The sequence below is a fragment of the Fundulus heteroclitus genome, chromosome 2 (assembly GCF_011125445.2).
Source record: "Fundulus heteroclitus isolate FHET01 chromosome 2, MU-UCD_Fhet_4.1, whole genome shotgun sequence".
NCBI lineage: Eukaryota > Metazoa > Chordata > Actinopteri > Cyprinodontiformes > Fundulidae > Fundulus > Fundulus heteroclitus.
In genome coordinates this window covers 33,526,231-33,662,572 of record NC_046362.1, presented here as the reverse complement: position 1 = coordinate 33,662,572, position 136,342 = coordinate 33,526,231, and the positions used below count along the sequence as shown (strand labels likewise).

The 136,342-nt window shown below is 40.4% G+C and overlaps 4 protein-coding genes across 7 annotated transcripts in view; 3 read left to right on the top strand and 1 right to left on the bottom strand.

Annotated features, from left to right (window-relative positions):
• The first annotated feature begins 14,977 nt into the window (after positions 1 to 14,977).
• cry2 (cryptochrome circadian regulator 2) lies at positions 14,978 to 41,430 on the top strand. Its single transcript, XM_012867502.3, has 13 exons — positions 14,978 to 15,266; positions 18,352 to 18,460; positions 22,660 to 22,802; positions 26,462 to 26,646; positions 26,892 to 26,980; positions 28,122 to 28,253; positions 28,705 to 28,830; positions 31,308 to 31,493; positions 31,574 to 31,725; positions 34,820 to 35,022; positions 36,091 to 36,171; positions 36,253 to 36,634; positions 38,516 to 41,430. Exons 1-12 carry the CDS (start codon positions 15,109 to 15,111, stop codon positions 36,618 to 36,620), a joined length of 1,932 nt encoding a protein of 643 aa, XP_012722956.2. The 5' UTR covers positions 14,978 to 15,108; the 3' UTR covers positions 36,621 to 36,634; positions 38,516 to 41,430.
• A 5,990-nt stretch (positions 41,431 to 47,420) lies between these two features.
• Positions 47,421 to 80,361, top strand: LOC105929632 (C-Jun-amino-terminal kinase-interacting protein 1). The gene is made up of 12 exons (XM_021318945.2): positions 47,421 to 47,826; positions 57,583 to 57,658; positions 58,951 to 59,508; positions 65,090 to 65,638; positions 68,139 to 68,420; positions 74,149 to 74,224; positions 75,506 to 75,672; positions 76,528 to 76,631; positions 77,092 to 77,202; positions 78,136 to 78,206; positions 78,352 to 78,450; positions 80,254 to 80,361. The coding sequence occupies exons 1-12, from the start codon at positions 47,755 to 47,757 to the stop codon at positions 80,324 to 80,326; spliced, it is 2,238 nt and encodes a 745-aa protein (XP_021174620.2). The 5' UTR covers positions 47,421 to 47,754; the 3' UTR covers positions 80,327 to 80,361.
• Positions 80,362 to 88,204: 7,843 nt separating this feature from the next.
• On the bottom strand, positions 88,205 to 97,758 carry c2h11orf49 (chromosome 2 C11orf49 homolog). The gene is made up of 9 exons (XM_012867442.3): positions 97,716 to 97,758; positions 97,526 to 97,628; positions 96,250 to 96,380; positions 95,348 to 95,432; positions 94,559 to 94,644; positions 91,999 to 92,206; positions 91,793 to 91,902; positions 89,932 to 89,995; positions 88,205 to 89,401 (listed from the first exon to the last, which is right to left on the bottom strand). The coding sequence occupies exons 1-9, from the start codon at positions 97,756 to 97,758 to the stop codon at positions 89,233 to 89,235; spliced, it is 999 nt and encodes a 332-aa protein (XP_012722896.2). The 3' UTR covers positions 88,205 to 89,232.
• Positions 97,759 to 102,285: 4,527 nt separating this feature from the next.
• Positions 102,286 to 136,342, top strand: part of ckap5 (cytoskeleton associated protein 5) — a 52,546-nt gene continuing 18,489 nt past the window's right edge. Inside the window, exons 1-34 of one of the 4 annotated variants that reach the window (XM_036125770.1) lie at positions 102,286 to 102,393; positions 105,736 to 105,833; positions 108,661 to 108,854; positions 109,061 to 109,267; positions 110,392 to 110,563; positions 110,646 to 110,775; positions 110,860 to 110,960; positions 112,000 to 112,113; positions 112,702 to 112,806; positions 112,954 to 113,043; positions 115,551 to 115,715; positions 115,802 to 115,930; positions 116,013 to 116,165; positions 116,254 to 116,349; positions 117,607 to 117,717; positions 117,825 to 117,917; positions 118,998 to 119,183; positions 119,257 to 119,351; positions 120,075 to 120,258; positions 120,375 to 120,520; positions 122,741 to 122,915; positions 123,283 to 123,396; positions 123,531 to 123,659; positions 123,732 to 123,926; positions 124,023 to 124,146; positions 124,254 to 124,342; positions 125,330 to 125,434; positions 126,746 to 126,868; positions 128,402 to 128,551; positions 128,628 to 128,831; positions 131,108 to 131,243; positions 131,727 to 131,920; positions 132,008 to 132,180; positions 135,930 to 135,953. In XM_036125770.1, the coding sequence (XP_035981663.1) occupies positions 105,777 to 105,833; positions 108,661 to 108,854; positions 109,061 to 109,267; positions 110,392 to 110,563; positions 110,646 to 110,775; positions 110,860 to 110,960; positions 112,000 to 112,113; positions 112,702 to 112,806; positions 112,954 to 113,043; positions 115,551 to 115,715; positions 115,802 to 115,930; positions 116,013 to 116,165; positions 116,254 to 116,349; positions 117,607 to 117,717; positions 117,825 to 117,917; positions 118,998 to 119,183; positions 119,257 to 119,351; positions 120,075 to 120,258; positions 120,375 to 120,520; positions 122,741 to 122,915; positions 123,283 to 123,396; positions 123,531 to 123,659; positions 123,732 to 123,926; positions 124,023 to 124,146; positions 124,254 to 124,342; positions 125,330 to 125,434; positions 126,746 to 126,868; positions 128,402 to 128,551; positions 128,628 to 128,831; positions 131,108 to 131,243; positions 131,727 to 131,920; positions 132,008 to 132,180; positions 135,930 to 135,953 (4,463 nt within the window). In that variant the 5' untranslated portion in view covers positions 102,286 to 102,393; positions 105,736 to 105,776. The remainder of the gene's footprint in view (positions 102,394 to 105,735; positions 105,834 to 108,660; positions 108,855 to 109,060; positions 109,268 to 110,391; positions 110,564 to 110,645; positions 110,776 to 110,859; positions 110,961 to 111,999; positions 112,114 to 112,701; positions 112,807 to 112,953; positions 113,044 to 115,550; positions 115,716 to 115,801; positions 115,931 to 116,012; positions 116,166 to 116,253; positions 116,350 to 117,606; positions 117,718 to 117,824; positions 117,918 to 118,997; positions 119,184 to 119,256; positions 119,352 to 120,074; positions 120,259 to 120,374; positions 120,521 to 122,740; positions 122,916 to 123,282; positions 123,397 to 123,530; positions 123,660 to 123,731; positions 123,927 to 124,022; positions 124,147 to 124,253; positions 124,343 to 125,329; positions 125,435 to 126,745; positions 126,869 to 128,401; positions 128,552 to 128,627; positions 128,832 to 131,107; positions 131,244 to 131,726; positions 131,921 to 132,007; positions 132,181 to 135,929; positions 135,954 to 136,342) is intronic. The other 3 variants (XM_036125782.1, XM_036125775.1, XM_036125786.1) reach the window with 3 other exon arrangements.

The window sequence follows — 136,342 nt, the reverse complement described above, 5'->3', positions numbered from 1 at the left end:
TGCTACCAAAAAAAACAAAAAAAAAAAAAAAAAAAAAAAAAAAAAAAAAAAAACAGCAAATTCAGCCACGACTACTCCTGTGTTAATTTTACTGGAAGGAGTCACGTAGGCAGCAACTTGAAAGTGCTTTGCAAGGCTGACTATCAGTCGAGAAATACAACAACACACTGTAATTTTGTAAGCTCCTCTTCCAGTTCTACTGCTGGGCATCATGGCTGCTAACAGAGAACCTACTTTGTGCTTAACCTCATCATTTAAATCAGTTAGGGGGATAAAAAACAATCTTAATGCAGATATTCCATGTATCCCAATTCATGGTAACACAATGAATGGTTGAATAAATATACAAATTAGGCATATAACTAGGCTCGTAACGTGCACAAAACTAGATGAAATCCAGTTTCAGAATTACTTTGATTTCACTCACATCATATGTTTTAGTATATATTTTCAGGTGACTACAAATGTATACGATCTCTGCTTTAACTTAAAATTAGGTTTAACGCCCAGTCAATTGTTACACACTGACAGGATTTATGTTAAATGTAGTTAGGGGTGTTTTTTTTAACCTTGGTCCTGCTTTTTAAATGTTTCCCTGATTCTGGACGCCAGTCGTTTGTGTTCCAGTTTCCCTCGTTATGGAAAGTAGGAAAGAAAAAAAACATGGACGCTGGCACTGTTGATAAAACAATAACATTGACAGTAAAGCTGCTCTAGAAGGTATTTCATGCAAATAAACAGAGCTGAAACATCCAGTCTGACAAACACTGAAAGGCAGCACCTGCACGACTCACTAAATGTTACATAAATAACATAGAGCTGCTAAAAACAGTCAAAGTAGGAGGTTTTACTCAATGAGTGCCGAAGGCTGGTACCATCCTGTTGCTTTTAGGGGGTCGTTCCAGTTACATTTTCCAACCCTGAGTGCGGGAATTCCGACTACCGAGGACACATGGAACGCACCATAACAGACTTTAGCTGAACTGCGATAATCTGAACCGGGTCTTAAAGCAGGGAAGCATCTAAAATAAACAGGGCAGTGTGCGTCGGGTTGAAAAACACAGGCGTGGAACAACAACCATCCTTAACAAACATCACTCCTACCGATCACAGGCGCTTTAAACTAAAATCAACACGTTGACGTCTCTGATTTCTTCCCCCCCCCCCCCTCCCTCCCTCCAGGGAGCTTTGCTTGCAGCCTAACGCATTTCCATCTACAGGTGCTCCCGGTGAGCCTGATGCTAAGTGATGCAGAGGAGAGGTTGCAGACCCACGCAGTCGCCGCGAATCTCAGCTGCAGCCAACGGCGATAAACCGTGGATCGGGTCGGCGTCGCTCGTTAGCTTCGCCGCAGGAAACCCCACAACGGGAGGAAAGCGCCGAAGCCGAGCCAACACCCTGACCGGTCGCTGTATGTAGCCCTGGGCGGCCCGGTCCGGTCGGTCGGTCGGTGCTCTCACCATCACAGACAGCGGAGGCCTCCGTCCTGCCGTAAACCAGGATCAGTTAGCCGTTAGCCGTTAGCTCAATCCGTACCTCGGCGAAGCACCAGACCACAAACAGAGCCCCCCGGGTGTGTTTCTAACAGCCTTCCACTCATTGTTGACACCGGCGGTTCTCGTTTAAGAGCTTGACACCGGACTGCGGAGCATAAACGGTATCCCGTTGACCGGATAGCAGCTCCTCGGTGTTAGCACGGAGCTAACCGCTGAAGCTAACGTCTGCTGTTGTTTTCACCCGAAAGAGGCTGCTGCGAAAAAACCCGGCGCTGTGCTCGCTAAAACCCCCCTCTTACTTCTGAAGACGGCTCCTTCGGCTCACGGCGGGTCACTGAGCGGGTGAACGGCGAGGAGACAGAGTCCAAGGTCCCTGTTTGTCGTCTTTCCTCCGTCGACTCGGCGAACACATCGGAGCTCCGACCCAGACAGACTCCAGGCGCTTAGTAGCAGCCGGGGCGCGCTCACTCAAGTTTGCTGTCGGGAGCGCGCGCTGCACGAACTGCGCTGAGACCGGACCAGGGGCGTTGTCAGGAGCTGGGGACACTGGGGGGCCCGGCATGCTGGCAGGGCAACATTAAAGATGCAAAAACAAAAAAATAAATAAATACATAAATATGCCCAAAAAAAGGTGTATTCAGATCTGATTGACTAAATGTAATGAAAAGGCTGGGAATGAAAAACTCCACAATTGCGCTGAGACAGAACCAGGGGCATTGTCAGGAGCTGGGGACACTGGGGGACCCAGCATGCTGGTAGGGCTACATTAAAGATGCAAAAAAATAAATAAATATGCAAAAAAAAAAAAAAAGTGAGGAAAAAAAGGTGAATTTAGATTTGATTGACTAAATGTAATGAAAAAGCTGGGAATGAAAAACTCCACAATTGTGCTTAGACCGAACCAGGGGCATTGTCCGGAGCTGAGTACACTGGGGGGCCCAGCATGTTGGCAGGGCAACATTAAAGATGCAAAAATAAATAAATAAATATGCAAAGAAAATGCACAAAAAGGCGAGGAAAAAAAGGTGAATTTAGATCTGATTGACTAAATGTAATAAATAGGGTGAGAATAACAAACTCCACAATTGCGCTGATACTGAACCAGGGGTGTTGTCAGGAGCTGGGGACACTGGGGGGCCCCGGCATGCTGGCAGGGCAACATTAAAAATTTAATAAATAAATATGAAAAAAAAGGTGAATTTAGATCTGATTGACTAAATTTAATGAAAGGCTGAGAATGAAAAAACTCCACAATTGCACTGAGACCGGACCAGGGGCGTTGTCAGGAGCTGGGGCTGTGAAAAACTCCACAATTGCAATTATAGCAAACAGAAAAAAGAACACTAGCAACCTCTTGTTTGTTCAAAGTTAAACATTGTAAATAGAGATCGTTAACCACAAATTAAATAATCTTGTTTTTTAAATATTCCCCATAAATTTAAGTTTTATTCAAATATCGGGTGCAAACCATTGTTTCTGCACCAAATAAGGAAGCGGATTTGTCATTCAAATTTTTAATTTGAAATGTGGAATTCCTCTACCCAATTGATTTGCATCCTGCTTGTATGACAATGATTGCACCCGCCCTCCTCGGGCTCCCAGACACTTCGGAGAGGAGATAGACAAAGTAATTCTGTACATGCACAAAATTTCACGATCGGATTAAATGATGGGATTATACCGTTTTTATGGACACACAATCAAGTAACCCGATCATAATGTGCGTGTATATGCACCTGGCTTTATTCAGAACATAACCACTCTGACATGTGCAGTACTTCCGTCTTTGTTAAACAACAATAAATGGTAAATAAACCAGTATTATACGAGTTTGTGTTCAAAGCGCCTACGCTGGACTCGCATGATGTTCTAATTACAGTTGAAACGCTACTGAGTAAGCAACAATTTTGAGCTCCTTTATTTTTTTAAAGAAAGGTTTTATCTGGAGCCCTGACATTTTTGCTTTCCGATGTTTTGAATACGTAACGTTTAAGTCTGGCGCACATGCGCACTCTTGCCACATTCGAAATAACTTGAGCCTGACAAGCGTTCATATGCACGTTGATCGGATTATCAATCGGCATAAACCACCCCGCTCATTCGGAATACATTCTCAGTCCGATTGAGCTTAATCCGATCATCATATTCCAATTAGCTTGTTTATGTGACGCATTTTTATTCCGATTGGCCCTTTATTCCGATTACTTTTGTCCATGTAAACATAGCTACAGACTCACTGACGCGATTTGGAACCAAACAGACAGGTTCACAAGCGTAAGATGTGGTATTACTGGGTCACCTTGGTCAGGGTGAGCTTATTTTGGCCAGTGAAACTTGTGACAATTGTGGATTCTGAAAAAAAAAAAAAAAAACAGTTGTGATAGCAGCAGCTACGCATGCGTCCTCCGGCGCTGCCATGTTTACTTTTGGTTCGGATGTGAGCTTGGCAGCTCTTGCTTTCGTTCCAGCTGTATTTCCTGCCTTAAACCATTATACTGCAACGTGATTGGCCCAAAAACGTCTTTCTTACAGCCGAACATTTGTCTCGTGTGTTCGTGAATGCACAAATACTACGAGAATTCATGTTGCAGGCAACGTTACATTCCATTGACCCGAGTCTCATCTAGAGCCAAAGAAAATACATTATGACACCTAAAAGCAGGCCATGTGTTTTTTATATTTCAAGATATGGCTATTTATTACTATTTTAACACAAATAAAACCAAGAAAATTAAACTTTAATAACGCTTTAAAAATCTCAGTAAACCCAAGGAAAGTTTCATTTTCTGGTGTGTGACAAAGAACATGACACCCAAATGTATTCCAATTAAAAATGGGTGAAATTACACATAGATAAGAAATACCTTTATTGTCCCACTGTGTGTGACAGTGGTAAAACCACTGAGCTCTATTATACACTGGAGTGCTAATCGCCGGCTGTTTGATCGAGTCGCTTTGAAGCCACCAGCCGCCATATTGGTACTCCATATTTTCCTCCAGTAACTAGGGAATATGTGCGCTACAGCATCGAATAACGAGGATTTTCTCATGTTCAGGGGGGGCTTAAGACTTTTAAAATGTCAAATGGCATATACTTTTATGTTATGTTCTAAAACTATCAAGTACTGAGAAAGTCATGTGCTGAAATATTTTGCATTTTATTCATTTAAATATATATTTTTAACATTTATAAATATATAAATAACAATATACAAAAACATATATTTACATATGTGTATACATATATATACATATATACATATACACATACTTATATATACATATATATATATTTAATATGAATAACATGTAAAATATTTCAGCACATAATTTCCTAGTAGTTGATAGTGTTAGTACATCCACTGACTGTAGAATTACCTGTGAAAATTTTCACACAGCCAGAAAACTGCTTGTTGTTGCAACCAAATCCTATGGGATTCTGTGAGAGTAGGGAGTAGCAAGATGGCGGCCAGTGACTTCAGTTTTTCGGCAAAATCAGCACTCCAGTGTATTATATAGCTCAGTGGGTAAAACAACAACAACAACACATAGACAGTGTTACACACCAAATCAGTGATGAAAAACAAGCTAATCTAAGGTTAAGTCTAAAGTAACAGATACTTAACTTATCAAAAAGGCAAAAATAAAAGGAAAATAGAAAAGGTATTGTGGAGTTACTGAATGTGACACATTTAGACAAAAATGTGAAAGAAAAAACAACCAAAGGTCCCTCATAGGACATTCTACAGGTTCTTGCTACTGTTAGAAAGAAAAGTGCACGTCTATATAACCAGAAAGATACGGCACAACTTTCATGATGACGTGTGCAAGTAGGTGTGTTCTCTAAGATACACAAAAAGACCAGACTTGAATGTGGGGAAACACCAGGACCTCTGGGCCAACGCTCTTTGGACAAATGAGTCCAAAAGTGAACCGTTTGGGTACATCAAAAGAGGACATATTTAGCATAAACTGAAAACAGCGGTCCAGGGAAAGAACCTTAAACCAATGTGAATCCTGGAGGTGGAATTCACCTTAAATCTGAGGATTCCTGAGTAAAACGTGAGATGACCTGTAACAAGAACCAAGCTGAAGCAGAACTTTACCCTACAACATGACAGTAACACAAAACACCAGTAAATTCACCAGGGACCGGCTGAGACTTATGGCTGCAGATGTTAAGTTTGGTTGTTTCGACGCAAGTGAATACATTTATTAACAAATTAGGCAACAGATTGATTCATGCCTGAGCAATGATCGCACGAATTAACAGAAGTAAAAAGCTTGAAGTATGTCACTCAGTGTGTGAGTTTCACTCTGTTTTAAATTATTAAAGCAGACTGTATTTTTTAATGTTTGTCTAATTTATTGAGATACATTTGCTAAAGCTAACATGGTTCCTCCTAAATCAATGGAGAGTTTCCAGTCAGATCTAGCTGGGAATAGAATGCAAAACTCAGCGAAGGAACTAAATCTCCATTGTAGCCTGGGAACACCTTCGCCTCCTCACGTTCCCCAGCTGATAGGAGGTGGACGGATGTTTCAATTAGTGTTGGAAATCCACCTGTAACTAAAACTTTTAACCCATCACAGTGAGCCTTTAATAATTGTAATTGGTTTTATTAACTAAGTTATGTTTTATTTACATATATCTGCACTGACAGCCCACCGTCTGCTGTTTGTTCAGCTTCATACATTCAACTCCTTTGTCCCCATTATATGTGCATTTTTAATTGTGAGTTTTATTGCTGTTGTTTTGCTTAGAGCAGGTGTGTCCAAACTTTTTGTCGTGTGGGCCAAAATTGTCAAGGCAAAAGTAACCGAGGGCCAAATAACATACATTTGAAAAAACTTAATTACCCCAAAAATTGTGTTGGAATTTTTTTTAACCTACTCCACAACATTTGATTATCTGATATTTTTATTAGACAAATAAGTCAGATTGTCTGTAGGAAAGGCATGCATAAATCATTGTAGGTCCAAAACTTAAAACGCTTTTTAAACCTTTGCCTTATTAAAAATTGGTCATCCAGGTTAAAATTCCTTTGGTAATAACCCCCCCCCCCCCCTTTTTTATATATATATAGATTTATCCCTCCCAATTTAATTTTTTTTTTCTTCTCTCTTTGCCGGCACAGGGATAGTTGGGGTTGGATTGGGTTTATAAAAAAATATAAAAATGTTGAATTGCTGTGTGGTTCTCGTTATATTGTAAACGGTCAAAGGAATTGGAACAACTGCTTAACACTACAATCTGAATGACATTGTACATCTGTTTTAACAACAATAAAAATATAATAAAAATTTTTTCCATCTAAATAAAAAAATATATATATTAACAATCATTTTTTGTCTATTCTCTTTAAAAAAGAGATTTGGGTCACTCTTTCTATATTCAGCTAATTTCGTTAAACGAGTTAAAGGCACATTTTTGTGCACCAAAGCTTTATTTTTAATTTTCGTTGCTGAATAAATGGGGCCCTATTTGCTTTGAAATGATGTAGAATGCAAACGTTGTGGTAATTAAAGAGATGAGTGCTTTCTACTCTACTTAATATTTTCAAATGCAATAAGATTTTTATTTGTCAGTGATCATTTTGGTCTCATAAAAAATAAAAACGACCCCTTCTGGTGGACCAAATTACTCTTGAATTACAGTTGTGGACCACACAAAATCAGTCCAGGGGCCGCAAATGGCCCCCGCGCCCCACTTTGGACACCCTTGGCTTAGGGTAACCAAACAGATGCATTCCTGCTAATAAACTGACATCCCATTTTTTCAGTTCATACAGACGTCATGTGTTTAAGGCTGGTTGAGGTATTCAGCACAGTAACAGACAGAGATTAAGATTAACAGGTCATGCTGCATCTTCTATAGCAATCAGGACATAAAGGAGCCCCTCCGCCCCCCTGGAGAAAGCGAGCAGCTCGTGGTGGGGGTTGGACAGATTAGAGAAGGATTGGTTACATAACTGCGTTGAACCAGCGGGCTGCCAGGGTGTAAGTAGGAGACACGCAGGAAGAAAGACCGCGTTCAACTTAAAGGAAAACAACACAAACTTTTTAAACGTTATTTTAGTATCAAGCAGAGAGACTCGTCTGACTGGGAAACATTTGTTTCCTCTCTTTTTTGACCTGTGTTGGTAATCCTGTGTTGTGTAAACGATAGATTAATTTTCCAGAGGCGTGCACTTTCACTTGATGACTTAAGACCTGACTCGGTTAAATTAGAAAAGACTCGTTATCCGACTTCGAATTGAATAATAATAAACTGTGACCTGACTTGGCCTTGAGTGTCTTTAATTGACATGACTTGCTTGTCTCATTAAAGTCAAAAAATGCGTCCGGGGGTTTGGGTTAGGGTCCCATCTGTCAAGTCACCAGTCCATTGCAGCTCATTATAACCTGTAAATGACTTGAACTTTAAAACATGGGACTTTGACTTGTTATTTTTAACTTGAGACTTGACTATATAGACTTTCAACTTACTTGTGACTCAGGAAGTAATGATTTGGTCCCACCTCTGTCAGTTTCCCATAAGATGGCAGAAGGGTCACCCATTGTGGTCTTCTGCATCTGCTTCAAGGCTTCAAGTGTTCTCTGACATCAACAAGCCGTTTCCATCCAGCACTGCAAAAACAGAACTTAAAATAAGTAAAATGTTCTTAAAATGAGTGTGTTTGTCCTTGATTTGAGCAGGTAAATAAGATGATTTGCCAATGGAATAAGATTTTTTGCACTTAAAATAGGAACAATTCATCTCCATCATCTTATTTCAAGTGCAGGATGTCTAATTATCTTATTTTAGGGGTCAAAATACTCATTCCATTGGCAAATAATCTTATTTACCTGCTCAAATCAAGGACAAATACACTAACTTTAAGAACATTTTACTTATTTTTAGATCCGTTTTTGCAGTGAGTAAACTGCTGCTCAACAAATGTATTCCCTTTTTCGTTGTTAGACTTGAGCGTTTGTCATGGTTTGTTCAAAACAAACACGATATTTGAGCACGGCTGTATTTAAAGGAGACATCAGGACAGTCTGGGTCTCTGGTCAGTGTTGAGTTTTGCTATGGGACACGGGAGGCAGGCAAAGATGCGAACAGAACCCCTGCATGCAAACTTGCCAATATGTTCATGTCAACACAAAGTGGTGCATAACTGAGGAGTGGAAGAAAGAAAAAGCATACATGGATTGAAATCATTTCACAAAAGCCTGAAAAGTGTGCCTTGCCATTGTATCGAGTCGCCTTCACTCTGATACCCCTAAATAAAATCCATTGCTGCCTTCAATATTCACTAAACGAGACAACCATGTATATGATCAGATCATGGTATAAGGGCTGTTGTTTCGCAACCTCCTTTTTTTCTTTTTTTACATATTTAAAAATAAGCACACGCATACTTACTGCTGTTTAAGCAGCAGCTTTAACAGTTATAACTTATATGGAGCAGGAAGCTGTGAGGTAACACAATGCCATAAAGGAAAGATCCACAGTGACCCTGGAGAGGACACTGCTACTGCTCCAGAATCTGTAAAGGGGTGTAAAACCATTTCTGAACGGTTTTAAGTCCAGCTGACTATAGTGAGAAAGGTTATTCACAAATGGAAAACCCTTCAATCAGCTGCTGGTCTTCCCACGAGTGAACGAACATCCCTGCAAATCATCTCTAAGGTTAAAGTGTGCAATACTCAGAGAAATTACCAAAAAAATTAATAAATAGGTCCGTCTCAGACTTTACATGCCTCAATTAGCAGGTTAAAGCTTTTGCAGCTCTGAGGAAGAGAACAAGTTTTCATTTGTCAGATTAAAAGTATCTTTTCGAAAATAACAGCTAAAATGGCATTAAGCGTAATTTTCTTTAGGCCCAGGTTTATGTATTTAAAAAGGGTTTCTTAGAGGTCTAGGTCTTCAGCTGCCTCTGTGAAAAACACCAAAGAAGATGCAAAGAAAAGCAGATTTTTGCTCCAACACTGTGAATCCTAAACAGCCCTTAGTCCAGAGGTCTGCAACCTGTGGCTCTTTACACTTTCAGTTTTGGCTCTTAAAAGCTTAGACCAAAAATGCGGGGGGAAAAAGATTGGTCAATGTCTCCAAATGTAAAGGTAATTTAAAATTGCTAGCTTTAGGAATTTTAAATTATTAAAAATTTTGTTCTGTAATATATGGATAACATTTCCAGAAAGAAAGAACTTAATGGTGTATAGAATATTTTACTACAGCTAAATGAAGTATCCTTTTGTCAATAGGTTGCAAACGACTTGCTATTTCATCATTTTTGATGCCATTTGCTATAAAAATCAAATGTCCAATTGAAGAAAATGTATTAAAACTAAACATAAAAATACTGTTGGTTAAATAATAAAAACTGTTGATCTTTAATTTCTTAATGTAAACAAAACAAGCTCTTGTTTCAAAGAGACAAAATTTGTTTAGCTGGACCGAGGGCAGAAATGGGTCTGCGGGTTGTAAATGTTGCTGACCTCTGCCTTAGCCTAAAGATGAGATGTGCAGAAATCAAAGTTGTCAAAGACCCAGAAACCATTTTTAATTGTACATGCTCGTCCAACACTGCCCCCTACTGACCAATATGCAGAACACACTGGATGAGAGGCGTGGCCAGTCCATCACAGGACAACACAGAGACAGACAGGACAAGCAGCTTCCATCCATATATCATACACACGTTGTTGGAGCTTTTCATTCATTATTGCTTTGAAGTTTGTAAAACTTTCTCTTGGGTTGAAAATTTGGTCATTTTTTGTTTTATTTCTGTTTTTTGCTCTTGTAAGACAGTTGGGTAGAACTGCCTGGGCCTTATTAATCCCATTTCCTGTGTTAAAAACATACACAGTAGGAATGACACTGATCTCAAAGTGAAGATTCGAATTCTTACACGTCTTTCATATTATGCAGATGGGTAAATTTAAATTATACATTATAAGCAACGTATATATTTTATGTTTATATATTTTTTTATTTTATTGTTGGCTGTATTGTCCACTATGACGTGTGCTGCTGCCTTTCTATGATAAGAAGATGAATTTTCCTTATTTATATTTAGCAAATCAAGTTTTGAGTTCGGTGAATAATGTGAAATATCTATATCACCTTCTGAGGTGTGAGCTTTGTGATGATGAGGATATTAAGCAACAGTGGAGTAAATTATATATGCAAGCTACTATGTTGCCACATAAATTTAGCATGTGTACAGATGAGGTTAAAGTGTCCCTTTTTCAAACTTATTGCACCTCCTTTAATGCGTGGCATCTGTGGTGTAACTACACTAAAGCTATAATGAAAAAAAACTGCAAGTAACCCATCAGGATGCTTCTAGAATCCTCCTCGGACTTCCAAGATGGACATGTGCAAATCAAATGTCTGTCACGTAACATTCCTACTATTCACGCCTTGCTGAGAAACTATATGTATAAATTTAGGTGCTACTTGGATCTCAAACAACGTAATAGTGAAAGCTCTGTCAACACATGGTAATGTTAGACATACCTCAAGCTTTTTTAAATCTTGGAATAACTAGCTTTTTTGTGATGGATGAATTTTCGTTTTTACTTGATTATTTGTTTTTATTTATTTATTGAATGGACTCTATTTTGTGTCCTGAAATAAATAAAGAATAATTATCGCCACCCACTGTATCTTACTTATATATCCCTAAATCCTTGTGTTGAATCCAGTTTGTTGTAGAAAAGATAAGATGTGTTAAGCATCGTTGCCATGTTCATTTGTTTGATACCCACAGTGGTAGTCTGCAGGATTGAACCAAGTAGTTGCAACCTTCTCAGAGTGCAAGCACACTGCTCTGACCACTAGGCCACCACCACCCTATATGCACAAAGATAAAGTTTCAAACATTATATCCACCCTGCATTTTGATGTTGCATCTTTAAGACTAGACTGAACTGCATTTGAGTCTGAACAAATTAGCGTTCTCGTGGGTTTGACTTCCTCTGTCCCTTATAGTGCAAACAGGGCAACTTATCCTGCTGTGTGAACCAGACTTTAGAGAAGAACTCCACTGTGGTAGTGGTTCTGGTTCCTCTCCAGCAGCTGTTTCCACTTAGCAATCAGGTCCAGTCAGCACCAGCTGTTTTAGGGACCATATAAAAGCAGCTGCTGCAGGTTGGTGTCATTGTCAGAGGGATCTGAACTGGTTGTCTAGAGGTCCTTTAGTCTCTGCTGCAGCGGTACCAGAATGAGGTGAGTACAATTTAGTGTGTTTGTGACTGGTGACTGGTGGCTGGACACTGCACAGTGAAGCTTTGCAGGATGGTTCAGTTGGATCCTACCTGAAGCACGTTCTGAATGTCCATGTGTCCGCAGGATGTTGTGGGTTTCTCTCCTGCTGATCGGCAGCATCACCTGCGTGCCCCAACAACCAGGTAACATTAAACTCTCAAATGAGCAGTTTCTGTATCAACTAATATCTGACTTGATTGGTTTTCCTCCTCAGGTGCTGGGCAGTCCAGGTGGTGGTACACGGGTTCTTCATCTGAACAGGAACCGTCCAAGCCAGTCTACCAGAACCCTGGTGGACAGGTTAGCGGTTCTGGAGGCTACAGCAGCTATCCAGGAGTTTACTACAGCAGCGGTACTGGAGGTGCTGACGGCGGTTCTACTCATGGGGTCCAACAGAGCGGCCAGCAGGGAGCTCCAGACGCCAGCAGCCCTCAGCAGTTTGCAGAGGAGAGCTGGAGCTCTTCATCTGATACCAGTGGCGAGGACGAGCCGGTCTTCACTCCTGTGGATGAAGAGGATCAAGTGTACGCCTACAAGTCCAAGTCTCAGTACAACCGTAAGCAGCTGAGGTTCACTCAGTTCCGCTACACCCCGACAGAACCACTTGTCCAGCAGCCACCAGTGTATCCCTACCCTGGGAAGAACCCTCAACATCCAGGCCAGAAGGGACACTGAGGATCTGGGGTGAGAACTGCTTCACTACACAGAGTTGGTTTTTGCAGTTGCTGGTTGTTGATGAACCTCTTGTCTGTCTTAAAGGTCTCCAAGTTCCCCAAGGAGCTGCTGCATCAAAAGGCTTTTATAAATAAAGGTTTTGGAAAACATGTCTTCTGTGACCCATGCTTTGTTCAGGTGTCAAACCTTGATGCCTCAGTGGTTCATTAAATTTCCTAAACATGCAATTGTGTGCTTCAGAGACCTGTCCAAGACTTGATGACTGTTACAGAAAGTTGATTGCTGTCCCGGCTTAGTTTATGCTGCTGCTTCAGACTCCATCCAGAAGATGGCACCAATGTGAAAGTGGACTTGAAGCCTTTTGACTACAAATGTCTCTAAATTAGGAGCCTTGGACACTCAAGACTTGAATCTTGAGCATTTGAGAAAAATTTAAAACTCTGCCTGTATGAACCTCTTAAAGCCTATTGGGCAAATGGCTTAATTTCTTGGTCATTGAAACTTGTTCTGGTCTCTCTGACGGAATTGCCAGCATTTCAATTGGGGCTATTAAACCAGAAGGGCTGCCTTCTGAGCACTGACTGTAATGGGAGTAACATTTTGACTCAACACTTTGGTATGCAGGAGTTAATGGCCAGCCTCTGCAAGGTGCCAGAGTTGTAGGGTTTGCTAGTATGGGGTGTTTCCTCATGTGCATAAACAAAAGTAACTGGACTCTTACAGACATGACCACTAATGTGGAAGGTCTCAGCTCTGATCCATGGATGGAAACGTCACACTAATTGGAGGAAAGTTGCTCCTATTTCCTGTTGTCTCGTCCTACCAAAGAATATCATTCTAGATGTAACATTGCAAACTTGAGTCTTCCTGCTCTTTAAATGGAGAACAAGCTTAGTCCAGCTCATTAACGTGCTGAGACCTGTGGGGTTTTTTCTTTTTCTCTCTCTCTGGGCAGCTGTAAAATAAAATTTTTGGAAATGGCCCAAAATTGGCAGCAACAGTTCTAAGATTATCTAAAAGCCCTCACCCCTGTTTTAGATGTAACTTTGAAAAGTGGTGTGGCTTTGTCCTGGTAAATATCTTGAGCTGAAGGTGAACTTTACAAAGGATACTAACAAATGCATTGGGAGGGGGGGGGGGGGTGTAGACTAAGTTGAGATTCTTAATTTTAAACTTGTCTGAGAAAGGGAAACTAATCAGCTTTTGAGTTTCCATTAAGACTTTTTACTCAATTTGTTTATAAAGCAAGGTCACAAACCATATTGAAACAGCTACTTGATTGGTGTCATATGAAGGGCTAAGACTGAGTTCCCCTTAACTTTATTAAAACACACTTCATGTTTTGTTAGTCATCAAGCCTATATCAATAGGTGCTTTTTCTAAAGCTTTATTACAATTTATGCTAGGACTATTTCATGTTAAATGGGCACTGAACCAGGAAGGTAGAGGGGGGGAGAGAAACAGATGGGCTAAAATTCCAAAAGGGAGAGTATAACATCAGCCTGCTTCTACACATGAAAAGAGCGATTTTAAAAACAGTATTACATGTACAAACAACCAACACCTTTATGCCATCACTGAAGAATATACATTTTTTACAAAATGTATAAAGTGACAGCTGAAGATAATAGGGGTTTTCTGTACAGAAGAGAATCTAGATCCATGTAGGTGTTTGTGAAAGTGCGCTTGTCTGTAAGGTTTATCCATGAGAAAAATGCTCAATAGTGGTTGTGAGGAGCCAAAGACCTGCTGCCAGAGCACTGAGGCAGACACTGTGGGTACCAGAACCCCAGGTGCCCCAAGGGACCCCCAGAGCAAAGGTGTCCAAGAGGGGCCAACACAGGGATAGCTGCCTCCCCCACTTGAGGAAAGAGGAGAGATGGGCTCCAGGAACCCCCCAACAGCCCCTGTGTGATTAAATTAATTTTATTTGTTTTTAGAACAGGCTCGTGGGCACCACGTCGGGGGGCTACATGGTGTCTATGGGCACCATGTTGGTGACCCCTGCTATAAAGTATTCAGGTGTCACATATCTTAGAAGGTTTAAAAGGGGCAAATTTACAAGACACTGTAAATAAGATGCAGCTTTCCCATAACGGTCAAAAATCTTAACTTTTACGTTTTGTTTTAAATTTCAACTTATCCTCGATTAAAGTTTTTCTACCACGTTTTAATCTTTTGGGGTTTTTTTTATATAATTTTCTTGACCCATGTGTCTTTACTTTCCGGACTTTCAGGTACCTTTTTATAAATGGTGGCGTACAGATGAACTATTCACCCCCGGTTATAATATTAAAACATCTGAAATGAGCGTATTTTTCTCTCACCCGCACTTCCTCTCACCTCTACCAGCTGAAGCCTGAATCCGAGCAGAAACGTGACACAGCTCGTCACATCGCCGCTATCCTCTGCCGTCTGCCAAGCCAGCCAATCACAGCAGACTAGTTTTGTAATTCACCGTGACGTTTCTGGGCCTGTCCAATCAGACGGCAAACAGCGGTGTGCTCCTTCCCGTGGCCACGCCCACCTTCCGACAAACCCCGCCCACCGTCGCTGGTAAAGTTTCCCGAATTGCCGTTGAAGCCGTTGGTTCTCCCCGATTTTTCGGACTTTATTGCGGACTTTCTGGTGGCCGGGCGGCTGGATTGTACTCCGATGGTGGGCTAAGAGGGAAGCATGGTGGTGAATTCCGTGCACTGGTTCCGCAAAGGTCTGCGGCTGCACGATAATCCGGCGCTTCAGGAGGCTCTGAGCGGAGCGGACACGGTGCGCTGTGTTTACGTCCTGGACCCCTGGTTCGCCGGAGCCGCTAACGTCGGGATCAACAGATGGAGGTGTGCCGTCTTTGCTTCTTTTTAAAGCCCTATAGTTACTTTACACACCACCGGGACATTATTAATTACGCCTGGAAGGTGGAACATAACAAACCGGGTGGAGGTTTGTTATGTTTCGTGTCCGGTCCTCAGACTCCGGGCCTGGGCCTCCGCTCTGTTAGCTAAAGCTATTCGATAAAGAACTCCATCAACAAATATCACACTTTTAGTTTATCCTCATGCGTTACTTTAATATCTCGGTTTACAGAAAACACGTTTAACACTTAGACATCCTCCGGTTACATTAATTAATTCGGCTCCATTCTGAGGCCATGAGAAGTTGTTGAATTTCGATGTCAACGCAAATAAACAAACCTCTAAGGTTTCCTTGCTTGAGGCAGCCGCATATTTTACTTATTCAGTTCAAACAGGGGCATTTGGAAATAGATTAATTTCATGCAGTTGGTCATTCTTAACAGGATTTGTTTTTTCATTATTTATTTTATTATTATTATTATTATTATTATTATTAGTATTATTATTATTATGGTGCAAAACTAATGCAAAAGTGTACTTTCTCAGAAGGCTTAGAATATTGCAGGAGGCCAATAATAATATTTTTTTAATGCATTGTTTAATTTTATGTCACACCTGAGGATGTCGAAGTCAAAATAACACTAAAGATGCTGGCTGTTCGGGATGTTGTGTGAAACTAAATTAATAGAAAGTTGAGTGGAAGGAAAACACACACAAGCAACAGGGATAACCTACCTGCCTTCAAGGTTGTGAATCAAAGCCCATTCAGAGGTTGGAGGAAGATTATGAAGGCCTGTTCTGCCACAAGTGTTTTCAGGAAATAGGCCACAAACAATGTTAGAAAACCTTAGGATGGGGACATCAGCTGTGAAATATATATTTTCCTCTTTCCTCTCCTTCTCGCCTGTGGTTCTGTCACTCTGTGAGCATCCTTTGCTGTGAGACTCTGTCCAACATAATATTATATTAGCTTGTAAAATACAAGTTCACAACACAATTATTGCACTCCAGACAGTCCTTTGCAAAATGAATAATGCTAAGTGCTTATTAATCCTGACTTCTTCGTCAGCAAACTCATCATCGCCGACTCTTGACTGAAATTCGCTGCTTTTCTTTGGACTCTCATCTTTGGACGTTTTGTTGGGATGGAATAAAAAAAATATTAAAAAAAACGAGCCAGAATCATCTCCAGCCTTCAAAACAAAGCGCTCTTGTTGGTTCCCAGGACTCGAGCCATGACTAGGGGAGACAGAGCATTTTTAGCCGCCAGAACTCTTAATGAATTTAAATCTCTTTTTAAAAACTCCTCTTTTCACGCTGGCTTTTAACTCCAGAGAGCATGATGAGTCTTTTGCCTTTTTACTCTTTAGTTTGCCTTTATTGTGTTATTGCATGCTGCTTTAATCATTATAGCCCCGTCTTGTGTTTTTATTCACACTTTGAGTGCTTGATGGGATGTTAAAGCGCTAATGCGTAAAGATTTTATTGATTTATTGTCCTGGTCCTCCACAGCCCTTACCTGCTTCTCTTCAGCTCACTGGAGCCGTGTCTTGGTATAGTTTCTGGTTTGGCTGCTGCGCTGCAAAGAGCAACCAACCAGTGAGAAAAGGATGTTGTTCCAGGAAATCTTCTGCTTCAGTCAGATGCAGCTTTGCAGATCAGATCCAAGTCATTCTGCTGTTTTTCTTTTTTTTTTCTACGGATAAGAGGCTTTTTAGTCAATCCTTCCAAACAAGCCATACATGCTCATTATTTTTCTAATTATCACGTCATTAACTTTAACATGATAGTTAAATTGTGAAAGGTCCGCTGTCTGACTTAGACCCTAAAGACTATTTGCAAGCTTTAAGCTTTTCAGGAAGCGTTGTTGGTCAGTGCAATCAACTGATTTCATAAAGGCAAAACATTTTGGAAACATTATGTCTTGTGTCTGCGTGTTATATGCAATTTGTTTGCATTCTATACCGGCGCCTGTCTCACCAAAAATGTCATTATAGTAACACATAATAACAATAAAGATTCTTGATTTAACCTGCCAACTGAGGCCAGCTGAGTCCTAAATTGAGCTTTTGAGGGTTTTTTTTTTTATTTTATTTCTACTGTTGTTGCACACTCTGACCTTGGGGTGAATCTTTTCAGACGTCCACTCCTGCGAAGATTTGCTGCTGCCTGAAATGCTTTCTTCTTGTGAATAGGGCCGGACAATAATTCAATGTCAATATAGATCGATCGATAGACGTGTGGTGCAATAGCGAGGGAAAAGAGTAAATAAAAGGTGCAATAGAATAGGGCTGGACGATAATTCAATAACAATATATATCGATCGATAAACACATATCGATTATAGAAAAAAAGGTCAATGAAAGGTTTAATAGAATAACAGTTTTCCTTCCTTTTACATTCTCTCCTATCATGTAGGTTAAAATTACAGTCATTACATCCTCCCAACCAATCACAACACAGACCCAGGAACCAAGCCCCACCCCCTTCAAAGAGTTTAGAGAGCGCGTGTTCATTTTTCTTTTTTTAAAAACTTGCAGTTTTAGTAAAAAGTTGGGTGAATGAAGGGTTGAGTTTGAATTTAGAGTGTGTTCTGTATCTAAAAATAGGTTGCTAAGCAACAGCATAAAATGGCCAGGGCTGCACTTAAAATATATGTTTTGAATTTGTTGATATTTATCGATATCAATCAATATAATTTCTATTATCTATATGCTTTATTATATATATATATATATATATATATATAATATATATATATATATATATATATATATATATATATATATATATATATATATATATATTCATCCAGCCCTACAATAGAACAGTTTTCCTTCCTTTTTGCATGCTAGCCTATCATGTATGTTAATATAATTCCAGTCATTACCTCCTCGATTCAGGAATCTTTTATTGTCACGGCGTGCTCACCGTGACCTCACACCCCTGGAGTTTAAAAGCTGCTCTGAGCAGCGATGCAGACAGTAAAAGTCACACTGAGCCCATTAGAAGCAGCTTCATGATGTATGAATCTGCAGCGTCACGGCGGTGATATTTCTTCTCTATGCAGGTTTCTGCTGGAGTCCCTGGAGGACCTGGATAACAGCCTGAAGAAGCTCAACTCCAGGCTGTTTGTCGTCAGAGGCCAGCCGACCGAAGTCTTCCCGAGGCTCTTTAAGGTCTGTCCCTGCACGTGTCACGATGTTCTTTCTGAATAAAGCGTTCATTTGTTAAAAGAGGCCTCCTGTAAAGGTTTACTGCAGCTTCAGAAAGGTCTGACCCATCACTATTGTGACCTTGGTTATGGTGCACCGTGTCGTCGCTTTTTTAATCTTTCTTCCACAAATGTGTATATATAGATTTTTGTTTTGTAATTTTCTTTTTATTTCTTTTGCTGGTGCTTTAGCATTTCAAATGCAAGCAGCCCGTTCCAACAAACGAAAAAAACGTGAAAACACCATTGAGAAAAGAAACAGAAGAAATATAAATAGGTAAATAAATAAATCAAAAATTAAACAGAAAGTAATGGAGAGGCTTACTTGGTACAAACACACAAACATAGGATAAAATGTCCAGGGCTGCATTTAAAATATATGTTTTGAATTTGTTGATAATTATCAATATCGATCAATATGATTTCTGTTTTATCGATTATGCTTTTTTTCCTTTATCGTCCAGCCCTAGAGGTGGCGGCTGGTAGCACTGTTGCTAGGGCTGGACGATAATTCAATAACGATATATATCGATCAATAGAAAAAAAGTGTCAATAAAAACTTCAGTAGAATTACAGTTTTCTTTCCATTTACATTCTAGCCATGTAGGTTAATATTACATCATTACATCCTCCCAACCAATCACAACGCAGGCCCAGGAACCAAGCTCCGCCTCCTTCAAAGAGTTCAGAGAGCATATGTTCTTTTTGCTTTTTTTAAAATCTTGCAGTTTTGGTAAAAAGTTGGTTGAATAAAGGGTTGAGTTTGAATTCAGTGTTTGTGTGATCTGTATCTAAAAATAGGTTGCTAAGCAACAGCATAAAATGTCCAGGGGTGCACTTAAAATATGTTTTGAAGTTGTTTTTGAAAATTATCGATATTGATCAATATGATTTCTATTTTATCAATATGATTTTTTTCTATATCGTCCAGCCCTGACTGTTGCTTTGCAGCAAGAAGGTCCCGGGTTTGAATCCTGGCCCTGGGTCTTTCAGCGTGGGGCTTGCATGTTCTCTCTGTGCATGTGTGGGTTCTCTCCAGGCCCTCCGTCTTCCTCCCACGGTCCTGAAACATGACTGTTAGGTTAAATTATCTGCAGATGGCCTTTGGGTCTGAGTTGGTTGTCTGTCCTGCGTGTTTTGGTGTTGCCCTGTGATGGACTGGCATCCTGTCCAGGGTCGACCCCGCCTCTCTCCTTGCCTGCGAGGACAAACAGTTATAGACGATGGATGTTTCTCTGGATAAAAAAAAAAGAGTTTTATTTATTTTTCTTCACATTACAAATTGTTTTCTGCCGCATAAACAAACCACAGTAAATCAGCTGAGCTACATTTCCTGGTTTCACACCTGGAACGTGCAGAAGACCTTCAGGTCCAGACCAGCGCAGCTTTGCTCCTCTGCAGCATGTTTCTGTGCGCTGCGCGTCCCGACCACAGCGCCACGCCACGCTACACCGCGCCACGCCGCCTGTTGTTTATCTGGGCCGCAGCAGAGCGGAAGCCGGAACGTTGGCAGGTCGCCCCCATCCTCCAGACTGAAGCTCTGGTTGGGGGTTCTGTTCCCCGGTCTGTCTGCAGCTTCACACGAACGTCAGCGGAGTCTCTGCAGCTCTCTGAGTCAACGCGAGAGAGGCTTTCTGATTCATCGCATCTCACCCACTCCTCCTCCTCCTCCTCCTCATCATCAGCATCTTTGTCATCTTCATCCACTTCTTCGGCATATTCTTCAGTTTGGTCTATGTTACCTTCCTCTATGTCAGGCCTGTCCAAAGTGTGTTTGTGCCCCCCCCCCCCCATATCTGCATTTCAAGAAAGATTTTGTCCACCAGCACAGGTGGCTGATGAAGATGGAAGATTTTAGTTTTTAATTAGGGCAAAATTATGACAGGAAAGTTAAAATCCTACAATTTAAAATGTTAAGTACAACACAAAGTGTTCATCTTTTAATTAACACACTTCTGACATTCTCTTTAATTTCATAGCAACATCTTTCCCTTGGTGCATTAAAATCTGCTTTGAATTAAATTATTAAAACTGGCTAAGAACAACTGACCCAAATACTGTTCTTATATTGCTAGAGCAAAAAGAGGAAAGTTTATTATTGTTAAAGAGTCAAATTAAATGATTTAAAATAGTTTGCAAACTGGATGACCATCTTTTAAAACAGCAACTGAGCAACTTTCTTTAAATTATGGATCTACAATGATTTACACATTAATTTCTTACAAAAAAATCTGACAAATTTGTTCAAAATCATATTTTGTAGAGCAGGTAAGAAAAGTTACAAAGATTTTGGTTTATGTTCATTTTTTGACCCTCGAGTCCCTTTGACTTGACAATTTTGGCCCATGTACCGAAAGGTTTGGACACCCCTGCTCCACATCCTCTTCATCCTCCTTATTGTTTATCTTCCGCTTTGTCGTCTTCATCCTCTTCCCCTTTGTTTACATCTGCATCATCTTCCTCCTCCTCATCATCATGTCCCCTGCTTCATCATCTTGATTTTCCTTATCTTCCTCACCATGTTTTTTATCCTCCTCTTCCTCATCTCTTCCGTTACGCTGATCTTATCTTCATCTAATCGTCTTTACTCTCATTCTTTTATCTCATCATTTTCATTCTCACCTTCATCCTCCTCATTATCATCTTTGTCTTCCTCACCATCTTCATATTTTCCTTCATATACATCATCGTCTTCCTCTGCGTTGTCTTCTTGTTGCTCCTCTTTTAAATTTAAATTATCTTCGTTCAGACCGGGTCGCTGGGGTAACAGGTCCGGGGGGGGGGCGGCAGCGGCGCTACTTTAAGCTCCTCCCCCATCTCTACAGCTGAGCCTGGCCACCCTATGTTGGAAGCTCATTTTGGCCGCTCGTGTCCGGGATCTTGTTCTTTCAGTCATGATCCATTTTTCTGGACCGTAGTTGAGCTTTTGGACGTAGGCTGAGGGGTAAAGTGAGAGCTTTGCTTTTTGGCTCAGCTCTTTCTGCGGCGCCGCGTTGCTGCAGAAGAAGCCCAAATCCGCCTGTCCATCCCTCGTTCCGTCCGACCATCCATTGAGAACAAGACACCAAGATCCTTAAAGGTATACTATGCAACCGGGGTTGATTTTCCAGCGAGGCTCCCCCCAGAGGGCGAAAGTAAAAGTGCACTTTCATAAAGATGCTCAGCTGTTCTGGTTTCTCCGTCAAGCCAGGCGCGGTTGTTTTGAGCTTAGCAGACAGGCGAACGCAACGAAAAGTGGAAAAAACGGCAGTACAAACAATGACTAACACAGTGAAAGTATGAACATCAAGCTTCCCGCAGCACTATCTTGGCGAGGGCGCCGCCTCGCCAAACTCACGCTACCGCCTTGCCAACATTAAAAAAAATAAATAAATAAAAATAATAATAATAATAATAAAACTCGATATGCTTGCATGTTTATTTGACGTTAACACGCGGTTCTTTGTTGTTGCTTTCGCGCGTGCATATAGTGAATGGCAGGGCAAAAACACATGGAGTTCTCGCCGTAAAGCAAGACCGACTCTCGCGGTCTTGCACCAGACTTCTAAGCCTGTGGGTGCGGGCCGAGGGCTCCAAGTGCGGTATTTCCCCCACACACCCCCAGGGCGGCCGAGAAAACCTTTGTTCGACCTGAAATGACTCATTTAATCATCCAAAACGGTATGGAACACATTAATTAACTGAAAAATGTTGCATAGTATGCCTTTAAACTCCTCAGCTTGAGGCAGAGACTCACCCCCGACCAACAGGGGGCAGTCCACCTGTTTCCAGTCCAGGACCGCGGCTCCAGTCCACGCTGGAGGTGACGGCCTGAAGAAGCCAACAGAAAGCAAAGAGATCCTGAGCTTCCCAAACCAAACACCCTCCAGATCCTCTATGGACACCAACAACTTCTTCATCATTATCTTTATTTGCTTTATTGTCCTCGTCTTCCTCATCATCTCCCTGATTTGATTGGCTGTTTGAAGTCTGACTCTGCACATTGACTCACGGGCACACTCGTGTTTATGCCTTTGTTGTTGTTTTTTTTAATCATATTTACAGAAAATCTTATCGATTTAGCTGTTTGAGTATTGAGTTTTTATGCAGCTGTTCCTCAGACCCAACTCGAGGTTCAATTAACCAAGACGTCATGTCAGAACCTTTTGTTTTGGGCCGCTGCAGGAATGGAACGTGACCCGGCTGACGTTCGAGTACGACCCCGAGCCTTATGGGAAGGAGAGGGACGGCGCCATCATCAAGATGGCCCAGGAGTTTGGAGTGGAGACGGTCGTCAGAAACTCACACACCCTCTACAACCTGGACAGGTCTGTTGTCCCTCTCTGGTCAGATTTATGTTGAGATTTAGTTTCTACAAGTTAAAGATTTCAAATTTAAAGGCTTGATTGTTGTTTTTGGAAAAACTTTTTTTTTTTTTTTTTTTCGTGTCCTGTCTGGCAATGTGGCAATAAGAATTGTTGTCTTAATGCTAGAAAGAGCCCAACAGATTTTATTGTCACAAGTGGAACATTATCGCTTTCGCCATAGTGCTCTGCTTGATTTATATATGTAAGTAGTTTTATTATGTTGGGAATAATTCATGTTTATGTGGACACTATATATTGATAAAGTAGAAGAGGAGAGAGAAATGAGAAGAAGGAAAAAAAAGAAAGGGAGAAAAGGTGAAAGAAAGAGGAGACAGTAGAGAGAGATTGACAAAACTTCATCAGTCTCCTTCAGACTAATGGAAAATATTTCTGTTTTGCAGAAAATCTATACCTTTTTAAATTAGTGATCATGTTTTTGTCTTTTTTGGTTCAAAGATGCCTGGAGAATATATAGTAACCATTATAAAAAAAAAAACAGATTTCATTTGGAGACTCTATGGTTCGACTTTCTTGGTAAATGTAAACATTTTTTCCCCACAAACTGAGGTTTCTATTTTTCCTCAGAGTGTTTTAATGCAGCTTGTAGTCGGGTCTTATTTCTACATGCAGTTGTTGCTAAAACCAACTTTTACCTTGAAATATCTGGATACAGTTTTAATTTTCTCTGCTGTTGGAGACGTCTTTAGGTGGAGGTGGTTGGCTTAACGTTTGAAGAGGGGACAGGTGGATTACTGACGGGGAGATTTGCTTCTAATCAACTTTATATCCCGGTTTTAATGTCTGATCAAGTAAAGTTGGTTCTAGATTTTAAAAAACAAAATATAGGCGGTTAATATAGGTGATAATTTACCACACAGAAACAAGCCTGTCTTTTTCATTGTCTGGAAAGCATATAGAAAATTTAACCAGATGATCGCTGAAGATGCACGTTTTCTACATTTATATCCAGGATATTTGGGATGCACAATATGTTTGCGTCAACATGGATATCAGCCAATGTTGGTCCGTTTTTTTTAACACATTAGTGTCTTCCCATAAGTGAAACTGGGGTGACGTTTATTTCCATCTTTTTGCTGTTTGTGAATGCGTTTGTGGAGGGCAGGGCTGTTTGCTGTGGTTTTTGTTTGGTCATGTGACCGCGGTAGTGACGCTGCGCAGGATGTTTAATCCAAGCACAGATGCAATGTCAGCATTGTGGTTGTTTTTTTTTTCACAGCGCTGAAAAGGTAGGAAAACATAGCATATGTAATATCTATAAATATCGGCCAAAACCACAATATTAATATTGGATATTGGCCCTAGTTTACATATCGGTGCATACCTACAGATTATTATAAAAACTGCAGGAAGATCTAGAAAAAACATCTGAGAAATAGGACATTTTTAAATGGAAAAAAACATAAGAGTTCTTTTTAAAGTTTGCACGTTACATCTTGCAATGTCTACTGCAATTTGACGACAATAACGCCTGTATTTACGCTTTATTATAAAATGTATAATATAAAGCTGTGTTCAGCCAATGATCCAGCCCTCCACCGCGGTCCTTGTTGCTTATGTGGACTTTTGGGTGAAAACAGTAATTGCCCACCGCTGATTTATCGTGTTAAAATTGGTAACTTGCAAAGTTGTTGGACCAGATGACGTACAGCTGCCTTCTGCGGTGTAATTTAACGCCGTAACGTCTGAGTCATGACTTTACTCTCAGTTGTGTCACACCCGGGGTAATCGCCAAGGTTTGTCCGGTTTGGTGGAGCCCCCAGTGGTCTCCCGGCGTCGCTGCAGGTCACACACTGCACCCATGTGCAGAGATGAGCTGGTTTCACTGGGTGACTCCACGTTCACGCCTCCCTGCGCTCCTGCATGACCAGTGCAGTGTTGCATAACCAGCGGATTACTGCTGGCCTGTGTGTCAGTGTACCGGCTGGGTGGAGCGAGGCTTTGTGCACCGCAGGGTTAAGGCGCTCACTTACAGGGCACACGGCGTGGCAGCCAATGGGAGGGCACACGGCGTGGCAGCCAATGGGAGGGCACACGGCGTGGCAGCCAATGGGAGGCCACCCCTGCTGCAGATCCTGAGCACGTTGTGTAAGACGGAAACTGAAAGGTCCAAAATGCACCCAGCAGTTTGATTGGTTTTAAACTTTTAATTCACACAGATTTATGCTTAAACAGCCAGGGGTGTAGTCCCAGAACCAGACTGATGTGGCTTAACGGATCGCATGCATTCATTCATTCATTCATTCATTCATTCCTTTCACTAACTTGATCAAACTGAATTGAGTGTCTTTATTATCACTGAAGCCCGAAACAATCTGGTGCACAATCACACTTAATTCACCTGAGCTGCAACAGACAAAATACAAATAGTTTAAAAAGCAATAAAAAAGGTCAGAGATGCTTTTTTTGGGTTTACTTGAAGGTCTAACCGTTTTAAAGTTGTGATTTTGTCCATATCTGTTTTTTTTATGTTTTCAATGGGGGGACTTCTTCCACATAAAATACAAAAAATGTGCTGCATGTTCTTTAGATAGAGATAATACAGAAGAATAATAGTGGAACTGTTTAGTTTAATCTCTATTTAAGCATTTAATGAATTTTTTTTTAGATTTCCTTTTTTAGTTTTTGATCCGATGATCAATCATCACTTCCAGTCTTTGTAAAATTTAAAGGGTTTGGTCTTTCTTTAAAAAAAAAATCACTTACATGACAATTAAAAAGAAGCATAACACTTTTTACAACAATGAAAACTGTTGTCTGTAGTGTAAAAATAATAGAATGTGACTCTGGTAACTTCGTGCATATTAAAGGTTAGCGCACCGCTGCCTCTGGGAAAGAAACCGTCTACCTCTAAAGTCTTTGGGCCAATCTACATTTTTGATCAATGAACTTATCAGATACCTCCTACCATTGTTCTGCATTCCCCATGACTTTGGAGGATATACCATAACATTTCTGTACTTAAAAATCTTTTTATTATGTTTTAATTTTCTGAGAAACTCAATTAGGGGATTTTCACTACCTATAAAGCTTATTCATCAAAAGTAATTAAAATAAATGCCTGAAATATATAACTTTGTGTGTAATGAATCTGTGTAATCTATGATTTTTGTCTTTTTGGATTGAATTCTTATTTTCTAACTTTCTAATTCCAATTTCTGGAAACTCCTCGTTTTGATCATTCAGGCCTTTTGGGCCTGCTGTCCTGCATCATGTTCCTGGTGTTTCCCATCTTGAACGGTTTCTAATGATTGATTAAATGTCCTCTTAATGTCATAAAGTTCAGTAGAAGCTTGTTAGTCAGTCTTCAGGGTAACTCAGCTGTGTTGCAGCAGGTAAATCTCAGAATTTTGCAGGAACTTGGACTCTGAAGGCTGAAATGTTGACACGCTGCCTTGGATGAAGCACAAAGGTTCAAACATTTTAATTAATTAATTTTTATCCATTTTATTCCCCTATTGTCAGCGCCTTGTTTGCATTAAGCATAACTGTACCAGCTGCATCACATCTCAGGTTCAGGGTCTGTGTTTTTATTATTGTGAAGTGGACGTGTTGAGCTGCTGCAGAGCTTTAACGCTCCTGCTCTGTTTTCACGGCTGCAGGATAATCGAGATGAACAACAACAACCCTCCTCTGACATTTAAGCGATTTCAGAGCATCGTGAGCAGGCTGGAGTTACCAAGGAGACCTCTGGCTCCCATCGGCCAACAACAGACGAACGGATGTCTCGGTAAAATCTCCGACAACCACGACCAGCTGTACAGCATACCTTCGCTGGAGGAGCTAGGTAAGCATAAAGTGAGACGTTTTGTTTCTGTAAAATATGTTGTGATCTGAAAGAAAGAAAGTGGTCCGACCGTAATCCCTGTGGGACACCAGGGGAGAATTTCTGTAAAGATGGTGATTAATCAATATTTAATTTAAAACCCCCAAGCAGAGCTGTTGCTGTGTTTGCGAGCCTTGTGAAGATATTAGTTTTACATCATTAGATTATTATTTTAACATGATTTGATTTTAAATGTGTGTGTGCAGGTTTCAGGACGGAGGGATTACCTGCAGCCGTGTGGAGGGGAGGAGAGTCGGAGGCTTTGGACAGACTGAGCAGATACCTGGACAAAAACGTAAACGTTAGACTAACGTTAAAGCTCCATCAGTGGCAGGAAGCATGTTTTGGTTCTTAAATAATGAGTGTTTATGAAGGAGTTTCCGCTTTCTGCAGCTCAAATTTCATTTGTGTGGAAAAGTGGGACAATAATTATAATTTTGTGGATCAGGAGAAAGATCTGTAGATGTGTTTGGTAAATGAACACACCTTTAATCGCTGGTGTCCAAATTTTTTCTCATGTGGCCAAAATCGTCATGTAAAAAGTACGAGCAAGACAAAATAATGCAGTTTTGAGACAAAAAATTAAGTTTTGGATCAAAAAATGCTTTTGATCCAAAACTTGTTTTTTTTTTTACATGTTTGGCTTATTAAAGCAAAGACAATTTTGTGTATTCTCAACAAAAAAGAGCTGGATTTGGGTCACTCCTGCTTTGAAAAATGCTCGCTGTATTTAGCTAAATTTAATAAATGAATTAAAAGCCAGCTTGGATGCACCAAAGTTTGCTCTTAAATAAAAGTGACTTGATAGAGTTCATCCTTTTTAGTGTGAAGAGAAGGCAAAAAGTGAGGCTATTAATAGACTTGTGTTCTTTGTGTTACTCCCACATTTGCCACTATAAGAAAACTTTTTTTGTTCGTAATAGTTTTGCCCTAATTAAAAATAATAATTCCCGATCTGCATCACACTCCTGTGCAAGCGAGCCGAATTGGAATTATAGTTGATCACAAAATCAGGGCCAAACTGGCCCCACTTTAGGCCCTCCTACCTTTTTAAGGGTTAAAGTCCCAACATGAGGCGTGTTAAGGCGAGATGATTAACTGAGACCCTTCAATTTTAGAGAGTGACTGTTATAAATTCTAATTTCAATAAATCAAATTCATGTTGGACTTTTTTTTATCTGTTTTACTAGTCATTAGACACAGAAACTTTTTCCTCAGTTGTAGAATGACTTATAGAGATTTATTCCAATATATAACATTAATGAAAGCACTTTTTTTTTTTTTACGGTTTTATGTATTTTAAACAACCTTTAAAGCCCCTCGGGGCCTGATTGGGTGATACATGTTGCTCCGCTCCCCCTGATACCCCTGAGGATGCTGCTGACTGCAGATTTACACGTCAGACTTCACCTGTGTGTCCGTCTCATTCCCCTCAGGTGTGGGTGGCCAACACTCGGGCGAAAACGTGTTCTCTGTATGCCAGCCCTACAGGCCTCAGCCCCTATCTGCGCTTCGGCTGCCTGTCCTGCAGGGTTTTATACTACAACCTCAGAGAGATCTACATGAAGGTACTGAGCACGCCTCCAGTAAACATAAACAACTCCTGTTCAAGTGTGAGAAAACACCGCGGATAAAACTGCAAAACTGCGATAAAAGTCTGTTTATAGTATTTTTCGGACCATAAGGCATATTAAATATTCTTCCCAAGTGTGTAATATCACTCCTCCTCTTCACGTACACAGCTGCTCTCTCCTGCTACCTCTTTCAAACCATCAATGTTTTTTTATAGCAGTGTTTGTTTTTTGTGGGGCTTTGACTGCATTGACTAGCAGTCATGCAGTCAAAGCCATACATTTGCCTAAAAAAGACTACAAAGAAGTTATGGATACAAATTTTTCGTTATCACAACACTATATAAGATTTTAAGTCCACGCCCCTTGGTCCAGCACTTTTAGTGGCCTAGCTGTTTCTGCTTTGTGGATTCAGGAGTAAACTGGGTTTTCTCCTTGTCTTCATCAGCTCTGCAAGCGGAGCAGTCCTCCTCTATCCCTGTACAGCCAGCTCTTATGGAGGGAGTTCTTTTACACCGCCGCCACCAATAACCCAAACTTCGACCGCATGGAGGGAAACCCCATCTGTGTGCAGGTGAGCCTCGCACGGAGCAGACAGGAGGACGGGCCTCATTGTTCAAGCCGTTTGGTGAGACCAGCGATGTCTGGTTTAGAGACAGGAGGCAGAGCTGGAGGTAGCAGAGGTGAAGATGTTGAGGTTCTCGTTGGGCGTGACGAGTAGAGATCGACCGATACCGATTATTTTGTGTCAGTCTTGTCTCGATATGTACTGCCCATTTATTTTAGTTTTTTTGGACAGGGGGCAATTCTTGAAGCTGATATTGATTTCTCTTACTCGATTTTAGGTGATAAAAAAGGACACAATGATAACAAATGTTGCACAGGTCTCAATTTAAACAATAAAAGTTATATTTATTAACAAAAAAAACCAAACATATTAACGATGGACTGCAAAGAATGTAGCACATTTAAATATATAACAACAAAAACAAACTTAACACATGTTTGTGCATTTATGTAGCAGCGTGAACCCCCCCTCGCCCCGCAAATATCGGCACAAAATATGCCTCTAGTTCTGCCAACTCAACTTTAGAAATTTTTTTAACAAAGGACAGTTTGAACAAAAGGTATCATAACAGAGTTTTATCACTCAATGATGTTCCATATATCTGAAGGATCTCACGATAGACTTCAGGCTTGGAAAGAAGACTTATTGATAGTTATCTAAGGAAGATTGGCAGACAGCATGTAAATTGGCCCACACCAGCTCTATCAACACAGCTCTTAAAATTATTCAATTCAAATGGTTAATGCAGGTTTACATAACACCAGTGGACCTTAATAGGTATAACAGGGAGAAACCTGATGCATGTCCAAAATGCACAGAGGACAGAGGAACTCTGGTTCACTGTATGTGGCATTGTAGTAAAATTAAACTGTTTTGGAAAGAGGTAAAAGATGTAATTGAGAAAATTATTTCCAAACAAATAGTTCTTGACCCAAAGCTGTTTGTGTTTGGACTGTACCCTGAAAAACATTTATAAACTTAAGTTTGCTTAATGCGAAAATATGTATATCAATGTTCTGGAAAAAGACTCATGGATTGACCATAAACCAATGGCTGCAGCAGATGTTATCCGCTCTTCCTCTGGGAAAAAAAATGATGTACACTGCAAAAACAGAACTAAAAGTAAGTGAAATTTTCTTGAAATCATTGTAATTTTCCTTGATTAGAGCAGGTAAATAAGACTATTTGCCAATGGAATAAGATTTTTGCACTTAAAATATGAACAATTCATCTTCATCGTCTTATTTCAAGTGCAGGATGTCTAATTATGTTATTTTAGAGATGAATTGTTCCTGTTTTAAGTGCAGAAATCTCATTCTATTGGCAAATAGTCTTATCTACCTGCTCAAATCAAGGAAAAATACACTAATTTCAAGAAATTTTTACTTATTTTTAGTTCCCTTTTTGCAGTGTATATATTAAAGGGCAAATGGGATCTGTTTGAGTTCATCTGGAATTCCTTCATTAGGGGTGTCAACAATTTGAACAAGACGGTACAAGTGACTGAAGAACCTTGTTAACTGCAGTTCAAAAAGACAATTTTATTGGAGGACATATACTGTTAAACTTAAATCTCAATATAAAGGGGATATGGTGAATATGTGATCAGTTGCATTGGAACCAGGATTGTGAAAGGCATTTTGTTGTCCTTTTTTGTCTGTATTTTATTTTGACTTTGTTTTATTCGAACTGCTAAAATTCTAATAAAGATATTTTGGAAGAAAAAAAAACACGCCTCGAGTAACGAGGACAGACAGATTGGGAACGAGCAGATCAGAGGAACAGCTCAGTTAGATGTTTTGGAGAAAAAACCTGAGAGGCCAGACAGAGGTGGTTTGGACATGTCCAGAGGAGGGACGGTGAGAACATCAGTAGAAGGACGCTGAGGCTGAAACTGCCAGGCAGGAGGCCTGGAGGAGGACCAGAGAGGAGACTTAGAATCAAGAATCCTTATTGTCACCATGTTTTATCATAGTGGCACATGGTTTTTGTTTGGAGAAGGACATGAAGGTAGTTGGTGTGAGAGGAGAAGATCCAGAAGACAGGGTTAGATGGAGAAAAGCTGAAGAAGAAGAAGAAGAAGAAAGGCCTGTAAACCAGGCCAATAACGACCCTAACGACTCCCTGTTGCAGAGGAGTGGACCAGTTTCAGTTCAATCTGTAGGCAAATAATGACTTTAACGACTCCCCATTACTAAGGGGTGGACCTGTTTCGGTTCATTTTGCATGTTATCTAAACCATCACAGGGCCTTTGTTGGGCAGCAGTATAAAGCTTGATGCTCCACATTACTCCAGACTTTTTGAATTGAGGAAGCTTCCTGGATAGGAAGCGAAACGTCTTCAAACTTCAGAATAAAGTCCAGTTGTTGTTTTTACACATTTTTTAACTTTTTTGTAAAGAAGGCATGTTGAGCAGCATGAATAAAGACTCTAGCTCCACAGCAGGGTTGCATGTTATTCCTTGTGTCATGTTTGTCTACAGATCCCTTGGGACCAGAACCCAGAGGCGCTGGCCAAGTGGGCCGAGGGCCGGACCGGTTTCCCCTGGATCGACGCCATCATGACTCAGCTGAGGCAGGAGGGCTGGATCCACCACCGGGCCCGGCACGCCGTGGCCTGCTTCCTGACCAGAGGCGACCTGTGGATCAGCTGGGAGAGCGGGATGAAGGTGGGTGGGACGGTCCGCCCTTCAGTCTGCCTCGGGTGGAGGGACTGCCGACTGACGGCGGTGTGCTCGTGTTCCTGCAGGTGTTCGAGGAGCTGCTGCTGGATGCAGACTGGAGCGTGAACGCCGGCAGCTGGATGTGGCTGTCCTGCAGCTCCTTCTTCCAGCAGTTCTTTCACTGCTACTGTCCCGTGGGGTTCGGCAGGAGGACCGACCCGTCCGGAGACTACATCAGGTCAGCTTTAAAAACTGATCAAACGCGTGAAATAAGAGCAGCGGAAAGTAGGGGTGGGCGATATATCAAATATACTCGATGTATCTCGAGTTTTCCTTGCCGCGATATTGAAAATGGCTTTATCGCGACCATCGCGTGCAAATTTTCACGGCAAGATTGAGCCGCTGTATTTAATTCACTGTGAGTTTAGTTTGTCCTACATTCTGTGAACGCATCATTCGTTCCGCCTCCAAGCCAGAAAGCGCTCTGGCGCAAACACGCACACACAACAACGAAGCCGTTGCGATTACTTACGTTGACGAGACGGCGAGAACCATGGCGACAGCGGGCGTTTCAGGCGGTGGTTTGGATTTCACAAGAAGGATGTCGAACAAAACGTCGAACAAAACACAGAAGGAAACTTCAATTAAACCAGCCGTAAAACAGTTAAAACTGACGTCTTCTTTTGCTAAATCCCATATGACAGAAAAAACGTTTGTTTAAAATTTCCCAGCACCTAAAGAGCAACGGAAATATTTTTGAGATGCTCTGAATATGTAGCTGTAGCCAATACAAGCTTTTGTTTTTGAGATTGTCACATTTTTATTATACAGATTTATATGTCTTAAGCACAAAGGAGCACCTTTTATTTCAGGTTTATTTTTCCTTGGCGTTCCTTTTGGCCGCTGGGATGTTCTGTTTTTTTAAGGTTCAGTGTTGATCACGAAAGAGCTCTAATATGACAATATTGTAATTTTTGAAAAGCTTCTATGTGCAGCTGTGGTTAAAAAATGGCTAAAATCTAACATTTTAAATAAGTTTTTATTTTGCAATAACTTTTTCAAACCAAAAAAATTGACCCGTTAATATGAGATATGCCAATGCAACTTTAGGCACTATTTGGCTAAAAACATTTGTTATTCAGGATTATTTGAACATATCCTGATACATATCGTGTATCGCGATATAGCCCAAAGATATCGTGATTTTAGATTTTCTTCATATCGCCCACCCCTAGCGGAAAGCATAAACAAAACCTACCAGTTCTGGAAGCAAGTGAAGGAATTGCTGGATAATTTCAGCATCAGCGCATTGGCTCCTAATCTTCATCTGATTTTGTTTGGTGTATTTTTTTTTTTTTTTTTTGTGGCTGAATTCAAAACAAAGAATGGCGTCTGGGTTTATGCGCTTACAGAACAGAAAATCAAAAGGAAATTGGCTAATTTGGATCACAGATCAGCGTGGCAGTAATAACTCTGATTTTTATTTGTTTACCACCAACTGGTCGTCTGTTGCTTCATCCCAGTGTTTGCAGTGGCAGCAAGGCTGGGCGGTCACTCTGTAAACTGTATTGTGTCCCTGATGAATGGTGAATGCCCCTGATGGCCACAGCCTGCGGGATTGTCTGGAGCGGTGTCCGTTGTCCTTTTTGGACATTAATGTAGAAAGAAATGTGCATATTGTTTTGTCTTGAAATTAACCTTATGAAATAATTTATGAATTTTAATACAATGCCTGAATCCAAACCACATAAAACCAATTTTGACCAAAACAACATTTGTCAGAGGCACACAGAGCGAACGAGGTGACTAAGGGAATGAAGCTGTGAGTAAATCGAATTCAGCGAATTATTTTAGTGCAACAGTTTCAGAGAAAAAAAGACTTAAAGACATATTTTATCCCCATTTTTACCTCAGGGCGGGACATTTGCAATGTGGAAACGGAGAGGCTCTCCTCTCTGCGCTCTTTGCTCTGACTGCAGGCAGGTTTCAGTGGGAAGGGACTCACAGCAGCACTCACCGCTCCCTCAAGACAGTAACTGCAGAATGATTGGTGCTTTCACAGGAAATCCTCAATCAAACAGAAGAAAGTTGTTAGAGTTTTCGCTAGTCGCCTTCACTAAATTGGCAGCAGTGACCAGATGCTTCGTCAGATTAGGAGTATTTCCTGACATTACGCTTCATTATCACAAATATTGCAGCAAGTGTAATCTGCAGCGCATTTTGAACAATGGAGCCATAATGTCGAGCACTTTCTATCAGCCATGCTTGCTTCGTTCTGCTGCATTTAAGTCCAGCATGGAAAGTCCCCCACTCTTCCACTCCTCAGTGTCACAATGATGCATTTAGGTACCGAAACATGGTAACGTTTGATTTTACATGAATCGGTCCTCTATTGTACCAACGGGAGTCGGTCGGTACCTATAAAAGTACTAAATTCGGTGTGATGGCTGCTACTACTAGTCATTGCAAATGAATTGCCCTTTGGGGACCTAATAAAGTAAAGTCTAAACGGGGCTTAAGGGGGTAACAGCGTCGGCACCGCTTAAAAGAAAATATGGTCTGAATTATCTTGCCGGCCGTGAGCGTGCAGCTCAGGTTGTGTCGTTGGGTTTGTTTATAAAGGATGTACCTCCTGTGCAGCAGTTTGTCCTCCTTCGTGGTGGTGGTATTTTTTTTTTCTCTCTGTTTGACTGAAGTAAGTGTGCAGATATCAAACCACAGTTCTGCAACACAGTGTGAGCAGTGCACAAGTATGTTCTACCCGGTCGCTTTAAAGCACAAACGGCAGAAATTTCTGCTGCTGCTAAAGTGTGCCACCGCAACGGGAGAGGAGAAAAGTGACTTACACAAGCAAAAAGTTAATGCATGGCAGTCGCCTACGCTAAGCTGCAGACCCGACTGAATATTGCACCGAGCCTTTGTTCCATGACGGAGATGGTGGAAGTTGTGCCTGGACAATACTAGAAAATTATGTTATTAGGTATTATAATGGCTGTCAGTTGCGGTAAATCTATATTTTCCTCACTCTCCCCTAACCCATCTGTCAATGTCAATCTGTTAAATTTCTTTAATCTAAAGAAAAAGGTCAAAAATCACTTTTAAAACACCACAAAAAAAAAAAAAATGCATGCAGACATTTATCTTATCAGTTTTAAGTTGCATCCTAAACAAATCCCAGTAACCCTAAAGTTGGAGTTTTAATTCAACATCAGAAAAACTTGTTGATCTTTAATAAATCTTCCCAAGTTTCTAAAACCTCCAGAGAAATGTCAGACCCCATTTCAGATTGGATGACCTCCGTTCCCATGATCCTCCTCTGATTCGTTCTGCAGGCGTTACGTTCCCATCCTGAAGGACTATCCCAACCGGTACATCTACGAGCCGTGGAACGCGCCCGAGTCTCTGCAGAAGGCGGTGAACTGCGTGGTGGGAGTGGATTACCCCAAACCGATGATCAACCACGCAGAGGGCAGCCGGCTCAACATCGAGCGCATGAAGCAAGTTTACCAGCAGCTGTCCCATTACAGAGGACTCAGTAAGTGCAGTTCTGGTCTATGATTTATAGCGCCCCCTAAAGGGAGTAGCTGGGAGAACATGTTTCATCCGTTTAAAGCTGTGGTGTCCAAGTTCTTTTGGCACATGGGCAGAATTCACCAAGTTAAAGGTACTCCAGCCCAAAGACGTGGTTTAAATAAAAAACAACAAGGTTTACTGCTTCACTTGTGGCAGATACAAGAACTTTGCTGAACTTTTTAACGTTACTCTCAAACATCAGTGTCGTAGCGTTATCTCTGCCTCCTCTACGGAGGAGATGGTGGCCCGGATCCCCAAAATGCTTCTTCCACCACCCAATAATACACTGCAAAAACGGAACTAAAAATAAGTACGATTTTGTTAAAATTAGTGTATCTGTCCTTGATTTGAGCAGGTAAATAAGATGATCTGCCAATAGAATAAGATTTTTGCACTTAAAATAGGAACAATTCATCACCATCAACTTATTTCAAGTGCAGTGTGTCTAATTATCTTGATTTAGGGGCCAAAATAATCATTCCATTGGCAAATAATCATATTTACATGCTCAGATCAAGGACAAAAACACTATGTTTAAGAACATTTAGCTTATTCTTAGATCCATTTTTGCAGTGTATCCTCTGTCCTGCTGCCTAGACTCGATGTCCTTAAAAAAGTTAGACTTCACTGCAAAAAGGGAACTAAAAGTAGGTCAACTTTTCATGAAATGGGTGTATTTGTCTTAGATTTGAGCAGAGATGTAAGATTATCTGCTAATTGCATAATTATTTTGATCCTTAAAATAAGATAATTATATATATATACTGCTCTTGAAATAAGATGATGGAGATGAGTAGTTCCTATTTTATGTGTAAAAATTTTATTCCATTGGCAGATAATCTTATGTAGCTGCACAAATCAAGGACAAACTCTCATTTCAAGAAAATGTTACTTTTGTTTATCTTTTTGCAGTGTTGTTATCGATGTTTGTGTCAGTTTGTTGGTTTTCCTCTTAAGAGATGTTCTGATCTGAGGTTAATCTACAGGAGGTTTAAATAACAGCCTGTTTATGATCGTCTGCATGTTTCAGGTTTGCTCGCATCGGTACCGACGATCCAGGAGGAGGCAGAGCCTCCGATGACGGACGAGTCTCAGACCAGCAGCGGGCCTGGTACGAGGAGATCTTCCTCCCTCAGATGAGGAAAATGTTTGCAGAGGGTCTGAACTCAGATCATTTCCTCCTCTTCCTCAGATTCTCCTCCCAGAGACCTCACTGAAGTTGAAGCATCTGGCTGCTCGACTGCTCCAGACTCCTCCACCTCAGTCACACATCCAGACCAGGAGGACGCCTCCCATCATCATCCTTTTCACTATCACTGCACCTCCTCTGGCCAGCCGTCCTCTCCTAACTCCAGTCCGGCCCACAGTCCGGCCCAGCAGGCCAAACCCAGTCCTGCCTCCTCTTCCTGCCTTTTCGTTGCCCACAAGGGGCGACAAAGCCAAAGACAGAGAGGATGTCAGTGCTGCCTGGCGGAGGAGGAGGAGGAGAGGATGCAGGAGGAAGTGGAGGTGGATGAGGAGAGGATGGAGGAGGAGCAGACAGCGGCACTGCAGCAGTGACATCAGGTGGACAGGTAGTTATTTCATCCATGGTGCAGTTACGTCACAAATCAGAGAAATAACACAGAAACACGGCGACTCTTAAATCCAGTTCGACTTTTATCGAGTGTCAGAAGCTGTTTTGGAGAAAATTTCATTTCTTTCATTACTTTCTGCATCTCAGGCAGCGACATACTTCAATAAGAGTTGGAATCATTTCAGACTGGTGATTAAATCCTTAGTTATCCATGAGCGGGCGCGTCTCTAAAGAAGGAAAAAATGTTCAGAGGTTCTCCAACTTCCGGCAAACGCGTAAAAACCGACGAAACGGATTAAAAGCTCCTCAAAGAAAGATTGCCGGGTATTTCTGTATGTCGTGAATTTCAGGCAGCACACCTAAGCTGGACGGCTCTGATCTCTGATCCCTCAGACTTAATTTCATCAAAACCCAAACTGCAGCTAGAACCACGAACAAGGAGTAACTTTGGAGCTTTGTCCAGCTTTAAAATAAAGATACTTTCACCAACTTTACTGTGCAGAAAAGAAGCCTAATGTTAGATTTGTACTGAGGGTGCCATGTTCTTCTTCTCTGGGCCTGGAGGCAACTGGGATGAACCATCAAACAGTGGATCAGTTAAAGGGAGCAATAATGAGAACAATAATGATTAATCTTATTTGTTAGAAAGCTTTTAAGACTCTCAAGGTCACATTACCTGGTGAACAACACATACATGCAACATCATTATAAAAATCATGATAAAAAGGCAATAAACTCACTGGATAGAAGAATATGCATAAAATGCGGTGAAAGTAGTGTTGGTAGCTAGGATGTAGTGTTTGTGTTTAGGGACATTTGCTGGTGAAATATCTTAGACTTGTGGTGGAAAGCTGGTCATGACGACAGGATGGAAGTGCAATTTTGAGTTTGATATGGAAATGGTTGGGAAGGTAATGACGGTGTGACAAAAAAAAAGTGATCTGCTACACTGAAGCATTACCCAAAGTGGTACCCTCACTCTTAACTTGTAACAAAGGAAGAATAAAATAATAATTGATAGTTAAATTAGAGATAGTAATAGGAAAATGTCTGTAAACAGTCAGTTGAGAAGGGGGTGGGCTTTGCTAATAAATAGAGCTGATTGTCATCTGCAGAACAGTTAAATCTGTCGCCAAGGTTTCTGAAAATATTGCCAAGAGGAAGAAGATGAATGATAAAATGAAGAGACCCCAGGACAGACTGATGGTTATTTAACTGAGCATAACCAGGTAGAGGTGATGTGAACCAGGAGAGAAATGTATCAGTAAAGTCAAGAGATGCTTCTAGGTTTAGACGGATATTATGTAAGATGATGTCAAAATGAGGTGAAAAAAGAATGCTCCCATTAAAAGGTCAGAAATGCACAAAGTCCAACATAAATTTTACAGCAACATCTGCTGCCCTCAAGACCACATAATTTTCCAGGAAATGCGTAAGATGAGATAATTTAAAGAACCACATTCCAGACATTTTGCAAAGATCCTGTCTGAGGGAGAGATTACAGCGGCTGACCTGTCTCCAGTAAATGGACGATGACCCTGTACTGTAGGACACTTTGAGACCTATAAAAATGGGTCATTGTGCCACATGGACCTCTGCTTGAGTTCATATTCTCAATGCCAGAGAGGCTTTAACATTTAAGAAATGTAATGGGAACATTAAAAGTGGTCTAATTTCACTAAAACAACCGTTTCTGGAATATGTCACTGCCTGGAACACTGGAATAGATGGATGCTAGCAGATTAAATTGTGTGGATAAGACCACACATTAATTATCTGAATTTAAATCAAACCCCCCCCCCCCCAAACACATTCCTGGCTTATTCTGTGCATATTGTAGATAAAATGAGCTTTAAACATTTCTCTGTTGTGTCCTCAGGTGCAGTTTCAAAGACCAGTCTGTATTTTTCACCCAGCCAGTTGGAAACCAAGGAAGAGTCCCTTGGATCTGTGGGGGGTGGGGGGGAACCCACACCTGAAAACATGAACGCAATGCAACAAGTGGATGGAAGAAAAACATTAAACCCCAGTTTGGCCAAATTAAGACAGGAACTGAAGCACTTTGCGGCCACCTGTTCGTGCAATGAAATGACTGTCATGTGGCCTAGAAACCTTTGAAGAAGCTGAAGCCATTTAATGTATGTAAGATGAGATGATATGTGTATTACCATGTACAGCCCCACCTCCTGTTTTATAAAGATTTTATAAGAGCAGAGGCTTTCTCTGAAGCACAGGCTTTGTTTATAGACGGCGGCGTTTAACGTCGGGTTCAGGCTTCATTATATCTCCTCTCCCTGGATCTCGGAGGTGAAACCATGGAGACTGGATGTTTTTGAATAGCAAACACATCCATGCCATCTTTGATGTCCTATTGACTCCTAACCAACATCGGTCCGCTTTGTGGCAGATAGTAAGTGCACTAAAGCGCTCCACACCGAAGCAATGCAAAGGTGCTTCAGATATAATGAAATGTAGGAGCTGAAAGACGAGCCTGCTTGCTTTTAATCTGCAGAGTGGCGCCTGTTGGATCCTAACATAGCGTTTTATTTGCCTCTGAAGTCGGAGCCAAGGTGTGGGGATGAACGTCACACCTGAGTTGAGTTCGTTCTACCTGGAAACCTGAAAGCCGACGGGATTTGCTGATTGTTTTTGAGCCGATGAAGTGTTTCTCTAACCGTTTAATGAGCTTGAACGCTAAAGAACCGTGTTCACCAACGCATGCTGTGCAGCACGATTTGTGCCTCTGTTTTGATGACGTACAGACTGTCAACAATGCCAATAAGTGAATCCTGCATCATTATGTGCACGGCAGCCATGTTGGATATTGATCTAGGGGACAGTTCTGACCTTAGTGGAGGTCCTTGTCGTATTTTAAATGTTAACTTAATTCTAGGGTTGAAACAAAATAAAGGATAAACCCCAAAACACACGCGGCAAAGTTCCACGTATCGGAACTGGAACCCGGGACGGCGGCGTGAGGACTCAGGCCTCCTTACATGGGTCGTCTGCACTACCCCTGTGCCACCACCGTACCCTGTCATGTATGTTATTTTCTATTTTCCCCCCTTATCAGAAGCCAGTAATGAAAAATCAGTAATTACTTTATTTTTGTTTTGAAACAGCACATTTTAAAACGACATACAAGTTATTTTTTGTGTGGCCCAAAAACAGTTTTTTAGTTTTCTATATGTCCGTTACAAGCGTCTGTTGACCAAATACGTTGTAGGTTTGTACAATGACAGTAAAGATTTATCTTACTGCCAAAAATGACATTCTTTTAATGTTTGAAATAATTTTAAAATCAAGCACCAGACTTGCAGACTGCTTCTCCAAACATTTGTCAAAGAACGGGTCGCTCTCAGGACTTTACAGAACTCCACCTGTGCAAAGCGTCCAGTTGTGCGATTTCCGTGCTCCTATATCCTCAGTAAACTGTCAGCGGTGCTAAAAGGACGCCGAGTGCTCCGGCAAACCAAAAGATTGTGGTGAACTCCATGCTCCCAACTTTGTGGGAGCAGTTTGGAGACGAATCCTTCCTCTTCATTCATGTCTGCACCAGAGAACAAAGCAAAGAGGCATGAATGACCTGGACTGGCCGTCACAGAGTCCTGATCTCGACCCGATGAAACACCTTTGGGATGAATTAGAGTGGAGACTGAGAGCCTGACCTTCTCACCCAACATCAGTGTCTGACCTCATAAATGGGCTTCTGGAAGAATGGTCAAAACGGCCCTTAAACACTCCTGGAACCTTTTTGGACTGCCTTCCCAGAAGGAATTAAGTCATTTAAGTTCATATGTGAGTCAAAGCAGATGAGTGAATACTTTTGGCGATTATAGTGTGTTTTGTGGCAAATTAAACGTGAGATGGGCTGGAGAAAGAGCGCCTCCTACAGTCACGTTTGTGATTGTCGCAGAAATAAAGGACACGTCTAAGAGTTTGAGGACCAAATTTTTGTTTCTTTTTGGGGATCATTTATCTTTGAATCATGATTGAGTTTAAAAAAAAAAAAAAAAAAAAGACTAATGTATTTTAACTTATTGTTAAAAACCATCCTTTCAAAAGTTGCTGTTTTCTGATGAGAAAATTAAGTTACCAAAGCTACAACATCAAAGTCACACCAAGTTTGTGATTTTTTTCATTTTTTTATCTTCCTAAATTGCCATTTTATTTAGCACAAAATGAAGGCCATATTACCTGGACATAAATCCTTTTTGCACTATTTAGTTAAGGAGAGATGCTGTAAGATCAGCCTTATGGGATGTTGGGGCGGTGTTGAGTTCAAGCTGGATGAAAATATTTGAAATGTATTTTGTGTGAAATTACCAGCAGATAAACCCTGATACCTTAGAGCCTTGTTAATATCCACGTTATATTAAACAATGGAGTTTCTAACTGAGTCATCAGCAAAGAATCGCGCTGCAGCCTGAACCTGATGTTACACTGCAAGTGTGCAGATTTCTTTCTGCATGAAGCTGTTGTGGCATTTTTTAAATCGATCCAATTTATTTATACAGCTCCAATTCACAACACACATCATCTCAAGGCACTTTACCATGTCACTTCATCCTGCTCTGCTTGGGTTCTTGCTAACTCTTTGTTTATATGTACATGTTTACAGTGAATATTTTAGGAATAGCTGATATTTTTGCCATAGATCCTGTGGTTGTTCAGGGGGGGGGGGCGCATGAACCAGAGAATGCTTTATCTGTATAGCCGGACTGTAGAGTAATAAAGTGTTCTTGTTCCTTATTCTTTATCTGTTTGTATATAAAATAAAAGCATTCAACTATCTGTGTCAGTTCAAGTTTTAATGAATGGGGCTTACCCAGCAGTGGTGTACCCACACGGACCACTAGGGGGCAGCAGAGTTAGCCAGCGGTCAGTCAGGAACTTTTATCCTTTTTCTTTGTTGCATTCACACATTAAAACATGAGATTGTCCTTTTATTATGTTTAATAATTTTATCATGAATATTTTTTTACTATTATACGTTTTAAAGTAACTACATATGGCATCTTTCACAGGTTAAAAACCACAAAGTGGCAAAAGAAAAACACAAGGGTTAAAACCGCACACATAACATCATGCAACCTAAAGCTGGTTAAACCCCAGTCTGAATAAATGAGTTTATTCTTCTTCTTCAAAGAATCAACAGACCCAGGACAGCACAAAGGCGAAGGTCCAAAGCTCTAAAGGATTTATCCCCTCTGGTCTTAATATTTGTTAGTTAAACTACCGGTAGAGTAAACAGTAGATATTCGCATTGAAAGGTCTAAAATACTGTATATACATTAACTGCTGTGAAGTATTGGTATCAATGGAGTTATGTTGAAAACACTTTTCACCTTCAGAAAAATGTTTCTCTTGTTTGAGTGTTTATTTTATATTTTTTTCATTTAGTCTTTAAAATACTAGAATTTGTACTTCATTTTGTCTGCATAACTTTTAAACATTAATCGAGATGTTAGGATTAGTTACTCAGTACTTGAGGAGTATTGAATACTTTGTTTACTCTAGAGTAATTTCTTGATTGGCTATTTTTTTTACTTTTACTTGAGTAAAAATATGTTGAATTAGTGCTGCTCTTACTTGAGTAAAATTTTTGTCCACTTGACCCTCGTCTGGTTGTTTCAACAATCAAGACAGAAAAAGAAGACATGAATAAATCACATCTAATTGAGCTTCTAGGGATCAAACTGTAAAAATAGTTCTTACCCGAGTGAAAAAAAACCCATTGTTGATTAATCCATGAGAATGCCACTCTGAAGACATAGCAGAATCCTAAATGTAGAACAGATTCCTGGATCAATGTGAGCTTCTGTGCTTTCTGTGTCTCTGCTCTGTCTTCTCTAACCCCCAGTGGGTCGAGGCAGATGAGCGTTCACACTGAGCCTGGTTCTGGTTCTGCTGGAGGTTCTCCTCCCTGTTAAAGGGGAGTTTTCCTCTCCACTGTCGCTTCATGCATGCTCAGTATGAGGGATTGCTGCAAAGCCATCAACAATGCAGACGACTGTCCACTGTGGCTCTACGCTCTTTCAGGAGGAGTGAATGCTGCTTGGAGAGACTTGATGCAACCTGCTGGGTTTCCTTAGAGAGGAAATCTATTGTCCAATCTGTATAATTTGGCTGAATTTGACTTTGTAAAGTGCCTTGAGATGACATGTTTCATGAATTGGCACTATATAAATAAAATTGAATTAAATTGAATTAAACAATATCAAGGTTTCTGCAGTTTGGTTGGAAAAAAGAGGCCAATACACCAAGATTAAAATTCAGTTAATCAGTTCTCATGGGCAACAATCAGAATTGTCATAGAGCCACAGTTTGGTACTACTAAAAAAAGTTTCTCAAAGGGGACAAAAATATTGTGTTGGTTTAAAAGAACAATATCCCTGAATGTCATCAGCACAAAAATGACCAGGAATCTGTCCAAATTTTTGGCCTAGGGGCAAAATATACAAAAGAAGAGTATAGGTCCCAAAATTAAGACCTGTGATGCCCCACACGACAGACTCTTGGAGTCTAACACAATATGGCTGGCAAAAAAACACAAAAAATAAGAGTATAACCAGTTTAGAGCCACAGCTGATGAACAGAGTACATCCTGTTAATCCAAATACTGTGGTCCACCCTGTGAAAGGGAAATGTAGGATCCAGGAGAACCATCAGATTAGATCCTCCAGAGTCCGTTGACAGCAAAATGTTACCAGAAACCTTGAGAAAAGCTGTTTCTCTGGAGTGGAGCTGATTAAAAAGCCAGACTGAAACTTGTCAAAGATCTCAAGTTTTTCCATAAAATAAATAATCTGTCCCGCCCCTACCTTTTAAGAACATTTGACATAAATGAGATCTTAGAGATGTAATTTTTAAGCCACATATGATCCAAATGGCAATTTTTTTAAAACATGCTTAACAGCAGAATGGTTGAAAGAGCTTGGAACCACATCTAATAGTGTAAGTTTTGATTATAACCCACTGAATGACTACTTCCAGGTATTCAGACTGTTTCCTGAATTTGACTGACTACTGGCATTGTGGCATTTTATCTTTTTCACCAGCTGGTGATCCATCTGGGCCCTGGTTATCATTGTGATTTGATGCCTGACTGGCTGGTTCCTAAATATAGTGTTTGCTGGCTGGCTTGAGACAGACTGACCAGCTGTTTGGCAGTGGTCTCACCGTTTCCTTGCTGGTTACTGCCATTGTGTTCTGGTTAACTGGTTTTCTGGCTGACCTACTGACTGGTTCTTCAGTTATCAGACATTTTCCTGACTGATTACTTCCTGGGGTTTTTTGGTTTCCTGACTGGTTACAGACTATATTCTGTTTAAACAGATTGCTGGCTGACTAACCGCCTGGCTCCACGTTATCAGACTGTTTTCTGTCTGACTGGCTGGTTTTGTCCCATCAGACAGCTGAATTTCATGGGCCACTGGTTTTGTGTTTAAACTGGTGTAAAACTGTGAATTTCACTGCTTACTGACTTTGAGTTTTGTTTAACTGGTTTTAGTGTATTAATTAATACTGTGATGGAATAAAGCCGTTGGTTGTACCTGTGATACTTTATCTGTTAGTTTTGCTGTTCTTTTTATATCTCTCTTTGTAGGTGTAGAAGCAGACTCCAAGAATGTTATATTGCTCTCTCCTTTTACCCTCTATTTATTCACCATTTCTCCCTTTTAGCATTTCGTCTCATCTTTTTCTCTTCTTTTTTCTCTTTTACCTTCCAGTTTCTGTGTCCATGGAACATGAAATAGTCGTAGTATAAAATCTAATAAGGGTTCTTGCATGTATAAATTAAAGAACTATGGCAAAAGCGGTAAGGCTCCACTTGAGAAAGTAAAATCTGTTGGGCTGTCTTTGGCTGTGACTTATTGTTCTTATTGCTAAACTGCCAGACAGGACCCGTTAAAAAAAATAGTTTTAGTGGCTGTTTCCCAGTCGGTCAGCCTGTCTGCTGACAGTTTTGAGATAGACTGACCGACTTGTTGACAGAGAGCAAGCAGTTTCCTGACTGGTTACTAACAGCGTGCTCTGTTTCACTGGTTTTATGGCAGACTGACAGATTTGTTCCATGCTAGATACTAACTCCCAGTTAACAAGCAGTTTCCTCACTAGTTACTGGCTTTGTGTCTAGTTAGACTGGTTTCCAGTTAACAAGCAGTTTCCTCACTAGTTACAGGCTTTGTGTCTAGTTAGACTGGTTTTCTGTCAGTCTGACAGGCTGGTTCTCAGTTAACAAGCAGTTTCCTCACTAGTTACAGGCTTTGTGTCTAGTTAGACTGGTTTTCTGTCAGTCTGACAGGCTGGTTACCAGTTAACAAGCAGTTTCCTCACTAGTTACTGGCTTTGTGTCTAGTTAGACTGGTTTCCAGTTAACAAGCAGTTTCCTCACTAGTTACAGGCTTTGTGTCTAGTTAGACTGGTTTTCTGTCAGTCTGACAGGCTGGTTCTCAGTTAACAAGCAGTTTCCTCACTAGTTACAGGCTTTGTGTCTAGTTAGACTGGTTTTCTGTCAGTCTGACAGGCTGGTTCTCAGTTAAGCAGTTTCCTCACTAGTTACACGCTTTGTGTCTAATTAGACTGGTTTTCTGTCAGTCTGACAGGCTGGTTCTCAGTTAACAAGCAGTTTCCTCACTAGTTACACGCTTTGTGTCTAATTAGACTGGTTTTCTGTCAGTCTGACAGGCTGGTTCCCAGTTAGCAAGCAGTTTCCTCATTAGTTACTGGCTTTGTGTCTAGTTAGACTGGTTTTCTGTCAGTCTGACAGGCTGGTTCCCAGTTAGCAAGCAGTTTCCTCATTAGTTACTGGCTTTGTGTCTAGTTAGACTGGTTTTCTGTCAGTCTGACAGGCTAGTTACCAATTAACAAGCAGTTTCCTAACTGGTTACTGGCTTTGTGTCTAGTTAGACTGGTTTTCTGTCAGTCTGACAGGCTGGTTACCAGTTAACAAGCAGTTTCCTCACTGGTTACTGGCTTTGTGTCTAGTTAGACTGGTTTTCTGTCAGTCTGACAGGCTAGTTACCAGTTAACAAGCAGTTTCCTCACTGGTTACTGGCTTTGTGTCTAATTAGACTGGTTTTCTGTCAGTCTGACAGGCTGGTTCTCAGTAAACAAGCAGTTTCCTCACTAGTTACTGGCTTTGTGTCTAGTTAGACTGGTTTTCTGTCAGTCTGACAGGCTGGTTACCAGTTAACAAACTGTTTCCTCCACTGGTTACTGGCTTTGTGTCTAGTTAGACTGGTTTTCTGTCAGTCTGACAGGCTGGTTCTCAGTAAACAAGCAGTTTCCTCACTAGTTACTGGCTTTGTGTCTAGTTAGACTGGTTTTCTGTCAGTCTGACAGGCTGGTTACCAGTTAACAAGCAGTTTCCTCACTAGTTACTGGCTTTGTGTCTAGTTAGACTGGTTTTCTGTCAGTCTGACAGGCTGGTTACCAGTTAACAAGCAGTTCCCTCACTAGTTACTGGCTTTGTGTCTAGTTAGACTGGTTTTCTGTCAGTCTGACAGGCTGGTTACCAGTTAACAAACTGTTTCCTCACTAGTTACAGGCTTTGTGTCTAGTTAGACTGGTTTTCTGTCAGTCTGACAGGCTGGTTCTCAGTTAACAAGCAGTTTCCTCACTAGTTACTGGCTTTGTGTCTAGTTAGACTGGTTTTCTGTCAGTATGACAGGCTGGTTACCAGTTAACAAGCAGTTTCCTCACTAGTTACAGGCTTTGTGTCTAGTTAGACTGGTTTTCTGTCAGTCTAACAGGCTGGTTATCAGATAACCAGCAGTTTCCTCACTAGTTACTGGCTTTGTGTCTAGTTAGACTGGTTTTCTGTCAGTCTGACAGGCTGGTTCCCAGTTAACAAGCAGTTTCCTCACTAGTTACAGGCTTTGTGTCTAGTTAGACTGGTTTTCTGTCAGTCTGACAGGCTGGTTACCAGTTAACAAGCAGTTTCCTCACTAGTTACTGGCTTTGTGTCTAGTTAGACTGGTTTTCTGTCAGTCTGACAGGCTGGTTACCAGTTAACAAGCAGTTCCCTCACTAGTTACTGGCTTTGTGTCTAGTTAGACTGGTTTTCTGTCAGTCTGACAGGCTGGTTACCAGTTAACAAACTGTTTCCTCACTAGTTACAGGCTTTGTGTCTAGTTAGACTGGTTTTCTGTCAGTCTGACAGGCTGGTTCTCAGTTAACAAGCAGTTTCCTCACTAGTTACTGGCTTTGTGTCTAGTTAGACTGGTTTTCTGTCAGTATGACAGGCTGGTTACCAGTTAACAAGCAGTTTCCTCACTAGTTACAGGCTTTGTGTCTAGTTAGACTGGTTTTCTGTCAGTCTAACAGGCTGGTTATCAGATAACCAGCAGTTTCCTCACTAGTTACTGGCTTTGTGTCTAGTTAGACTGGTTTTCTGTCAGTCTGACAGGCTGGTTCCCAGTTAACAAGCAGTTTCCTCACTAGTTACAGGCTTTGTGTCTAGTTAGACTGGTTTTCTGTCAGTCTAACAGGCTGGTTATCAGATAACCAGCAGTTTCTTCACTAGTTACTGGCTTTGTGTCTAGTTAGACTGGTTTTCTGTCAGACTGACAGGCTGGTTCCCACTCATCAGTTTGCTGATTGCTTTGCTGACTGGCCGTTGCCTTTGTCTGCCTGTGCCGCTGTCTAATCTTATTTGTCTGAGTCACTCACTCTATGTTTATTAGCCTGAAGGCAGATCAGCTGATGATGTCATGCATCGCCCCGATTGGCTACCCCTGACTTCCTCCCCCTCCTCTTCCTCCCTGTGTATCTCTCCCTCATCTCCTCCTCCTTTGCTCCCTCTCAGTCCTGATTACCTCCATCACCACTCAACGCCACCCGCTTCCTCTCCCTCTTCCTCTCTGTGATGGTGATGAAGATGATGTGACGCCGGAGAGGACCAATCGTCGGGGAAGAGGGGTGTGGTCAGAGAAAGGGCTCGGAGCTGATCGATGCTCGGAGGACTGAGGAGGAAGAAGAGATGACAGGGAGGTAGAGGAGGGTGGGGGAGGCCTTGTCCGAGCCGAGGAGCGCCGACGGTGGATTAATAAAGGAGGAGGAGGAGGCAGGAGGAAGCTGTCGCTAATCGAAGGAGGATCCACCTGTGCTGTCATGGACAAATACCGACCAAAGAGACCAACCAGCCTGAATCTGTTCCCACAGCTCCCACAAGCCGGCACCCAGGTAGGTGTGGATGGTGGGGGGGGGAGATCAGATCAGGGGTGGATCCACCCAGAGTCGGAGTCGGGCCAATAAGTGGGTTTCTCTGTGTGTGTGTCCTGAGATCATCTGTGTGTAATCATGCGTGTCATGTGGGTCACATCCCAGGATCTTGCTCCATCTCCCAGCCTTCTGTTGAATATTCCTGATTTGTGGCAGGAGCAATCAGTGTTGATCTGGGCTGCAGCAGCACAGGGTGAAGTGATTCATCCAAGGACGCCTGGATGGCCTGTTTTCATCCCGGCCGTGCTCCTCCAGCAGGAGCCGCTCTGCCATCTTGGGAAAATGCTCTGTTACAATTACGATAAACGTGTCAAATCTGGAGCAACGTGTCTGGACTGCTGACTCTAGACCGGAGTGGGACTCGTAGATTTAGTTAATTCTAAGAGCATCGATATAAAATCCATCATCTTATGGGGAGTCACAAGGGCAGTGGGCAGGTCTCGTTCAAATCCAGTCATATACTGTCTAAAACAGGGATACAGTGGCTCTGAAAAGAGAGGACACACCCACTAAAATAAGGTTTATGAGACCTGAGAAAATTGAAATGGGGATAAATTGCATTCAAACGTTTAGCATCTTTATAGAATTTCACCTTTCAAGTCTTCTTGAGGGCACACCTGCCGTCACTCATCTTGAATCTGACGAACCTGAAATAAAGTTAATTTCTTCTTGAAGGATTTTCTTGACAGTTGCTCTTTTGCATCCAAAAGCTGAAACAAAAAGACCACAAAGGATCAAAATAATGTAAATGTACAAAGGTATCAGTCAGAAGAAGTATGCTAAAAAGAGCTGCTGTCATCTGGTCTGATGTCCAAATGACTGGACTAAGGAGTAGGATTATAAGACAAAACTCTTCTTCCAAAGAAAAACATTCAGGCCTAAATCTCCCAAAAGCTTGTGGGAGGACATATTACGGCCTAAAATAACCAAACTGGAACTTCTTAGCCACAATTCAAATAGAATATTTGGCACAGATACAACACTGCACTTGCAACCCCAGCAGGGATAAGCGTGTCGGAAAATGGATGAATGGATGGACAACACTGCACACCATGCTTGCTGCTGAACGGGGTGGTGGCAGCATTATGATGTGGGGTTCTGTTCATAAGGAACTGAGGTTTTTGTCAAAGTGGATGACGTACCGGTCAGTTTGAACCCAAAACCTTCAGGTGGTGGTCAAACTGGAGCTCCTCTGAACACCTCTGCCCCACAGAGCAGTTTTTAGGACCAGACCAAGACTATAACCAACAGTTTTTTTCAATCTCATTATTGGGCATGACTTGCCACTACTCTGACAATTTTCACAATGTGTTGGAGTCTAAGATGTGTGAATGGATAATTGTTTAATCTGCTGTGATGTATGTTGGCATTTCTAGAAAGTGTAAAATGGTATAAAACGTTCCTTCCCTCTGCTATCTGTTGTATCGTTGCATCCGGCGTTGCTACTTTCAGTCTGCATAAATTGTGTTTATTCCAGTCTAACTGAGAATGGTTGTTGACAACGTGCATCTTCCTTCATAACATTTGCTTGAAGCAGTGCGCGACATTGTTTTTCTGCACTGAACTATTACTTGACCATCTTGGGCTCCCAATGGGGTGAAATAACCATAAACAGAATTACTGTAAAAACTGGTCCAACACCGCTGCTGTGGGAGCCTCTGCAAGCTCTCAGCAGGGCCAGCTCAAACAATCTTCATCAGTGCAGACAGAGGGACTGCACGGTGTATAATGAGACTGTTCACACATTTCTTTGCAGTAGGGATGGGCAACACTTTTTGTTGTATTTATTTAGATAACAATAAAAGTGACAATAAATGGTTTGTAAAATATGTTCAGTCTTTTTGGAAACAACTCTGTCACTTCACATAATCCGAGACAAATGTTGCTCTAATAATAAAACGTACCCAATATTATACAGGCTAATTCAGTACAAAGGGTGCATGAATTAGTGTAACTCATTTTTAACTTTTAATGTGTGTTGTTTTTATCATGACTTATTTTTGTTACCTTGCTTTTTCTATAGAATGTCTTTGAGTGCTCTGAAATGTGCTTTTAAAGAAAATGTAAAATTATTATTATAATTATTATTATATCATATTTCCAAATACATTAATATTTCTTGAAGCACCTATGAAACAAACTCTAAAATATAATACAGTTTGTCATTATCATGATAGATTTCTTGCCCAGTGATACAATAATTGGCCCTCCCTATTTTCCAGTAACATTCATGGTAGTAGTGCAAATGGGAGGCGTTTGCGGCGTTCCCAAATCATGTTTTTGCTCTCTATGATTGCTAGAGTATCAAACACAGTTTATATTTAGATGTTCTCTATAAACAGACGCAAATACGTTTTCATACGTATGTTATAAAAACAGAGTGGCGCATCAAGAATGTCCGGGGTTCAAGTCTGACTCTGGGTCTTTCTGCATGGAGTTTGCATGTTCTCCCTGTGCATGCGTGGGTTCTCTCCGGGTACTCCGGCTTCCTCCCACAGTCCAAAAACATGACTGTTAGGTTAATTGGCCTCTCTAAATTCTCCTTAGGTGTGAGTGAAAGGTTGTTTGTGTCTGTGTTGCCCTGCAACAGACTGGAGACCTGTCCGGGGTGAACCCAACCTCTCACCCATTTAATGCTGGAGATAGGCACCAGCACCCCTCACAAGGGACAAGCGTGATGGAAAGTGGATGGATGGATACTCAATGTCTGACATTAGACACAAAGTTTTCCATCAATTACGAATACCAAATGTATTTGTTTTTGCTAAAGGCCAGAATGAAGCCATCCAAAAAAACAACAACATTGATTTAGTTGTTCCTTAAGCCACCTTATAATTTATTTGTTGTGCATTTAAATAGTACGGATTCCTGCTTTTGCCATGCTCTCCATGTTCTTCTTATAATGACCTTCTGTCACATCAGCCTTATTCAGCCCACTTGTGTCAAGTATACCATGTGCCGGTGGAAATCCAGCATCCTTTACCTGCTTTGAACTGTCTATTCGTTAATGATCATGTTAATGCCGTCGGATCGTTCCCTCCTTGCTTCATGACGGATCTCTAACACTTATCTGATATCTGGATACCGACCCTCGCTCTGACCTCTGACTATCCATTGTTGTCTGAACCCTCTGCCAAGTATGGCTCCATCTGCCTCCCTGTGAATGACCATTTCTTGTTTATTGAACATGTTTCTGGGCTGGCATTGTGCTGTGTCTGTGATTCCTCTGTTCCGTAACGGCCTTCAGACCGAAGAGGAGCGCTATGAGGCCTTTCCCTCGCCACAAGATCAGGCTATTTACCTGAGCTCCCAGCAGCTGCTTCCCCGCCCGCTTCCCTGCGCCGCAGGTTGGTGAAGCTGATCGTTTCCAGCTCGCGTCTCCAAGACACCAACCTGTTCCAGCTCCACACGGAGCTACAGGTTGTGATCGGTTGGGGCTGAATTTCCCTCAGTGTAAACCTTTACAGAAAGATTAATTTGTGCCAAAGCTTCACCTCCCTGATCTGTCTTTCCGATCATATGTTCTTTCCTCATAATGCCATCCATTTCGTAAAGTGCACCCGTCCCTCCTGCAGCAAGAAACCCAACCGCGTGAAGCTGTCACCCCCATGCTTCTTAGTTGGGATTGTACTCTGAGGGTTAAATTGACCCTTATAACCCAGAAGTATGATAATAGTCATTATGGCTAAACAACTCATTTTTAGTTTCATCAGACCACAGGAGAGGTCCAAAAAACGCAAAGTTTTTTTTCTCCCCGAGTGTATTTGCAAACTTTAATCTAGCTTTCATTGTTGGTTTTGGAGTCATGGCTTCTTCCTCTGAGTGGCGTTTCAGCCCATGTTGGTACAGGAGTCATTTCCTGATGGATCAGCTTCTGTCAGCATTTTCACAAGGTCTTTTTTTTTTTCTTCTGAGGTTGAAATTGAAAACTACTTCATCTCAGGGTCCCAGCACCAGTCTTCTCCACGAAACCAATGACAGCTGGAGATTCCCGTGTTCTTTATATATTTCTATATAATAGTTTGAACACATGAACGTGGCACATTTAAGCATCTGGAAAGTGTACCCAAGAATGACCCAAAGTAGTGGAGGTCCACAGTTCTCCTCCTGGTGTTTTGTTTGATTTCTTTTCATTTTCTCATGATGTCATACCAGGCAGTGGTGTGTTTTTTCCTTAATTACTGCCACAGGTGTGACCCATGCAACCCAAATGTCAGAAATGGATGAAGCCCTAACATCTTATGGCTTCCACAAGCCCAGATGTTTAAAGATGTGCTTTAGTTTGTAAAAAGCTGAATTAGATGAAAAAGCTATAAAAATCCAGCATTCAGTAAATAGAAATAACTGTGTAGTTTTATAGTGACTAAAGCTGATAAGACAGTGTGTGTAACATAATGGGTTCAGACTTTAGGAAAACAAAGGAAGGAAAACAAGATGGCCTCCAGCCCCTCATTGCTCAGAATGGGATAAAATTGGTACTTTTCATTCCTCAAAACCCTCAAGTTTACAGAAAAGGACACCAGAGGCTCAAAAGGATCACAGAAAAACAAGAAAGCGATACTTTGAGAAATGAGGCAGCCTTTTAATGCACTCTGGCCTGGATTCAGGGCTGCTTAGCTGCTGATGCTGCAGTATTTCAGTCTGATCCCCCCAGGCAGAGCATCGTCATCATCCTCAACAGCAGCAGTGCGCTCTGGAGTTTCCCTTTAGATCAGCCCCTTCCTGTTTACTGGCTCGGTTCAGATTGGTCTGGTCATTTCACCGGCATCCACAACGGCCATCCTCTGAATGCCGCGCTGCAGACCGCGGGTATCAGGCTGCTGATGCAGGGAGGCGTCCTGCTCACAGATGGATGCGGAAGATTTCAGATATTTCCTGACCTACAGGCTGACTTTATGAGAGCTGCGAGAAACTGTCTGGCAATCACGAATTAAAGACTTTCAACTCCACTGGTTTAAGAAGTTTTCCTCTTCCTGCCAGCGAAGAGGGAAGATGTTCTCCTCTCCTCATGAAGATGGACAAAAAAAGTCAGAAATACTGTAATAGCTTCATATTTTAAATCTGCTGTCACCAGTTTAGATTAATTATTTCAGGTCTGTGGTATTTTGACCCAGATTTGCACCTCTCCAGTTTTTTCAGGTAGTTTTTTTTTCAACCAGCAGTTTTCTAATTATTTTAAAACACCATGACCAACACAGTTTTTTACTGTCCACAAAAAAAAATGGCTTCACCAGCATTGATATATGGGAAATGGACTGAATTTAGAAAGGGCCACATTCACGCAGGGGTAATAACAAGCATGTCTACACCGATGCACAGATCCTCAGGAAACCTTGTGAGAAGCGCCTTGCCCAAAAGCATATCAAGATGTTACAATGGGATGAATCTGGGCTCTAACTCACAACTCTCTGATTGGCAGCACAGTCATAGATACAGTAAAACTGACATTTTCATTTTTTTTCTCATCATTTGAACTTTTTCTCTTGTGATTTTCTTGTCATTACAAATTTTTCTCGTCATTTCAAAACTGTTTCCCGACAAATTTAATAAACACAGCCAGATTTTAATGAATGGGTGCAACAAAACAACTTGCTGGATGTCCGCGTTCCTGCAGACTATGAAATTAGAATGTAAGTAAAACAAATAACAGGTATTTTATCTTGGAGCTAACATTTTACATTTTCAGAAAATTCCAATTTTGTCAGTGAAGATTTCTCCCCAAAAAAACTAAAAACGGTCTGCATTTCCATCAAATTCCTATGCTGGCATTTTTGTACTATCCTTTAATGGAGCTTGGGGTCTGCAAAACATCCTTCCACTCTGTGGACAACCCTGCCTTAGATCAATGTTTAAACAGGTGATTGACTCAGAAAAAGAAGACTGACAAAAACAAAGACAGTTCTTTTAAATAAAGACAGTTCTACCAACTAAGAGTTACCCCGGGTGCATTTAGGGCAAATAAAAAGGTTAAATGAAACAGGAGATGACTGCAAAGACAAAAAAATCCCCATAGAGACACAAGAGAAGGCCAAATTCATCTGTGGAAACTCAGGGAACAGAAATGAGACATAATGACAACAAAAAAATTATTCCTCATCTGTCCTGCTGGCTGAGGCGAATGAAGAAGAGGAAGATTGGGGGGGGGGGACCTTATTTTAAACAAATAATCCCCTAATAAATGCATTTAAGACCTTCACTCTGCAGGCTCTGACTGCTGCCAACAGATCAGAGAAGGATGTGCTGAGTCAGCGTAATGGGATGCTTCATTGATCTGTTGGGTCTGTTTCAGTTCAGCTCACTGTGAGCCTCAAAAATCTGAACTCCTTCTGTTTGTAAGCCCAGCATTTCATACCTTTTATCAGGTGGAAAAGGCCCCCGACCCAGTCCAGTTACTGTTATTGGTCCAGTCAAATTTGCTGCCCTCTAGTTTTTCTGGAGATTGCCAAGGATGCAGGAATCAGATTAGATCCATTAGGTCTGGTTTGTGCAAACATTCCCATGAGGAAAAAGACACAAGATGACCTGAGCACAGAAAACCTAAAGTGTGTAGGGGAGGAGGCAACCTCCTTAAAGGTATAAAACTAAGAGATGCAATACAATCAGAGCCAGAAATGAGGCAAGGACAAAGAGACGGCAATTAAAACCAACTGAATACTATACAAAAATAGACTTAAGTCACATTAATTATTAATAAAGTAACTTGAGAAATTAGAGCTACAAAGAACCAGAGAATAATGACCCCAAAGAAAGCGCTTCCATCATGTTTGGTGTGTTTGTGGCTGGACCGAAGTGAAGACAAGAGCCTGGGAGCTGCAAGGGGAAGTGAAAGATGATGTAATAAAGAACAAAATGAGAACATTTATTTAAGATTTTCACACTGGTGGACCAGCTAGTGGCGCGTTAAATGAATTACTAACAACCTCGCTTTTAAGCGCACAATAACTACTACAGAAGCCGAGGAGTATCATAAATGTGACAATGTCAAAATGTCCTCCATGCATTAGCTAATGCTAATAGCTAATAACTACGGTCATCGTGTGAAATGTTTTATGACAATGTTGCCAAGTCCACTTGTTGTTGTTTTTTAAAGTCGCTTGTAAATTACATGATTCAAGTTTTTTTTGGGGCTCATTTCTGAACATGCAGTCGCGTGCACTAAAGAGACCTGATCATACTGCTGCACTACAGACATCATGAACCGGCTGATATCCCTTCACCCCCCCCTTCATACTCCCTGAGAGGGAGACAAGATGTAAAGAACTAAGCGTCTCTGCTGGGAGGACAGAGTAGTAGCAGCTCTACACTGCCCTGTTTTTAACATAAAGCCAAAATAAACTTCACTGTTATATTGAATGAACTTACCTGCGGTCCAGCAGAAAGCTGCATTCTTTACATCCATTTTAAATCCTTACTCCTTCATGAATTATCTCATCCTGGTAATAGTAGCTGCACCAATATAGACTCTTGTTTTCTCCCGTACTTCTTTTTCTTTTCTTGGTTACTTTCTCTTCCCTCTCACTGGGCTAAGAGTATGGATGGTGCTCCATTTAAACAGAAAACAGCAAATAGAGTGATCTACAGTCGTCTTTGCTTGTTTTCTACTCCTCCTCCACCGACAGCACGTCTTCATATAGAACACAGATAGGAAAATGCGAAGAGCTGACAAGTTTGGCCCCTTTCAGCTACCAAAATAGCGCGGCAACGTGGTGTCTCCTTGTGGCATGCATATGTATTTAAAAACAACTAATTCTAAGTTATGAGAGTGCTTTCAGTTTTGTTGTGATGTTATTAGACTTTGCCACAATATGTATTTAGAAAAGCAAATCTTGATTTTTTTTCCCTAATTAAAAGTCTAATTAGTTGCACACTGTCTCTTTAAGACTTGGCACTTGAGGACAAGAACCAGAAAAATGCAAGGAGCAAACCAGAACAGGGTAGCGTAATTCTTTACTATCAGGAAGTCCACAAAATGCAGTTCAAAGTCTTCAGCTGATCCAAAATGCTGCAGCAAGAGTTCTGATGAAAATCAACAAGAGAAATCATATTTCTCCAATTTTAGCTTCCCTTCATTGGCTTCTTGTTAAATCAAGAATAGATTTTAAAATTCTTCTTCTAACGTATAAAGCCCTTAATAATCAAGCTCCATCATATATCAGAGCTCTGATTACCCCGTATGTTCCTAACAGAGCACTTCGCTCTCAGACTGCAGGTCTGCTGGTGGTTCCTAGAGTCTCTAAAAGTAGAATGGGAGGCAGATCCTTTAGCTATCAGGCTCCTCTCCTGTGGAACCAACTCCCAGTTTTGGTCTGTGAGGCAGACACCCTGTCTACTTTTAAGACTAATCTTAAAACTTTCCTTTGTGACAAAGCTTCTAGTTAGAGTGTCTCATGTTATCCTGAGCCACCTCTATAGTTATGCTGCTATAGGCTTAGGCTACAGTTGGACATCAGGGTCTATTTTTCTCAATCTGTCGAGTTCTCCTACTGTTCTCCAATTTGTTGTTATTTAAAATTTTTAATCTTTCTTCTTCTTTGTCATTTTTTTCTTCATAGAAGGTACACCTGGTCTGGTGTTCTGTTAGCTGTGACATCATCAGGGGAGGCAGATCATCCTCTATTACCATCTAACATAGAAAGTACTCCTGGGATCAATGTGAGCTTCTGTGCTTTCTGTGTCTCTGCTCTGTCTTCTCTAAGCCCCAGTGGGTGGAGGCAGATGAGCGTTCACACTGAGCCTGGTTCTGGTTCTGCTGGAGGTTCTCCTCCCTGTTAAAGGGGAGTTTTCCTCTCCACTGTCGCTTCATGCATGCTCAGTATGAGGGATTGCTGCAAAGCCATCAACAATGCAGACGACTGTCCACTGTGGCTCTACGCTCTTTCAGGAGGAGTGAATGCTGCTTGGAGAGACTTGATGCAACCTGCTGGGTTTCCTTAGAGAGGAAACTTTCTGACCAACATGGAGGATTTGATGGAGTCTGACTTTGGAAAGTGCCTTGAGATGAAATGAGTTGTGAATTGGTGCTATATAAATAAAATTGAAATTGAATTGCATAATGGAGGACCTGACAATAAGTGAGAATGAGCTGGTAGAATAAATAGAGGGAGACAAGAGGGAAAGACAGGGGAAGCAATCAGCACAGATGAAATATATGAGGGTGATTAGGCTGAGGGAGAGAGAAAGCAATGATGTGACCGGGAAAAGAGGAAAATAGAACCTAACAAGAATACAAAATACAACGAATGAAGATACTCTGACAAGATAAACTCAGTAACTGAACTAAAGGCAGGCAGGAAAATAAGGATTTAACTGGAACAAAAGCATCTAACTAAATCTTAAAGATCAGCATACTAAATGAGGAGAGGAAAGAACCAAATCAGACTAATGACCTGGGGACAATGAACATCATCTTTTTGGTTTAAATCGGGATGGTTAGTCAGTTAGCTCAGAGCAGTACTTTACCCAAAGACAAAGACCTTGTAAATTCAGACTAGTTTGATTTGGTCAGACATCTTTGAAGCTGAGAACCCAGTGATGTATTTATCCTTTGCATTCCTTTTCAATGACATGGACAGAAGACACAAACTGGGATTGTGTGTAATTTTGAGCTCTGTTGGTTCTGATTAGGTCTAAACATTTTTGATTTACTAGACGTAATCCCATCAGGATGGATTAATGGATGGTTCCTCTTTTAATATGTCTTGTTTTTTTTATTTTCAGGACTCCATCAACAACAACTCTTTGGGGAAAAAGGACAGCTGGAAGGACTCCCACTCTTCCTCTCCACACATCACAGGTGCAACAAACACGTCACGTTTGCAAAAAAAAAAAAAAACACGACAAGTACAGCAAACATGTCAAAAGTGCAACAAACATGTCAAATAAAAAAATTTAAAAAACACATCACATGTGCAACAAGACATGAAAAGTATGAACATGTCACAAGCAGAGGTGGGTAGTAACTAATTACATTTACTCAGTTACATTTACTAGGAGTAGTTTTACTGCACTGTATTTTTTACTTTTACTTGTGTAATATTATTACTCAAGTATTGCTACTGTTACTTGAGTGAAATTTCTGGTTACTCTACCTGCTGTGAGTAACTTCATGAATAAAGAACATACTTGATTTAACCTAAAATGCACCAGAGACAAAAAAAAACTAGAGTTTATGTTAAAGTGAGAGTTCTTATTTGTACACAAGCTTTGTGATTTTGTTATTTTGTTATTTTCTATCTGCTGAGCTCATTGAGGCATTTGGAGGTCAGATGAACGTTCAGTAAACAGTAGATATTGTCACTGGAAGTACTTTGTACTGTTCTGACATACTATATACATTAACTGCTGTAAGTATTGCTTTCAAGTTTAATGCTGAGAAAAAGTATTTAGAAAAGTCTGAATTAATTTAGCCATTCTTTGTATATTTTAAAATTTTTGTCTTTGAAAAACCAGAATTTGCACATAACCTTATATTTTTGCCTGTCCGATTACATAATTTTTAGATATTAAACCATCTGCTGTTACGATTAGTTACTCAGTACTTGAGTGGCCTTCTTACTAAATACTTTTTTACTCTTGAGTAATTTCTGGGCTGACTACTTTTTACTTTTACTTGAGTAAAAATATGTTGAAATAGTGCTGATCCTACTTGAGTACAACTTTTGGCTACTCTACCCACCTCTGGTCACAACCACAACAAACGTGTCACAAACACATCATATGGCGATCACAGGTACAACAAAAACAACACAGGTGTAACAAACACATCAAAGGTGCAACATGCATGCCACAGGTATGCATGTTCCAGGTGTGCTGACATGTTATATCATTACACACTCTCTTATTTAAAACACCTTTGCACGACTACAGGGACAGTCAACTTTTTTTTTTTTTTGCAGTCTCTGAGGCCGGAAGTAGTTAAACCTCAGAGATTAGAATTTGGTAACAACGTATAAAGACAAAGAAACGTTCCTGCAACACTGATCCGGACTAATCTTCTTACTGCGTGTATAATCTGTCTGTTTGCTGTTCTACAGATTGAGTAACACGTAATCTAATGTGTTTCCCTTGTTCTGCGTACGCGTTAAGGAGATCCAGCGCCCCACGATGTTCAGCCAAAATCAGAGGACAAAGTCCGGCCCACGGCTCAGCGCCGTCCGGCACCAAAGCCGCCGGCAGCTGGCGGGTCCAATGGCAGAACCAACGTTCAGGCCGCCGCCTCGGTTGCAGAAGCACGCGTCCGACCACGGGAAAGGCAGACGTCTGCGGCCACGCAGCCCTGCAGCACTCCCAGGGGTCAGCGGAGAGGGGGGGGAGGTGGGAGAGGGGGTGGGAGAGGAGCAATGAGGGAGAAAAACCTGGCAGAGCTCAGGGGGAACGGGACAGACAGGAGAGGGGGACGGCTGTGTGAGGACAGGGCAAAGGACAAAGACAGGAACGGACACCAGAAGCAGAGAGAAGTAAACGGGCCGAGGGGCCGAGCAGCTGAGGGGAGAGGAAGAGGAGGCGTGAAGGCGAGCAGCCGAGGAGGAGGAACGGGCTTGAAACCTAACAACAAGCTGGGCAACCAGGAGGTCTACCTGCCTGCCATGGTGGTCCCACGAACACCTGTAGCAGCGAGAAGCCAGGAGAAGAGCCAGAACCAAGGTGAGGGAACACATTCAGGGTCGGTTCACACCTCACAGAGTCTCTGTTTTTAGAGGAAGAACAGAGAAACCTTCTCTTCTTCTTGCTGGTGAAGGTTCTCAGTCATCCAGGTCACGGTCGTTCCAAAAACGTTTAAAAATGTAAAAGTTGAGAAAACTGTCTGGACAGGAAGCGAAACGTCTTCAAACTTCGGAAAAAAAGTCCAGCTGTTTTTGTTTTTTAAACTTTTTTGGACTTCTCTTCTTCTGCTTCATAAAAGAATCCCAGCTAACCATAAGCATCTCTTTTGTGTTGTCAGTAAAGGTAAAGGTGTTGGAATGACTTACAAGATTTCAGTGAGCAGGAAGCATTTCCAACCAATCAAAGTTGCATTTTTATTATTAAACCTCAATAAGTTATCCATCATTTCTGCTTCACAGAGGAAATTCCATTTAAAAATGTACATTAAAGACGTGGAAAAAAGATAACTACATTTAAAATCTAGTGTTACATACAGTCCAAAGGAAGAGGCAAGAAAGTTGTTATTTACAACAAGAAAATAGCTTCAAGTTATAAAGTGAAATAACAAAATGAACCATGTCATTTTCAAATGAAATGCTGTAAGCAATAATGTTTTCGGGCCTGATTTAAAGGAGCCGATGGTTTCTGGAGCAACTGAACTCCCTAAAAGTCACTGATTACTACATTACTACATACTACAAGTGTTTCTCTTAGGGAGCAATGAACTAAAAAAACTGTGGAATAAAGCAGTGGATGTAAGACCCTCTTTTAGAAACATACTTTGTCTGATAATTTATGCATTTCAGAGAAGGCCAGGAGCAGCTTTCACAATTATTTTTGTTTCTGCATTCTTGGATAAACTTTTCTGCCTCACCACATCAGAGGGGAAAGAAAACACTGAGAGTTCTTTGGATTCGAAGAAGTGCTCTTTCTTGTCACTTTTGTAATTTTCAGACATAGCAACACATCATTCAGCAACATCAAATGTGTCAAGATGATGAAAAGCTGGTGTGCATAAAGCCAGATTTGGTTGGTTGAACCACTTGAAATCACCTCACTGTTTAATATTTAGGAGATGTTTAACATCAGGGTTTGGTTTTATAAAGTTCCAAAGTATCAAATATTACTAAATATTGAAAGTTTGTGTATTTCCTAGTACTACGTTAAAGTAGTGGAGATCGTATTTGACAAACTGTGACTATTTTGTGTCATTTGGCATATTCAGATGAACGTTCTGATCTGAGCAGATAAAGCTCACCTGGGGTCCCTCAAGGCTCCATCCTTGGTCCACCTATTTTCAGTATCTATGTGATCCTTTGGCTCGATTATGAAGTAACACGTCTCTTACAATATCTTTTTTGATGACATGCAGGTTTATATTCTAAGTTAATACTTAACTATAGTCCACAATAGGCATTTTTAGTCAGGATTTCCAAAATATCCATGAGTGGATCCTTCATCTTAATGCAGAAAAGGCAAAAGTTATTTTTAGATCCCAGTAGGGCTGGGCGATGTGGCTTAGAAATAAAATCTCCAATTTTATTATACCAAATCCAATTCGTTGCTTTTTTCTCTCCTTTTCGTTTCACAAAAAAAAGTTAAGAAATTATTTTAAAAACTCTTTTTTATGCCAAGCATGTCATCTGGGAGTTGACCTGAATTCAAAGTGTAACTAAATATAAGCTGTGAAATATGTTTGTAAAACAAGATGGCGGCCCTGCCATTTTTATCAATGAAAATACCACAAAAGGTTTGCTGCTAGTGGTTTTACACAATGAGATAAGAACAGGCTTCAGTTCACTTGTGTAACTTAAAACTAACTTTAAAAAGTAAATCAAATTATAAATCAAAGTGCTTCCTATCATGGTAAAAAAAAGAAAAACATTTCCTCTTTACAATATTTTGATAATGTATCTCAACATGTGTTCAGCATTGCTGCTGTTCTTTTCATTGAGGCCCAATGAGTGCATTTGCAAAATAAAATTCAGATTTTTCAAAAATGTGATCTCAAAAGATTATAAATTCAAATTAATCAATTAAATCGAATTATCGCCCAGCCGTAGGTCCCAGAAGTGCAAGGTTAAAATCCACAGTCAACCAGATTTGAGAAGAACCCAAAGTATGCCACAACAACATAAAAATCTGGCTGTTATTGTGGACTCAGACCTTACTTTGGACAACCACATAATGTCTATTATGAAATCAGCCGACTATCACCTAAAAATCATCCCAAGAATAAACTGTTTTATATTAAAACTGGACACACAGGTGTGTCCTTTTATTATAAGAAGGTTAGATTGTGATGGGGTCTTTAAAGATCTTTTGTTGAAGTCAATCAGGCAGCTGCAGCTCATCCAAAATACTGGATCACTCCACACCGGTCATTCAGTCATTTCAACGGCTCCCTGTTTGTAAAATAACACAATAAAAAATGTTAGAGATCATCTGCAAGACACTGGACGGCTGATAGGAACCACCCCTCAGGTGATCTAGACCGATTCACCCAATGCAGGAACTAAACAAGAGGAGGCAGGGCTTAATTTGTACTGAACACTGAAAACTGGAGATCTGCAGAAAATAGCTCTTTTAAATCTGGACTGTATTCTGTCTTAGTTTTTGCCTGATCCTTAAATTTGTACCACGTTCTTTTGCACTACAAAAACGGATCTAAAAACAAGTCAAATGTTCTAAAGTTAGTCTATTCGTCCTTGATTTGAGCCAGTAAATAAGATTATTTGCCAATGGAATGAGTAACTTTGCCCCTAAAATAAGATTATTAGAAATCCTGCACTTAAAATAAGATGATAGAGATGAATTGTTCCTATTTTGAGTGGAAGAATCGTATTCTATTGGAAAATCATCTTATTTACCTGCTCAAATCAAGGAAAATACATTCATTTAAAGAAAATTTTACTTATTTTTAGTTCTGTTTTTACAATGTGATACATTTCTTTTTTTTTTATTCCTTTGTTTTCCTGCAAAGCAGTTTGGATAACTTTGTGGTTGAACGGCGCTGAAACAAATAAACTTCACTTTTAATCGCACACTCAAATAAATAATGTCTTCACTCCCAGCTTAATTCGTGGGTAAACTCCACAGATGTTTGCAGCTTAGTTTATTTCCAAGGTTGTTTTCTAAATTAGGGCTGAACGATTTTGGCAAATAATCTAATTGTGATTTTTTTTCTTAATATTACGATTTAATGCGATTTTTTTTTTCCAGTTTAATTTATCATGTCTTTTTAAACATATACAAACAACAAATCATTTTGTTTCCTCACTGTGCAGATTAGTTGCTAAAAGACCCACAGCATCTAAACTCAGAGCAGAAATGATTGCGTTCTGCCTACAATATATTTCAACCAAAATTGCAATTTTGACTTTTCTCTGCGTTAACCACAAGCAACAAAAATGGCGTCTAAATAAAGACGTTTGTAAACAAGGACTATTTAAAACAAGAACTTTTAATGTTTCTATTAATCAGAATATTATTCAAGAGAACAGCTTTTAATTTAATTGGACATCAATCCTTGTAGAAGATAAAGTGCAACCAACAAGCAAGTCTATGTATTAAACTGATTGACCTGTACTTAATGCTATGCATGATAAAATAAACTCTAAAACAAGTAATAAAATTAGATTATCTCACTGCTGCAACTGTCTTCCCTTCCATGTGGAGGCAAACCCACTTTAAACATTTTACCAACACCTAATGGACGTGTCTAATAGGGTGTTTTCACTGACGTCACTGGCCAACTTCCGGTCCGCCATATTGGGTGGCACACTTCCTTATCTCTAGTTGTCTTACACGTATTATCGTATCGCGAATGGATAAGTACGCCAGCACGCTAGAGCGACCAGATAAGGACGTATATCTGAGGAAATGTTCCGTGATCGACCATATGGACCCGTATGCCCTCCACGGTGCCTTGTTTAGCCGTAATCCAGATGATTGGCCAAATGTAGAGCACGGCGACATAGTGCATTACCTGGTGTTCGGTGAAAACCCTCTGCACACTCTTGAGGAAATGAGAGCTTACAAGGGTCTAGAGGCTCACAACCAGTTCACATCTGGTTATGTACATCAAGGAAATCGCCATCATACGTGGACGGGTGAGTTTTAATAAGATGGTAAAAATGTAAACAATCCGACGCAAATGTGTTGCACCGCCCGCCGGCGGCGGGCGGTGCGCGAAGGCGCTTGGCTGCAAGGCCGATCGACGCCGCTCGCGGCTTTAATTATTTAAGCAGAACAATGACCAGTGCAAAATTAAGTTGTATTTACCGTATTGGCGCCGGTAGGAGCTGCAGATCATAAAGCCAGCAAACAGTGGGAACACAGCAACTCGTTCAAAGGTAAGCTGCGCTCAGACGGGCGGGCACATGCTAGTTTAGTAGCTGCTAACCGCCAGTGCTAACAACCACTCGCGCATGTAATGTACTTTTAACTTGCTGCTATGTGTTTCAAACGTTTAGAACACACTCTCATTGACATCGGGATACTGTGGAAAGTTATGTTCGGTCTTACAGCCGCGATCCAAGCGAGCCGACGATCTCTTTATCTCTGTAACTCGTTCAAAGGTAAGCTGTGCTCAGCCGGGTTAGCACATGCTAACCGTTAGCGCTAACAACCACTCGCGCATGTAATGTACTTTTAACTAGCTGCTATGTGTTTCAAACGTTTAGAACACACTCTCATTGACATCGGGATACTGTGGAAAGTTATGTTCGGTCGACTTACAGCCGCGATCCAAGCGAGCCGACGACTCTTTGTTATCGCTAACAGTTGTTCTCCGTGGTTGCGCCTCCAGGCAGGAAAGCGGTGGAAAATTAATCTGTTTCTATGTTTTTCCCATGGCGATCATGTGTTGCGCTGTTACAGCCCACAATACAGCAACGGTTTACCATGGTTGAAATCAAGTTAAGGTGAAATTAATCAAATTAAAACACGGCTGAGAGAGGGAGTACAGTATGCGGTAGTAATAGGCAGTAGAGGCGGCGGAGGCAGTCAACACGACAGCCGTGGAAAGTAATAAGTCATAACGCCCAAGCCCTATTATTAATATATTCTTCTTATATGTTTTAAATACTTAACAGTTAATTACCTGTGACAAAGTGAGCACCGCAGACTCTGGCGTATTCCAGCTTAACACCGTCCAAATCGGACCTGGATATCCGTGTCAGCCATAGGTGACAGCGTTGTTCAGACAGCTGTTTTTTTTTTTTTTCACACTGATTCACTATTACGGCTGGTAGGCGATAGAAAGCGTTGATCTCCACCTCCACGGGCCGTGCAACCAACCATTAAACACGTTTTCCCCATTGTTCACTTCCAATACTGCCTAAGGCGTCATACAATGCAGGTCAACGGTGCGAAACGACTGCCACCCAATATGGCGGACGCGCTGAGTAGTCACGTGAGCGTGACGTCAGCTGAAAACCCCCTATTCCCTAATTGTTACATAGCCAAAAATTGCAGACTCTGCTATTTGGAAATTGCGTTTTTTTAAATCGCGATTATATTGAAAATGCGATTAATTGTTCAGCCCTATTCTAAATCCAACTTTTATTCCTTTCCTCAGGCCAAAACCATGACAGAACCCAGGAGAACCCCCCCGCTGCGCTGTCCCGGTCCAGCAGCGAGGGCGGGTCCAACAGGATGTCGCTGAGCTCAGATACAGAGGGGCCCCCTCCGGGACCTCTGCATCCCTCTCTAACCCGCAGAACCAACCCAGACATCCGTGAAGAAGACGGCGAAGGAGATCCGACTCCCAGTGCGCCGGTCCAGAACCGCCCCAGCTGCACCCCGAAGGCCACGGACAAACCGGAGGAGGGCTCTCCCACCGTGGAGGCAGGCACAGGGAGGGACAAAGCTGACAACAGGGTGGACAATGAGCCGACCAAACCAAAGAGGGAGGCTGCAGCCGGGCTGGATTATGACCAGGTTAAATACACCCTGGTGGTGGACGAGCACGCCCAGCTGGAGTTGGTCAAGCTGAAGGACTGCCTGCACGGACACACTGAGCACAACGAGGACAGCGACGCAGAGACAGTCTACCAGTCAGCCAATGAGGAGGAAGACCCCGAGTATGAGGAGGAGAGGAGGAAGAGTGAGGAAGCAAGAAAGCTAGGTAAACGCAGAGGAGCTGCACTGCAAAAATAGAACTAAAAATGAGTAACATTTTCCTGAAATGAGTGTATTTGCGCTTGATTTGAGCACTTAAATAAGATTATTTGCCAATGGAATAAGATTTTTGCGCCCAAAATGGGAATAACACATCTCCATCATCTTATTTGAAGTGCAGTATATCTAATTATCTTATTTTAGGGGTAAAAAGACTCATTCCATTGGCAGATAATCTTATTTAAGTGCTCAAATCAAGCGCAAATACACTCATTTCAGGAAAATGTTACTTATTTTAAGTTCTGTTTTTGCAATGTGTTGTCATTTGCTTTCAGTGCCGGATAAAACTCCCAAAACTGCGAACAAATGACAAGCATCTTTGGCTAAGAAACAAGAACTTCTGTACCCAAAATTTAACAGGCTTTTTAATTTCCTTTTTAATTGCTTTAAGAAAAGAATCACTGGGTTGGGACTGACTACTTCAGGAAAATAAGCGTCTTATTTCCGAACAGAAACGACACTGATGAGAGATCCCAGCTTCGAGTTTTAGAGTCTAAACAGTGCTGATGTAATAAAACACATAAACACGTTGTCTCAGTGATGATCCGAGGCCCAAGCAGCATCTACAAACCCGAACACTTGCTTCAAAAATAAACATCTGCTTTAATAGATAAAACACTGCAGGGACGGCCATCAGGCTTCAGTCTCCTGTGGAGTTAGACTGAAGTCTCTCCCACATGGAGGAGAGGAATAAAGAGATTCTGAAACAACCTGAAGGTTATTTTGTTTAACAGAAGAACCTTCAGGTTGTTTCAGAGCAGCAGATTTTCCTCTCCCTCATATCTCCATGCAGATTTTATTAACCTTCAGAGGATCACTGCAGGTTTGCTCTTTTAGTAACATGATACAACTTCACTCTGAAGCACAGGCCATATAAATGTGCTTTCCAGGAACAGATTATTTCCATTAGTACAAAAATAAACATAACAAAATCGTCGTACAGAATGTAAGAGTCCCCACCTTAACATGTATTTTATTTATAAGGAGACACATCTTGACCATGTGGCTGTATTACACCAAATTGTTATATCAAAGGAGCAATAAGTGAGAAATGTACTGCAAAATTAATCAAAATCATTCTCATTTGTCAGCTGGGATGGAAGTAATCAGTCTTCCCCATCAACAATGTCTTAGTCACATTTTTCTCCTTTCAGACCGAGAGGTACGGTCCAGAACTACTTCAGTTCAGAGTGTAGCCTGTGTTTACTTCCTGGTTCCTGAGCCAATCAGATGAGAGTTCCCAGGGTTCCCAAAAGCAGAGCGCAGCATTTGGTGTTTTATCTTGGCAAAAGAGCAGCAGGCTGCAGACATGGAAGCCAGTAAGAGAAGCGGACCAGAAATACAACAAAAAACAACATCATAGATCTATCATGCGGAAATAAAAATGCAGTGGAGTTTCACTGCAGCAACAGAACCATTTAGAAATGGCGTATTAGATTGTTGTCAGTGGGAACCAACCACTTGTACCAATTTGTATTATTTATTACTTATTGCTCCTTTGAGTAAGAAAAAGAAAATCAACCTTAAACGCTTTCAATCATAGAAATAAGATTTAATGCTTCACTTTTTTGTTCTTTACGTGTTAAACATCTGTGTAAAAGTCATTAAGAAGAAAGCTATTTTGTAAAATTCCTCAGTGAAGTAGCTTCTGTTACATTTGTAAACTATAGTAAGCAACATTGCGGATTTGACCAAATGCAGACATATCAATAGTTCAGTTTTCATACTCTTTGCGGAGTTAAAATTAAAGTACTTTCTCACACGAATGCTTTCAAGAATCCGGCAACTACATACTGGGAGAGACTCAGGTAGCTATGTATAGTGATCTCCCCAGGTGCAGCGACTTTGCTTAATTAGTGTTGCTGCCGGTTTAACTGCTCAGACCAGAGCAGAGCTGAGCAGGCGGGTAGTGACGTCACAATCACTGCAGACGGGATCTGCCAAACAGAATCATCACACAAAGGCGTTTGAGACATTGCTTGGGCTACATTAAAACATTGTTAACCAAAAATGAGCACCTTGACGTCAGTCCTGTAAGTGAAAGAATGGCAAACTAAAGTAGACAAAACTGGATTAACATGCTTCCTCTTCAGGTCATAACCCAGTAGAACTTCAAATGGACTGAGATCATCAATGACTGATAAAAGGAGGCCTTTAAATAATGCATTACAGTGACAAAAGTATCGATTCGTCTGTCCAACATAATCTTAATCCTGATTTTAACATGAAAAGTTATTTTTTCATTGATGTTTAAAGTCCGGTATAGAAAGAAATGTATCATCTGCATGGAAGTAGACAACGAGTTCCTTGAATTATTTCTTTAAATCGGATCAAAACAGAAACAAGTACAGGGCCAAATGCAAAACCCTGTGGAATACCAGGTTAAAAAACCCAAAAAAACAATCAATGCTGTGCTCTCAATTTACTTCCTTGTTTTCTGTTTCAAGAGAAGAGAAAAGAGGAGGAGAAACAAAGAAAAGAGGAAGAGAAGAGAAGAAAAGAAGAGGAGGAGGCAAAGAAAAGGAAGGAGGAGGATTTAAAGAGGAGGAGGGAAGAGGAGGTGAAGAGAAGGAGGGAAGTAGTTGCAGTTGCGAGGGTCTGCAAGCAATCCAAGGTATCGTCTGCCACATCCGGGGAAGAAGACGAGTCTAACGGAGGAAGAGGTCCCAGAAGCAGGAAGTTCCTCAACCTGTTCTCCACCAACAACAGCAGCCCATACAGCTCCACAGGTGGGTTTACCCATAATTATGTCTCTGTGTAATCACAATGAAATGTTGGTGAGACACCGGCTCAGAAAGTCACACAGATTCACACGTAACACTCAGACACAACACAGTATAATGTTCAAACACTTCATGAGAAGCTGTAAGTAGTCCTTGGCATCTGGTAAGATATAAAGGAGCAATCATTATTTTAGATAAAGAGAATCTTGTTTTGGTCTACAGACGGGGCTCAACAGCCTAGCTCCTGGTGAAAAATCGCTTATTGCTCCTTTAAATGTCCGAGTCAGGAAAGGCAGATAGCAGCCACAATACAGAACAAAGTAAATTACTGTGCAATCGTATGAATGTCAGACAAAACACTCCCCGAAAAGTTTAAAAAGGTGCAATTTGCATGGATGTCCAAATAAACACTCCCAACCAGCAGGATGTTAATGAACGTCTAACAGACCATGAACTGGGCCGGTGGTTCATTTGATTCTCAGCAGGAGGTGATAGCTCTCACATCTTTGTGAAAGAAGCTGTTTTTTTGGTTGGTTAGCTTTTGATTAAATGATCCTTGATCGTTTTCCTGATGGACGTGAGACAAACAGAGCATTGCCAGGGTGGGTGGGATCTGTGGCAACACTTCTGGACCTATTTTGGACTCTTGTAGCATAAAGAGGAGACCGACCACAGCGAGGAGGTTTTGTTGTGTTTGTGTGTTACATGTAATCCATGTGCATCCTGAGCCTGTTTCTGTCTCACCAAAAATGTCGTTATGGTAGCACACAATGACAATAAAGATTCTTGAATCTTGACTTTTGTGAAAAATAGATGAAAATGAGCACGTTATTGTTCTTATATCCATTACACTGTTACTGATGGGAATGTTACATGTAAAAAATAATAGTACCAAGCAGTACAGCTGTAAACGTTGGCTAAAAAGTACCAAGTCCAAATCCTGAGCTTCACATTATTTTGTGCCTTCACGTGTGTCAAAACTCCGTCTGTAATGCTGAAAACCATGAAAAAAAAAATTATATGACACAAACACACAAATCTTATATTTTTCTGTTAATCTGAACCTGTGGAGTTTTAGTAGCTAATGTTCTATCTATCTATCTATCTATCTATCTATCTATCTATCTATCTATCTATCTATCTATCTATCTATCTATCTATCTATCTATCTATCTATCTGTCTATATATATATATATATATATATATATATATATATATATATATATATATATATATATATATATATATGTGTATATACTGTATATACTGTATATATATATATATGTATATATATATATGTGTGTGTATATATACTGTATATATATATATATATATATATATATATAAATATATATATATATATATATATATAGATATATATATATCTATATATATATTATATATATTATATATCTATATATATATACACACACACATACATTTTTTGGCACTAGTGGCCTTTAAACTGACAGAATATGGGTTTAAGAGAGAGGGAGTAAACATGAAGCAAAGGTCCACAAACCAGGACTCTAACCCAGGACCGCCTCGTTGAGGACTGTCAAAATGGATCACAGGCTCTACCCCTGCACCCAGTTCTGTATATTTCTGATAAGCTAAATATCCCCCATCGTTATGTTTTAGTTATCCCACTTTAAACTTCTCTATAGTTCATATTTTCTGGATATTTTATATGTATATGGAGAGCAGATGTTAAATACCTGCCACCTGAAATTATATATGCTTTTAAATGTTGCATACTGCATGCAGTCCTTTACTCTCGTAATACAGTGATGATATATTGCACAGCTGTGGTTTTGATGCACAATTAAAAAACACAATCCTGCAGAAACATCATTACCAATGCAGCTGGCATCAGCAGCTGTTAGTGTTACATGTTTTCTATGAGTTTCCAGGCATTTTAAGTCCATTTCACGGCAAAGCAAGTTTAGAAAAGACAGAGAGAAAAAATAACAAAGCATTAGCAACAAAAGAAAAGAAAAAGATGTTAAATTACATAAAAGAAACAAATGTCTTACAGTTCATTGGTCAGATCGGTTGATCAAAAGATGCTGTTGACAGAAACGTTTTCAGTCCTGGTTTAAAGGAGCCGACAGTTTCTGCACATCTCAGGTTTTCCTGGAGGTCGTTCCAGAGCTGAGGAGCATAGAAACTTAACGCCGTCTCACTCAGCGGTTTCACAGAGTAGCCGCTGTGAAAAACATCGGAGGTTAATCTCTGTGGTGTTATGATCTCAGTCAGAAGTCTGGGTCTCCTCTGCTTCGCCGTTAGACTCAATTAATGCGTTTCTGTCTGTAAAATAAAGGTAAAAGTCATTATAGTCATACCGCTATAAAGAGTTTGAAGTAGGTTTAAATAAAATAGATAGTGAGGACACTGTGACAGAATGGTTGTTTCTAGTTTTATGTTCTGTTATATTTAAAAAGAACTATTTTATTTTAGTGTTGGGGAGTCTTGTTTTCTTCTCTGATGGGTTCTTGGAGCGCAGCAGAAACTAAGGACTGTGACTCAATCGCTTTTAGATTTATTACTGTTATGGAAGCATAATGAAGTTTAACTGCTTACTAAGTTTTCCAGCTGTACAAATCATACATATAACACCAACTAACAGGTTCTAAAGGCTCAAGCAAGAAAATTAAACTACTTGGGACAAAGATTTCCCTGTGGCAAAGTTTGAAATTGCCGTTTAAGAACCGTTTAACACAAAATATATAATTTCTAACCAGGCCAATCCCATAAGTACCCTGGAATAACTGGGCTGTTTTATGTGCTCCTGTAGGTACACCGGTATTTTTCTAAACGTACCCGCTATCACCTCCACCTCTTCTTAAGTCAATAAAGAGTTTGCTTTACTGATGGCATGACGTTGACTTTAATGTAGGCTGTACAATCTTGATGAGGTATTATTAGAGCAGCACACAATGCCACTGTTGAACTCGCTGGCTGACCCGTGCTTAGAAGTAGAAATGAGGACCTTAACAATAATCTTCAGCCTCGTTTGACTTTATCTAACTTAAATTAACTTAATTCAATTCAATTCAATTCAATTTTATTTATATAGCGCCAAATCATGAAACATGTCATCTCAAGGCACTTTACAAAGTCAAGTTCAATCATATTATACAGATTGGTCAAAAATGTCCTATATAAGGAAACCAGTTGATTGCATCAAAGTCCCAACAAGCAGCATTCACTCCTGGAGAACCGTAGAGCCACAGGGAGAGTCGTCTGCATTGTACATGGCTTTGCAGCAATCCCTCATACTGAGCAAGCATGAAGCGACAGTGGGAAGAAAAACTCCCCATTAACGGGAAGGAAAACCTCCAGCAGAACCGGGCTCAGTATGAACAGTCATCTGCCTCGACCGACTGGGGGTTACAGAAGACAGAACAGAGACACAACAAGAGAAACAAAAAAGCACAGAAGCACACATTGATCCAGTAATCTGTTCTACGTTAGATGGTAGTAGCGGGTGAGCCGTCTTCTCTGGATGATGTCACAGTTAACAGAACGCCAGACCAGGTGTACCTACTATGAAGAGAAAAGAGAGAGAACAGAAAGTTAAAGCAGAAATGACAACACATAATGCATAATTGAAGAACAGTAGAACTCAATAGAGTGAGAAAATTAGATCCTGATATACTCCAGTAACCTAAGCCTATAGCAGTAAAACTATAAAGGTAGCTGAGAGTAACATGAGCCACTAGTTATAATTTTTGTCAAAAATTAATAAATAAAATTTATCTAACTTAAATTGGCGTGCATCTCTCTCAGGTGCGCCGGTGGAACCAACATGCCCTACTAAAGTTCCCACCTGGGAATTTTCAAGATAAATGTTCAGGTCACGCATAATGCAAAAGTAAATGCATTAACTAAAATTATAGCAGTAAAAAAAAACATGTTCTAGGTAACAAGTCATAAACTGTACAGTCCTTAACACCTTTATAAACACCCTTTAAATAAATCCAACATTAATAATTTCCTGGTAACAAGCGACGACTCAGTGCGGCCTGGTCCCCATGAAGTACCCTGAAAGGAAGGACCGGGATATTTAGTTTTCTGCTGTGCTCCACTGAAATTAACCCTAAAAAGTGGATCAGAACGCTGCAGCTGATCCAGAACGCTGCTGCCCGCGTCCTCACTAAGACTAAGAACGTAGAGAACATAGACCCGGTTCTGAAGTCCTCACTAAGACTAAGAACATAGAGAACATGGACCCGGTTCTGAAGTCCTCACTAAGACTAAGAACATAGAGAACATAGACCCGGTTCTGAAGTCCTCACTAAGACTAAGAACATAGAGAACATGGACCCGGTTCTGAAGTCCTCACTAAGACTAAGAACGTAGAGAACATGGACCCGGTTCTGAAGTCCTTCCACTAAGACTAAGAACGTAGAGAACATGGACCCGGTTCTGAAGTCCTCACTAAGACTAAGAACGTAGAGAACATGGACCCGGTTCTGAAGTCCTCACTAAGACTAAGAACGTAGAGAACATGGACCCGGTTCTGAAGTCCTCACTAAGACTAAGAACGTAGAGAACATGGACCCGGTTCTGAAGTCCTTCCACTGGCTCCCTGGATCTCAGAGAATAGACTTTAAAATCCTTCTGTTAGTCTATAAATCCCTGGATTAGCACCTAAATCCATCACAGACTTGTTATCAGGGCATCAACCCTCCAGACCACTCAGGTCTTCTGGCTCCAGCCTGCTCTGCAGAACCAGAACCAGAACCAGAACTAAACATGGAGAAGCAGCATTTAGTTCCTATGCTCCACTGATCTGGAACAAACTTCCAGAAAACTGTGAAAGTGCTGAAAGCCTGAGTTCCTTTAAGTCAAGATTAAAAACACATTTGTTTAGGATTTCCTTCGACTGTTCTAGTTAAACTGTTTTACTGAAACATAATTTGTTCAACTTTGTAGTCCAACTGTTTTTAATGTTTGCTTTTAGTTCCAAATCTCCCATGTTTTATTTTGTTTCTACATTTTATTCCAACTTGCTTTATTCTGTTTTATTTTCCTATATTTTAATCGTGTAAAGCACTTTGCATTGACTCTGTACTGAAATGTGCTATACAAATAAATTTGCCTTGCCTTTGTCCTATTTGAAATGATCCTATCTATGCTCCAAAATTACCCCAACAAGATCCAAGGAACAAATAACGCAGAGCTGAGTGCTTGTTAATATCATGTAAGTACCACAGTAGTACTTCAAAAGTACCCAAAAGAACCCTGTAAGATCCAGGTAACAGGTTACACCTCAGTGAGACCCTGTCTTATTAAGTTTATCATAAGATTAAGTTTATCTCTAAGATTAAATCTTGAAATCTGCTTTTTTGTAAATTTATTTGTATAGCACATTTCAGTACAAAGACAGGGCTTTACATGATTAAAATATTGGAAAATAAAACAGAATAAATGCAAGTTGGAATAAAATCTAGAAACAAAGTAAAACATGGGAAAATAGAAACTAAAAGCAAATATTAAAAACAGTTGAACTACAAAGTTAAACTGAATCGGGGGGGGGGGGGGGTCTCACAATCAGCTGAACTTGAAAGAAATTAAAACTTAAAATGTGACAGCTTGGTGCATTCACATTATATAAACTGCAGCCAGGTAGGGCGCTCTTTTGTTTAGGAATAAATCTCATTTAATTTAAGATAAATTTGAAGCGGTTGTGGTGATGATGGGTAATGTTGGTTGCTCGTTTCTTAGGTGCTGGCCCGTTTGGCGTGTTCTCCTGTGTTCTGGACGGCGTGGAGAGGCAGCAGAGCCACCGTGCTGCATACAGGTCAGCGCGCACAACAACAAATACGAAGCATCCTCACCACAGACATTATATACGTAGACGCCTCATTGGGTGCAGAAAGTAGTGAACGTCTATGTTCCCTGTGTATATGTTTTAAGTAAATAGAAAGATATAGATGGATCTTATATATACTTGTAATGAAATATAGATTATTTGATAGAGATTGGCAGAACAGAGAGCTATTAATCGATGTTCTTAGATGTAGATGTGCATATATAGATTTTGAAGAATTATAAATAAATAGGAGTGTGTCCATATATCACTATATGTCCAGATTATAGATGTGTGTGTGCATATATATATATATATATATATATATATATATATATATATATATATATATATATATATATATATATATATATATATATATATATATATATATATATATATAGATAGATAGATAGATAGATAGATAGATAGATAGTTGTATAGATATCTATATATATATATATAGATAGATAGATAGATATAGATATATATATAGATGTATAGATATCTATATCTATATCTATATATATATATATATATATATATATATATATATATATATATATAGATATATATCTATATATAGATAGATAGATAGATATAGATATATATCTATATATTGATAGATAGATAGATAGATAGATAGATAGATAGATAGATAGATAGATAGATAGATAGATAGAGAGAGATCAATTGGTTAAATCTAAACATTGTGTTCCTCATTATTTCATAAAACTATGAACCTTTTAAGACCTGGTATAGACACAGATTAGCAACAGACTTTTTGGGGGAGTATTACAAACATAAAATTACTAATATGAGAAAAAAGTCATAGGAGAATAATGTAAAAAAAAAAAAAGAGAGAGAAAAGTGGTAATATTATGAGAAAAACGTCATATTATGAGAATTAAGGGGGAACATTTCCAGAATCGTCACAGTTTGCAGAACTATTTTAGTCCTGGAGTAATAGGGCCAGGTTAGATTATTTTAATTATTTTTATTATTTTACAAGAATAAAGTCAGGAGAATTAAGCCAAAGGGATACGAAAATAAACTCGTAGTATTACAAAAATAAAAATGCTACGAATATAAAGTATATTCTGAGATTAAAGTCCCTCTGATACTGTTTAAGTGACTGAGTCTAACGGCAGATTTGCCACATTCAACATGGTGGACGCTCTGACGCACCCGCAGCATAGGCAGACCACGTATATAATCTCTATGGTCGTCACACCAGGGTAACATCTGTCCTGACTCTGTTTCCGCCCGCAGGTTTGTCCCCCGCCATGCGGACGAGCTGCAGCTGGAGACGGACGACCCGGTGCTGATGCTGAAGCAGAGCGAGGATCTGTGGTGTCAGGGCTACAACATGAGGACCGGGGCCACCGGCATCTTCCCGGCCTTCTACGCCGTCAGGCTGCCCAAAGACGGCAGCCACGGTACGGAGACGGGTTTCAGAGCAAAGCTGCACACACAGAAAACAGCAGCAAGTAATGCTGCAGTATAAAAATCATACTTTGTAGATTTAAGGCAAATCAAAAAAAAATATCTGGAGCTGGAATATTGTCTTCATAAAGAGAACCGAAGAAAAACTCTTTTTCACATTTTAATGCATTCATTTTAAAGAGGCATTGTATTTATTACAGTGTGCCATTATTTCCAGACTGAATTCTGTCTTTATGGTCACAAAACCTCCAATCATTGTTTTTTTTAAACTTGCACATAATTTCAATGCATGAAATCACATCAGGCCAGTTGGTTTTTACAGATACGTCTACGAAGAGGAGATGCATTAATCTTTAGAGCTGATTTCAGGTCAGGAGAGATACGGATGTCATTTTTAAGCTCTGGTCTCATTTGCTCCCCTTGGTTTGATGTCCTAAAAACCTTCAAATAATGTTTTACTGCAGTGTCAAAATCTCACACTGAGAAAATTCAATAAAAGTCAATAAAAGTCCACCCTCAGGTCGAGACAAACTGAATCCCACATTAAGAGAGAAATGTTAAGATTTTTGCTCTTAAACTAATCTCCATCATGTTGTGCAGTATATGTAATTATGTGCAGTATATGTAATTATCTTATTTTAGGGGTAAAAATGCTCTTTCCATTGGCAGATAATCATATTTACTTACTCAAAACAAGGATAAATGCAGTAATTTTAGGAACATTTTACTTACTTTTAGTGCCTCTTTTGTAATGAATGTGAATTTCAGTCTTGTAATTTTTATTCTTTTGTTATCCTTTGAAAATGATCTGTTAGTCTAGTCATCTTATACATTTCTTTGTCTTTCAGTCCGGAACGACGGCTGGACGGAGCCGTTTGTTGTGCGGTTTCTGGGTTCGGTTCAGGTCCCTGTCCACATGGGCAATGATGTCTTATGTGCAGCGATGCAGAAGGTACAAAAAAAATAAAAATAAAATAAAAAAATCAGTGTTCAGCTGCCATTTCCATCTATAAGGCAAAACCTAACAGTGAGCTGCTATTTATTTAATTGAAAAAAGGGACAGTACGTATAAATTAACATATATATCACATGTTAATATGCCAGATTGTAGCCATTAATAGTCCCTGGACAGGTTGATGTTAACATTAAATTAAGATAAAAGAAACATAAGACACATACATTACAAACAGGCCAGACAGAAACGGCAAACTACACACAGGATAGACTCAGGACCAAGCAATTACGCTTTGATATACTCAAAAGAGAAGTTTTCTCTTTTTTCTGATGATTTTCTTAAACATTACACATGCCCTAAAGTGCAAGATGAACATTCCTCGTGTTCCTTCCTGCGTTTGTATGTTTAGCAGCTGCAGATACGTTTGTTCTGACTGACTGTTTGTGTGTTCTCACAGGTGGCGTGTAACAGGCGGTCAGCCGGTCAGCCGCCGTCGGCCTGTGTGCTGGAGGTCAGCGTGAAGGGCGTGAAGATGATCGTTCAGGACCAGTGCCACTCTGCTCATCGGGTACGTCCGCTGATTCAGTGCGTCTGGGAGAACACTGCGGAAAAAAAGAGAAATAAAAATAAATCAAACCTTGATCTGAGCAGGTAAATGAGATTATCTGCCAATGGAATGAGTGTTTTGACCCCTAAAATATTACAATTAGATAAACTGCATATGAGATAAGACGGTGGAGATGAGTTGTTCCTTTTTGAAGGGCATAAATATTATTCTTATCATTTAAATTTACCTGCTCAAATCAAGAAGAAATGCACTCATTTCAAGAAAGTTTCACTTACTTTTAGTTCCCTTTATGCAGTGAACGCCCGGAGCTGGAATAAGGTGTACAGAGACCCACAGTGGCATTTAACGGTCTCTGAAATTCTTCTGTTGAGAGGATAAACACAATATTTTATTTACATTTAACATTCCAGTTTCAAGGAAGCAGAATATTGCTGTAGAAAAGGGTGAAAACGGAGAATTTTAATTTGGAAGATTCCTGGGATTGAATCTCTTTGGCTGTCAGGGAGACCGGTGTGTCCATTTTTTTTCTCCAGTTGAAGAACAGCTAATTTTGTTACTGCCAGAATCAGCATCTGAAGAACATTTTTAAAATTCTTTTTCACTTTTTTTGAAATTTTTATTGTAGAAATCATCAGATTATTGCAGCATAAGAGGATAAAAAACAAACTTCTCAGTTTAGAACCTTAAAGAAGAGCAATGAAAAAGATTTATGAAGAATATCTAATTTTATGACTGCTGTATTCAGTCTGTGGAGATTATAAAGAAATATTAATCTTCTTCAAAAGTATTTTTTTTTAATTTACAAGAACAAGTTATTGCAGCACAAGACGATAAAAACAGGGTTGCAGGCATAGAGACCTGAGGAACGCCATTAAAGATGAATTAAACATTTCCCAGGAACTAAATGTGTCTGTGTCTCCGTGTGTCTGCCAGGGAGACCAGTGTTTCCATTTCTTCCATCTGAAGAACATCTCGTTCTGTGGCTGCCATCCTAAGCACAGCAGGTGAGTTCAGGCCAGCCTGCCTGAATCAACCAGCACACCTCTTGTTGTCAACTCTCTGTCTACAGCTTCTGGGTCTGTGGCGTTCTCATTCCTGCCACAGGCTTGAAACAGCATTAAATCCTCATTTTTTTTGGTTTTGCTGCAGGTACTTTGGATTCATCACAAAACATCCCGACCAGCAGCGCTTCGCCTGCCACGTGTTGATGTCAGACGCCACCTTACATCCTCTGGCAGAGTCTGTTCGGTGAGAAACTCTCAACATTTTATTCTCTTATGTTTAAGTTCCCGGCTACTGAGACATGTTTGGGTTTCTTTCCGTCAGGTGAAACCCAAACTCTAATGATCCTGAGGGGAAAAAAGTGAAAATATTACTAAGGAAGCAACTTTTTTTAAGTTAGTTTTGCTATTTTGTTGTTAATTTTTATTTAATCAAATTAAATCACTTATGGTGATGTCATAACAAATGTGCCGTGGCCCCTTAAAAAGCACATGTTTAAAGTTTATTAATCGTTTCCAAACTTTTTCAACTTTTTCATTCTTCAATTGACCAACAACATTATTTGAGGAGAAAATGTTTTCAACTAAAAAGTTTTACAGGCATGACAGCAAAAAGTGAGCATATTCTTAAACTAATACTTTAAAAGCGGAAAGAGAATCAAAATGTGCTTCAACGCTTATCTTGATTTTGCCTGTTATTAGTTATGACACAGTTATGACACAGTTAATCTGATGGCACTGGAATAAAGTTCAGCTGTGGAGAGATTTCATGACATTTGCCTTTTTGCAGGGATTTACCAAAAAGGATCTCACTAAACAGTCAGGAAAAGTGGAAAAACACCCAGAGATAAAAAAAACTAAAAACTAAATGTATTTATAGTCAATAAATTAGAATATTATCAAAATGTCAATTCAATTAACTGTGCGTAACCACCGTTGCAAACATAGAATAGAAGTGACTAGATCGCCGTAACTGTATTATATGATATTGTTTATGTATGAAATTAATAAAAAAAGAAATGACTGGATCTGAATGCTGGATCGCCATCAATCATCCGATATGCGACCCAGCTAATTAGTCAACATTAGAGCCAATATCCGATACAGGTATCTCTAGTAAAGACAATATATTGAGTAATTACTCACAGACTGATGTTTTAAAGTCCTTAATTCCTGTTAATAACAATGTTTTGTTTTTTGGGGGTATTTTTTTTTTTTTGCTTATAATGAAAACACCACATTTAAGATTACAAGATTACATCAAATCAATTTAAAAAATACATTTTTGATACAGATGTGTGGGCTTGGTTAAAAGTATCTTTAAGACTTGCTTAAAAGTTGTTATTTTGAAAAGGTACTTTTGATCTGATAAATGAGTCTCATTGAAACCCAGATTCTAATTTATTAGAAATCACTACCGGTATATCTTCGTTTATTTATATTTAGATCTGGATGGATGGATGGATGGATGGATGGATGGATGGATGGATGGATGGATGGATGGATGGATGGATGGATGGATGGATGGACAGACTGACTGACTTGTAGCTATCCTGTTGTTTGGCAAATTAAAAAAAAATAAAACACTGCTCCAGGCTTTTCACGTGAAGACAGCTCAAAGGTGCCTTAATCCTACCTAACCGTTTGAGGCAAGGCAAATTTATTTGTATAGAACATTTCACTACAAGGACAAAGCAAAGTGCTTCAAATGATTAAAACATAGGAAAATAAAAACAGAATAAAAGGAAGTAAAAAAAACAGTTGGAATAAAATGTAGAAAAATCGAAGCCTAATAAAACATAGGAAAATGGAAACTAAAAGCAACATTTCACTGGTTCTGAGCTCACTCCCCTGGCTGCCCGTCCATTCTAGGATCCATTTTAAGATTCTTTAACTTGTTTTTAAGTCTTTAAATGGCCTCGCCCCCTCACATCTCTGAGCTGTAACAGCCTAACAGAGTAAAGAATGAAGACAGACTGTGGGAAACGGAAGAACTGGTTTGCTATGCCAGGAAGGTAATCCGATTACCTCGTATGATCTCTTCTTTCAGGAGGGCGTTCCAGCAGTACTACAAGGAGCACATCGGATACTCCTGTCCCACTGAGGACATCTTCATCGAATGAATCCTCCTCCTCTTCCTCCTCCTCCTCCTCCTCTGTCTCCACCACAGGCCGAGGACTCACCTTGTGCATGTAAGCCTGGTCTTACACCTGGACAGGATCACCAGTATATCCTCTCTGCATGGTGGACTTGTTCAGAGTTTGGCCGCGTCAACAGCGACGACGAGGCCCGCCTTCGTTTGTCCGAGTCACCGGGGGGGAAACCCACTGAGGACTGACTGGACCGAAAGAGCTAGACACACTAAAAGGTCCCCAACAATCACTTTGTATTCATGCATTCATTAACAGAAATTATTTACGCGTACCCATGCTTGGATATTTTACTCATTAAGCATTCACGTCCAGCGTTTTAAAACTACGAGAACCCCAGGCGACGACTTTAGTCACAGAGAGACACGACAAAGAAACAATACAGGCTGTACACAAGACAACAGCAGAGATACTTTAAAAGACCACTAGGTGGCATCAAACTGTTTGCGATGGAAAAAAACTGGGAGGAGAACGTGAAGAAGTCAAAGTAGATCAGGGAAATAAGAAGCTGCTTTCACTCTAATCTTGGTGCAGCTTGAAGGCCCTTAAAGGGACATAAAGTGATCCGATCCAGAGGCAGTCTGGGCCCGAGGTTCTGCAGCGACATAGATGTTGTTCTGTAGCTTTTTAAAAACCCTGAGAAACTACAGGAAATAAGTTAAAGTTCAAGCTAGATTTCTTTTTAGAACGGCTTTAATTCAGCCAAATTCGAGGGTTTTTCAGCATGAACGCCCTGCGCAAGGTCATGTCGCAGCCTCTCAGTGGGAATTAAAACTCCGGACTTTGACTAGACCGCTCCAAACCCTTCACTTTGCTTGTTTGAGCCTGTCAGAGGTGCCCTCCTGTGTAAGGAAAGGCCTTGAACTGATGGCCACCTCCAGGATTTGCCGGCAGAGAGCAGCATTTTTAGTTCCCCCGATTACAGCAGGTCGTCAAGGATCTGTAGCGGAGGAGCAGGCCCAGACCATCACACTACCACCGCCGTGTTTGACTGTAGGAAGGCCTTTTTCTTTCTGAAATGTTGAGTCTATTGACTGGATCTTTTGGAGATGTCAAAGCTGGGCCACAACATAAGTAAAAAAAAACATACGCCCACCCAGATGCATGCTGGTCCTACCACTGACAGCCTATTTATAAACTTAATCCACCCAAATTGCTCATAACTAACCAGAAGCAAAGAAAACTAAATAACCAACACATAATCTCAAAACAAATATCAAACAATAAAGTAAAATAAATAACCTTAGCTAGATTATACACCCCTGCGACAGACTGGCGACCTGTCCAGGGTGTACCCTGCATCTCGCCCAGTGAACGCTGGAAATAGGCACCAGCAACCCCTGCGACCCCATGAGGAATAAGCGGTTTGGAAAATGGATGGATGGATAGATTATACACAAAAAATACAAATTTAATTAATAACAACAAAATATAATTGCCTCCTACAGACTCACTAAGGTGTTGTTTGGATAAAAGTGACACGGGTCCTTGTGTCCCTTTGGGTCAGCGGTGGTTCTGGATTTGGACCTCTCCCATTTTTGCCCGATCTTTCTTACTGTTGAAACTCCGACCTTACCTGAGCCGAGTAAGGACGCTACCATGGGGAGTGGTGGGCTAGTGGTTAGACGACTGCGCTTGTGTTCTGGAGGTTCTGGGTTTAAATCCCACAGACTGCCACTCTGGGTCCCTGAGCAAGACCCTTATCCCCAGAATGCTCCCTGGGTGCCACGCCCTGGCCGCTCACTGCTCCCTGAGCGGTGGGTTGAATGCAGAGGACAGATTTCATGAGAATGTATGTTGCAATGACAACAAAGATGAATATCATTGATTATTAGTGGTTTGGATCCTGTTTTGTTTTGGGTTCTTTTCAGGCCATCTTGATGAGTCGATGCACTCTTGGAGTAATTTGGCGTCCTCTTCTGGGAAGGTTTCTTCACTCTGGATGATTCTCACTGGACTCTCAAAGCCTTAGAAATGTCAGCCGTGTCGAAGACTGAGGCCTTCGTACATGTCGTCCCCTGTGCCAATCGTTGCACGCCCTTCAGTTTCTTTACCTCATAAAGCCTTCTTCTTTGAGATCTTCATACGGGCCAAGCAATGACCAAGTCCGGCTGTGATGAGTGTTGCTTACCTTGAACTAAAAATAACTTGAACAAGGGCGAGCGACTGCTTTCCACGTGGGGCTGGGTTGGTTTGGATAGCTTTTCTGTCCTTAAAGTAAATCATTTTAAATAAACGTCACCTCTGTCTGATAAGACAGTTTGTGTGATGACCTGAAACTCCAAATCAAGATAAGAAAGCAAGAACCTGAAGAAATCCTTAATGGGGTAAATATATTTGCAACAAACAACATATAATCAAATCCATAAGGGTGAATATTTCCAGCTTTGCTCCTTCCTCTTCCTAATTCTGCCTGACGTCAACGTCTGGAGCAGATCCTGCCTGGTGGAGACCCGTTCTTGTCTTTTTGGAGCTCGGACTTGATCCCAGTTTGTGGTGGTCTTCTGGTTCTCCGCCTGCTTTTTGAAAACTGAACAGAGAGTCTCAGTGGGGTTCAGATCCGGGGACTTTCCTTGCCCAAGGTTTCTTTGTTCTGATCTCTGAACCACATTGATGCTACGTCATGATGGAACGTCTACAGATCATCACTAATCTACTTGTGGCGATGGTCCAGGGCAGAAGTGAGATGCTTTTTCCACACAGGACTCCTGGTCGCTCTCAGCTTATCCTCTCCAGATGCCTCAAACAATAAAGGGAAGGATTCATCAGAGAAAGGAACCCACACCGGATCCCTCTGCACAACGATCTGAAAAACAAACGAGCGGTCAGAACAGCGTCTGAAGCTGCAGGGTTTGGAGAACAACATTTATGCCGCTGCGGAAACTTTTGGAGCACGGCTGCACGTTCAGAAACGGGGATGTTCCTCGTCTCTGATTCTCCTTCCAGCTATGGACTACGACCAGAAATTAAAGTCGTCACACTGAGCTGCTTTACTGCAACAAAAACAGGAGAAATTATGAACGCCTAGAAACAAAACATCAGGAAAACTTCACAGTTTACTGTTAGTCATCAGATCTCACAACAGGGACGAGGACTAAAAAGTCAAACATCAGAACTGAGTTTGTGGTCTTTTCTCTCAGTTAACAGAGGTTTATATTGTTTATGATTCCAATTTAGCATGAATTTAAATCAATATAAGATTTGTGTCCGAATGTTCAGATGCATCAAAGATCTCCCTCAAAAGAAAAAGAAAACTATATTCGTGATTTTAATAACAATAAATTAGATTTGTAACATTGATAAATAATAGTGTTTTTAAGGGCCTGCAGCTGCAGCTTCTCCAGCAGAAGCTCAGGCTGAATCAGCAGATCTGCGTTTTTAATCTTCTGTCGCTACGAGAGCTCCACAGTAATGGAGGCCTTCATCTGATCACAGGACCTGGACCTGCTTGTTTCTTAGCACACGCTGAAGTTTCCCATAAAAATACAAAAACAACATGAACATATGAACACAGATTCTGCGTGTTCTGACATTTAGACGAGACAATCTGCTGTTTTAATGGTTGAAGGTGCCTCATGTGTTATTTTTGCTTCTTTCATTTTGCTTCCAAGTGTGACTGAAAACCTTCACGCAGGGTTTTTTGCAGGTGGGCAACGAGTCAAGGCCGAAATGACGCTGTGCAATCTCTGTGTGTGTGCGTGTGTGTGCGTGCGTGCGTGTGTGTGTGTGAGTGAGAGAGCGAGAGAGCGAGAGAGCGAGAGAGAGATGGCGGATGCCCTTCAGTCGTGGGTTCACGTCGCTTCCAGCTGAAGTCTCTCAGGCTTTATCTGCCCAAATCTGGAGTGAATACGAAGCCTCTGCCCGAAACAGAAAGGACGACGTTGAAAGACAATTACCCAACAGGACGACAACGGCATTGTGAAAAAGAAAGATAGATATTAAAATGTTTCAGAGAATGCAAGAGCTGAATCATATAGCGGTGATCATTTTGTCCGCTGGCTTTTCTTTCTTAAAGTGCAGCAACGAAAAGGAAATCACAATAAGATTTGACCTTAAAACAGAAATAAAAAAACAAGAATATTTCAGAACACAGTTTTAATGATTAAAAAAAAAACTCCTGGAAGAAGCTCCACAGGTCAGCAGTCTGAGGCCATCGACGCCTCCCTCCAGGTGGGAATCAGTCTCTTCCTGAGTGACGGCGCCGCAGCAGATGGATCCATAATGAGCTGAAGAAGTTAAAGCTGGTTCTGATGGAAAAGTTGTCAGAATACGCAGTGCATAGACCGTCTATGGCGCTGCAGACCAGTCAGGATGTCCCTCTGACCCTTGTTGTGAAAAACCTCCAGGAGGTGCACTGAAGGACAGAGGAAGACGCTGAAACGCACGCAGTTACTGAATAACATCTATAGTTTCCAGAAATCATCAATTTTTTCCATTTCTAATTCAATTCAATAAAAAAAATTTATATATATAGGCTATATAGAGGCAATTTACCACAAATTCAGGTTGTATCAAGTCTCTCCAAGCAGCATTCACTCCTCCTGAAAGAGCGTAGAGCCACAGTGGACAGTCGTCTGCATTGTTGATGGCTTTGCAGCAATCCCTCATACTGAGCATGCATGAAGCGACAGTGGAGAGGAAAACTCCCCTTTAACAGGGAGGAGAACCTCCAGCAGAACCAGAACCAGGCTCAGTGTGAACGGTGAAAAGTTTCAGTGCTTTTGAACTCTCTGGGGGGAAAAAAAGTTCTGCGATTTTCCCAGATTTCAACAAATTGAAATCCCCCTTTAAAACTCCAGAGAAAACCCTCGAGAAACCTCAGATTTGGAAGATATTTATCACTCTGTGTTTTCAGCTTCTTCTTCTTGCTTCTTCACTTTACATCCCAGTTTTTAACAGATTCATTCAAAGGGCTGTTTCAACTAAATTAACCCTAAATGTCCACATTTGAGGTGCAAATGTCCTACATCAGTCGTTGCAAATTTAACGACCAGAGTTGAAACTTTTTGGAGCTGCATTTTCACTCAACTTGAGCAGATAAAGCCTGAGAACGTTAAAGCACCAAAATGTTTTTATTTACATGTTTTATAACCAGTGCCTGTTTTTCTTTGTTCTCTTTCTGCATCTAACTGACCCTCTACAGTCACACAGAACCGAACCTGGAAAATGAAAACAATCTAAAAAACACACAAGCAGCGGGTCGTGTTCAGATGAGTGATGCTGTGGCTCGGTGCGACTGGTCACGTCTGAGGTGGTTACAGTGGAAACGCTATATAACAAAAGGTTGATTATCTGGTCTTCCATGTTTCTGCAGAAAGTTGATGAGAAGCTGTTTAATGCGATTAAATCATGTGCGCTGGAGCTAGAAACCATCTAGAAAAAATGGGGCTGGACGATATAGAAAAAAAAGCTTATCAATAAAATAGAAATCATATTGATCAATAGGGATAATTGTCAACAAACTGAAAACATATTTTAAGTGCAACCCTGGCCATTTTATGCTTTTGCTTAGCAACCTATTTTTTTAGATAAAGAACACAAACACTGAATTCAAACTCAAACCTTTATTCTACCAACTTTTTACCAAAACTGCAAGTTTTTAAAAAAAGAGCAAAGAATGCATGCTCTCTGAACTCTTTGAAGGGGGCGAAGCTTGGTTCCTGGGTCTGCGTTGTGATTGGTTGGGCGGATGTAATGATGTAATATTAACCTACATGGCTAAAATATAAAAGGAAGGAAAGTTTTTATTCTATTGAACTTTTTATTGACCCTTTTTTCTATATATGATTATCAATCAATGTACATTGTTATTGAATTATCATCCAGCCCTACCAGAATATGCAGAATATTGGCCCCTGGATACATGAAATCTCTTTTCAGATTGTTCATGTATTACGTCAATGAAAACAAATTATGTAATTCAGAAAAAAAAATAGAATTCATAAGAAGTTCATGTTCAAGACTTTATATCAGAAGAGGACACCTTGAGCGATGATTGTGAAGAGGTCAGAGGCTAAAGATTAAAATCCATATTTTAATTACTGAAAACGTTGTATGCCTTATTTAAATCCCAGGATTTTCCACAACTGTGCAGAAAAAAGAAGCCAATATCCAAAGAGCTGTTGATCAGCACCACTTTAAAACCTCCTGAAATTAAATGTAGGCGTCCTCGTTTCCACTGCAGCCACCTGAGGCGCACCACGTTCAGCTGCTCCTCCAGAAAGTGTCCTTTCTTTGCGTTCCAGGTCTGTGACTAACAGCACGAACATCCACTGTACATACGCCATCATCTCCGTCATCACAGAGATCCCCCCTGTGTAAGTCCTGTATGTATGTTTGTATAGGAGGTATTGCTGTACGCCGGGTGTAACGCCGCATGATATCAGTGTTGTAAAACGAAGACGCTCAGACTGAAGCTGAGCTTTCTTGTCAATAAATCAAAGTTTACGACAAAAGTCGAGGTCCTGGTTGCTTGTTTCTTTCGTTGTTGGGAGACTTGTGGTCAGTTGTGTTGTTCTGCCAGCTGAATGGTGGCAGGTACAGAAAATAATGAGTTAATGGCCGCTGAAAGTGTCAGAAAAAGCAGATTTTTAGTGCCCTAAAAATTGACATTTACTCTCTTGTCAACCCCAGAATACTGTTTTTTTAAAAGCATTCTCGGAATTTAAGCACATTTGAAAATTATATTTTTAAATCTGGATGGGAAATATCTATTTCATTAATATCTTGGCTTTTTTAAAACCTGAAAAAGAGTAAAACTGCCTAAACCTTTTGTTTTCTGTTTATTTTGAAGAGTGAGCAGCAAAGATTTCATGGCAATGAAAAATATGAAGGTGTTTAATTCCCGCTCAAAATGTAGCTTTAAAAATAGTTTAATATTCATTAGATATTTAACAGCCCTTAAATTGTTTTTTTGCTCCCAAAAACTTTTTCTGTACCCAGCTGCTGCCCGTTTTCCAAAAATAACAAATTGATATCATTATTTTCCAGGTCTGGATAAGTTGAAAAAGGAAACTGCTCTACTTTATTCCCTAACCTTTTTCTAAATGTTGTGTCCTTTCTCATCTCCTTTACCTTTTTACCTCCGTCCTTCCTTCCTCGTCTCCTTTAGTTCTTTGTCTTGTACCTTTTTCCTGCCTCTCTGTCCCTCCCTCTACCTTTTTTTATTCTCTGTGACTTTAATTATTTCCCTCCTTGGCTTTTCTTCCTTTCCTCCCCAGATTTCCCTTTTTTATCTCTCTTCTTTCTTTCCATCCTTGTCTTTCTTCTTTGTAGCTGTCATTTTATGTCTTCTTTCCTTCTCTGCACCCTTCCTTGTGTCCAACTTATCTTCTTACTCTGAATTCTACCTCCATTCCTGTCCTTCCTTCCTTTCTTCCCATGTTTGTGTCCTTCTTCCTTTCTTGAGGCTTGTCTTCCTTTTTTTTTACTTTTTCCTTCTCCTTCCCTTCATGTTCTGCCTCCCTCGTGTTCTTCCTTCTTTCCACCATATATTTCCTTCCTTGCTTTCCTTTCCCTCTCATTCCCGTCGGCAGTTTCCACGGTTAAAGTCTGCTCACTGTTTAAATATCTGATATAAACCCTTTTTTTTTTTACATTTTAAAATGAATGCAAAGGACTGGGAATCCTGGAAAAGTTTGTCTGGCAAAAGTTGGAAATTTCTACATGAATATTGTGTAGGAACGCTGTATGCAGAAGGAAAAATAAATAAAAAGCAACAAAAGCTTCTTGCAGTTTCTGTAATTATTGTGGCCAGTACCTTTAGCTGATGAAGTCTATGGTTATATCTGCTAGCACTTTACAGTTTAACTCCAATGGCTCCATTATAAACAAAAATAAAGCACAAACCTGTAATATAGGGCAGCTTTTATTATTTAGTGCGAGAGTGGCTGCATACATACTGAATCACATTTCATATATTGTCATAATAAGAAGTCAGCAAGCGATGCAGTGTTAGAGTTTAACGTCATATCCAGCAGAAAATCAGAGATGAAGACGAAAAGCTTGATATTGACTATATGAGATAGGACTGAATAAAAAAAGAACCTGACATAAACATTGAAGAGGATTAAAATGAAGAGCAAACACATAGTGATATGAAGGATTAAAAAAAACGTTTCATATATTTTTTACCTTAATTCATAAATATCTTCAACAATAAATAGGCTACATTTTGCTTGTAAGGTACATTCATAACATATTTGTTTCATTGTCAACATTTAAATAGAGCCTGTTTTCCATAAATACTAGAAATTTTAAAGATTACCGGACACAAAATTAAAACAGATTTTTACATATACATATTAATTAAGAAGCTCATTTACAGATTAAAAGAAAAAAAAGCAACATATCTACACTTAAAGGTCAGCTGAAAGCAGTTTTGCCCCAAATTGTAGCGTCAAGTTTGATTTTTTTGGTAACATCTCGAGGTTTCTTTCTTCTGATTTTATGGTGGAAGAAATCTAGTCTCATTAGCATAAGATTTTTTTTAGAGATTTAATTTATAAGATTGAATTTTTATCCTGTCAAATTATGTATGTGATTCTTTTTTTTAATCACGTGCGTTTCCGTCACATATTGACGTCGGAGTTAAAGGCTGTCCGAAATTGGCACAGCAGTCCGAATCTCCTTTCCTGTCCATCATAGAGTTCTTACTGTTGACCCCATGGAACAGCAGCAGGATGGAAATTCAGCAACTTAAAAAAAAGTCGGATTCTGATGAGAATACATTTCTTCCATAGTTTCTAGTAATTCATTAGCTGTTGTTGTAAAAGGAACACATTTATTTGCTGATTAATAAACAATAAACAATATGTAATGAAAAATGGCGACTCTGCTCTTTAAGATGGACGGACCAGCACCAACCAGCAGGTTTAGATTCAGTTTTCAGAGGAGTCCGTCTCCTCGGTGGAGCCGTCGCTCTCCACCTCTATTTTCCTGCGGTGGTGGATGTTCCTGCGTGGGGAGGCCCTCCTCTGCACCTCCTTCAACCCCCCCACGGCGCTGCCGCTGCTGTTGCTGCCGGGACTCACAGAGATCTGAGCGATTCTAGATTTATCCAGACGGAAAGACAAAACTTAAAACTGCATCCCACCAGATGAGCGGTGAGCATTTATCTTTTCTTTACTACTTTCTTTATTTAAAAAAAAATCAATTTTGTCTTATTTTTCATACATTGAACAGCAGGTTCCCTGAAACAAACGACTCTGGTCAATGTTTACTGTTTTAAACAAAAGAGAGACATCTTTCAGCTCTGGATTTAATCAAATATAGTATTTTGTATAAGATTCTGACAGTTAGTGAGACTGTTTAATAGTTCAAACTAAAAGGGAAATGTTTGAAAAGTTTTAATATTAAAGTGAATCTGCCAGCACACAAACTCTGTCATGTTGTAGATTACCTGTAGCCTTAAAGCCGCCTTACTAATGAGGACAGTTTGTTTTTTTTATCTCCATTTTTTGAGGATTATTTTAAGAAGTACAGATCAAACTGAAATTTATATTAGTGTAACATTTCTAATAATAGCAGTGATTACTGAATGTTTGAAATAAAATGGTGTTCTGTGTGTTTGTTCTCACAATTTGTCGAGTTCCTGGTCCATTTCTGGGTCAATGAGCAGCTCCTCCTTGCTGGGTAACGCTCCTGTAACAGTTCAGAGAAGGAAAATTATGTCTACATTTATCAGGATATAAACGAGATAAAAATGGGAAACGTTTTGTCAGACTTTCCAAACAAAAGCCGACTCCTCCAGACTTGTATAGGAGTGCATCATAAGCATATATATAAAAATATGAGGTATTTGCATGCAAAAAGCCTTTGCGTGTTTATTTCCACCCAAATCGGTGGTGAGAACCTGGAATGACTAAATCAAAACATCCATGAAACATCAATCTGAGACGGATTGTTTGTTTGTGTCAAAATTATTGATGTGTAGGACGACTAATACGGTGGAGATGAAAGCTGGTAGGCTAAAACCTGATTTCTTAAATCAACCCAGAACCTCTTAGATATTTTGAATATGCTGGTGAAGATTCTCAGTCATCCAGGTCATGGTCATTCCAAAAAACAAAAACAATTGGACTTTTTTCTGAAGTTTGAAGACGTTTCGCTTCCCATCCAGAAAGCTTTCTCAATTCAAAATGTCTGGAGTAATGTGGAGTTCCAAGCTTTATGTTATTGCCCAAGAAAGGCCTTGTTATGGCTTAGATAACATGCAAACTACAGGAACGATGTTTTGATCACCTGTATGGAATCCACACTGCAAAAACGGAACTAAAAATAAGTAATATCTTCTTAAAATGAGTGCATCTGTCCTTGGTTTGAGCACGTAAATAAGATGATTTGCCAACGGAATAAGATTTTTGCACTTAAAATAGGAACAACTCATCTCCGTCATCTTATTTTGAGTGCAGGGTGTCTATTTATCTTATTTTAGGGGTCAAAATACTCATTCCATTGGCAGATAATATTATTTACCTGCTCAAATCTAGGACAAAAACATACATTTTAAGAACATTTTACTTATTTTTAGATCCGTTTTTGCAGTGCAAATCCAAAAGACCCGCTGCAGAACATAATGGTGAGAAGAATAAACGGAAAAAACATCGTCATCCCATATGTTGCTGGAGTCTCTGAAAAACTCAAGAGGATTTTCTCCAAACACAAAATCCCAGTACATTTCAAACCAAACAGGACCCTCAGACAGAGGCTGGTGCATCCAGAGGACAAAACCCCCAAACCTAAGATGAGCAGAGTGGTGTATGCAGTTCAGTGCAGTGAGGAATGTTTCTGATCTTTATGTTGGAGAAACCAAACAACCTCTCCACAGACGCATGGCTCAACACAGGAGAGCTACCTCTGCTGTCCACTTACACCTAAAGGACAACGGACACTCTTTTGAGGACCAAAATGTTCACATTTTGGACAAAGAAGACAGATGGTTTGAGAGAGAGGTGAAGGAAGACGTTAAGAGAGAAAAAACAACTTTAAACAGAGGAGGAGGTCCAACTCTCAAAAACCTACAACACAGCTATAGGGTTGATTCCTTCCAATCATCACCTCCATGCAGGTAATCAAAAAAAAAATCACTCCTGTAAGCCAGGGCAACAATTAACCTAATGACTCCCCATTGCTAAGGGGTGGATCTGTTTCAGTTCAATTTGCAATTTCATCTGTTATCTAAGCCATAACAAGGCCTTGGTTGGGCAATACTAGAAAGCTTGGAACTCCACATTACTCCAGAAATTGAATTGAATTGAGAAAGTTTTCTGGATGGGAAGTGAAATGTCTTCAAACTTTGGGGAAAAAAAAGTCCAGTTGTTTTGTTTTTTAACTTTTTGGGAAAGAAAAATATTTGGAATATGTTTGGTTTATGGGTAAAGTTGCATATGCTGAGAGAAAGCATGTGTAAAAGCAGCAGAAGGGTTCTGTTGAACCCACCGATAGCCTGGTTGATGCCCTCATGTTTAGCCAGACTCATGAGGAAGCCGTAGTAAGAAACCTTCTCGATCTGCTCCAGGACTTCCCTCGTGCACGTCCTGGAGGGATAGCTGCACACAGGAACGCATTAAAAACACAAGCAACCAAACGCTGCAATGATCAGAAATCCAGACAAAAGCGGGAGGCTGGCGGTCTGCGGCGCTCACCTGTGCTTGAACCTGTCACAAAGCGCGTCCACGCACTCAGCCAGCGTGGACGAATCCACGCCGTCCTGCTGCTGCTCCTCCCTGTCGTTCTCCTCTGCGGCCACGGCCATGAGCTGCTCCACGGAGGAGGACGTGGGGACGATGACGGTGTTGGGGCTCTTCCCGGCTAACAGATCCTGGTAGATCACCTGAACGCTGTCCAGGAACTCTGCAGGACGACAGGAGGCATAAACTGCTCATCGGTTTCTGTTAAATTACTCATCTGTGCGTCCATCAGAGGTCAGGCTGCAGATATAACAGCTAGGGCTGGGCGATAAATCGATTTAATCGATTAATTCGAATTTACAATTCTTTAAGATTTCATTTTTGGAAAATCTGGATTTTATTTTGCCAATACACTCATTGGGTTTCCATGAAGAGAACAGCATGTGATGCTGAATATATGTTTAGACAAATGTATTGTCAAAATATTGTTAAGTAGAAACTTTTTTTTACCATAATACGAGGTACTTCATTTACTTATTTACTTTTTTTTTTTTACTTAGTTTGAAGTTCACAAGTGCAGTGAAGCCTGTTCTTAGCTCAATGTGTAATACCACTAGCAGCAAATGTTTTGTTATATTTTCATTGTTTATAATGGCACGGCTGCCATCTTGTTTTACAAGCATGTTTCACAGCTTGTTTTTAGTTGCACTTTGAATTCAGGTCAACTCCCTGATGAAATACTTGACATAAAAAGCAAAGTTTTAAAATAATTTCTTTAATTTCTTTTTATGAAACAAAAAGGAGGAAAAAAATCGATTAATCGGATTTGGTATGATAAAATCGGAGATTTATTTTTTAATCCATATCGCCCAGCCCTAATAACAGCTTCTGACGTCAAACCGAGACCTTTTATTCCCAATAACACCAAAGGTGGTCCCATTCCAAATGGGATAAATAATAAATAGAGCCTTCAGAGAGTACTGGTTCTGTTTTTGAGCAGTCTCTTTAGTCAACAGTCAATGGGATACCAGCTGGTGGGGTCATCTCAGCAGGTTGTGGGGGACAACCTTGTGACCTGCTACATAGACCAAAGGTGGGAGTTTAACATGAGCAACCCTGCAGTTGAAAAAAATTCACCCTGTTAAAAGGAAATGCTGGTGCACTTTTCTGAGTCCATCCTCTCTTTATCCACTCCAGCGTGTCATTTAATCTGCAGAGAGGATAATTGGCTGTTTGGGTTCTCACTACAGCACCTGGATGCCCCAGGGAATTTAGGGATTCAGGGAAATTGAAAGATTGTGGCCAATCCTTGCCGGCCTGAGCTTTGACAGAAACAGTTTGTGTCTTTTCCTTTCTGGGAGGAGACTGCGGTCCATTGGAGCCAGAATCTCATGACACAGAAACAGTTTCTATCAACAGCAGCAGGATTGTTTAATCGTGCATCTGAGCAGTCCCCAAAATCCTAAAATAATGCACTTCACTTAAGCAGCTGCAATCGCTTAATATTTTGTAGACCGTCTTGGTCCAATGCAGTTAAAAAAAATCCCTTTTCTATGCACAAACATTTTTATATTGCATTGCATTTCATAGCCTTTGTCACCATTGTACATGTGGACAACAAAAAATAAATGTATTCCCTGTAGCTCATCAAACACATAATGAAAATAAGATATAAGAAAGTGTAAAAAGTTAAATATAGTACACGTGAAGTGCAGTGTGGCATCCTTGGTACACCTGGCTGCAGGTATATTATACCTGGTTTATGAGTTTAATGGCACCTGGGTAAAAACTTTTTGAAGTCTACGTCCACTGCAAGAAGGGAACTAAATGTAAGTCAAATTTTCTTAAAAATGTATGTATTTTTCCTTGATTTAAGCAGGTAAATCAGACGATCTGCCAATGGAATAAGATTTTTGCACTTAAAATAGGAGCATTTCCTCTCTATCATCTTATTTCAAGTACAATATATCTAATTATCTTATTTTAGGGGTAAAAATACTCACTCTATTGGCAAATAGTCTGATTTACCAGCTCAAATCAAGGAAAAATCCAGTAATTTCAAGACAATTTGACTTACTTTTAGTTTCCTTTTTGTACTGTCTATGTTCATAAAATTTTAAAAATATTTGTTCCATTTACTATTTTACATGTTGGCTGTTTTTCCTGCATCGATTTCTAAACAAAACTCGTAGTTGCTGTAATTTGACGGCCCTTTGATGAGAAGGAGAAGCAGCAGCTCTTCTCTGAGTTCCCACCCAACACTGGAGCTAAAGTTCATGTCTGAGCGTTGGAACATAAGTGGACCAGCAAACCCAGAGCTTCACTCTCCTGTCCGTTTTCTGCTCTGTCCACGTTTATCTTTTGTCAGAATCATCATTAGCAGAATCATTAATCAGAAATGTGTGGAATATGGTGGCTAAAGTATTCAAGCTACTTAGAAATTAACTCAGTGTCATCCTCAACATCTACATAAAAGAAATAAGAGAATTTGAGCAGCTGCTCATAAATCTTGAATTGCCTGTGTTCATGTCGACCATGAGTCGTATCGGTCGCAGCGGTTCAGTTGGATGTTTACCTTGGTAGTAGAACTGCAGCTGAAAGGCATAAATAAAGTCAGAGAACGACATCAGACAATCAGTGGCGTCATCCATCAGAACGATTCTGCAGAAGGAGAGAAAGAATAAAGCAGAGTAAATGAGCAGCACACAGAATCACAGAAGATCCGGATCTTTGAAAAGATCCAGATCTGAATTTGTTTAAAGGAACAGCTTTCCTGTCCCTGGTGGGGGAAAAATAATCCCCACAGCATGATGCTGCCACCACCAGGTTTCATCTTGGAGATTTAAAGTTATTTCTAAGATCATATACACATTTGCTTTAATGTTAAAAAAGAAAACATACTGGTGGAGTAAGAGCAAAATATTCCCAATGCAGGAATTTTTTTTTTTTTTTTTTGTATGTTAGGTTTGGTTTTACCTGAATATTCTGCTATTTAAACTCTGTGAGGACATTTACAGGATATTTTGGGTGTTTTCCTCTTCTGACTCTATTTTGTAGAATAGTTTAAATGCATTGATTTCAGTTAGAGCCGCACCTTGGTAGGCTCTATCTGAAAGAGAGGATAGACACTCAACTCAACTTGAGTGTCTGAGATGCTGAAGCTCATGGAGAGTCTTGTGGACATTATTTACTGGTAATGAAAGAACAGCTTCCAGAAATGGATGGTCTCAGCGGTAATCACGCATTTCTAGTTTCAGTATTTTCTTTCTTCTGCTGCTGCTTTAAGTCTCTCCATCAGACCCTTTCGATGCTAAGGTAACATCCCCGGGTCCAGCGTAAAATTAAGAGCTGTAACCCTGCTGACCTGGCTGCGCTCCGCACCACCTCCAGGGGGAAATCTGGACACAGCAACTGCAGCAGAGACCTGTACTCCAGCACGGACAGCAAGTCTGCAACACAACAACAACAACAACAAACCCAGAACTTTCTTCAAAAATCAGCCACCTGTTCAGAGGGAGACACAATTTACAGGTTTGTGTAGGAGCTCACATAAAACAGCCACTATTATATCTGACAGACAGAGGCTCATGATTTAGCTTTACACAACCTCTGCAGAAATAAAGATCCATCCAAAACTAGATCCACCGAGAACTTCCTGACAGTGAAGAAATGGAAAGTCCAGGACTTATCTCTTATTGAGATGCTGCTGGGTGACTTGAAATATGCTGAACATGCAAGAAACGTGTCAGATATCTCACAGCTGGAAGTGAGGAGTGGGGCGAGATTTCCTCAGACTGGTGTCGGAGGTGTTGGATGGAAACAAGATGCTCGCTGATGTTTTAGCAACCAGAGAGGAGGAGTACGGGTGTCCTAACTTTGTTCCTCACTTACAAAACAGTTTTGTTGCTATCTATTGCCTAACAAGAAGAACTGTTTAAGTGCAATTAAATAATTTTCTTTTCCACTGAAAAATTATTACAATGTTTAAAATTGTCACTTTTTTTCTGTAAATATTAGTGTGACAAACATTTATTGATGGATTGAGGCATTTTCGGCCATCCATGGTAAATCTGTTCATGTATCCAACAACTACGACCTAAACGTGACCAAGACAGAACGCGTCTGATTTTGATTCAGTCATTTGTAACTTAACTGAATAGCAAATTACTGACAGATCAGTCCGTTTTTAAGCTTAAAGTATGTTATCTTAAGATAATTTCCGATTGAAACGTTATCACCGCAGTGCAGATCGGCTGCAGCTCTCACCTCCACTCTTGCCGATCTGTCTGAAGCATCTCCAGAAGACTCTGATGAAGGACGCTCTGTTGTGCTGGGTGGCTCTGATGTAGCTAAACTCCCTGAAGAGTACATGGTTGCTGTTCTTCACGCTGCTGAAACTGAAAACAGGATTAAGGGTGCAGGTCATTCCACCACTTTTCCATTTCGTATTCAGACAATTTGGATTTTTATGTACCACACCACAGGTTTAAAAAGGGGCTGTCTTTCCTGACTTTGCATCAGTTCGTACCCACCAGACCGTTGTTTTGCCCCTCACTTTGAAATCTGCACAGCAAAAACGGATCTAAAATTAAGTCAAATGTTCTTAAAATTAGTAAAGTTAGTAGATTTGAGCAGGTAAATAAGATTATCTGCCAATGGAATGAGTATTTTGACCCCTAAAATAAGATAATTAGATATATTGCATTTAAAATAAGATGATGGGGATGAATTGTTCCTATTTTAAGTGCAAAAATCTTATTCTATTGGCAGATCATCTTATTTACCTGCTCAAATCAAGGAAAAATACACTAATTTTAAAAACATTTTACTTATTTTTAGTTCCACCACTGAACAAACATCAAAAAACACAAAAAATGATCATACACCGAAAGGTCTGCCGAGGATAAAAATAAAATAATTAACAGTCACCCGTACTATTAATGGGCAGTGATGTCAAAGGACAACACACGACCGTTAGTAAGTTAAGGCGTTAAGATGTTAAGAAATCTGTTTATTTTTTTTTTTCTTTACTGGTTTCTGATAAAAGTTAAAAATAAACCTAGTTACTAGAACACATACCTCATGAACCCTGAAGTGACATTAGCATTGTGACTTTTTATATCCACCATAGTGTGAAAAACATGCTTAAAAATTAGATTTTATGAAAATTACAATTTTTATTGATTTGAAAACACGTGATATAAAGTCCTGTAAGTAAAGCTGTTCACCTAGAACTGGAAATACTAAAAATGTTGATTTTTGTCAAAATGCTGAAAGATTTTCCTCCCCTCAATATTATATGTGTTTATTTTATGACTGATCACTTAAATTTGTTCAGATTTTGATTTAAAAATAAATAAATTCCGTGGTTGTTTTATATAAATTAGTGTATGATTTGTTGATTTATTTATTCCACATTTATCCAGCCCTGGATGTTTTTTTTTTTAAATCATAATTTCTGATTTGAGGCAAATTAATACAAAACTGTTTAAAGCAGCCAGGCAGTTCGGACGGGTCCGGTTCTGCTGAATTTGGGACTTACTATTCGGCGAAGTATCGAACCAAGCCGAACTGGGTGTACTCCTCCTTGTGGTCCAGCAGCTGGGTCACGGCGTCATTCAGATAAAACAGAACCTGGCTGTCCGCTAGAGAGAGAGACAAAACACACATGTTCAGACAAAGAGGAACCGAACCGACCCAAAAGAGACGATCAGCCGCAGTACCGAACCTACCGAGGTACTGCTCAGTGGGGACGGCCGAAGTCAGGCGGCTCATTCTGCTAATTCTGCCGGGATAAACCAGCTCAGATCATCGAAGAACTGACAGAACTTTACCAGCAAAATAATTCAGTTCTGAAGGCTCTGGGTGGTTTCGACTGTCATCATTTCATACCGTTCCATACATTCCATCTATGGAAACCGGAAACAGACCGGATGTTGTGAGCTACATGAATTTTAACCCGTAGAAAATACCAACAGGTAAAGGTTCCGCTTCATAATAATAATAATAATAATAATAATAATAATAATAATAATAATAATAATAATGATGATGATGATGATGATGATGATGATGATGATGATGATGATGATGATGGTTATTATTATTATTATTATTATTATTATTATTATTATTATTATTATTATTATTATTATTAAGATAAGACAGTCTTTATTGATCTCACAATGGAGAAATTCACTCGTCACATCGGCTCATACAAGAAGGTGCTGAGTAGGGAAGGTGCATTCAGTTATATACATGAATCTTCATATATACAATGGATCAAAAAGAATACAAAATACAAAAAAGGAAATAGGAATGGGCATATGATGTCTCATTTACATTCTTGGTGGTCTATATATATATATATATATATATATATATATATATATATAAATATATATATATATATATATATATAAACATATCTATATACTTAAATATATACATATATCTATGCGCCTACATACGTACCTACGCGTATATATGTGCATATACATTGTATACATTTGTACATACATACATACATGTGTACTGACTTATGTTCAGGTGTTGATAGCAGCAGAAGTCACTACATCAGGATTATTGCACGGGTTGTAGGACAGTGTATTAATTAGATTATTGCACATTAGTTATTGCACATTACTTATTACAGTTATGGTCACAGTTACAGTGCAGCATTGTAAAATCTGATAGCAGCAGGAATGAATGATTATATAAGCTGCATAAGATTTACACATCATGCCAACTCACTTTCTGTTCTTAAAAAAATTATCTCTTGGTTTTCATAATGAAACATGGCTTTTGTGGTTTTATTGTTTGTTTCGATGTATATGCTCTTTACTTGTTTTATTGTGTTTTTTGTTGTTTTTATTCGGTTATATTTTGAAATTTTAACTTTTATGGTGTGCAAAGCACTCTGGCCAACTGAGTTGTATCATAAAGTGCTATACAAATAAAGTTGAGTTGACTTAACAATGATAATAACTAAAAATTATTGTTGTTGTTGTTGTTATTAATAATAATAATTTTATGCGGGATGGAGAAGTAGGTGAGATGAAAATTGAGATGCAAGCAGCTGTGATCAGCTTTTGGAGATAAGGTGGGGAGCTTGATTATCCAGGAGTAGCTCGGAGAGGAGTTGCTGCTCCTCTGCATTGAAAGGAGTTGGTTGAAGGCGTTTATCTAATCAAGACACATTCTTTGGTGATTCTACAGACATGTCCCATCAAAATGTGAGCCCACGCAACACTCAAAAAATTAATGGAGTAGCTAAACATTCATTAGCCATTTTATTAAGTACACCCCTTTTGTTGCAGTAAAGTAACCAATTACGTGGCGGCAAAGACCAAGCATCAGAGTGAGGAAGAAAGAAGATTTAAGTGACTTTGAACATGTCATGGTTGTTGGTGGTGGAAAGATTGATTGGAATATTTCAGAAACTGCTTATCTTGTGGGATTTTCACACAGTCAGTAACCCAGTACAGCCATCTCTCAGGCTTATAGAAGTGGTCCAAAGAGTAGAAAATATCCAGTGCTTGTTGAAATTGGAGGTATGAGGAGAATGGGCAGAACAGTTAGAGGTGATAGGCAACAGTAGTTTAAATAACCACTTGGAACAAATACCCATAACATGTTAGGCAGCAGAAGAACCCACTAAGTGCCACTCTTGTCAGCTAAGAAAAGATTACTCAGGCTGCAGTTCACACAGGTTTACTCCTCCTATGGATTACAAGCATCTTCGCAAATAACGCTTAGCATGTTGCTAAATGGAAATAGCCATAGGAAGGAGAAAAATATTTGTGCTTCACCAGAATTGTAAAGAGCCCAGAGGGAACGCAGCATGACAAGTTTGGTTTTGCTACGTCCAAGCGTCTAGGAATTATGAGATATTAAAGTTCCCAACCAGGGGCTGTTCATACACACTTTGTTTCAGGGTGAACAAGATAAGCAAAATCTCTAAAGCAGTGGTCTCAAAACTCCAATCCTCGAGTCCTGCAGCGTTTAGATTTGTCTCTTGCCCCACACACCTGAATCAAATGCCACTTGTTGAATCTACATAATGAAGAACTAATGTGATTTCAAAGGAAAAAGGAAGTCCATGCTGGTACTAGCAAGGCATACTTAATAAACCCCCCTGAGGGAGCGCTTGTTGGCAAGGGGTGTCACTCCTACTTGCATTTTATAAAAAAAAAAAAAAAAAAAAGATCTATAAGACAGACACAATGCACTTAAATACTTCTATCAATGGTGGTAAGCGGATGACAGCGACCCCAATGATAGCAGAATCAATGAAATATACAAAAGGGAAACAGAATTTGAGCTTCAAATCAATCACCTCTTTCCTAGATTGTTTGTGTTCAGAAAATAATTGAACCAGTAGAACATCAGTATAGTAAAACTAAACCACGTCCATCCATCCAGCCAGGTAGGATGTCAAATTCAGTATTCTTGATTTCAGTTTATTTTCTTTATTTCTATCTATTTATTTTTATTACTCAATTTAGACAGTGCAACAAAATGTTATAAGCAGTCATAGATTTTAGCTCTAAAATGTGTCAATCAAAAATATGTTACCCCTCTATAGTCCATATCAGGGGTTCACCAAGTAGCCCTTACTCTTCTTGTTTAATCACATTTTTATTTATATAGATTTAAAAATGACAACATCTATAACAAAGCATTCAAAATGTATTTATTTCACATAAGGTTAAGGTGAACTCTGACTCTTCTGGTTGAAAGGTCCGTACAGCTAGCTCTTCGTATGACAGAACACCAAATGAAGTAGCTCTCAGTTTCAAAAAGGTTGGTGAACCCTGGTCCATGTAATAATAATAATAATGCATTTTATTTATAAGCGCCTTTCACAACACTCAAGGTCACCTTAGAGAATCAACAATTAAACACTCAATCCAATAAACATTGAATCAACAAAGAGCAGGAATAAAATAAAAAAGAACAGGGGAAAGGATGGGATCTTTACAATCAAATTAAATGAAAAATATATAAAGAGTATGCCTGTCTAAAAAGATATGTTTTTAAGTGAGTTTTAAAAGTAGTTATAAACGTGGAGTGTTGAATGTAATGGGGCAGAGAGTTCCAAAGATATGGGGCTGAATAACTGAAAGCTCTAAACCCCATGGTAACCAAACGAGCATGTGGAATGATGAGCTGAATGGAAGAAGAGGACCTGAGAGAGCAAGTGGGTATCTTGATATGAAGGAGCTCGGTGAGATACTTTGGAGCAAGATTATTGATAGCTTTAAATGTAATCAGAATATTTTTTATAAATTATGCGATATTTAAAAGGAAGCCAATGAAGTTGCTGCAGGACAGGCGTTGTGACTGATAAAGGGGGTTCTGGTAATGATACGGGCAGTAGAATTTTCGAGTAGTTGTAATTTTTAAATAGATTTGTCAGGTAACTTATATTAAGACAAAATAATTATTGCTTTGTCATTTCTATAAATTTGATTTGCCTGATTGAAACTGGTTTTAGACTTGATTTGATTTAGAAAATTGTTCTTCCCGTTATTTCTTTAAAAATGCTGCTGGTCTGAATTGTAATTCTCTTTTTCATTCTATGTTATGACGTTTCTAATGAAAATAAATTCCTTTAATTGTATAACACATATATCGTAAATGAACACGTACAAAAGAAAATTGAATTAGCCAGTCAAAAAACACGGGTGTGTACCCCGTCAACATGAAGCAACCAATAGTAGCTCGCACTGTGTAGCTAAGAGGCGGGCTTTATCTCAAAGCAGCCAATCAACTCTCTACAAAGCGTGAGCAACGTTGCTTTCATCGAATCAGCAAACGAACGTCACACAATGGGGGCGGAGCATTGTTCAAATGCAGCCAATCACTGGCAATGTCTGGTGACAAACAAATTGCAAAACCAGCAGCTGAAATAAATAAAGCAGTATGGTTAAAAACAATCCTGATTGTTTGGGATTGTTTGATATTTTTCAGTCTGTGACAATGCTCCTTCGGTCAGACTGAACGGGTACAGATAGGACAAAGCCCCCCCCCCTCAGGTCTCTCCGCCCTTGGACTCGTTTGAAAAGGTGCGTCAAGGCAAAAACACCGGAGCCTAAACGGGAAGTGACTGTGTAAAATAAGAGTCAATCAACTATTTACGATCTGAAGATTTCGATGCTTAAACCATATGCAGAGAGCGTTATGAAAGTATTATACATTTTTAGGATAATATTATGCATACTTCATCTTCTCTAACACACCCATTCCACGGTGTCTGGTAGACTTTTATTTTTAGCGGAAACGGTTTCTTCTACGTGCGACTCAAGGCATTCCCCCCATCGGCCAGACTTGACTGGGGCTGATATCACCGTAGCTCTCATATCGCCGGGCTGCCTGCATCTTATTGTCTTGCCGAGACGTCAACAGGTATTTAATTTCGTGTCGTTTTTATTCCCTCCTTGTCGACCTGCGGTCCGTTTTATTCCTACGCCGGTGTGTTTGAGCTGCTGCGGCGGATAAGTGCGTTGTTCGGCCTGGCTGTGTTGGCGCGGATGGACGGTTAGCTCGTAGCCGTCTCCAAGCAGCTAACGGCCGCTGGAGACGTCAGCGGGCTCTCGTTGGAACCGGTGACGCTCAATATATATATATTATCTTTTTTTATTATTATTTTAAACTCCGCACACGACGTTAGTAGAACCAAAATCGTGTATATGTTGTTTTATGTTTCATGTTGGGGATGAGAACCAGGGCAACGGCTGTTGCTGAGGTAGCTAGTTATCATGGCGCTGGTTGACCGATGCTGTCCAAATAAAACGCCTTGATTTAAAAAAAATAAAAGACTGTTTTGAGGATAACAAGGGCCTCAGGTAGCTACAGACAGGGCTGCTGTTTGGTTTAAACGGGGTGGAGATTCGGGTGCAGCCTTTTTTTTAGGGGGGGGGGGGGGGTAGCTATGGTTGGGGAATTTGAATAAATTCAATTAGCATTCAGTGACGCTGCACACAAGGAGAGTTAAACTCCCCAGGTTCTCTAATGGGGAGTGTCTCTGCACCCTCCGTGTTGGTTATGCCTTGCAGGCGTCTTTCTTCTGCTGAACCGATATAACGTTCTCCGTGGTATTGCCGAAGCCGTCACGTCTTGCGTGGAAGTGAAATTCATTAATAATGAGACGGGGGGGTGGGGCGGCAGTTCTATCGGCCGTGTTCTCCACGACCCACTGCCCTGCGTGTTTTAAGTGTTTCCCTTGCTGCCCCCCCCAACCTGGCCTGAAAGCAAAGGGTTGATTTAACAAGTTTTTGCAGCACCTGCCTCCATGCTGAGGAGATGGATTCATTTGGAGAAGAACTGGTGGAAAAACTTTAATCATTGCAGTAATCAACAAGAACTCTGCAATATAATTTGTATTTTTTTCAGTTGTGCATCTCTAGTCGTGGGTAATGGCTTGCTTGTGTGGGTTCTCTATGGGGATTCTGGTTGGAGAAAAGCACAAGAACCCCGCCCCCCTTAAGCTTTGGTTCTAAGGACTGGGTTCCTACAACTTTAGTGTCTCTGCTTCGTTATGTCGGACTCAAACAATTGGTTGTCTAGCAGACCACTGTTAAGGTTGGCTGCAGGATAGATCTCCAATTGGATTGCTGGTAATAAAAATACATTTTTATTTTTTTTTTATTCCAGCATAACATCCAGCTGTTACCTTGATTTCATGACTGTTTAGTTATGCAACACATTGACACTAGTATCATATTAACATTTGACAGCAAATGAATAAAGTAAAGGTTCTTAATGGCGGCTGTAAGGACCAAAAACCTCTCTGAATGTTGGGACAACTGTTTTCACAAACATGCTGAGGGGCAGAACACCCGAACAGATCCAGAGTGGAAAACGGAGATATCTGCAACCTTTAGATCCCCGGTTCTACACAGCAGAAAGCCCAATGGGCGTACAGAAAAGGAATGTTTTGTTCTCTAATCAACCGATTTTTAAGAGACGATTGCATTCATAGAACCAACCTTGCAAAAAATTATTATAAAGTGAGGAAGAGAAGGTTTTAAAATTTAAAACACTGGAGATCTTCATGAATTAGAACCAGGGCTTGCAAACGCAGCACTGCCTTGGTTTTAATTATCTTTTGTCAGGGTTCATCTGATAGGGATGTTCTGTTTAATTCACATTAATTTCTGTCTTGCATTAAAAAAACCTAATTATCTTCAATCCTGTGGTAATCAAAATATTCTCCATTCAACTCGTTAATGTAGAATTTTCATCAGGCGCATTTAAGCCTTCTTTCAAGTACCTCTGTGGTCTGATTGAATTAAAAACAGCTCTAACTTACATAAATGACTGAAACGGTGATGACACGGTGTGGTATTTTTGCTGCTGTGGTCTCATATTCAAATCCTTGAGGGTCGGTGTCTAGCAGCATGTAGATGCGTCCGCTGCCCTACACACCTGAGTAGAGTCAGGTATGTTTGAAGCAGAGCCGCATCTAAAAGTTTCAGGATCCCGGCCTGTGAGGACTGGTGTTTCAGAGCGATGCTTTAAAGAAATGCAATCTGTTGTCTGACTTTTTTGTGTGTAAATACAATGAAACCATGCTTGTTTTTCCTCAGTTACACTGAGGTTCGGACAGTTGCCCGGCCTTTTATGGTGTAATTTAGAGTTGAGGCTGTTCTCAGTGTTGCAGGCATTGACTGTGAAACAAACACATGCAGGGTGCTGATAGATTATTTTAAAACCCGACAGAAAGGGAAAGAATTGCGAGATTTATCCAAGTTTTTGCATCAAAGCATGTCTTCAGCCTTTGTCGGGTTGTCACTCAGCTGCATTGAAAACAAAATGAAGGTAAAACACCAGATTATTTGGTTTAATTTTAGCCCCTCCTGTCATATCAGTGAAACGCTTCCTCATGTAGGAAATGAACCACAAACGTGTCAAATCCCGTCTTTGCCTTACTTGTTATCTGCTTAACCTCTGGTCTGACCTTTTTAAAATGTTTTTGTGAATATTGGCCTTGTTTCTAAAAGGTTTTTTTTTTTGCAAAAGCTACTAAATTCTTTCTTTGACGAATATGATGTCTAAGTCTGAAATCTGGAAATTGGAGCTTGTAAGTGTGTAGGATAAGCTGGGGCTCAGGGGTTTGGGAGATTCTTGGCATATCTGTAAATCGTTGTGGTTTCTCTCTGATTGACTTTGAGCTGAAAGCATTTTCCGCCTGTTTGCCCGACTTGTTTGGAGCGACGTGAAATATGAACCTCCAGCTGTGCCTTTTATGTGCTTTGACCCATCCCATTTCTATGCTCTCCAGTGGAAGTGAGCGTCTGTTATTTCATTGGACTTTATGGAGTTTCTTACTGAAAGAAAATTAAAATGGATTCAGTTTTCTCTGTTTGGTCTTTTAAAGTTTTGCTGTTTTGGGTAAAGTTACATTAAATGTTTAAATAAACATCTTGGAACTAAACTCTGGCTTTTACGTAGAGTCTCAACACTGAAGTACATTTCAGCTCAGCAGTCCTAAGGTGGACTCAGATTAAACTAAATCTGGTGTCTTCATGAGCTCCGCAGAAATATTACGGCACAGTCGAGGCTTTCAGATCAGCTCAGAGTTTTTAAACAATGAATTTAAGCAGGTGGAAAAATTATGAATTAATTAAATGACAAATTAATTCAAGACAGAAAATCCAAATTAACCTTCCTCAGGAGAGCGGTGCTGATAAAATGAATAAAGATTACATGTATGATAACACGAGAAATTCTGCTTTGTGTTTTCAGCTGAGTAACTCTAGGGGAAGCCCGGCCCCCGACCTGCAGCCATGGGGGACGATAGTGAGTGGATGAAGCTTCCCATCGACCAGAAATGTGAACATAAGGTGAGCCACAGGTTGTTTTCACGGCTCAGATAGTGGTCAAGTTTTAATCTGCTTAAAATCTTAGGCTGCGTTCACACTGCTGGGAAATGAGACCCAAATTCAATCTTTTTGCTCATGTGACCCAGCTTTCTAATATTGAAGAGAGATGCTGGCCGGTATGCACATTTTCTTCTTTTTCTCAAAACTTTATTGAACACTTCGAAAAACTATTACATTCACCATTACTTCTGAAAAAAGTGCGCTGCTGTGTGACCTTTCCTTGGGTTATCGGCACATGCGGGTCGCTTAGCGGTCCTAAATTGTTCAGACAGAAGTCTGACGGCGGACGCGTTTAACAGTAATATGAACAGCCACCCCAAAAGTCTGATTTCAGCAAAAAAAAATCGGAATTGAGCATCAAGACCTGCAGTGTCAACGTAGCCTTAGACAGTGCTTATACTCTTCTTTTTTTTCAGTTTTGTTCATGCAAAAAATACTTTTATTATAGTGACAATTCGTGCTACTTGTCTTTCTTAAGCCAGATTAATGAAATTTACAGCTAAAGCTGGTCAAAGCATGTTAATACAGCTGAAGTCAAACTTTCTCCCAGTTCAGTCCTGCTGCAATGTGATGCAGGAACGTTGCTAATTATGTTTATTAACACAGACTCGCGCTTATATGGCTGCTGGTGTGTTTAGTCTTTTTGTCTCCAAGTGTGCAGTCATAGTTTTCACTGATTTACCAGAACAATCCTGTGAAAGCAGAATGTTTAGTGTGGGGATGAAGCTAAGGATTATTTTACTAATCGACTATTCTGATGATTAAATGGGGTGGGGGGGGGGTGGAACATTCTGCAAATTTTTCATTCTCAAGGCAGATATTTTGTCTTGATTTTTAGTAATTGGGTTGCTTGAACGTTTTGAGGAATTGTTTCCGTCTTAGTTTAGCGCATTAGCATATCTTGGGATAAAATAAGAGAATAATTGTCAAACAATTCTCCACATTGATCAGGATAATTGTGATTGTTTAAGCAATAATCAAGAGTCTCTGCTCTGGGAGATGACCTGTTTATTAACACTGAGTCATCGTAAAGGTAACTTTAAAACTATAAAATTATCTAAATGCAACAGAACCAACAAATCTGGGTTTTTGTGACCGTGGCTCTGAACCTTCAAGTAAAGCAATAAAACTATAAAATGAGCTTCCTAACAGATTTTTAAGGGTCAAAGTATCGGGATCTGCTCAGACGGGCTTAATAACCACGTTGAGCCGAATTCTGCAGACGTCAGGGGTTCAGCTTCAGTCTCAGCTTGATTAGCTTCCTTTAGACTTGCTTACTCTGTTTGGATCCTGATGAGGCTTTACATTCAGGATTAGCCTAAAACAGTCTTAATGGGACGTGTAATCCAAGGCAACAGACACATCAGTCCTAATATTTTGCAGTAAATGTATACATGCAAGAACAAATCTAACAATGGCTTTACCAGCCACTGGTTAACTGTTTTAAGATGTAAAATGCAGTGAGGTGAGTCATCACATTTCATGTGTATATTTGTTTTTAAATATTTCTCACGTACTGTTGCAGGACATTTACATTTTTTTAAAACTTAAATATAAAGACTAAAAAGGATGAAACTATTCCTCCACTTTTGTGCAGAGAAGTAAATAAACAAGCTTAAAGTGTTTTTTTGTTTAGTTCTGCAAAACCTTGAGGCTATGATGGAAATAACTCATCAGCTGTTTCTGATCTGAGATCTTATGACTGGTCGGTATCTTCCCAGACTTTGCATAATATCTCCAATATTTCCAGAGGAAAGCTCGATTGTTCATGTGGTCAATATGCCAGGGTTAAGTGCACAGGAGGGATTTATTTATTTTTCACTAGCTTTCAAGTAGAAAAACTTTGCTCATACTAAGGCTGGGCGATTATGGATGATATTTACCCAATACAATTAATCAAAGAAATTATTTTTTTTGTCTCTCCTTCATTTAGTCAAAAAATGTTTTTTAAAACTTGCTTTTTTTTTTTAAATCATCTCGCCTGAGAGTTGACATAAATTCAGATCGCAACCAAATACAAGCTGGGAGACATGCTTCTAAAACAAGATGGAAGGCCCTGCCATTGTGACCAATGGAGAAAAAATAAGATATTTGCTCCTAGTGGTTTTGCACGATGAGCAATTTTGAGAAAAATGAAAGGCTTTTAAATTCAGTATTTTCACAAGATGATTTCCTAAACATATACAACATTGCATGCTTTTACCAAAACTATTTCCCCTTTAAAGACTGATATAGTGCAAAGTTACATAGAGGCCCAAAAGATTTTTTATTTTTTTTGCTTTGGCAAAAAAATTCGCAGTTTTTTTTCTTTTTTCTCCTCCAAAATTAAATCGTCATAAACTGCTAAATCAAATCGATAAAATCAATGTATTACCCAGCCATAGCTCACACACAGCAGCAAAACAATAGCAATCTTGCACAGGGAAAAAACATTTTTCAAGATAAACACAAGGTTCAAGGAGCCTGTGCAAATTCTGTAATCCGGGTCATGACAACAGCAAACGGGCTTAAATCGGAGGCAACTGGAGAAAAAAGGTCCGAGCAACATCACAGAACTCTGTTAGTCTGGAACTAGGAAATGAAACTGCCATCTGGCATCAGCCCTCTGAAGCTAATAGATGATATTTAGGTTGAAATGGGCCTGTATGGATGCAAGATGTAGTGTTCTCTGTTATTGAAATGAAAGGTTCCCTAAAGCAGTAAAAATACTCCCTTTTCCAAAAGTTTTGTTGACCCGTTTGCTGTGAAATGTCTTTAATAACTTTGTTTCCTCCCCATCTTTGTTCAGGTGTGGAAAGCCAGACTTAACGGTTATGAAGAAGCTTTGAAGTTGTTCCAGAAGATAGAGGATGAGAAGAGTCCGGAGTGGAGCAAGTACCTGGGGCTGATCAAGAGGTTTGTCACAGACTCCAATGCTGTGGCCCAGCTCAAAGGCCTGGAAGCGGCCTTGGCCTTCATTGAGAATGCTCACGTGGCTGGCAAGTAAGTCCTGTTCACCGCCGGAGATTTATCTGCCACTTTAAGATTTGGCCGTTTGATAGCGGATCTTTAAAATGATGAAGGTTGTTGTAAAATTTAAGATAAGATCTCTGCCTGTTGAGGTTAATTCAGTCTGGATTTCCTAGTGAAAATAAATCCTGACATGTTTGAAGACTGTAGCTCTGATCCGCGCTGTCGCTGTGCTGCAGGACGGCGGGTGAGGTGGTGTCGGGCGTCGTCACCAAAGTGTTCAACCAGCCGAAGGCCCGGGCCAAAGAGCTGGGCATGGACATCTGCCTCATGTACATCGAGATGGAGAAGAACGAGGTGGTTCAGGACGAGCTGCTCAAAGGGCTGGACAACAAGAACCCCAAGATAGTGGTGGCGTGCATCGAGACGCTCAGGAAGGCTCTGAGGTCGGTGGCCAATGAAACCAATTCTTTATAAATAAAGTCTGAGTATTTTCTTTGGCCTTTAAATATCCGTGCGCTTGTAGACTGAAATGAGCCGACTGAAGCCGCTTTGTTTCCCATCTGAGGTTCTGTAGGTCAGGTGTTGGAGACGTTCCAGGTGATTCTACATGTTCTTAGAGCTTTTTCCTCCACCTCCTATCCTTTATAAAACTGAGCTGAAGGGTCGTTTCTGACCCTGTTTTTAGAAATAATTCTGATTTCTTTATCTTAATGTCAGAATCGCATTCAAAACATTTTTAGTCTTCATGCTGTGAGCTGGGCTGTGCATAAAAATCGACACAAAGATTAATATCGATGTTTTTAAAAACGATTTAATATCGATATTCTGACTTTCAATATCGATATACCTCCCAACCCCTAGGGGGCGTTATCACAGCGCGTCATTACTGTTCACAGCGAGGAAGAGAAAGTGATACAAATTTGCAGAATGGCCGACAGGATTTTAGAAGCGCCTTCGTCCTTAAAATCAGACGTTTGGGCACATTTTTGGTTTCTGTGATACGTTAAATGCATTGAACCAAATGCTTTATTTTTCTGTTAATATATTAGTGTTCAATAAATTGAACATAAATATAATATTTGGCTGATTTTTGTTGATTGAATGACTTTGAGCATCAATATGAAAGTAATAAATATCGATTATTGGAGTCAAATCAAATCAAGCTGAGCTAAATCAAGAATCGTATTGTATCGTGAGCTTTGTATCGAGAATCTTATGGAATCGGCTCATCCTAGATGATACCCAGCTCTACTGTGATCGCTCCTTTGATTAGATTAACAGTGTTTTTACTGTTTTCAAAACAAACTGATTTAGGGAGTTGAGTGTGGAGTGAAGTCTGCGATTTTTAAATGCTGTAGCTGATCATGATAACGTGATAAAATTATTCCTGTCCTGCATCTTCACTGAACCACAGCTGCTTTCTCCGTCTGACCAAGTTCTTGTGAAAGTGTTGGGTTTCTGTAACTGGCTTCTGTCTGCAGAGGCGTTCTCTTGTTTCATTAAGAAAGAACCCGCTGACTCTGATTGGTCAAAAAAAATTTTTAATCTTTGTATTTTTCTCCCACAGTGAGTTTGGATCGAAAATAGTGACATTGAAGCCCGTGGTGAAGGTTTTACCCAAACAGTTTGAGTCCAGAGAGAAGGCTGTGAGGGAGGAGGCCAAGCTGCTCGCTATAGAAATCTACAAATGGATCAGAGACGCTCTGAGGCCGCCGCTGCAGAATATTAACTCTGTTCAGGTGGGACGTGTTCAGCGTCAGACAATGCTCCAAACACAGAGCGCTTAAATTCAACTAATGTTTGCTTTCTCTGGCCCTGCAGCTCAAAGAGCTGGAGGAGGAGTGGGTGAAGCTGCCTCCTGCCCCTCCCAAGCAGTCCAGGTTCCTGCGCTCTCAGCAGGACCTGAAGGCAAAGTTTGAGCAGCAACAAGCTCAAGGAGATCAGTCTGATGGTGGGTGCCGGCGCGTTTATAAGCCGCTGTGTTGTTTTCTGTTTGCTGTTGGCTCATCATGGACTCTCCCGTTTGTCCTCCCAGGAGACGAAGAGGAGGAAACGGTCGCAGCTGTGGATCCGTACGATCTGCTGGAACCTGTGGAGATTCTGTCAAAGATGCCCAAAGACTTCTATGATAAAATCGTGAGTTTTTCAGAACGCATGCTGCAAATTTAAAACGGGGCTGGACTTGACCTGATATTCAACCCACTTTTTACCAAAACTGCAAGTTTTTAAAAAGGGGAAAAAGAATGTGTGCCCTCTGAACTCCTTGAAGGGGGCGGGGCTTAGGGATGGAGCGTTCCTGGGTCTGCGTTGTGATTGGTTGGGAGAATGTAACGACTGTAATATTAACCTACATGGCTAGAATGCAAAAAGGAAGGAAAACTGTTATTCTATTGAACTTTTTACTGACCTTTTTTTCTATCATTGATCTAAGTCTATTGATCGATACGTATTGTTGTTGAATTATCATCCAGCCCTAATTTAAAACTTTTTCAAAGGATCTGTATAGTTTCCTTGTAGGGCTGGGTGATGTGGACTTTAAATTTTACCATGATATTTTGTGATACAATAAGTGATAAGACCATTTACAGCTTCTTGTAACTGTGGGTGTGACTGTGTATCAATTATATCCCAATAAGCAGAAATACTGGAACGATAAAACATAAAAAATATTTAATATTAAAACAAAACTGTAAATGTTTCATCAGGACACTGGTTACATAAAAAATCCCTTATTTTTTATTACCAAACTGCACACAGTATCTGCATTTAATTATATTTGAATTAATTGATATTAATGGTCTTAATAAACCAACAGTATTACAATATTGACAGTTTTTGATGTTTTCAGACACCTTTAGTTGGATTTTTATCGTTGTGGAGATAAATACAAATACTTATCATGATAATAAATTTTTCTTTAACAATACTGTGAAGGCCCACCACTATTTGCTGGCATATAGTTTACATTTACAGCCTGTAACCAGTCATCTGGTCTAAGGAATAGCAGCTGCAGTAAGATGACGATGTAATAACCTGTTTTCACATGTGAAAAGATTAAAACCACAGAGCAGGAAGACTTTGAGGTTCCATTTGTTAACGTCTCTAATGACTCGGTTTACATTAGAAGAATCTGCAAAAGCTGTTTAAATAATTATTTCTGGATTTATTTTCCCAGGAAGCTAAAAAGTGGCAGGAAAGGAAAGAAGCTCTCGAAGCTGTCGAAGTGTTGATAAAGAACCCCAAACTGGAGAACGGCGACTACGGAGATCTGGTCCGAGCCCTGAAGAAGGTGAGCGCCTCAAATGTTCTCCCACTTTTTTTTTTTTTTTTTTTTATGTCAGTATTATCTCTTATTAAGTATTATTTCAAATAAGTGTTTTTTTTGAGATGAGGGGAAAGCAATAAAAATGGAAAGCTTGTTAAATATTTCCATCCTTTGTTCAACCTCATGTTTAATCTCCACCCAGTTTTTATTTATTTAATATGCTGCCCAATTTATCGGCTGTTTCTGATGATGCACCGATCTGGTTTGGTGTCGTGATGAAGGCATTTCTGAGTGGAATCAGTTTCTGCCTTTTTGCTCCTGATCTCCGACCACAGGAGAGAATGCAAATTTGACCCATTATTGATGAAGCGATACTAAAGGAAGATAAATGTATTTATTTTCAAACATCGATCTTCAGCATCAGTTCAGAATGCCTGAAGACATTAGTTACCTGAACCTGCTGGTTAGACAGAAGCTTCTCGGACTTGAGTCGACTTCATCCTGATGTTTCTGAAACAAGTCTGCTGACTGTCTGCGCATGAAGTTGGGTCTCTGATTAAAGCTTGGTCCAGCCGGGTTGTGGTCAGAGCTGACGTGGTTTCTCTGTTGCAGGTTGTGGGAAAAGATGCGAATGTGATGCTGGTGTCACTGGCAGCCAAATGTCTGGCTGGATTGGCCTCTGGTCTCAGGAAGAAGTTTGGCACCTACGCAGGACAAGTAAGGGAACCTTACCTCTTTCTGTGCTCGCAGGGTTTATTTGACGTCCCTCAAGTTTCTCCACATTCTTTGATTTTAAAAACGGGAGTTTTCGGGCGGTTGAAGGGAAAATGAATCGGTTTCCCTAATAGATTATTTTCCTTCCAGGTTGTTCCAACGATCCTGGAGAAGTTTAAGGAGAAGAAGCCACAGGTTGTCCAGGCCCTGCAGGAGGCCATCGATGCCATTTTCCTCACTGTGAGTACAATATGCATTCATTATTATTATTGTTTTAGTCTCTTAAGCCATCAAATATTTGGGGGGAAAAATGGTACTTAAAAAAAAGTAGCTACCTAAAATGTCTAAAAAGGCAAATAATTGTTTTAAATCAAAAAACAGTAGTTATTGATCAAAGAAAAGACCTGTGGTGTGAACGTAAAACAAACCCGCTAGAGCCTTAAAATCTATTAAACTGAATTAAATGTACCAAATTTGAAAGTAGCTTTGTGGACTGGCAACCTGTCCAAGGCAAATTTATTTATATAGCACAATTCAGTACAGAGACAATGCAAAGTGCTTTACATGATTAAAATATAGGAATAAAAGCAAGTAGGGATAGAATGTAGAAACAAAAAAAGAACATTAAAAACAGTAAAACAGTTTAACTCAGGGATGGGCAACTGGCGGCCCGGGGGCCGCACACGGCCCTCGTCATCACTCAGTGCGGCCCGCGAATAGATCAATAATAATTTAATAATGATTTAAAAAAAATATATATATATACTTTTGACCGATAGGGGGCCGTACCCAAACAATAGCGGGCATGGACCGCTTTGCAACAGCGAGGAAGAAAGTCAAGAGCCCTGGCCACTAGCAGTGGAATAAAAGGAAAACTTGACGAGAAAGTCACGTTTTTCAGACAAAATGGGAAGAAGTATGGACATAGGGAATTTTTTTTTTTTGGTCTCTTGTCATTCACACACAACATAAACCGTGAGAGCCGACGTGAGTTTTGAAACTGCAAAGCTTTGTCTTAAGCACAGACCAGTGTGATGCATTCGTGAGCGTCAGAAAGCTATGGTGCATTCAGGAGCATGGGACATTAGATTTTTCAGAATAAAAAGCTAACAGATGTGCATAATCAAAAAGTAACAGAAATACAATTATAGAGCATTCAGTATTGTAAGAAAGCCCACACAGTTTCTGGATAGACACATTATTGTTTGAGTTAGGTTCTGTGCCGTTTTATGCCTCTTTCCTTGTAAATTTGAAATGACCCATGCTCCTGAATGCATTGATATGGAGTTTAAATTCCTTTTTTGCAATTTTTTTTTAAAGCAAACGGTTTGTCTTTTGCTTAAGGACATATTAAAATGCATTTATACGCAGAAAATAGTTATATGTTGGTGCAGTAAACATACAGATATAAATTCATCTAAAATTTGTTCTTATTGAGAATAATTTGTAGAGTCTTTCATATCCAATTATTTGAAGTGCGTGGTCATGTGGCCCTCCAATGGTCGTGCTGAAAAAAATGTGGCCCTCTTTATCATGGAAGTTGCCCATCCCTGGTTTAACTGGAACATTCAAAGGCAATCCTAAACAAATGTGTTTTTAATCTTAATTTAAAGGAACTCAGGCTTTCAGCACTTTTACAGTTTTCTGGAAGTTTGCTCCAGATCAGCGGAGCATAGGAACTAAATGCTGCTTCTCCATGTCTAGTTCTGGTTCTGGTTCTGCAGAGCAGGCTGGAGTCAGAAGACCTGAGTGGTCTGGAGGCTTGATGCACTGATAACAAGTCTGTGATGTATTTAGGTGCTAAGCCATTCAGGGATATATAGACTTTTAAAGTCTATTCTCTGAGATACAGGGAGCCAGTGGAAGGACTTCAGAACTGGGTCCATGTTCTCTACGTTCTTAGTCTTAGTGAGGACGCAGGCAGCAGCGTTCTGGATCAGCTGCAGCTGTCTGATCCACTTTTTAGGCAGACCTGTGAAAACACCGTTGCAGTGATCAGTTCTACTAAATATAAACGCATGGATTCGTTTTTCCAGATCCTGCTGAGACATCAGTCCTTTAATCCTGGAAATGTTCTTCAGGTGATAGAAAGCCGACCTTGTAATTGTCTTTAGATGCTTTTGAAGCATCCCTGTTCCCTGTTGATGACCACTGGAAATGAGCCCCTGTAACCCTGCAAGGATGTAACAATATTGACCATAAATGGAAATGTGAAATAAACCAATACTGGTGTTGTGGAAGGTGGTAAAGAAACAGCAGCTCTGGTTGTTACTGGGGCGTCTGTGTGAAGGAGCCTTCAGACGGTGTGGCAGCAGCAGATTCCTACTGAAATGCAAAGTTTTTTTATTTATTTTTTTTAAACCCTCTTAGATTGTTCCCTGGGATTTAAACCGCAGTATAGTTGTTTATGCCGTAAAATGCAGCTGCAGACTTTCTGAAGTGTAAAACGTTGAATCAGGAGTTTGTTTTGGAAATTCTGGCATCACGATTTTTTTCTTTTAGCTTTTCCACCACCGAGCTTCTTGCTTGGTTGGATGGATGAACGTTTCGCTTTCTGTCTACAGATGATGAAGCGCTTTGACTGTGGATGGATTTCTAATCATTTTTTAAGTTGCTGTGTTAAAAGCACTTCCTGTTTTTATCAGCCAAGCACTCAGCTGACACTGCAGCTCCTAATGTGTTTCTGATGGGATCCAGTAAAGTAACACGGAGACCGACTGATATTTCCCCACTTTTTTTTTCCCCAGACGACTCTGCAGAACCTTTCGGAGGACATCCTGGGCGTGATGGACAATAAGAACCCGTCCATTAAGCAGCAGGCCTCTTTGTTTTTGGCCCGGTCGTTCCGACACTGCACACAGGCCACGCTGCCAAAGAGCGTCCTCAAGCCTTTCTGTGCCGCCCTCATCAAGGTGTGTACGGTAGCAGCGTCGTCACTGATCAAGACGTGACTAATGATCGTTAAACAATGATAATTTTCCTGCTTTATCCACCTCAGCAAGTGAACGACTCGGCTCCTGAGGTCCGTGATGCTGCCTTCGAAGCTCTGGGGACGGCCATGAAGGTGGTTGGAGAAAAAGCCGTGAACCCTTTCCTTGCTGACTTGGATAAACTCAAACTAGACAAGGTGAGGATTAGTACAGGAGCGTCCTCCCCAGTTTCCCCTGAGATCAATCTCTAACCGTATGTTTCTGTGCTTTATCTAACAGATCAAGGAGTCAGCTGATAAAGTGGAGCTCGCCGGAGGTAAAAAAGGCGGAGGAGCAGAGAAGAAATCGGCAGCCAAAGCTGCTCCTCCAGCTGAAGCTCCTTCCAAATCCTCAGCTCCTCCAAAGAAGACCCAAACTGCTGCAGCCAGCAAGGTATCCAGAGAAAATGTGCTGCTGTGATTTTATTTCTCTTTCAGAAACCGTTAAAACTCTCAAGTTAAACATCGTGTGTTTTCTGCAGCCGTCAGCTGGTCCGCCTAGAAAGGGGAAACCAGCATCAGCAGGAAAAGCCAAGAAGACTTCAGAAAGCAAAGAAATCACTGAGACCGAACTCTCTGTAAGTTTTACCGATGGTATTAAAGTGCGCGGTCACTGCAGGTGCAGCGTTTTTACAGGACGTTAATCTGGGCTCAGTGCTCTTAAAGAGGATCGTTAAAAACTGGCTTTATTTTGGAGCGATCGAATTGACCAGCATCATTTAATCAGTTTAACAGCAAAACATTACAGCTTTAAAATCCTCTAAATGGCAAATTGTTCTCAAGTTAATCGTGGAATCACTGAATTGATCTGAAGACAGGAGTTTATTATAATATTTAGGCCTTTTATCTAACTTTATTGCCATAAACTCCCTTTTGTTGACAACGTTGAATTAATTACAGTAGCGTTTACATTTCAACAATATTTAATAAAAAATTTAATATTTAAGATAAGCATCACATCCTATCTGAATAATATAGAATACAATATTTGTTGGACTATAAGTCACATTAGTCCAAAAATTAATCATAAAGAGGAAGAAAAAAAAAAACAGACCTGTCGCACCGCATTTATTTAGAAATTTATTTCACACAATCCAAGACTAAAAACTGACATTTAATCTGGTGAGGCAATTTATTAAATTACACAGCTGCATCCACAATCGTCTGAATAACGTGGAACATACCTGAGAGGATGAATAAGGTAAATTAGCACAACAAGCCACCAACTCCGACCCGGAAAGTTTTTGTCAGAGCATTTCGGTCTAATTATGCTGAAATTAGACTGTAAGCATAACGGTGCTACGTGTTAAGCTAACAGTACAACACTAATGTTTCAGAGCAACATAAAGCTCATGCATCAATGAAACCGCCTGGAGAACAAACCTGTAAGCTAGCGCTAGCTGCTATTAGCTTCACGGACAGCCCAGGAACAGAGTTCTGTCGCGGTCTGGGCCCTTCGGCCTGCACCACTCGTACTGAATAAAGACTGAAACAGCAAAACAACATATGTACATGTGTTCAGTCTTTGTTGTTTATAGGTTAATGTTTCATTTAATTTTTAAGTGGTACAGGAGCAGCTTATAGTTTCCACAAGCCTAGATCGCGGATATTAGACGGTAATGTTAACTCTTTGGTTCATGTTAGTCAGTATGATTTACCATTTAAAATTTATATATAAGCCACACCTGACTAAGTTGCAGAATGAGCCATACTATGAGAAAAGCACAACTTGTCCGAAAAATTCGGTAATCCAAATTTCTTTAACCCTTTCCTCCTTTGTAACTCAAACAAATGAGCGTTCTCACGTTTCTGACAGTTCACTGACGTCATTTCAGGTTGAGGTGTGTGAGGAGCTGGCGGCAGGTGTACTTCCTGCTTCCTGTCTGCAGCTGCTGGACTCGAGCAACTGGAAGGAGAGGCTGGCCAGTATGGAGGAGTTCCAGAGGGTAACGTCTCCTGGTTTTTCTCTTTGAAGGCCTCTGACATGCAGAGTTCAGGAGTTTTTGTTAAGGTTGTGCAGAAGGTTTAGTTTGGATTCATGTGCTGTCTGCAGGGTGTGGAGACCATGGATGCGGCCGCGATGCCCTGCCAGGCATTAGTTCGCATGTTGGCCAAGAAACCGGGTTGGAAGGAGACAAACTTTCAGGTAAGTTGTTGGAATCCAACAAAGCTGGATAACGACACAAAGTTCGGTCTCATTCTTGTCCCTCCGCCTTGTGTCTCTGGGAGACGGGGCCCCCAGATCTTTGTCTGGGCGGTAGGAGAATGGCTAAGGGGCCGAGCAAGATTTATTATACTCACTAAGAAACAAAGAGATGGGAGGTCTGCTCGCAACACACAAATCTGAGCAGTCAACGTGTTTGATAGCATCGTAACCACTGAGGGCTATTTTCTTTTTTTTATAGCAAATAAAATTTATCAGTTTAGAATAGTTGACCGTCCTAATAACAATGATTGTGATTTGATTAGGGCTGAACAATTAATCGCATTTTCAATATAATCGCGATTTAAAAAAACACAATTTCCATATCGCAGAGGTCTGCAATTTTTGGCTATGTAACAATTAGTGACTTGGACACGTCCATTAAGTGTTGGTAAAATGTTTAAAGTGGGTTTACCTCCACATGGAAGGGAAGACAGTTGCAGCAGTGAGATAATCTAACTTTATTACTTGTTTTAGAGTTTATATAATCGTACATAACATTAAGTACAGGTCAATCAGTTTAATACATAGAGTTGCTTGTTGGTTGCACTTTATGTTCAACAAGGATTGATGTCCAAATCAATTAAAAGCTGTTCTCTTGAAATATATTCTGATTAATAGAAATATTAAAAGTTCTTGTTTTGAATAGTCCTTGTTTACAAACATCTTTATTTAGAGGCCATTTTTGTTGCTTGTGGTTAATGCAGAGAAAAGTCAAAATTGCAAATTTGGTTGAAATATATTGTAGGAAGAACGCAATCATTTCTGCTCTGAGTTTAGATGCTGTGGGTCTTTTAGCAACTAATCTGCACAGAGAGGAAACAAAATGATTTGTTGTTTGTATATGTTTAAAAAGACATGATAAATTAAACTGGAAAAAAAATCGCATTAAATCGCAATATTAATAAAAAAAAAATCGCAATTAGATTATTTTCCAAAATCGTTCAGCCCTAGATTTGATGCATATAAACACATTTTCTTCAGCTCTAAACAAGCGCTCCGTCCTTCTGTAACCTCCTGCAGGTGATGCAGATGAAGCTGCACGTCGTGGCTCTCGTGGCTCAGAGAGGAACGTTCTCAAAGACGTCGGCCTCTGTGGTTTTAGACGGCTTGGTGGATAAGATCGGAGACGTGAAGTGCGGCGGCAACGCCAAGGCGGCGCTGACGGCGATCGGAGAGACGTGCTCGCTGCCCTGGACCGCGGAGCAGGTAAGCCCTGTTAACGCCAGCGAATCCACCAGGACTGAAATACGGTATTAACGCGGCTTATTTTGGTCATCAGGTCGTCTCCTTGGCGTTTGCGCAGAAGAACCCCAAAACCCAGGCGGAGACGCTCAACTGGCTGGCTAATGCCATGAAGGAGTTTGGATTTGCTGGGTGAGTTAAAGCCTCATTCGGTGATTTTCCTCAGAGTAACAACGGCTTTCCTAGTTAAATCTAGTGCTGGACGATATAAGGGGGAAAAACATATCGATGAAATGGAGATCATATTTATCCATAATTATCAACAAATTCAAAACATGTATTTTAAATGCAGCCCTGGTCATTTTATGCTTTTGCTTAGCGACATATTTTTAGAGACAGACACACAGACAAACACTGATTTCAAACTCAACCCTTTATTCAACCAACTTTTTACCAAAACTGCAAGTTTTTAAAAAAGAAATTGTGCTCTCTGAACTCTTTGAAGGGGCGGAGCTTGGTGACAGAGCGTTCCTGGGTCTGCGTTGTGATTGGTTGGGAGGATGTAATGAATGTAACATTAACCTACATGGCTAGAATGCATAAGAAAGGAAAACTTACTGTATTGAACTTTTTATTGACCCTTTTTTCCCATCATTGATATACGTCTGTCGATCGATATATATCGTTATTGAATTACCATCCAGCCAAATCAAATGCTATGACTTAATGTTATAACTATGGAGGGTAAAACCTGGGCAAAGATCTTATAGCAGCTTGACAAAAATTAATTCCTGTAATAAAAGAAAAAGCCGAGATGAGCTAATCTTGATGGTGGTGCTTCAAATGCAGTGTGTCCTAATACAGGGTGAAACATTTTGGCATCTTGGATCAGCTCTTTTTCTCCCTGCTCTGCAGCATCAATGTGAAAGGATTCATCAATAACGTGAAGACCGCTCTGGGAGCGACCAACCCGGCCGTGCGGACGGCAGCCATCACCCTGCTGGGAGTCATGTACCTCTACATGGGGCAGCCGCTGAGGATGTTCTTTGAAGACGAGAAGCCGGCTCTCCTCGCTCAGATAGACGCAGAGTTCGAAAAGGTACGCGCCTCCGGACCTGATCAGGATCCTGCGGATCTCGTCTGGAGACGTGCGGGAGTCGTTGTTTTCCATCACACTCTGAACCGTGACGATGGGGAAATTGTTGTCGTTCACAGATGCAGGGTCAGTCTCCTCCTGCTCCCATCAGATGCACCAAGAAGGCTTCAGCCGAGGACGAAGGAGACGAGGGCGCGGAGCAGGACGAAGATGGAGGAGCAGCGGGGCAGGACGTTATGGACTTGCTGCCCCGCTCTGATATCGGGTAAGAAAATTCTGGAAATCACACCCAGTTTATACGTAAAGTCTTTGCTTCTTCTTTTGTTTTGGGTGCTTATGTTATCAACAAAGGTCACTGAAAGCAGGAGTACTCAGTAAAGTCTGCAGTTCAAAGTTTAATACAGAAAGTGAAGAACTGTTGGGCAAATTGTCCATTTTATATGGAAGAAGAAGCCGGGAGGAATATTTTCTGATAGCAGTAGCTCAGCAACATGACAAACATTACCCTGAAAATTAGGGCTGATCAATTAATCGCATTTTCAATATAATCGCAATTTTAAAAAATGCAATTTTCAAATCGCAGAGGTCAGCAATTTTTGGCTATGTAACAATTAGTGACTCAGACGCGTCCTTTAGGTGTCGGTAAAATGTTTAAAGTGGGTTTGCCTCCACAAGGAAGGGAAGACAATTTCAGCAGTGAGATATTATAATTGTATTACTTGTTTTAGAGTTTATATAATCATACATAGCATTAAGTACAGGTCAATCAGTTTAATACATAGACTTGTTTGTTGGTTGTACTTTGCACTTTATGTTCAACAAGGATTGATCAATTAGAAGCTGTTCTCTTGAATAAATTTCTGATCAATAGAAATATTAAAAGTTCTTGTTTTAAATAGTCCTTGTTCACAAACATCTTTATTTAGAGGCAATTTTTGTTGCTTGTGGTTAATGCATAGAAAAGTCAAAATTGCAGTTTTGGTTGAAATATATTGTAGGCAGAACACAATTTCTGCACCAAGTTTAGATGCTGTGGGTCTTTCAGCACCTAATCAGCACGGCGAGGAAACAAATTGATTTGTTGTTTGTGTATGTTTAAAAAGACATGATAAATTAAACAGGGGGAAAAATTGCATTAAATCGCAATACATATATGTATATAAAAAAAAAATCGCAATTAGATTATTTTCCAAAATCGTTCAGCTCTACTGAAAATGTTCTGAGGTGTGTCTGCTTATAACTCTCCACAGTTGGGATGAAAGTTTTTTGACAAATACTGTAGCTAAACATGTAGACGATGTTTTCCCTGCTCCAGTTCTAACAGAGATTGTCTGTTACATCATACCATAGTCCATCTAAAAAGATGCCTTTAGTTCTTCATTAAACTTTTATTTTTCTTATATAAAAGGATGTTGCTTATTTCTCATTTAAATCAATAGTTTTAGAATCCTGGAGCAAAAATGTTTTCCTACAGAAACTTGGACTTGAACCATTGGAGCCTTTTTCTTTCCCTTTCGACAACTTCACTGCAAAAAAGGGAACTAAAAGTAAGTAGATTTTCTAGAAATTTGTGTATTTTTCATTGATTTGAGCAGGTAAATAAGACTATTTGCCAATGGGATTAGTAGTTCTACCCCTAAAATAAGATAATTAGATATTCTGCACTTGAAAAATTATGATGGAGATGATTTTTTTCTCCTACTTTAAGTGCAAAAATCTTATTCCATTGGCAAATCATATTTACCTGCTCAAATCAAGAAAAAATACGCTAACTTCAAGAAAAATTTACTTAATTTTAGTTCCCTTTTTGCAGTGTTAAAGCACTTTTACAGCCTCACTGACTCGGCTGCACTCACAAGTTCAAACATTCAGACACCAAGACAGTCGGTAGGTAACTAGGGGTGCCCAGGGATGTGTCACAATTTGGCAAAACAAAGGTGGAATTGAACCTTCAGCTGGTGTAGCTGGAGTGTAAAACAGCTTCTCTCCCCATGCAGCCTTTGTCGTCAGGCGTTGTTGCTCTTCTTCTTTCAACATAATCCCGGTTCTAAAGGCGTGCTTTGTTGTGGAGACTGTCTTTTATCAGTAATCCTGATGCTTTGTTACACATGAAACACCGTCATCCATATATGGAAATGCTTCCTGTTTTTTAGTCGGCCTGATTTTGTTTCTTAAAACTGTGCTTTAAAATTATGATTATGAAAAGGCTGTAAATTATGTTTTGCTTTTCAAATATTGATGGGTTTGCTGGGTCCTAAATATGACATGCATTTGTTTTGCAAGTATCTCAGTGGTGACAATCTATAGAAACTGCATTAAAGTTTTTATTATATTTTTAGGAGTGCATGATGTGTTTTTATCTTTATCCATATCTTCCATCTTTAAAAAAGATCTTTCTTGGGACCCACAGTGTACTCTCGGGAACTAGTTAGGTAAAAGTTGTTAAAAAGACAAAAAATATTAATGTGCTAATTTCTTTTCAAAGTGACAAAATCACATCTGACCTGGTGTCTAAAATTGGAGACAAGAACTGGAAGGTGAGGAAGGAGGGTCTGGATGAGGCTGCAGCCATCATCTCCGAGGCCAAATTTATCACAGCCAACATCGGAGAGCTTCCTCATGCTCTGAAGGGCCGACTCTGCGACTCCAACAAGATCCTGGTAAGATGTTCTGTAAACGGCATCACATCCCGTGTCAACTAAACTCTGAAATATAAACACTCCAGTTCTTAATTCCCGTCATTAAAACATTAAAATGTTCATTCCTCTTAATGGTTTGACTTTTTGTCTTTAATTTCTTTTCTGAGAAGATGAATTAAACGCAGTGTTAAATCATTAACATTTCATCAGATCTCAATTCTTACACAGAATTTAGATGAATCTTTTGTCTTTTTAGTAAATGTTTGATCTTGGGTCATCTTAATTTTCTGCCTGTGCGTCTTAATGTGGATTTTACGTTCAGAGATTAGCCTTTAAATTCACCAAAGCTGTCCTTCAGAAGTGATGACTTCCTGTTTGCCGCCTGCAGGTCCAGCAGACCCTCAGCATTCTGCAGCAGCTGGCTACAGCCATGGGACCTGGACTCAAACAGCATGTGAAGTCCCTGGGATTTCCCATCATCACCGTTCTGGGCGACAGCAAGGTATTCCCCCCCCCCCCCCCCCCCCCCTGCAGCAGCAGCAGACACAGCTTATGCTTTAACAATTTAAACAGTCGGCATGAACAAATGTCTTCTTCTACAAGTATAATGAGTTTTATTATTTTGTTTATCTGCAGCTGAACCTGAGGACGGCTGCCATGGCCACCCTGCTGGCCTGGGTGGAGCAGACGGGGATGAAGGACTGGCTGGAAGGGGAAGATCTGTCTGATGAGCTGAAGAGGGAGAATCCCTTCCTGCGACAGGAGGTGCGCCGACTCCGCCCTCCTCCCGGCCGACGCGGTGCAGATCCGGCTCTAAAACTCGCTCTTCGTCCTCAGGTGCTCGGCTGGCTGGCGGAGAAGCTGCCCACTCTCAGGACGGTCCCCGGCGACCTGATGCTGTGCGTCCCTCAGCTGTTCGCCTGCCTGGAGGACCGAAACGCGGACGTGAGGAAGAAGGCTCAGGACGCCTTGCCGACCTTCATGATGCATCTGAGCTACGAGAAGATGGTCAAAGCAGCAGGAAAGCTCAAAGTACGGCGCTGTTAATAACCTGCAGACGGTCCCAGTGTTCCGGTGCAGATGGCTGGTTGTAACGTGACGTTTTTTCTTGTCCTCGTTGCGCTCCAGCCTGCCTCAAAGGATCAGGTGGTAGCCATGTTGGAAAAGGCCAGAGCCGTGATGCCGGCTAAACCTGCAGCGCCGGCCAAAGCAGGAGGAAAAGGCTCCGCAGAGCCAAGCAGAGCTCCGTCAGGTTCGTTCACAGAAGTGTAATCTTAACTGTAAGGTGACGGTTGGGTTGGCTCTGTCCGCTCCCTCTGAGATGCTGTAGACAACTCAGATGTTTGCATCCGTGTGCAGCCTCCAGGTCAGCGGCAGCCGGCGAGGATTTCGCTGACACCAAACCCGAAGCTAAGAAAGTCAGAGGAGGAGGAGGAGCTGCTAAGAAGGTACATCTGCTTGGATAAAGTACTGGCAACCAGTGTTCAGTTTCATAAAACGTTTATTTATTTCAGGGTTCCCACAGGTCCTTGAAATCCTTGAAAGTTTGTGAATCTGAAAAAATAAATTCAAGGTCCTTGAAAGTCCTTGAATTTTTTTGTGGGGTTGAAAGTTCACACGGATGACGACTCGTGTCATTATTTTACTACCACGCGATCTTTTAAAATTATGTTGATTCCGCAGACTTTTAATTTGCAAAAGTACGTTGTCTCTTCTTCGTTAGTTGCTAGGCTACGGTTTAGGCCTACGTGCGTCCAATAGGTTACATTCACGCAGTGTTGCCAACTCAGCGACTTTGTCGCTATATTTAGCGACTTTTCAGAGTCAAAGTCAAAAACTAGCTTAATCAAAGATGAAAGTAAGTGAAACAAATTGATATAATTCTGAATATCTCAATGCTGCACTTTTTTCCATAAAATTCCATCAAACGGTAGACTAATGTACATCTTATATGTAATGTAGTATGGCATAGCCATGTACTGTGGATATAAATGTAGGCTATGAATATGATCAATATCAATGTAGGCTATAAATTAAGTCCACTTTCTTGCATTGCTTCTGACCCAACAACTTCTATGCCGTTTAGTCTTTTATTGAATTTGCATTGTATTAAAATATGATAACCTATTCAGCGGTCACAGTAGGTAAATGCCGCCACGTGTGGTCCTTGAATTTGAGGAAATTGGTCCTGAAAAGTCCTTGAAAGGTCCTTGAATTTGATGTTCACCAAGGTGTGGGAACCCTGTTATTTGATAAAAGATCAGATAAAATATGGTTCATGTTTTTGTTTTTTGAACGTTGAGGATTTTTTTTTTTTCTTGACCTGTTTTTAATTTACCCATCTGTACATCTGCCCTCCTCCCATCATGTTGCCTGTTTTATTTCATTTCACCTCCATGAAGTGTTTGTGATATGTTTTATTTTCACCCACCCAGCCACCTTCCCCCTCTGAGGAAGCTCCCCCTCCCTCCAAGGAAAAGGAGTGTAATGGTAGCAAAAAGCCCCCCGTCAAAGGGAAGGCTGCTGCTGGCAGCCAACAGGTAGATGAACGCAGGCGTCACAAGGAGCCGACTCCCTGAATGTTTCTTAGTGGACGCCTGTCAGCCGGGCAGCTGTTGGCCTCTGTCTAGTTTCTCTCAGTCTAACTCTGTGTCTTCAGTCACTAACGCAGCCTCGTGGCTTTCACGCTGCTGTGATTCAACCTGAAGATGACAAATCTCAGCATGAGGCCGTGTGACGGCTTTACAGCATTAATGTTTGTCTGCACCGTTTGTTAACCTGCACGGAAGTCTTTCCATCACAACACTCCTTGTAGCTCCCGTTTCTGCTTTCCCACAGTTTTCTGTCCGGTTCTCATTTAAAACCTTCTTTTATTTTTATTTTTTTTAAAGAAAATTATGGGCTCGACACACGGGGAGCGACTGACGGCGAGTGTCGGCTTTCATTGCTACCGCGGTGAAGACCCAACGAACAGGACGCGACGGCAGCGTTTAAAATTGCACTGTTGAATCGCTTGTTTCTCAGATTTTATTTTTTATTTAATTTGGAGGGCTTTTTAATAATTTCAAAGCAGTCCGTGACCGATAAGGATGAAGAGCCAGAAGATTTGCTGGAACTGACTGAAATCTTGGTTGTATTTTTATGTTGTAGAGCAGAGGTGTCAAACTAATTTCTATATGGGCCACTTTGGCATCATGAAGTCATTAAATGTGTAGAGACGATACTTTTCATTTCATAATTTCATTCCAGTTCACACAGTAGTATTAAAAAATGCACAGTAACATAAAAGTAGCACTCTTAGGCCCAGTTTATACAGTTTATATGCATAAAAAGTTGATATTGGGGTGAGTTACACTTACAGGACGCACAGTTTTAGCCACTTTATACACTATAAAGTATATATGCCTTTTTTTTGGCTCTCGAGGGCCGGATAATTTACCTTGAAGGGCCAGATTTGGCCCGCGGGCCTTGAGTTTGACACCTGTGTTGTAGAGTAAACATAAAACCGGGTTCATCCTATATTACAGACGAGGAAACGGCATAGAGAACATCATCGTTATAAAGGAAAGACCTCAGGACCAGACGACAGCGACAAAAGTTGGTCGTTGTTAAATTTTCTTGTGTTGTGTCACAAAGGCCGCACGTTCACGCATACTTGCTCCAAATTTCGCACGCGCTACTTTCTCCAGTCGCTGGGCTTGAGGGAGGGCAGGCGATTGTCACCTCATCGCTCAAGTTCCTCAGGAAATGAATGGAGAGAGAGCGACGCCGCCCCCCCCTGTGTCGAGCCCGTTAATCTACAGATCTCCCATCTGTTCACTCACCCGATTCTTCCCGTTCACTTCTGTCAGGCTCCGGCTGGAAAGAAACCTGCTACCAAAGCCCCTAAAGATGAGGAGGACCGGACCGGGCCCATCTTCATCCTTGTCCCCAACGCCAAGGAGCAGAGGATCAAAGAGGAGAAGCAGCTGAAGGTAGCCGGCAGCTGAATTATTGGTGGTTCCTGAGATTGTTGCTCAGATTTTTAACAACTTTTAAGTCATACAGCAGGAGCAGATAAGATTTAGTTTGGAAACCAAATGCTGATACCCAGCCAGTCATGTTGAATGTCTGTTTTACAGTCGGCTGCATGACTGAAATAGGCTGACCATACTGAAAATATTATATTTAGGTTAGAGCTCCAGAATGTACAGCACATTTATATAATTTAGAGTCTGATCACTTCGGCTGTCATCTGTTGGAGCAGCAGGATCAGAAGCAGTGAATTAAAAAAGCTCAAGCTAATAAAGAAGGTTGGTTCTGTTCTGGAGACTCCTCCAGAATCCTCATCATCATCTACAACAACTCATTGATGAAATCTGAAAATATGAGTTGCGTTTTATTTCCCTTTAGGTTGAACAAGATCTTTTTAAATACTTAAGTTGAAATTTATCTTTATCACTGTACGCACTGCAAAGAGGTACTTGGATTATGGTGAATGTTGAGAAGAGAAGCGTCATCCATTCAGGCTCTCTGTGCCTTTTTGTTTCCCCCACAGTAGATTTTTACTGCATCATTGAAATATGTACAAGATGACGGGTTGATAGTCATGAAGGAAATGCAACAAAGTTGTTTTGATGCCAAAAACAGAAAAAGGTGCTTCAATAAGATGGAAATTATGATTTTATTTTTTATTTTTTTTTTTTCCATTTGCTTCATAGGCTACTCATTATCTGGGGTCAACGTTAACTCTGAACCCAAAGCAGTGTTTTTTTGGACTATAAGCAGCAGGATCAGCCAAACTATGGAGAGGAAACAAAATGCGACTTATAGTCCGAAAAATACGGTATTTAACCCGAGACCTCAGAATCACGACTTTTTACCAGAATGATCGCATATCACGTTTTGTTAATATCGTGCAGTCCTAATTTTAAATAAAGCTCTTTAAGAAAAAACATGTCAACTCCTCTCCTGTAATTTAAAACTAGTGATGCAAGACTATTTTACTGTTTATCTTCCAAGATAAAAATTAAAACCATGTCGTTTACGTTTGAAACAAGGTAACAGCTTCTGCCTCAACATGCAGGCTTTATGCTTTAGAAATCTTAGCTGTGAAGTAAAGTTATGGCTGAAGAACGAAGAGTTCTAGTCCCACCCTGAGCTTTTCAAAACTCTGCCTCTTTTTTAAAAATGGAGATGCTTTTATTGTTGTGAATCACAGATCTGGATTTTTCTAGTCGGCGCTCGTTTATCCCACACACCCTGAAGTGCACAAAGGCGTCTGAATCCGTCTGTTTGATGCAGTTGACTTAAAAGGCGTGGTAACGTTTGACTCATTCAGCAAAAGGCAGCTTTCATAGAAAGGGTTGAGTTTTTTAGTTTCTTTATCCAGAGTTAGGATTCCTGGTTGACTTCCTGAGCGGATGAGCGGTGTTTCATGTTAGCTCGTCAGATTCAGGCGACGCTCTGAGCGAGAACTGAGCACCGTGTCGACGACGATGATCTAATGACCGACTTTTGTGCTTCAGATCCTGAAGTGGAACTTCATCACGCCGCGGGACGAATACGTGGAGCAGCTGAAGACTCAGATGTCCACCTGTTTTGCCAAGTGGCTCCTGGACGAGCTCTTTCACTTTGACTTCCAGAGGCACGTGAAGGCCATCGGAGTCATGATCGAGGTAGGAGGCTGCTGGAGCTGTCTGTGCTCTGTTTTTAAAAGTCCAGGCTCTCTGATGAATGAAATCTGTCTGACAGAGGTTGAATAGCGAAAGCGACGCAACCATCGGCTGTCTGGACCTCATCCTGAAGTGGTTCACGCTTCGCTTCTTTGAGACAAACACCACGATCCTGATGAAGGTTCTGGAGTATCTGAAGCTGCTGTTCACGATGCTGCAGAAGGAGGACTACCACCTGACGGAGTATGAAGCAACCTCCTTCGTCCCCTACCTGATACTGAAGGTACGCAGACACGGACCTCTTCCAGGGGTTTAATGAGCAGGACTTTCTGTGGGTTCTTTCATTAAAACTATTTCAGGCCTTAATCAGAGAATGGAGCACCGGGGCCAAGTCTGAGTCGTGCTGTTCTGTCAGTGGAGGAGTCTCTTCCTGTAAAAGCTGGTCTTCCTTCTGTTGAATTGTGCAGCCCTACTTCATTATTCTATTGAGTAGGGCTGCACAATTAATCACATTTGCAATCTAATTGCATGTAAAAAAAAAAAAAAAAATGCGATTTCCAAATCGCAGAGGTCTGCAATTTTTGTCTATGTAACAATTAGTGGATCATAGGCATCCTTTAGGTGTCAGTAATATGTTTAAAGTGGGTTTGCCTCCACAAAGACAGTTGCAGCAGTGAGATAATCTAATTTTATTACTTGTTTTAGAGTTTATATAATCATACTTTTTTCCAGAAACTTGCTCAGGAATCTCACCACAGCATTAAGTTCTGTTCAATCAGTTTAATACATAGACTTGTTTGTTGGTTGCACTTTATGTTTGATAAGGATTGAAGAATATTCTGATTAATAAAAACATTAAAAGTTCTTGTTTTAAATAGTCCTTGTTTACAAACATCTTTGTCTAGAGGACATTTTTGTTGCTTGTACAGAGAAAAGTCCGAATCAAATCGCAATTTTGGTTTACATGTATCGTAGGCAGAACGGAATAATTTCTGCTCTGAGTTGAGATGCAGCGACTCTTTTAGCACCTAATCTGCACAGCGATGAAACAGATTGATTTGTTTAAAAAGACATGATAAATAAAACTGGGGAAAAAATAATCACATTAAATCACAATATTAAGATAAAAAAAATCGCAATTAAATTATTTTCCAAAATCGTTCAGCCCTTCTATGGAGGATCACAGAGCATGGAGATGGTTCATCTCCACAGATCACTGTAGTTGTTCCAGGCAGATGGCAGAAAGTCACCAGTCTGGTTTTATTAAAGTGAAACTTTGTTGATTATCACAATGATCAAAAAGATAAAAATAGGATTATAGTTACAGTAAATATTGTTACTGAGTGTTCATAATTGATTATTACTGCTGAACTAAGGGAAGCTTCCTGCAGCGCTGTCATCTGAGAAAGCCAATCATGGAGTCTCACAGAGCGGACATGGCGAGCCCCAAGGCCACGCCCCCTTTTCCCAGGATGCCGACATAACCAGAGCAGCACCACATGGCAGCACTAACCTTTTATTATGTGCTATTATAAATGCTTATTTCCTGTGAATCCTCAACCAGAGTTGTGCAATGATGGGGAAAACTACATGCATTGTGGGGCGATTCGCACGCTCACCTGGTGTAGAGCTGAGATTTATTTATGCTTTATAAGCTGTTTGAGTTAAAGGCTACGTTCACACTGCAGCCTGAAGTGACCCAATTCCGAATATTGGTTTTTTTGCCCATATGCGACCTGTATCTGATCTTTTTATGACAGTCTGAACAACACAGATCGGATTTTTTCAAATGCGACCCAGGCCACTTGGATATGTGGTCCTGAATCCGATACGTATCTGATCTTTTCAAATGTGACCTGTGTCTGTACGGCCGGGTCGCATTAATCCGACCTGTACGTCACCGATACTCGACAAACGTCACTATTCTGCGTCCTGCTATGCAGAAGCGGGAAGAAAGACGACACCCATAGCGGACTACAATGAGGAGAGCAGTCAGTGGAGGGAAAGCTCCGGTTAGAGAATAAATTAATGACCGCAAAATGCGCGCCAGCATTATAATCCATGTTTACTTCCGCAAACACTGAGGACGCTTTGCTACGTGTCACGTCATCGCGTCCTCGAGTGTGCATGCGGGACATTTTGGTTGAACGCATTAAGTTCACACAGGAGATCACATACAAATCGCATATATTTAGAAATGTGAACGGACACGCAAAAAAATATCCGATTTCACAAAAAAATCAGAATTGAGCATTAAGACCTGCAGTGTGAACGTAGCCAAAATCTGTGGTGATCCTGAGCAGCTGGTCCCGGGTCAGCTCTAAAACGAGCTGGAGATATTCCAGACCTGCTGCCCTGAGACTCTGCAGCTGGTTAAATGTTACATTAGACTCAGGTTCACGACACTCTGAATGTGAATGTTGCTCTCACTGGAATCAGGATGACCGAGATTTTTAGCTGTTTTATATGTTTTATAAAATTCCTTTAACCAGTGCCATTTTTCATTCAGCTTATTTAGAATTAGATGCTCATGTTTTATGTGTTTTTTGTTTCCTTAAGGTCGGAGAACCAAAAGATGTTGTTCGTAAAGACGTCCGCGCCATCCTCGCCATGCTGTGCAAAGTTTATCCAGCGTCCAAGCTGTTCCCGTTCCTCATGGAGGGAACCAAGTCTAAGAACTCCAAGCAGAGAGCTGGTGGGTCTGAAAAAATATAGATTATTGGCAATGTTGAATTCAATTACACAGTAATATAGATGATTATAACAGTTATCCTTTAAAGGTAGCAGTTTTGTCATTTAAAGACTACTACAGTTTATTTTATGTTTTACAGCAGTTTGTTTTTCTTTGTTCATCTGTCAAACATTGGTTTGAGGGGGCGTGAAAACTTTTAAATCACAGGGGGGGAGCAATAAGAAAAGCCTGGGAAGCATTGCATGATGGGAGTGTTGACCTTCATAAATGGACCACAGATCAGTGTTAATAGGAAAGTTCTCAGAAATACAAATTACTTACTATTTAACGCAAAACAGAACTTAAAAAGTTAAAAGACCTGGAAACATTTGAGGATCCCCTCAAAACTATATAAATGATAAATGTGCACAGAAACCTAATCCTCTGATTGGAGGACAGGAACTAACCTCTTTTTATCGCCATGCTAAATGTTTTTTCCCCCCTCAGAGTGTTTGGAGGAGCTGGGCTGTCTGATTGAGGGTTATGGGATGATTGTGTGCCAGCCGACTCCAGCCAAGTGCCTAAAGGACATAGCTGTCCACATCGGAGACAGGGACACGTCGGTCCGAAACGCTGCGCTGAACACCGTGGTGGCCGCCTACAACGTCTGCGGCGACCAAGTCTACAAGCTCATTGGAAACGTGAGAGAAAAAAAACTCCAGTTCAGACGGAAATCCCTGAGCTCCAAAGCTGATCTGAGACAGATTTTTATTCTTTTTATTTTCCAGCTATCAGAGAAAGACCTGAGCATGCTGGAGGAGAGGATCAAACGCTCGGCAAAGAAGACGCCTGCAGCTCCGGCTAAGCAGAGCGCCACCGAGAAGACGCAGAGGGAACACCCGACAAACCCCAGCGCCACCTTCCTCCGTAAGCCAGCGCAGGAAGACCCTGGGAAGCTCAAGTAGGTCCCTGCTCATTACGGGAAGCCAGGAAGGTCACTAGTAAACCATGCGCTCTGTAAACTTTATCCAGGCAAATATATTATCTGAAACCAGTTCTTTATGTTTCAGATGGTAGAGTTAGAGGGTTCTTTAACTGTAAAACACTGACCTTCAACATGAATCTGCACAAAGTAAATGACCACAAAATTAAATTATCAAGTTCTGCTTTTAATCAATGGAAGTTCTTTGATCACCACAACTTTATGGATTAAACATGAGCTTTGATTGCGTAACATATGGACCAAAGCCTTTTTTTAATTTATAGTTTATTTTTAGATGTAACATATCGACTCTATGTTTAAGATGAGAGGATCAGATAGAAGTCTAATCCTGTTCATAAAATACTTAAACGACAATGAACCAGTGGTTCCAGAGAGAACTTATTGTTACTACTAAATGCTTAGTTTAAAGGTGATTAGCCACGTTGACTTCTTATTTATACATCAGTAGCTTATTCTGGTTGCATACAAGGTTATGAAAGATTATCACGTCCTGCTGGCATATTCATTATTTTGGTGTTTTGTTAGTAAATAAAGCCCTTTGTGTTTGTTTACGATTTTAATGGAAGTACGTACTGCACATGTGCAGCAGGGGATAAAACAAGGAAGTGACTAACGGCTATTAGCATCTCCCAGAGAAATAATGCAGAAAGGTCCAAGATCCAGTGGGAAAAAATGCAAAAAATATGATTTCAAGACGGAAAAGACTGGAATGTCGCTGGGAATACAGTAAGAATGTTGGTGTTCACTGAAGCGGACGCTAAACCTGCTGAGGCTCAGATGTGACGCAGAGTTGACCGATGTGAGTAAATGTTCTGATATGAGGCTCTTAAAGCTGCTGTAGATCGTTTTATTTAATTAATAACGGTTGATCTACACACTGAGCTGCCGCTTTACTGTGAGACATTGCAGAGGGTCAGGCTCAGCCCATCATTATTTAATTTTGATTTATTAATTAAGGAAACTGGCATTAAGATAGTTCTGCGATACTGTCGCTAGATGGCGCCATATCTGATAAAACAATTTTATCTGGTCATTGCGCCCGGTGCTGAGGCTATTATCTACAAAAAGGACCATCAAAACATCATCAGGATGGAAGCTTGGTGTGTATATAACTTTATTTCATCATGATCAAACAGTGTTTGGTCTTTTTCAGCATATAACGTGACTATATACCTTTAAGGTAGGACTAAGCGATCCGTTTACCTCGATTAAATAGATGATAACACAAACCCAACTACTCATATTCCCCTAATGGGGCATATAGGATTAAATGATAATTACACTGCAGAGCGGCCGGACCTTTCTACATGGGTAACTCCATTAAGTTGTGCACACTTACTGATTACCAGGTGCAGCCTGCGCCCCAAACGCTGCACTCACATCCGTCTATCGAGCTCAGCAGCTTCATTAGTATTGTCAGTAGTTAGGATGGCGGCCTCTTCCTTAATGACCCAGGAGGAAAGCATCGCGCTTAACCCGGTCGGGTTAAAATGCGAAAATGCACCGTCTCGAGCGCTCTGTACATTATATCAGTGATGAATGGAGACTGGGCACCAGTCTGACTAATGAACAGGTTCATCCTGCGACCGGACCAGACATCAGCTGTGGCTGCAACGTACTTAGCAGCTGCTCCTCCACTGCCGCGCTTCAACGTTTGAAATTTCCTCCGTTTTTTTATCAACCTCCCCGTCTCTTTCGCTTCTTCTTTCAGAGCGGATGGGACGGAGTCACGTGACTACAGACTGTACACGTAGCGCAGCGTCTTAAAGGGACAGGAGCATAGCCTACCTTTGCCTATAAAAAACACTTTTCCTTTAATTTTTTTTATAACAAAAATACAGACTTGGGAGAAATGATGACGGTTATTGTAAAATTTCAGTGTCGGTTTATTTTGGCTTTATCACCAGGCCTAGTTTAAGGCGCCCAAAATGAGAATAAGGCAAAATTTCAAAAAAAAAACTTCTGTCTTTCTTAAAGTCCAATCTCGCCACCAGGAGGTTTATTTTTGAACCGTTGACCTTAGTGACTCCTGTTCATGTAGCGACTAGTTTCCAAATTACTAGAACAATGAATTATGGGAAAACTAAATGAAAGTCCTAAATAGTCAGAGCATTAAACACTCGATCCAGTTTCCTGCACAAAGTCATGTTGTAGCTTCTCAACTGTAAAAGCAGAACAGCGACTGCAGTCTGCAACAGAACAGACTTTCCGTGGAGAAAGGTGACAACAGGGGCAGCTTGTAAAGTAGAGGTTTGTTTTTTCCACAGAGTCGCTGCACACCTTGGCTCTATATCAGGGGCGTCAAACTCCAGTCCTGGAGATCCGGTGTCCTGCGACCTTCATGCGTCTCTGCTTCAACACACCTGAGCCAAATAAATCAGGTCATTAGCAGAACTCTGAATTAGCTCCTCAGCATGCAGTCAAGTTCTCCAACCATTTGATTAAGGTGTGCTGTATCAGGGACAAATCTTAAAGTTGCAGGACACTGGGCCTCCAGGACTGGAGTCTGATATGCCTGCTGTAAAAATGTTATCAGTGACGCGGCCTGAGGATGGAAGCTGGCTCTGTCGGCTCGATTCAGCGCTCTGTAGCGCCGACATCAGGGTAAAATTTCGGTAATTGTCCAGCAGCGTAGCAATTATTTTCTTAGTGCTGAGGAGAAGCCCAAAACATTTACTTTCACAGATGCAGCATTACGACTTTGAAGTATTTTATTCTCATTTATATATCAAGCGGAGCGTCATACCCAGACTATTTTGGAATTATAATGTAATGGACACGGAAACAAGAGACCAGAGAGGAGGGATAAAGCGATTTGAGTATTTGAAGCAGTCTGTGAATTTGACTGGGCTGCTAATTTACTGATGTGCGCATAGCAGTGGGAAATATAAAGAATAATTGTCAGTGAAGGATCAAAATGTCTAAAATCTGTCCAAGCAGATTTTCAGGAGATCATCTCTAAGACTCATTCTCATTATTACCCCATGCTGAAAATAAAAAGCGTGCCTTTTCTGTTTTGTTTCTTCCTCTTAAAAAATAAAATTGGTTTTTTCATTTGGTTAAAAAGTCTAAGTGGGAGCGGACTTAGTCTAGGGTGTAATTGGCTTGATTCAACATTTTTAAATTGGCAGAAAATGGATGAAAAATATTCTTGGAGTTGTTTTTTTTTTATATATGAAAACTTTGTTAGAAATATGAATTTAGTTTTAGTGTTCAAATAACACCAGCCCTATGCGTTGAGAAGGAAATGGTTGACATTCTAGACCATTAATATCAATAGGGGGCTTAAATTTAATTTGCATTGCCATTAAGCTTAATGACAATGCAAATTAAATTAAAGTATTTAAGAAAACTGAGAAGGTTGAAAATAAATCTCTGGTAGGATAATAAAGAAGCCAACCTTATGTTCTTCATAAAACAAATTCAAAGTACATTTATTTCTTTCTAAACTTCTTAATGTCTCTGTTTTAGATGTTTGTGTGAAACTCGACGCATTTCTCACCTTTCCAGCTGTTGATCAGCAGCATGTTGACCGTTTTGTCCTCCGTCCTCCTCTTTTTATCCGTCTGTTTGTGTTCGCCACTGAGCTCTCCTCCTCCTTCCTGATTCTGAACCATTGCTTGCTGGGTTGCTCTGGTTGTTTGTCTCCTAACCCTTCATCTTTCTTCCTGTGTGATCTGCTCTGCCTGCCTTCCTTTCCGGAGCAGAATAATGTATCGCACGTATAGGATGTGAGTACAACTCGTCTTTACTGTGTGTCATCACTGTAAAAACTCCTAAATTCACCCCAGTGCTCATCATACACGACCCTAACAAACCAAAAGCTGCTGTGGGCTTTGAGTTTTAGCGGTGCTGACTAGGGTTGTCAAAATAATCTATGCTAAATAGATGAATTATTCAAAGATGCTCATTTGCGTCAAAATTTATATATGCTGACTTGTTCACATTTGACCAAATTGTGGCACTTCCTCCGACCGCAGCGCTGCAACATGTTCAGCTTCCCTGCAGCCGCTCGTCTGAGCAACGATCTGCTGCTGGAAGTGTAAACTCTAACATGTCGAGTTCAGCCAGAAAAAACACACGAGATCTTCCTCTTCGACAAGACAAACACTAAAGCGTT

Coding starts and splice junctions, on each gene's coding strand:
- LOC105929632 (XM_021318945.2), top strand. CDS start 47,755: ATGGACAAATACCGACCAAAGAGACCAACCAGCCTGAATCTGTTCCCA. Junction 57,659..58,950: donor TTCCTCTCCACACATCACAG/GTGCAACAAACA, acceptor GTACGCGTTAAG/GAGATCCAGCGCCCCACGAT. Junction 68,421..74,148: donor CAGCCCATACAGCTCCACAG/GTGGGTTTACCC, acceptor CTCGTTTCTTAG/GTGCTGGCCCGTTTGGCGTG.
- c2h11orf49 (XM_012867442.3), bottom strand. CDS start 97,758: ATGAGCCGCCTGACTTCGGCCGTCCCCACTGAGCAGTACCTCG. Junction 95,433..96,249: donor ACAGATCGGCAAGAGTGGAG/GTGAGAGCTGCA, acceptor GTTGTGTTGCAG/ACTTGCTGTCCGTGCTGGAG. Junction 92,207..94,558: donor GCTGCAGTTCTACTACCAAG/GTAAACATCCAA, acceptor GTCGTCCTGCAG/AGTTCCTGGACAGCGTTCAG.
- cry2 (XM_012867502.3), top strand. CDS start 15,109: ATGGTGGTGAATTCCGTGCACTGGTTCCGCAAAGGTCTGCGGCTGCAC. Junction 15,267..18,351: donor GTCGGGATCAACAGATGGAG/GTGTGCCGTCTT, acceptor TTCTCTATGCAG/GTTTCTGCTGGAGTCCCTGG. Junction 26,981..28,121: donor GCAGATACCTGGACAAAAAC/GTAAACGTTAGA, acceptor CATTCCCCTCAG/GTGTGGGTGGCCAACACTCG.